At 34.2% G+C, this 144,179-nt stretch overlaps 9 protein-coding genes, 1 long non-coding RNA gene and 2 pseudogenes across 16 annotated transcripts; 7 read left to right on the top strand and 5 right to left on the bottom strand.

Moving 5' to 3' along the window:
- Positions 1-5,392: 5,392 nt before the first annotated feature.
- LOC146951917 (calcium uniporter (DUF607)) lies at positions 5,393-8,415 on the bottom strand. The gene is made up of 2 exons (XM_085756531.1): positions 7,703-8,415; positions 5,393-6,065 (listed from the first exon to the last, which is right to left on the bottom strand). The coding sequence occupies exons 1-2, from the start codon at positions 8,267-8,269 to the stop codon at positions 5,559-5,561; spliced, it is 1,074 nt and encodes a 357-aa protein (XP_085612657.1). The 5' UTR covers positions 8,270-8,415; the 3' UTR covers positions 5,393-5,558.
- Positions 8,416-70,349: 61,934 nt separating this feature from the next.
- On the bottom strand, positions 70,350-73,048 carry LOC146951916 (histone deacetylase complex subunit). Of its 2 annotated transcripts, none has more exons than XM_085756420.1 (6): positions 72,694-73,048; positions 71,817-71,943; positions 71,582-71,721; positions 71,411-71,473; positions 71,263-71,331; positions 70,350-70,778 (listed from the first exon to the last, which is right to left on the bottom strand). In XM_085756420.1, the coding sequence occupies exons 1-6, from the start codon at positions 72,898-72,900 to the stop codon at positions 70,704-70,706; spliced, it is 681 nt and encodes a 226-aa protein (XP_085612546.1). In that variant the 5' UTR covers positions 72,901-73,048; the 3' UTR covers positions 70,350-70,703. The 2 variants fall into 2 exon arrangements, with proteins under 2 accessions (XP_085612546.1, XP_085612553.1); XM_085756427.1 differs by having other exon boundaries at positions 71,411-71,470.
- An 8,518-nt stretch (positions 73,049-81,566) lies between these two features.
- Positions 81,567-85,573, top strand: LOC146951915 (Methyltransferase MT-A70 family protein). The gene is made up of 9 exons (XM_085756411.1): positions 81,567-81,946; positions 82,238-82,454; positions 83,135-83,277; positions 83,397-83,430; positions 83,797-83,872; positions 84,310-84,487; positions 84,576-84,665; positions 84,773-84,872; positions 84,985-85,573. The coding sequence occupies exons 1-9, from the start codon at positions 81,665-81,667 to the stop codon at positions 85,131-85,133; spliced, it is 1,269 nt and encodes a 422-aa protein (XP_085612537.1). The 5' UTR covers positions 81,567-81,664; the 3' UTR covers positions 85,134-85,573.
- Positions 85,574-87,464: 1,891 nt separating this feature from the next.
- On the top strand, positions 87,465-89,255 carry LOC146951914 (protein BRASSINAZOLE-RESISTANT 1-like). Its single transcript, XM_085756399.1, has 2 exons — positions 87,465-87,715; positions 88,301-89,255. The coding sequence occupies exons 1-2, from the start codon at positions 87,476-87,478 to the stop codon at positions 88,808-88,810; spliced, it is 750 nt and encodes a 249-aa protein (XP_085612525.1). The 5' UTR covers positions 87,465-87,475; the 3' UTR covers positions 88,811-89,255.
- Positions 89,256-98,079: 8,824 nt separating this feature from the next.
- PEX11A (peroxin 11A) lies at positions 98,080-99,220 on the top strand. The gene has a single exon (XM_085756389.1). It carries the CDS (start codon positions 98,157-98,159, stop codon positions 98,937-98,939), a length of 783 nt encoding a protein of 260 aa, XP_085612515.1. The 5' UTR covers positions 98,080-98,156; the 3' UTR covers positions 98,940-99,220.
- A 5,171-nt stretch (positions 99,221-104,391) lies between these two features.
- On the top strand, positions 104,392-111,214 carry LOC146951912 (lysophospholipid acyltransferase LPEAT1-like). 2 transcript variants are annotated; one of them, XM_085756375.1, is made up of 9 exons: positions 104,392-105,459; positions 106,576-106,695; positions 106,836-106,873; positions 106,980-107,044; positions 107,932-108,000; positions 108,897-109,030; positions 109,755-109,895; positions 110,593-110,656; positions 110,752-111,214. In XM_085756375.1, exons 1-9 carry the CDS (start codon positions 104,959-104,961, stop codon positions 110,769-110,771), a joined length of 1,152 nt encoding a protein of 383 aa, XP_085612501.1. In that variant the 5' UTR covers positions 104,392-104,958; the 3' UTR covers positions 110,772-111,214. The 2 variants fall into 2 exon arrangements, with proteins under 2 accessions (XP_085612501.1, XP_085612492.1); XM_085756366.1 differs by having other exon boundaries at positions 104,823-105,459; positions 106,579-106,695.
- Positions 111,215-112,171: 957 nt separating this feature from the next.
- On the bottom strand, positions 112,172-114,842 carry LOC146951911 (deSI-like protein At4g17486; annotated as a pseudogene). Its single transcript, XR_015032682.1, has 4 exons — positions 114,712-114,842; positions 113,473-113,716; positions 112,885-113,222; positions 112,172-112,495 (listed from the first exon to the last, which is right to left on the bottom strand). The product of XR_015032682.1 is annotated as a deSI-like protein At4g17486 (transcript).
- Positions 114,843-116,490: 1,648 nt separating this feature from the next.
- Positions 116,491-119,224, top strand: LOC146951910 (uncharacterized). The gene is made up of 2 exons (XM_085756356.1): positions 116,491-119,109; positions 119,197-119,224. The coding sequence occupies exon 1, from the start codon at positions 116,728-116,730 to the stop codon at positions 119,077-119,079; it is 2,352 nt and encodes a 783-aa protein (XP_085612482.1). The 5' UTR covers positions 116,491-116,727; the 3' UTR covers positions 119,080-119,109; positions 119,197-119,224.
- Positions 119,225-119,450: 226 nt separating this feature from the next.
- On the bottom strand, positions 119,451-120,285 carry LOC146951909 (uncharacterized). The gene is made up of 3 exons (XM_085745018.1): positions 120,177-120,285; positions 119,972-120,099; positions 119,451-119,735 (listed from the first exon to the last, which is right to left on the bottom strand). The coding sequence occupies exons 1-3, from the start codon at positions 120,283-120,285 to the stop codon at positions 119,451-119,453; spliced, it is 522 nt and encodes a 173-aa protein (XP_085601144.1).
- A 1,108-nt stretch (positions 120,286-121,393) lies between these two features.
- LOC146951907 (histidine--tRNA ligase, cytoplasmic-like) lies at positions 121,394-131,818 on the top strand (annotated as a pseudogene). Its single transcript, XR_015032652.1, has 8 exons — positions 121,394-122,542; positions 126,812-126,943; positions 127,426-127,605; positions 127,827-128,084; positions 128,805-128,965; positions 129,889-130,168; positions 130,908-131,045; positions 131,387-131,818. The product of XR_015032652.1 is annotated as a histidine--tRNA ligase, cytoplasmic-like (transcript).
- Positions 124,005-126,104, top strand: LOC146951908 (uncharacterized). Its single transcript, XR_015032655.1, has 2 exons — positions 124,005-124,580; positions 125,800-126,104. It is a non-coding gene; the product is annotated as an uncharacterized LOC146951908 (long non-coding RNA).
- Positions 131,819-133,678: 1,860 nt separating the features above from the next.
- On the bottom strand, positions 133,679-136,757 carry LOC146951906 (PPPDE putative thiol peptidase family protein). 3 transcript variants are annotated; one of them, XM_085756346.1, is made up of 5 exons: positions 136,670-136,757; positions 135,701-135,731; positions 135,376-135,619; positions 134,779-135,066; positions 133,679-134,185 (listed from the first exon to the last, which is right to left on the bottom strand). In XM_085756346.1, the coding sequence occupies exons 3-5, from the start codon at positions 135,587-135,589 to the stop codon at positions 133,929-133,931; spliced, it is 759 nt and encodes a 252-aa protein (XP_085612472.1). In that variant the 5' UTR covers positions 135,590-135,619; positions 135,701-135,731; positions 136,670-136,757; the 3' UTR covers positions 133,679-133,928. The 3 variants fall into 3 exon arrangements, with proteins under 3 accessions (XP_085612472.1, XP_085612464.1, XP_085612458.1); XM_085756338.1 differs by having other exon boundaries at positions 135,701-135,728; XM_085756332.1 differs by lacking the exon at positions 135,701-135,731.
- Positions 136,758-144,179: the final 7,422 nt, after the last annotated feature.

Below are 144,179 nucleotides of genomic sequence, written 5' to 3'. Positions count from 1 at the left end.
GTCATTTCCCATGCCATTTTGGTAATTTGTTGACGTGGCAGTGATTAAAAGGGGCGAGGGACGAAATTTCAAGTGATTAACTTTTACAGGGACGAAATGGGAGGATTAGTAAGCTCAGGGACGAAAATTCAAATGGCCTATAATTACAGGGATGAAAAGCATATTTTACCCTATAATTAAAATTAGTATCAATTTATAAAAGATTAAGAGTCCTTTTCTTTCTGAAAAAAACTAAAAGTGAAAACTCAAAAGTGACATTCCTCCTTATTCCTTCATTCTTTCCTTTTTATTCTTTTGTTTTTTCTCTCAACTCTTAATAAAGTGACTTTTTCTTCCATACCATATATATTCTCTCCGTAAATTGGAGTAACGTGAATTATGGTTCTTGTTCTTTCGTGTTTTGGTGGGAAGATGAAATAAGACAAAAGCAATAATAAAGAATGATCAAGTTACCAAAACCTCCTAACTACTAGCTACTTGTTGAGATTTAATTTTCACTTCTTGTTTCCAATAAAAATATCAGACTGCTAGAGAAAAAAGTCAAAAAACAATGCAAACATCACTTTTTCACAAGTGCTATCTCCATTTCTACTTGGGGAAAAAATGTATATAAAAAAGAAATGAAACCTAAGAAGGAAATCAAAAAGTAAAATGGATGCTTACTTAATTAGGATATATACATAATGTACACAATGCTTATTTGAATCCTGCAAATTAGGCTACGGATTAAAATTCACTTACAAGCAAAAGACAAAAATCATAGGTTTTGTACCTAAATGGCCTACAAAGTTGGTTATGCTTTAATTTGTATACTTAGATAGCCTACAATACAAGATTTGCATGATTTTTTTAAGCCATGTTGACCCCCTAACCCAACCTACTTGTGTTAATTATCACTAAACTGGATTATTGGATATACTTGTATAATTAGATTAATATGTTTTGTATTAATAGTTTTGTACACGGATGTATATTAGCTCAACGACTTTGATTAGAAATTTGTGCCTGATCATCCACCTAGCTACTTGTTTATCACCAACTAGCACAAATATTTTAATCACAAAACTGAATTAGAAGAGATAACTTCCTTCTATCATAATCTATTTTTTCTAACCGACTGCATTGTAAAGATCATTGTAGAGGATCATGTTCATTTGTTACCGTGGAATGATTTAAAATTGCCACATTTTGTTGAACATTTCAAAGCATTGCTTGCTCCACTTTCGACAATAATAATTATAATATTCTTATTGCAGTACTTCTCTACTATCTGTATGGAGCAACAAATATATAGAGCTAGGCCACGAAATTAAGTATTGCAATGAGATATTTCTTCTAGTTTGTCAATTACACAATATGGTAGGGTAACCACAAAAGTCAAGTGCAAAAAAGAGAAGCAACGATACAGAGTTTTTATTACTTAACAACAATCCTCACCATAAATTTATTCCTTTCTACCATTTTAATGTCAATTTGGATTTTAACCATTACTTTATTTTGGTACAGCGTAATTAAACAATAATGTTACCACTTACTTTCATTGTACCACCTATTTACTAGCTATGTGTATCTTCAAATGCAAACCAGCCCAACTGGGTTTTACTTTGAGAAGGTTGCATGCAAAGTTAGGTGGCCACAACGGATTTGTCATGGCTTGTAATTGTGTGAAGTGAAATTTTTTTGTTCAAAAATAACTTCAAATAGTTTATGTCTCTGGTACTTCTCTTAAGACTTTAATAATACACCTTCCGGTCATTATTATAAACAAAAATAAACATTTTAGATTCATTCATTAAATGATTTATGTGATCTATAATAAATATCATATATATCATTAATTGAATGAACCTAAAATGTTGATTTTTTGCTTATAATAGTGAACGGGGTGTAATTTTTTTTAACGATTGATACACGGTTAGTAATTGTTACTATTATGATAGGAGTGTAGATCTAACCCTCACCTTCCATTAAGAAATTTATAATAGTAAGAAATATCAATCTTCCATAGGTATAGTCTATCTATTAAATAAGAAAAAGTTTTACTGACACTATGATTTGAGAGTTGGCAACAAAATTCTTCCTAAAAAAAGAACATTCATTAAATGATTTATGTGATCTATAATAAATATCATATATATCATTAATTGAATGAACCTAAAATGTTGATTTTTTGCTTATAATAGTGAACGGGGTGTAATTTTTTTTAACGATTGATACACGGTTAGTAATTGTTACTATTATGATAGGAGTGTAGATCTAACCCTCACCTTCCATTAAGAAATTTATAATAGTAAGAAATATCAATCTTCCATAGGTATAGTCTATCTATTAAATAAGAAAAAGTTTTACTGACACTATGATTTGAGAGTTGGCAACAAAATTCTTCCTAAAAAAAGAACTTGAGTTCAATTTATAAAGTCGCTCAATAATGGTGGCAAAACAACAAATGTTTCACTATCAAATAGAAGATAGTCACATAAGGGATTCAGTTGACGTAAGTCGTGGAGAGAATTTGGAGTGTAGTCAAAAGTCCTAATAACATGTGTTAGATAATGGAAGAAGAAAAAAAAGTCACCTCTGAAAATAAGGTACAAATTTTTTTTCGTCATTCTTCTTTCCTCACACTTTGCAATCTTCTACGATATCTTTGCTAATTAGCATGGATCACTAATACACGTATTGTATAATACAATTCAAAAGCTAGTTAATTACAGCTTCTAAGTCAAAGAAATAAAAAACGGTAAGACCACATAAATTATTTTAGACAGCAATAGTTCAAGAAGTTGTTGATAGCTGACTACACTAAACAGAAAGGTATATATTATTATTATATGGTCATGTTTGATATTTATTTGAAATCGATCTATCTACTATCTAGGTAGGCATCCCAATTGCTCATGCAAGATGTGGATGTTAGTTATGAATGTGCCCACATTTGAAGAAAGGTTTTTGGAAAAAGAGAATGCTATGAGTAGCATGACCCTCCGGAAAGGACAAGTCCAACAACTTGACACATGGAAAGGGACCAAATTCAAAATGAGTGGTACATGGTGGGGATGCAAACTGACCTCGTATGTTTCTACATAATGCATTCAGACATATTGTTGGTTTCTTATTTCTTTGGGACTTTGTTGTGGCATTATTGTTTGGTACTTAGTCTGGCAGTAATACTTGATTCGGAACCAAGGCAATTCAATTTTGATAGTTTAATCGTATTTTATTTGCTAAACTATGCTTGTTCACTAACTACATTTGATTACAAAAAAATAATACTATCATTTGACAAGAACCTAGAACAACTGTTCTATTTTCTCTCAATGAAGCCTAACAAATTTGGTACCGCGGTGGGTCGCTGGAATTTTATTAAAAATTTACACTTTCAATCACGGTGTCACCATAATTTTTTTCAATCTACTGTCATACCAAAAACGCACTTAATTAAGAATCGGTAAACTTCAACATGACATTTTGTGAGAAAAAAGGGAATGAAGTTTGGGACAACTAATTGCCAAACAGAATTGATGTCATGTTTATGGTTAGGGCCAACTCAACTCGATCATGCAAGGGCTGTAGGCCTCCAATAAAACTGCTGAAGTGGTGAGAAAGCAAAGATAAGGTTGAGGCATTGCTGGTAGAACAAATTTAGCAGGTTTGGTAGTGGGTGGAAGAGCTAGTTTTCATATGGTGGTGTTCATTCTAACTTTTTAATTTATTTACATCTCTTGTCCAACACATGATATCTAGCTCCTGTATTGGTTGCATTGCATCTCTGCCTGGTGTATTAGTAGGCTAGGTGTTGTATTGGTGTATTGTACTACTACACTCAAAAACTAGCTTTATAAGAATGTTATACTTTTGTATTTTCTAGTCGAGTTGTCGAGCATATGTTTGTGTATGTTCTCTGCAACTCTTCATAGAAGATGGGTAGAGTTTGTATGTGATAAATGATAACGTTATTGTTAGACATTATTAATAAATCTTTTTTTGACAAGACTATTAGTAAATCTTAGTTGTCGGAAAAAGGGGTACAAGCCTCAAAATAAAATAAAAAAACTCATCCTACTAGTTTTTCGTGCACTCTATGACATTTCGGATTATATAATATGAAACAAGTGTGGAGGGTGTGAAAAGAAACTATCTAAAAAATGGCTATCTATACCCTAACGGCCTAAAACATTGATGCAAAGGGTCGTAGGCCACAATTTAAAATAAAAATTGCTATCTATTTCCCAACAATTTTTGTTGTACCCCTACAATTCAGTTTTACCTAAAAAAAATACTCTTTGACGGAAAAGGAATAGTTTTTTTAAATGTTATTTTTTTTTTGGGTAAATAGTTTAAAGGAAAAGTTTGAATCACCTTATGTTGAGATTACCCCATGATGTCCACAGAGGAACATCTTTGATCAATACAATTATACAAATGTATCCAACACAATCATAAACAACATAGAACGAAATTTTTGTTGAAGCTACTTTTCTTGAAAATCAATAAGTTGTGTGAATGTGAGAGAATGCCTTAATTTTCAAAGTTACAATATTTTGTCTTTGCACCGTCAAAACAAGCTAATGAATTACATCCAAGTGACCAAGCATAAGGTGTGCTAGAATGAAAAAGAAAAATGCAATTACCAGCACAGCTACCCAAGAGGCCAAGACATGAATACAGTTCAAAGACACATGCACAGGACTCACCAAGCCTAAAAGTTAACCTCAAAAAATTTAGTCTTCACATGCTCACATGAGAGACCAAACACAAAAAACAAACAGTACAGTCTACAACCTGCAACATTTTGCAGGATTAAATTTTATCAAACACCAGCTCTTAAATGATACTTACCTAGACCCCTAAAATTACCATCTGCTGCTGAAAAGTGCAGATTCTCTTCATTTATGCATCGACATTAATAGGCATCACACATAACCACTTGTTGTTCGACCAAAGAACCTGACCAATGCAGTTTGGTACCACACAACACCACCAGCTCTGGGCGGCCCAAGGGCTAAGCGGCATAAGCAATGGTTTTAGGCCTCAAAATTTTAAGCTAAAAAAATGCCTAATTTTTTTTAAATATAATTATAAACATATAATATGATAAATTAATTATGGATGTTCGTCGAGCTCGGTTGGTCAATATCAAAGTCTCAAATCCTCTTGGTCTTGAGTTAAATAAATTCTTGGACTCATAATTATTTGTTGATTTCCAAACCCTCCAATGTGTAATCATTACTCCCTCCGGTCCTTATTATATGAAACAATTGACTTTTTTGGTTCATAGAATAATTAATGTATCTTGTTATAAATATAGACTAGATACATCACTTACACAATGAACCTAAAAAGTCAACTTTTTCTTATAATAAGGACCGGAGGGAGTAGTTAACAAGAGAAATTATAAAAAAAGATTAATTATTATTAGTTAGTCAAACACCGCTTAAAAATCCAAACACGGGTTCTCTGCATAAGTACATGAACCAATATGTTCAGGAAAAAAGGGTTGCATTTGGCTCATCGATTATCTAAAAATACTAATTAAACATTGATGAAGATATGATTCTTCAACGATGCGATGCTCTTAGAAGTGTCTCTTCAGCATGCTGGATAGGTGGAGAAAATGTTTCAGCTTTTGCATTTGCACCAACACCAACATGATTACTTGGATAACAAGCTTTGCAAAGCTCATTATACCTATTTGCATCAAAGTTGTATGTCTTCATAAGACGCTCTTGTTTAGCCATGAAACGACGATGGAAATAGCCTTGAAATGTTGGCTCAGTTGAAGTCCTTATGAAGAATAAGTATGCAAAAGCAAAGTGCAGGGAAGTAACAAAGAAACATATTGGTTCCATAACATCCCAACTTAGCTCCCAAAATGTGAGTCTCATGAACCCAAGTGTTTGGATTGTTAAAAATCCCAATCCACAGTAAAGTTCAGTTTGAACTTGAGCTTTTGCCTTGCCATCAATCATTGCTTTTTGCTTCTCCATATTCTCTAGCTCCTTCCTTCTTGGGTCATTAGGACTGGCTATTGACTGATACATTATGCTCTCAATTGATTTTGCAACCTGTGGTCCAAAAAAATTATTTAAAAATCAACTTTATAAATTATCAAAAAGAAAGTTATAGAAAAATTAAGTGCATATTTAAAATCACCGTAATTTTTCGCATTAGATGTAAATATTAGTTACCCAAGTTAATTACACTTGCTAGCAATATAAGAAGACCCCTAAAAAAAAACAAAGCAATATAAGAAGAGCATAAAAGATGAATGTAAACATTTTCATGGACCGGTTTGACTATGAAGTATGGCCCCACCAAAATAAAATTTAATAATGATATACACCATAAACCATTGTGTAGTCCTTTGATGGAAAGTAGAGCTGGTCCAAAAAAACAAGTAAAAGAGATGCAGCCAAAAGCCAAGTAAATAACTTTGGTTGGTTGTAGGCAATGCAGAGGGATGAGGTGGGGATAGGTAAGGCATGTGTCACACAAAACACACTTTTGGGTGTATCAAAGACAACACTAAAAATCATACATATAGGAGCAGATAACAAGGGAGGGAGGAAAATCCCTCACTCAGAAAATCCTTCCTCAGAAGAGTACTAGGACTCACTCACGTCAAACTCCTTAAAATATGTGCCACCTCAGTATTCATCACCCCCTCCCTGGAGACAAGGCATCTTATTATGAACCTCATGTCATGTTATATTGTAAATTTGGTTTCATTCTTCGTCACAAATCTTTACAAATTTAGAATTTATTATAAAATTAAACCATTTTAAATCTTTACAAATTTGTCTACGCTTAAAGTATACACTGTATATTTCTCTAGACTAAAAACGACGATGTTGCAAGTTTTAAAGGATGAGTTATAAGATGCGATATGATCAACATGTATGAAATTATCTCCTTCAAAAAAAGAATTATTAAAACTTCTCTAAAAAATCAGTTCTAACTTTAAAAATATTTGTTTTTATGATTTAATTAATAACATGTAAATAATTGATCCATGAAAAAATTATACAAGTTTATATAGTGTGGTACACCACCATTCTTTTATCGGTCATGTTAACCCCGGACACTATTAAAGAAAGCTAAAAGTAGAACTTTTCCAACGAAAACAACAATTTTTTTTACTTTCACAAAATGAAATATTTCACTTTTCATCATTTTTCAATGTAAAATTTCTATATTAATCTACTTAACTAGTATCCACGAGCACTAGTTATCATTCTTTTTTTTTTTTTATTTAGAAACTTTAGATATGAACAAAAATTTGTGGACTTTAAAATGAAAACCAAATTGAAACCAATTTTGCAAACAAGGTAATAATAGGGCCAAGCTTTATTAATAAAATGGTCTTTTGTTTTTTTATAAAATAGTCTATAAAAAAACAAAAAATCGTGAAATATTTCTCCTTTTGCCTTGTCAAAAAAAAAAAAAAAATCTCCTTTTGCATGCATGTTCGAATTATGTCACAAAATCAAAACACATATTTCATCCAAATCCAAAGTATCTATATTTAGATCTAAAATTACGCTAAAAACAAATAAAATCTAAATATGCACAATTATCATGATGTAAAAAAAATTAATATAATTATATTCTAGATGGAAATAAAAAGTAATAAGAAAAGAGAATATATTTATGTAAAAAAACGAATATTCATGGAAGAACAGAGCTGAGAAAATGCACATACCTGTTCTGGCCGGAGAAAAACAACATTCCCCAAAACGATGACGTTTCCAGATTCATCCAATTTCTTTGCAAACTCAACACCTTGTTCATGATTCTCACACGATTCAACACAGATCCGCAAAAACTCACCGTAACTAACTGAATTCTCTGAAACTTCTCTCAGTTTCCTCTTCAACTTCTCCATTTGCGATGCTTTCAGAATCTTCCTAGCATCCTCCACCGTGAACTTCGCCGGCGATGTAGCCTTCTCCGGCGCCGGTGCAAAATTGAGATCAAGGAAACGATCACCGGTGTTAATGCCTTTGAGTTTTTCCCTGAGTTTTTCTCCGACGGGGAGTGAGAGAAACTCCGGGAGGCTCACCGTGCCGGAGTGGTGCACAGCTCGCCGGGGAAGAAAACGGCGGAAATAGTTTCTGTTTTTAGTTTCCGGCGATGAGAGATACTCACGGTGGAAGTTTGCTTTGGAAGCGTTTGGAGGAACTATGGTTTGTTCTAATGGTGTTGACGACGGCGTTAGAGATTTGACGCCGTCGAAAAGACGCTTTGTGAAGAGTTTTCGAAGCGCCATTTATGAATAAAAAAAGAAGAAAAAAAATTAGATGTTATTGCATAGTGTGTAGTAAGAGTGAAGAGATTTTGCAGGCTCTTAAGAAGAGTAGGAGGCAGGTTTCGTTGTTTATATATAGGTCCAATGTTTGAGGAAGATACTATTTCATTTTTAAAATATTTGTTTTGTTTTTTCTAAGCATCTTTCTAAATATTTGATATCAATTTGCGGAGAAATTCTTAGGTGGTCCAGGACCAAGAAATTTTCTTTGGTCACAACCAAAGAGAGAAGAGAGAGAAGAGAGAAGAGAGAGAAAATGAAAAGTATTATTTGTTTATTTGTGAAGAGAGAGAAGACAAAAACTCTATGTGTGACCAAACCAAATTTCTTGGTCCTGGTTCACACAAGAGTTTCTCCAATTTGTGACGTAGTAAAAGACCAATTAGATTCATCAACAAAAAATTTCAGGATTTTTATTTTATAGTCTAGTTGTTAAAAATTTCACATCTTAAAATGAATAAATGCGACATTGTCCTCGTGAGCTTAGCTCAGTTGGTATGGACAATACATAAAATATGCAAGGTCCAGTCTTCGAACCTCGGCCACCGCCAAAAAAGAATAAATGCGACATTTGAGCTTTAAACACTTACACATGTCTTTAATATGTATAGTCAACTAATAGTCAACTAAACTCACGGAGACTTTTAAGACGAAATTCGTATTTATTTTTTTTTGTCAATTAACGTAGTGACTAGAAATTCATATTTAAAGACGAATAAGTAGTATGTTCAGGGTATAAATCTCAACGTCTATATACTATGCAATGTCTCCATCAACTAAATTAAACTCACAAAAAAAATTATTTCAATTTAAAGTATTAAAAATTATTAAATTGAGTTGGGAGAAAATTATTCTAAAAAAAAGGATTCACTCAAAATAAATAAAAATAAAATATTTATTTCGCTGGGAGGAGAAGCAGGTGTCATAAGAATCGTATCTCGACTGCCGCTTTTGCCTTTTGGGCAGCACAAATATATTGTGCCAGCATACAATCAAATAGGCAGTCGCAACTAGAATATTTTTGTGTATATAAATTGGCAATCAACATTTAACAATGATTTTTTTTTTATGGAACAAATGAAAGTTGTATACTATTAAATATAAGAAAATAAAACATATGTCAAAAATTGTATTTATGCATTAATAAAATAAGATATTCCTTTTACATGCATATGTTATATCAAACATTGATCCATTGGTTTATGTTTATGGTTGATGTATATCTTTGATAGAAGTTAATGATCAATATTACTTGCTTTTATATTATGTAAGATGCATGTATAATTCAATTTAAAAATAGTTGGATCTATGTGGTGGGATGGAGGTATCAACATGAGTGGAGTGATTAATTTCTACAATTATGCATGATGAACATATCAAAATAGTCGGATCTATTATTATTTAAAGTTTAATTGTATTATAAGCTCTAAAAGGTAAAAATAAAGTTACACATGTATTCAGTTTAACTACATCAATTATAGTATCATTTGTTATTTATTTATTTTTACGAAAAGAACCCAATTCATTTCATTAATAAGTAAATCTTGAATACATATAGGAATTGTCAATAAAGATATGAAAACTAGTTAAGGAGGTAACCACTCTAGCTAAACAATGAGGGTTTGTGAAGGAAAAAATATAACTTAACTTGGCTACATAAACCGTTAATGTTAGTAAAAGTATAGGTTAGATCATCGGACAGGGGTTTATGATCTAGCATATGTTAAACCTTTTTTTTTTTTTTTGAAATGGCAAAATTTATTAACCAACAAGCCCGTGCAAGACGCACTAATAAGCTCGGGTGGACAAAAAAATACAAAGAAGGGGAAATCGGTTGCCATATAAACGTGGCTCGATCAAAAACCCCTTTAAAAAACCACCCAACAATACAACAATAATGACGCAGGTGTATACGATTGACAGACTGCACGCATACCCTTGCGTCAACACCGATACCGAAGGAGCAGCACTGATAACACACCTAAAAGCTAAACCACCAAAAGGCTACCACAGTAACACACCACAGCACTTGCTAACACAGCCATCCAGCACCGCGCCCAGCAGCAAGGGGACCAGCCAACACAGCAGCGCAACAAAAACACAGGAGCGAAACCTACAGGATGGAAACCGCAGCAGCCAAAAACCAAAGAAAAAGAACAGCTCATTACACCCTAACACACTTCCTAAGGAGACACCAATGAGGGTCCCAACACCACTCAAAATAAAGACAAGCCGGGATATGCAGCCTACTTAGAGTCCACCTCCACGACAACACTTTAACCTCCTCTACAATATCATCCACCGCAAAATTAACACCTTTGAAAATCTTATCATTCTGAGCTTTCCACATAACCCAAATCGTAGTATGCCAAATCAACCATAAGCCCTTTAAAACATTTTTATTCCTTTCCCCCCCATTCCAACACTCCCAATGGACAAAAAGGTTCGGGGGAGTTATAAAGGAGCGGCCTATCCACACCATCAATTTGCACCACACCCGACTAGCCACCTCACAATGAAGAAAAAGGTGACGGGAGGACTCTTCCATCGCATTGCACAACACACACCTCGTGGAATCTTCCGGGCCTAGGACATTCCTCGTCGCTAGATTAACTTTGGTTGGAACGCGATTAAGAAGCACTTTCCACGCGAAAGCCACCACCTTTGATGGCGCCGGACTCTTCCACATCCTATCGAACACACCTTTTTCCTCCTCCGTCCACATTGCTACATTTGAAACTAAAGCCTCCAACTTCGAATAAGATGATTTCACCGAGAAGTCCCCGGACTCTTCTAACTTCCACCTCCACACGTCGTCTTGCATAACTTGGCTCGATTCATTTAATAAAAAAGCTCAAATCATTTAAATATGTCGGGTGGAAAAGAGGGTAGAAGCAATAAATCATCAAAAGTCTATTTAGCTGTAGTGGTAGTAGATTGACATGCCTCTTGAAGTATTTTATTGCATATATTTTAGGGTTTGTCTAACATGTGCAATATTGCACATGTTAAGGTAACCAAGAGTAGTAACTTTTCATTGAAAATCAATAAATATTTATTCAAAAGCTACATATTTATTGTAAAAAACACAAGTTCCAAGTCAAAGTTGCTACTTTAAACTTCTTATCATGTGCAAATTTGCACATGATAGAAAAACCCTATATTTTATTATGTTTATATTGAAGAAAATATGAAATAGACTTTTAAACCTTAAAAAAATAGACTTTTAAAAAAAAATTCGTGCTCTTGTAAAAAGAAAAAATTATGCTAAGATAAATTTTTAAAAGGGCAATACCCTATGAAGCCCATATACTTCAAAATAGATGACATATCGGTATCCTGCACTGATACCTGTCCGATACTCCTCGATACGTATCGGGAGAGTATCCAAAAATTAAATTTTAGTTTTTATAAAAACAATTGTCCGATACTTTTCAGATATATCGGGGATACGCGGGGGATAGACAGTAGAAAATTGATACGCTCATGATACATGATGTTTCTATTATTTTTGGGATATATGTAATTGACTAGGTAACATTGTTCTCTTTTTGGGATATATTATATATGTAATTGACTAACTGTCATTTTCTTTATTATCAATATTGTTTATATTTATATTTCTGTTGCTGTCCACCGTCTATAATTTTGTGTTCTTTTGTTTGTCTGAGACGCTCCTATTGTTGATTGTCATGTGAAAGCAATTTCATTGTTGTGCCTCATCGTTGTTCTATGTCTGTTTGGTTTAGGTTTTGCGCCAATTTTTTTGCTTTTTGAGTTTTAGTCCATAATTTGTATTTTGAATTTTAATATGTAGTTTAAATTTAATTTTTTATTAAGGTATCCCGATCATATCGTATCTTAAATTTTAAAAAAATTTCGTATCGACGTATCGGTTGTTATACCCTAATTTTGGACTTAAAAATACTAATCAAACTTTCCTTTCTTGCATTTCAAGTCATTTGATATGCCTCTGATCAATTGCATCTTCCTCTGCATTTTTATTTCAATGTTATTTGCAAAATTCACATGTAAGGGTATTTTAGTCATTTCCCATGTCGAATTTCTCTCAGTCTTTCAAAATTTTGTTTTGAGTCTTTTCAAATGGTGTGAATAAGCTTTCATTTCAATTCTATGACAAAATCCATTTTAAAATTGCATTTGAGGTCATTTTAGGTCAGTTTTGCCCCTAGGGGCATTTTAGTCTTTTCAAGTATCAAGGCTCTGTTCAAATCCTAAAATTTGTCTCTGAGTCTTCTTATCTTGCTTGTATGAGTCTTTGCTTCAATCTCTGTTAAAAATCCTTTTTTAAATGCATCTGAGTCATTTTTTTTTTTAGTCGTTTTCAGCCCCAGGGGCATTTTGGTCATTTCACACGAAATTTCGGCAGAGAGGTACTTTAAAGTACCTCATTTAAGCCATTGGTCCGTTTTAGTCCGTTTTGTCAAATTTTAGACGTTTCACTTTACGTTTAGTCAAGTTACCATCTTTATTCCAATTTTATTTTTAGTTTTTTCTCTAAGTCCAAAATGTCCAAAATTTCATTCAAGTCCCTTTTTAATTTTCTTTTTTTTTAGGCCTTTAATTTCGCATTTTTTGCATATTGGTCCTTTTTTATTTTTAATTTTCTTTTTAAGTCTTTTTAATTGTAATTAAGTCCTCTTTTCATTTTTTAGTTTTGTCCCTTTAGTTTTCTATTTTGCAGATTAGTCCCTCAATCTTTCAGAATTGCAAAAAGGTCCCAAAGTCCACAAATAGCCCAAGGCCGAGCCAAATAGGTCCAAGTCCAGGTGTCTAAATCCAATTGGTCCAGCAATACACTTGGCAGCCTATAAAAGGCCCCCAATCATTGCCATGCCATTCAGAATGCGCCAACTCATCCAAAATCAAAAAAACACGTTTCCAATTCTCTCTCTGATCAAAACAGATCAAACACCAAAATTTCCAGAAAAAGCTTCAAGAACATTCATAACAGAAACCCTAACTGATTCCAGAACTTAAAAATTCATCAAGATTCATAGCAAATTCATCAATACAAGATACAATTCAGCAAGCATTGTGCAAGATCGGTTCAAATCATCACGAGTTCTCAGAGATTCGTCATGAATCCTCATCATTGAACTCGTACCTTCGCAATTCAAGCACAACGTGCGATCACGAAGGATTTTGTGAGTCAAAAAGAAGAGGAATCGAAGAAAAGCTTCAAATCAGCGAAGAAGAAGAAGAAAATACCGATTTATTTTCGGTTTCCAATTCACCAGAAAGCTTTCACAAGGATCTTTGTTCGAACCTCCATTTCAATCCAGGTATATTCACAAGAATCCTCTCGTTTACTCTTTAAATCATCATCGAAGATTCCAGATCGAAAACAAACGGTGAATCAAAGCGAAGGTTTCAAAGAAATGAAAAAATCCAAAACGAAACCCTAATTTGAAAAAGTCTTGAAGATTCACCGTTCGTTTTCAAATACGAGTTCAAATTTGTAATCAGAAGAGAAAATAGAACATGTTAGGGTTTCGTTTCATGAAGTTTGAAAACATAAGAACCGACTGATTCAATCCTAGATCTACTCCGATCTGAACCTGCTTTCAAGAAAACGTTTCCAAAATAATGAAGAGGAGAGAAAGAGCTTTAAAACGATGTACTTAGTTCTCAGATCGGAGAAGGTTGAGACTCCGACGCGGCGGCGCCACCGTGGGCCACCACGTCGGAGAAGGAAGGTCTCATCGGAGAAGAGAGAGTCAGTTGCAGACTCTCTCTCTCTAGTCTTTGTCTTAGAGAGAGAAGTAGAGTGGGGAAATGGTTGTTGGACCGGTTCAAGGCCTTATATAGGCCAATGAACCGGTTCACCCATGGGTAAACCCATGGTTTCACCCTGACCCGTCCTTGAGCCCAATTGCCATGCCTGTTGCTGCTTGCACCTCCTATTTTTTGCATGTTCTACTGGTTTTCTTGCTATATACACCCCTGCATGCTTATTTTTGTGCTATAAAATTCCAATTAATTTTCTATGTGTTCTTGATATTTTTCTCAACATCTTTGTGGTATTTTTTGTGCTAAAGCCTCTGAAAAATAATTGAATCTTTTTTTTCTTATTTTTGTTAGAATTAATAATTTTCTTGCATTTTTTTAGTCCAAAAAACCTTTAAAAATTCCAAAACAATTCATATAGGTTTCTTGATAATTTTGTAGCATTTTGTGGTAATTTTTACATGTCAAAATTGGTTAAAAAATGAAGTATTAATTTTCTTGCTATTCTTGTCATATTTTAGGCTAAAAATAAGTGAAACTTTGCTTGATTTCAATCCAAATTGCTTGTTGAATTTTAGTGGCCTATGCCACTTGCTTTCATAAGGCTTTAGCTGCTGTTTGTGTTTAATTTGGTTGCATAATTGCAAATTTTGGTATGTTACTTAGCTTACAAGTCATTAAGTAGTTAAATAATGTAAATATGCTTCAAACTTGTTTTAAAATGTCAAGTAAACCATGTAGCCTTAATTCCCATTCCAAAACTTGTTTCCAAACCCTTAAAATGTAATTGGAATGTGAGAATTATAGGTCACTTGGTTCTTGCATTTTATGAACAAGTCTTAGCCATGTTTGCACTTATTTTTTATCTTTTATACTCTAATATTTCTCTTACTTCACTTCTTTGACATTGCCTTATGCTACTAACCTTTCCATTTCATGTTTCATATTCATCATAAGCATTCCCACTTCATCTTCTCCTTCATCTAATTTCTTGCATTCTAAGTTTCAATTTCATGCCAAGTTTAAAAATGTAAATATTTAGAGGTTTTGTAATATTTTAATTTTCATGCAAATTTTAATTTCTTGGCAAAGAGGCCATAGAATGTATCTAGGGTATGATGTAAAGGACAATGGACTCTAATGATGTACACCGACACAAGCACCGACACATGCACACACACCACTTTAGATAAGTAGCTAGAATATGCATGTTTAGATGTATGTTTAGGATTGTATGTTTAGATGAATGCCTAGGACTTATACTTAGAAAAAACCCAATTTTCCAAACAAATGTGAACAACTTCACTCAAACCTTTTCCAAATAAACCTTGGGATCCAATATCCCATTGTATTTTCTTTTCCATTTTCTTAATCAAATTTCAATGAAAATAATCAAACTTTGACTTCTTTTGCAATTCACTAATTCAACCTCACTATTTTCCAATCTTATGCCCTTGAGGCCTCCTTCTATTCTTCAAACTCCATTTTCAAACTTAAAATCAACCAACAAAAACAAAAAACATTTTTGAGAGAGAACTACGGTGGATTTGATCCCTTAAACGGGTACGTAGGCAAGGAACAAAATTCCTTCAATTCAACTAAAATAAAAATCCAAAAAACATTCTTCTCCCTCCAATTCTTCATTTAGCAAACTTTAGGTGTAAATAACATTTCAAACTAGCATTTAAAAATAAAGCGCGCGCGTAGAAATTAAAGACGGTTCCTATAGGATACTATAGTCGTTATGGGTGCCTAACACCTTCCCGTAGCGAAAACAACTCCCGGACCTCGATTCTCAAGGGTTTTGCTTACTTTTTCCCTTCCCAAGAAAAAATAAGATATCACCGGTTCGAAAGGTTCAAACGTAATCAATGTTTGACACCCGAAAACCAAGATAAAACATCGGTGTCATGTCATATTAGGTATCCAAACTGCATTGGTACGTAATACCTTAAAAAACGTAAAACAATGTTCTATGAAAGATAATAAATCAGGTTGAAAACTTAAAAATTGTAAAATACCTATTTAAGTCAAAACAATGCAGCTTTGAGAGAAGTCAGAAGATGATTGTATTATTGCACAGTGCAGAGCTTGCTTCTCTTCTCTTTCTTTTTTCTGACTGGATTGCAGACTTGCATTAGAGAGGCTGATCAGCTGAAGCTTGCTTTTCTTTCCTAACATTTCTCTTACAATTTCCAAAAAAACATAAAAAATTTCTTACAAAATTCATTTGTCTAGTTCTTGGAGAAATGTTTTTATAGACATTATGTATTTATTCAATTTTTAAATTATTATTTACTTTTATATAATGTTTGTTCTCTCACTTTAGAAGTCATGTCCATACTCAATAAAAGGAATGATATATGAACATCAGTTTTATACAACCAACAATTTATTTGCTATTTTTAAATATTTTGTTACTGATTTCGATTTACTTCCTTCTCACAATGCTATAGGGTGTTGCATTAGTTGTCCAATTTTAATTGTACAAATGACACAACTCTCAATCAATAATATATGGCGTTGAAATACGATATAAGAAATTGTGTGTCTAAGTATGATACAACTATTTTGTTTGGCAATGAAATGGCATTTGTTTCTAACTTTACACTGCATGGTGACAGCTTCATATATCATTCTTAACTGGCTGACACGTGTAGTTTCTACAAAGAAGGTAACCAAAAGAGACTTGAGTTCACATGCACACCAGTCACCAACATCTAATGGACGTGTAAACAATCGTGTTCACATATAACACACCATTGCGTTAATAGGACACATTGAGTTATCCCCTTCATGTGATCTTTTTGTATTCATTAACTACACCTTAAAATAAAATTCCGTGTTTTATTTAAAATTGAAATTAGATCATTTTTATTAAAAAATAGGAAAATGTTAACTTGTGCCCTTGGGGCACAAGTTTAAAAACTAAACATATAAACTTTTTTTTGAAAATTGTACATTCATTGTATTAAAAGTCTAAAACTTTATATTTTCAATGCAAAAGTTGTCTTTTAATTCTATTTTTAGTTTCTTAACTTGTGCCTTAAGGGCACAAGTTAACATGACCCTAAAAAATATAGGGTTATATTTTTTAATTATTGGGAAAAACCAAGTCCCACATCTGATAGATAAACTTTTGATAAAAGTTTTATAAAGATGAGACACTCATCACTTTATAAGTTGGTTTTGTAATGATGAGTTAACAAAGACGCTTAAAATCATTTTTCTTTTCTTTCTCTCTCTTTCATTTCTATGTGCGAAATAATCAAATGCCTCAATTATTTTAAGATACGGCGAGTATATGCTAGTGGAAATCCCAAAATATTAGGAGTGGTGTATGAGTAGGAATCATATTGGGTGTTTGCATCCTAACCACAAGATATAGAGCTACTCTACCCTGTTAATAGTGTAGTGGAAATCTACTAACTCAACCCTCATCACGTGATTTAAGGATTTTATGTGCTTAATGTACCACATTTCCCGTTAGAGTAATGATATTTTGACATTTATTTGATGACAACTTTGTTGACAACCTTATTTTTCTCACTTCTTATTGGTCAAAAACAATGGAGAGAGAAAAAGGAAGAGAGAGGATAACAACATCATGTGAGTATGAGAGAGAAAGTTGTCCAAAAATTCTCAAAAAGTGGTTGTCAAAATATCATTTCTCTTCCCGTTATGGTTAAACATGCTACAAAATTTGGTAAAACAAGATTGTTGTGATTGAGCGCACTCGTTCTTTGTTTTAGGGCCTTGCAAACTGCATAATCACTTTATTTCTTCACCATAAGTTTGTAATTATAACTTAAGAGTGTGAGGTAGGTTCTACGCTCTAACTATTAGCAAGTAACGACACTTTTGAAGGTGCCAATAAAATTACTATAGTTTGGCTACTCACCAAGTTGGCAAGTTTTTTTTCAAAAAACCAACTTGGCTAGTTGTTAGTATAAATTATTAGATTATGATATGATCTTTGGTTACAGATTATTATATGATATGATGATATTGTATTAGATTTTATTTTTACTTATAAATCGCATAAACAAAATTAAGGAATGCGTGGAACAAAGGGAATATGAAATTAATGATATTCCGGATGCATGACTGATACAAATACTCCCTCCGGTCCTATTTACAAGAGAAAGTTGACTTTTTAGATACATTGAATAATGTATGTATCTAGTCAAGAACCTAAACCAAATACATAAATTATTTAATGTATCTAAAAAGTAAATTGTTTCTTGTAAATAGGACCAGAGGGAGTACTCCCTCTGGTCCTATTTATAAGAGAAAATTATGTCAACAAAAGTGAATGTATTTGGACTAAATTTTTAACTAGATACATCAACTTTTGTTGACTATTTTTACTTATAAATCGCATAAACAAAATTAAGGAATGCGTGGAACAAAGGGAATATGAAATTAATGATATTCCGGATGCATGACTGATACAAATACTCCCTCCGGTCCTATTTACAAGAGAAAGTTGACTTTTTAGATACATTGAATAATGTATGTATCTAGTCAAGAACCTAAACCAAATACATAAATTATTTAATGTATCTAAAAAGTAAATTGTTTCTTGTAAATAGGACCAGAGGGAGTACTCCCCCTGGTCCTATTTATAAGAGAAAATTATGTCAACAAAAGTGAATGTATTTGGACTAAATTTTTAACTAGATACATCAACTTTTGTTGACTCAAATTTCTCTTATAAATAGGACCGGATGGAGTATGTTGTAGTCATGGGTTTGACCGGAGGTAGTTATGACCATCCAATGGGGGTATAAGGAGGAATAATCAAAGCTCAACTCAACTCAGTTCTTTAAAATAATGTCGGATATAAGGAGGAACATAATCATCAATATAACAACTAGCATTGGAAATGATCGCATGCACAAATATGAACAACCATATTTGTTTGGTCCAATAAATTTAACATCAAAGTTGTAAGTTGAATTTATCACAAATATGATAACATGAAACTCATAGATAGCGTCTCCACCCTCTCCTTACACAACACACAATGCAAAGGACATGGAACCTGTTTGTTATGTTTGTATCCTTCCATATTTTTGCATTTTCGGCATGATCTATCATGTTGATACTCAGTCAAAAAAACAAAACAAGTTGTTGACACCTAGTTATCCAGCATTTGGGGTAACATTAGTGCATATTAATGGATCTTGCATCAGCACAAATTAACTCCACCGAGGTAAGCCCATTAAAATTTTCTCCCCGTTTCCGTAACATTTATGAGACAATAATAATTTAAGGTAATTAGTGACGCCCCAATGCAAAAAGTAAAGGAAAAAAATATTTGGACATGCATATCTATATTTCTCATCTAACACCTTCGGAAAAAGAAAATAAAAATAAAGAAGATGATGTGATAAATAAAAAGTAAAGGAAAAAAATATTTGGACATGCATATCTATATTTCTCATCTACACCTTCGGAAAAAGAAAATAAAAATAAAGAAGATGATGTGATAAATGTAATAAGAAGATAGATAGAAAAAATAAATAAAATATTGAATGGATGTAAGAGAGTTAGAGATGTTCAAAATATGAGAGGTCAAATGTAATGGTGTAAAACGAATATCAACGTTGAATATGGATTTTTTTTCAAAGCCATGATTGAATTGTGGCTTTGGCGATAAGGTTTAAGTTGTAATTAATAAGATCTAAAAAATGGTTCCATTTAAAAGATGAACCACTTATAAAAATCCGAGTTCAAATCTTGATCAAAATAATTAAAATCAGACTTTAGTTATCTTTTATCGGAACTCTGAATGACTTTGCTCCCAAAAGAATGATATGGTTAAGACAAAAAAAAAGTATGATTAATTTATAAATATTTACCTCTCGGTCGAATTGGACTCAATTGATTAATGTCTACATGAGCTTACAGATTGTTTAAGACAACCTGAGTTCCATTTTATGGTGGAATAATTTTTGACCAGACTTAACATACTTTTCGACCAAATTCTGAATAACGATAGTCACTTTCCTCTGAAAACCGAAAGTTTAAAACCAAAAAATAGTACTAGTAATAATTTTTATAAATTATGGCATCAATTATTAATTTAATTATGTAAGAGAAAGACTTGCCCGCTTTTAAGCACACTTGTACTTGATAGTGAAATATATGTCTGATTGATCGTGACTCAAAAAGGCTCTTCACTTGAATTTAGAGGTCATTTTTGGCAAGACGTCAAATATGTGTTATGTTGCTAACAATATTTTTCTCTCAATTTTTTATTTACTAGCAATGTACTGTGGAATAAAATATAAATAAAAGTGATATTGACGCTGAACGGAAGCAAGAGTTACCTAGCGTTAAACCTAACATATAAATAGACAGGTTGCAAACGACAAACCTATCAAATAAGGGTTTCCGTAATCCACCAAAATTGAGGGAAAAGTCTCAAATATTTTAATTGAATGAAAAAGTGCCTCTTAGGCTGCATAAGTTCCGTTTAAATGTTAAAAGAAATAACAAATTCGTATGGGCCAGAAAATAACAAAACGAAATAAAATAGAAATTAGTTCTAGAATATGTTGAATATATTAAAAGGTGGTTTCGGGCCTTCAGACGACCTTGAATGACTAAATTAACCTCTACATCATGGCGATGTGATGAGTTTTGCTCGTGAGGTCCGGGGCTTTCCGAAAAGGTTTAATTCGAATCACTTCGACACCGGATGCAAAATTTGCACCAATCCGACTAAACATTTCTTGCGAGCCACTTCGTCTTCGATTCGCACTGCCAATTTGTCTACATCATATAGTTAAAAGATTAATGTATGTTATTAAAAATTTAGTCTACATTTTGCTTATATTTTATTTCGAATGGAGTGGTAGTATTTTTGTTAAATAAACATGAAAAGGGACAGAAAAAACTAAAAAGATACGATTTGATTCCAATTTTGTAATCTACACTTGAAATATTATGAAAAGGAGAGGCAACAACACTTGTGTGCAAATATACTTCTTTTCGCACAAACAAAAGAACAAGCCCTGAATTGATGTTAATTAGTGGATCTGTGGAAGTTCTGTATTGTCCCAAATCATTAAATAATCAGCCACTGAGTTTGTTCTCCAACGGTGAAATTTTATTCTAAATGAAATAATTTTTTTAAAATCAGTATTGAATAAATTAAATTAAATATAAAATATAATCAAAGACAATAATTAGCTGAGAGGTGGGAGTGTTTTCTCTTTGATTATCATGAGATTTGTTCTTAGTTGATAGCATTGGAGTGTCCATTTCTCAGCTAATTAAGTTATAACTTAATTAAAGTTTTGGTCATCTATTTTCACTCGCGAAATCGATCATCCATTTTAAAATTGTATAGTTTTGATCCCTTTCTCAGATTTTTTTTTTTTAAACTTAAAAATGATTATTTATCATAATTTAGTTGAAGTTTTACTGATGAAATTTCATGGTTATTGATTGTATGCCACATCATCATATGTATGATATGCAACATCATTGAAAATATAACACTATCATTTTTTTTGTCAAAAAAATTGCTAGAAGGGCCAAAACGGAGTGATTTTAAAATGGGGGACCAATTCCGTGAACTAGTGAAAATAGGGAAACAAAAATGGAGTAATTGAGAAAGAATGATTATAATTATCTCTCAAAATTGATTCTAAGCACGAGGACTGTGGTATAATACCCTGAAGAAAAATTTGCCAACTAAAATAAATCTATATTATTCATTATCCTCTCTTACAGATATATATTCTTACTATGTGTCTACACAGTACACACATACTACAAAGTTTTAGTGGTTTGAAATATTATAACTAATTTATTATATTTCATATCAAAATATTTTATTTGGAACTCGATCATTGATGTTTCTTGAGAATCAGAATGACTATATCACAGAGATACCATATTCCTGCATATATGAATTGGCATATTTTATCAAATTGAAAGAGCAGAGTAATAACTAATAAGCACTATACTCAATGAGAGTGTTTGTCGACTTCCAGGATTCTTGGAGGATAATTTAGACCAGGCTAAGCCATGCATTGACTTAACTAGATACTAGCTTCAACAAGTAGCTTTAAGAATAAAGCAATTTGGGCAATTGAATTGGAATTAGCATTAGATTTCTATGAATTTGAATCCACATACGAAAATATATCCGCATTATATATCCTCTATAGATTTTAATCTCTATTATTATTATTATTATTATTATTATTATTATTATTATTATTATTATTATTATTATTATTATTATTATTATTATTATTATTATTATTATTAACGTTCAGTAGGACACTCCGTGTCTTTCTGTCCGCTCTTATTATTGTCCTAATGCGTATAAATTCTGAACGGTATTTTTTATTAATATTTGTGACTATCAAATTGTAACAAAATCAAAAAAACTATGTTTATCTTTTTCAATCACAACGGTAATTTAACAAAATATAAGTCCTTGTATTGTTTAATACCACCAACAATATAACATTTATATGAAAATTTCCCCTCAAAAAAATTAATTTAGAAAAATTTGTTCATGAGTATAATTGAAATTATAAAAAGTTCAACCTAAAATCTCTATCCCCTTCATATACAATATAGATAATATTGTTCCTATTGTAATATTTCCTATTTTAAATTTTAATAGTTTAAAATACATAATATTGTTCCTGACAAGGTTGGATTGATAAATTGGGCCAAGAGTAATAACACAAGTAAGTTTGAATACAATATATTTATATAGAACTTTAAGACATTAGATTTATGAGACATCTCACTTACATGTTGTTCAACCTCAACTATTTCATCTAATATAAGACTTAAATTCACCGTCGATGTTTTAGAACAAAAAGAAATTATATATGAAAATATATATTATAGTAATCATTATCAGCACTTTTTAATTTAATATTAAGCAAATTGGAATCTTTAGTCTTTACCCTCCACAAATAGGATTTGAACGTACGTATAACACAATATCATGATGGGTAAGTTCCCCACACGCGGCGTGCTCTTAAGATAGTTTCTTTTGATAAAAAAGAGCAAGAAAAAACAAAACAAAAAGAAAATCTAAGCTCTACGAAACCAAGTTCTAATAGAGTCTGCGAAGAGGAGGTTCGAAATGCCCGCCAAAGAAGAAAGATACTTCTAGTTTAGTTAGGAAGTCTGCACAACTATTTTTCTTTCTTGAAGGATATCAGTATGCAAACATGCCAATCCTAATAAAAACATCTATGATGTCTTGGGTAAGAAGTAACGTTATAAAAACCTTACATTTAATATGAGAATAAGAATTTGTGAAACAAATATTTTTCTGTCATATAAAAAGAAGATTGCTTGTTCACTAGAACGACAAGTCATAATATAATAATAAATTTTTAAAAAGGTAAATTAATGTTCTAAACGACTTTGGCTCTTCTGATTGCCCATTGTGTAAAATTGACTAAACTTCAAGAAACCATGCACAGAGATGCACATTATTCCGCAGGATCTGAAATGAATCTTTGACTAAGGAAGTTTTCATTTTGTGTTATACAAGGTGTTGTTTTAAATTGACGTGATAGAGTATCGTGATTCATCGGAACTCTTTTTGGCATATTGGCGACTAAACCATCAAATTGGTCCTGTCTTTGTATCAAATTTTTAAATTGATCCCTGACTTTATTGATAACTCAAAATGATCTCTGTCTTTGTCAAACATTTCTCAGATTGGTCCTTGACTCTATAAGTTGTTTTGCATTTTAAGCCATTAACGTACCAAATAAGATCCAAAAGTCATTATGTCATTAACCACTAAATAATATCCAAAAGACATTGATCCATTAACACTCAAAATACAAAACAACTAATAGAGTCCTTATGTGAATAAATGTTTAATTTCTTGCAAACGTGTGGGGTGAGAATATCAAAAGTCCTGCACCCGGGCTGAGTGAACTTAGGATTTAGGGGGGATATAATCGACAATTCATTCCGGGGGTTGCCTCGTGTTTTGGATTATGCGATCAATCCCACATAGCTGAGGCATTTTGGGGGTGATGTTGTCGGCGCGAGTTGTCGCGTTTAGGCACTTTGCTTCTAATTGTTCTATGACGCTATGAACCGTAGATAACCAAACCCATCCATGACCATTTTCTAGGATGTAGTGCGGAGGCTAAACCGAGTGTTGTCTCGAATTTTAGTCGTCACGCGATACTACACTCAAGTTAGACCTTCCACGTATAATCATGGAGCGAGTGTCGTCTCGTGACACCGTGATATGCGTCGGAGAGGTTGCAACTTGGGAACCTTTTTTAGAACCCGGTTACTATCTCCTAAAGCCCTAGTTTCACCGGACACCGTGTCCACCCATGACTCCTCGACTTTGAACTTCAACCCACCATGTTTTCTCCGAACTTGAACATAATCATGCATCCATGCATACATGCATAAACTTTTTCCCATGCACTTATCGGAGGACTTAGACAAGTCATCTTTTGAACATCACGGATGTGAACACCAAGTGATACCATCTTAACTAAACTTTTAGTTTTGCTCAAGATTTTCAAATAAAACTGTGTTTCTCCGTGATGTTCACAACCACTTTGACAAAGTCCTCTGACAAAAAAGAGTCTTTTCGCATTTGCACATCATGCATCATATGCATCATTCATCGGTCACAAATGGCTTCCCGTGCTCATTGTCTCCTGGTTCTTCTGCCGCAGTCTGAAAGGTGGCTCGTGCTCGCAAGATTCATCAACCAGATAGAGTTTATCAGACAAGATTGTACAAGAGAAGAAACATGGCTAACCTTGAGGAAGAGAATGCCAGCCCCTCGGGCCAGCCCATTGAAGAGTCTAATCTGGACGAGATTTTGAGGCTCATCAAGAAGAGCGATTATAAAATTGTTGACCAGCTGCTACAAACTCCGTCAAAGATATCCATCTTGTCTCTGCTTTTGAGCTCAGAAGCTCATAGAGAAGTGTTAATGAAAGTACTGGAACAGGCCTATGTTGATCATGAAGTCTCTGTGGATCAGTTCGATGGAATAGTGAGTAATATTACTGCCTGCAACAACTTGGGGTTTGGTGACGACGAACTCCCCGAAGCAGGGAAACACCACAACTTGGCTCTGCATATCTCAGTCCATTGTAGATCTGACATGATATCCAACGTGCTGGTGGACACTGGATCCTCCTTGAATGTAATGCCCGAGTCTACACTAAGGCAATTGAGCCATCATGGAATTTCTCTGAGGGGTAGCAGCTACCTGGTTAAGGCTTTCGATGGATCCCGCAAAGATGTTCTCGGGGAAGTGGACTTGCCAATTACCATTGGTCCCGAGACATTTCAGGTTACTTTCCAAGTTATGGACATCAATGCTTCCTACAGTTGTCTCCTCGGAAGACCGTGGATCCACGACGCTGGAGCAGTAACTTCTACTTTGCATCAGAAGCTCAAGTTCATGAGGAATGGTAAGATTGTCACTGTGCATGGTGAAGAAGCATATCTAGTTAGCCAGGTATCATCGTTCTCTTGTGTTGAAGCAGGGTCCGCTGAAGGGACGTCGTTTCAAGGATTGACTGTTGAGGGTGCAGAGCCCCGGAGGGCTGGTGCTAGCATGGCTTCACTCAAGGACGCCCAGAAGGCTGTTCAAGCAGGGCAAGCTGCTGGCTGGGGCAAAGTGATTCAGATTTTGGAAAACAAGCGTAAAGAAGGCCTTGGATTCTCCCCGACATCTGCTGTTTCAAAGGGAACTTTCTACAGTGCTGGGTTCATCAATGCTATTACTGAAGATGCTGCTGAAGGTGGTCACGTGCCTGCATTTGTTATACCAGGAGGCACTGTGAGAAATTGGGAAGCCATTGATGTTCCTTTAGTCATGCATGCTTCCATGTAATGTGTTTTGTTGCTCATGTTTCTTGTTTTCAAAATAACAATCCTTTCGCTCTGCCCAAGGCGAAAGTGATATCTTTGTAAGGGCGTGTTTGTTTCGGCATTGCCGTTAATCAATAAAAAGTTGTCGTTTTTCTCACGACTCTTTGTTTTTTACTTTTTTAGTGCCTTTTTTCTTGGAAATAATGGTAATGCCAGAAAAAACCAAAATATCTGTATTTTCTTATTAATTTCAAAAATCTGCATGAAAAACTTTTTCTAAAATCATCCCAATCATATTATGCAGATTGAACCATAATAAACCCGTTGAACACAGTGACCCTATGGTTCCTCCAAATTTTGAATTCCCTGTATATGAAGCTGAAGATGAGGATGATGATGAAGAGATACCGTATGAGATCACTCGACTGCTTGAGCAAGAAAGAAGAGCCATTCAGCCTCACCAGGAAGAGATTGAGCTTATCAACCTGGGTACTGAAGAGAACAAGCGAGAGATCAAGATTGGTGCTGCACTTGAGCCAGAGGTGAAAAAGAAGATCATTCAGCTTCTCCATGATTATCCAGATGTCTTTGCATGGTCCTATGAAGATATGCCGGGACTAGATCCCAAGATTGTGGAACATCGGATACCGACAAGACCTGAATGTCCTCCTGTCAAACAGAAATTGAGAAGGTCTCGTCCAGACATGGCTCTTAAGATCAAGGCTGAAGTACAAAAGCAAATTGATGCAGGTTTCCTCATGACAGCTGAATACCCTGAGTGGATTGCCAACATCGTACCAGTACCAAAGAAAGATGGGAAAGTTCGAATGTGTGTTGATTACAGAGATCTGAATAAAGCCAGTCCAAAGGATAACTTCCCGCTACCTCATATTGATGTGCTTGTTGACAGTACTGCTCAATCCAAAGTATTCTCCTTCATGGATGGTTTCTCTGGCTATAACCAGATACGAATGTCACCTGAAGATAGAGAAAAGACGTCCTTCATCACTCCGTCGGGAACGTTCTGTTATAAAGTAATGCCGTTTGGCTTGATAAATGCTGGTGCTACCTATCAAAGGGGTATGACCACTCTGTTTCATGATATGATTCACAAAGAGATTGAAGTATATGTTGATGATATGATTGTGAAGTCAAGTGATGAAGAGCAGCATGTTGTGTATTTGAAAAAGATGTTTGAAAGATTGAGAAGGTACAAGCTGCGGTTGAATCCTAACAAGTGCACATTTGGTGTACGATCTGGAAAGTTGCTAGGCTTCATTGTCAGCCAGAGAGGCATTGAAGTTGATCCTGACAAAGTCCGAGCCATCAGAGAGATGTCGGCCCCTCAAACTGAGAAGCAAGTCAGAGGTTTCCTCGGACGTCTGAATTATATTTCAAGATTCATATCTCACATGACTACTACTTGTGGACCAATTTTCAAATTGCTCAGAAAGAATCAACCTGTTGTATGGGATGATGAATGTCAGGAAGCTTTTGATAGCATTAAAGAATACTTGTTGGAACCACCTATCCTCGTCCCACCAGTGGAAGGAAGGCCTTTGATTATGTATCTGTCAGTGTTAGATGATTCAGTGGGTTGTGTTCTCGGTCAACAAGATGAGACTGGTAAGAAAGAGCATGCTATCTACTATCTGAGCAAGAAGTTCACCGACTGCGAGACTCGGTATACGATGCTTGAAAAGACTTGTTGTGCTTTAGCCTGGGCTGCCAAACGCCTGCGTCATTATATGGTGAATCATACAACTTGGTTGATATCCCGAATGGATCCAATCAAGTACATCTTTGAAAAGCCTGCTGTTACTGGAAAGATCGCACGTTGGCAGATGTTGTTGTCTGAATATGACATTGTATACAAAGCTCAGAAAGCAATCAAAGGGAGTGTCCTTGCTGAGCATCTTGCTTGTCAACCTCTTGATGACTACCAGCCAATTAAATTTGATTTCCCTGATGAAGAGATTATGTATCTGAAAGCAAAAGACTGTGAAGAACCATTGATCAATGAAGGGCCAGATCCCAATAGCAAGTGGGGATTGGTGTTTGATGGTGCTGTTAATGCTTATGGTAAAGGAATTGGAGCCATCATTGTGACTCCGCAGGGGCACCACATTCCTTTCACTGCTCGAATAACTTTTGAATGCACGAACAACATAGCTGAATATGAAGCATGCATCTTGGGCATTGAAGAAGCCCTTGACCTGAGAATCAAACACCTTGACATCTATGGAGATTCTGCACTTGTTATTAATCAGATAAAGGGTGAATGGGAGACTCATCATGAGAAGCTGATCCCATACCGCGACTATGCAAGACGTCTGTTGACATACTTTACCAAGGTTGAGCTGCACCACATCCCTCGGGATGAAAATCAGATGGCTGACGCTCTTGCTACTCTGTCTTCCATGTTTCGGGTGAACCATTGGAATGATGTGCCTGTAATCAAAGTGCAGCGTCTTGATAGACCCGCTCATGTGTTTGCTATTGAAAATATGCCAGATCAAGCTGATAGAGATGTGAATGATAAAAAGCCTTGGTATTACAACATCAAACAATTCTTGCAGAATCGTGAATATCCACCTGGTGCTTCCAATAGGGATAAAAAGACTTTGAGACGATGGGCTAGTAAATTCTTTCTGGACGGAGAAATCCTATACAAGAGGAACTATGACATGGTCTTGCTGAGATGTGTTGACAAACAAGAAGCTGAGAAGTTGATGCATGATGTACATGACGGTACTTTCGGGACCCACGCTTCGGGTCACACCATGTCAAGAAAACTGTTAAGAGCCGGCTATTACTGGATAACTATGGAGCGTGACTGCAACAAACATGCTAAGAGATGCCATAAGTGCCAAATTTATGCTGACAAGATTCATGTGCCCCCACATGCCCTCAATGTTATCTCTTCCCCATGGCCTTTCTCTATGTGGGGCATTGACATGATCGGAAGAATTGAACCAAAAGCTTCCAATGGACATCGTTTCATTCTAGTGGCAATTGACTATTTCACCAAGTGGGTTGAAGCTGCCTCCTATGCTAATGTGACCAAACAAGTGGTTGTCAAGTTTATCAAGAATAACATCATCTGTCGATATGGTGTTCCCAACAAAATTATCACTGACAATGGTTCTAATCTGAACAATAGCATGATGCAAGCTTTATGTGAAGAATTCAAAATTGAACATCACAATTCTTCTCCTTATAGACCTCAGATGAATGGTGCAGTTGAGGCCGCTAACAAGAACATCAAGAAAATTGTTCAGAAGATGGTCACTACTTACAAAGACTGGCATGAGATGCTACCTTTTGCCTTGCATGGTTACCGCACTACGGTGCGCAGTTCAACCGGGGCAACTCCATTCTCTTTGGTGTATGGTATGGAAGCAGTTCTCCCTCTGGAAGTGGAGATTCCATCTCTTCGAGTGATTATGGAAGCAAAATTAACTGAGGCTGAATGGTGTCAAAATCGGTATGATCAATTGAATCTAATCGAAGAGAAACGTATGGATGCTATGACTCATGGACAGTTGTATCAAGTTCGAATGAAGAATGCTTTTGACAAGAAAGTCCGACCTCGAGAATTCAAGGAAGGCGAACTTGTATTGAAAAGAAGGATAAGTCAGCAACCCGACCCAAGGGGCAAGTGGACACCTAACTATGAAGGTCCTTATGTTGTCAAGAAGGCTTTCTCTGGTGGTGCTTTGATTCTTACACACATGGATGGTGTTGAGCTTCCAAATCCTGTCAATGCCGATATAGTCAAGAAATACTTTGTCTAAAAAGAAAAGAACAGCGTGGTAGGTCGAAAACCCGAAAGGGCGGCCTAGGCAAAAATGCGCTTCCCGGTGGATCGAAAACCCGAAAGGGCGATCCAGGCAAAAGTTAGGGACAAAAAATGAATATGAAAGAGCTCGCTGAGATTGTACGCAACTCAGGCAAGAATGAGCGCCTCGATGAGCCGAAAACCCGGAAGGGCGGTTCATGCAAAAATGAGGTTGACAATAAAAGACAAGTAACTATATCTGGTAAATCACCATCACCCCTTGGGGCACCTGCGACTGTCAATGATCTTCTTCATCAGAGGCTTCTGTACTTGTGAATTCAAAATTTCTATGAAATGTAGCGGTCATCGTGTTCAATGTATCACCAACCAATAAAAATTACCATTTTCCAAGCTTTGTAAATCCGTGAAGTCACGCCTTTGGCTGACTTTCACTCTTATACATCAATTTGAGCCTTTCTATTGTGTGAAACTCTATTTTCCTTTCCATTTTCAATGTCATATACAGAATATTCTCTTTCTATTTGATAATGTCAATGTCTGAAACAAACATCTTTGAAAATTGAAAAACCTTTTTCTGTCTATTTTGAAAGCAAGCCTGAGCAATAGGGTACATTTCAATGAAACATGCATGAATAAAATGAGTATCAATGTCTATTTCAATACATGTTACAAGCAGGTTACTCCCCAGGATGATCTGTGGTCAATGGCAAGAATGAAAAAACAAAATGACAAAATGAAAAATGCAAATGAAAAGCTCGCTAAGTTGAAAACCCGAAAGGGCGGCTTAGGCAAAAATGAGCACCCCGCTGATTGACAACCTATGAAGGCAATTCAGGCAAAAATGGGGCAATGAAAAGAATCTATTCCCCGGTGAATCGAAAACCCGAAAGGGCGGTTCAGGCAAAAATGGGGTTTGAAAATGAAAAATGGAAAGAATGAAATATTGAAAAAGCATTGACCACAGATGCGAACATCCAATGTTTACCCAGCACTAACACGCCTAGCAACGGCGACCTGTATCCAAGGACTTTCCAAGGGTCCCTCCTTTACAAGTTTTATTGCCCTCAGCCATGGGTTGGATACGTCTCTCAAACGACGGTCTCTCCAAAAGAGGTTTTCCCCCTGTGAATATGTTGCAGCACGAGCCACTACGTGCCCAATCTTCCAATGTCTTGTCTGCCTTTGTGAAACTTCTCTGTCAAACTGCCAACCAATCATGCATTTCAAGCATTCATACATGCATAATCATGCATTTTGTGTGCTCATACGTCCAATAATCTTGCTATACCATACATACATGTTGCATATCCAACTTTCAACTGCCAAATTCAATACAAGTTTCAACTCTCCAACTTCAATTCCAATCATGTCAACTGTCAAATTCGAAGCAATTTCCAATTTCCAATGTCAATTCCAATCTCAATTTCAATGTCAAACTGTCACATTCAACTCAATTTCAAATGTCAAATTCGAAGCAATCTCAACTCCAATAACAATGTCAATATTGACATCCAATGACAATGTCAATGTCAATCTCCAATTCCAATATTGACATCCAATGACAATGTCAATGTCAATATCCAATTCCAATTCCAATGCCAATTTCTAATTCCAATTCCAATCTCCAATCTCCAATCCCCAATTTCAATTCCAATTTCAATGTCAATCTCCAATGACAATCTCCAATAACAATCTCCAATGTCAATGTCAAATATCCAATGTCAATGTCAATTTTCAATCCAATTTCAATCCAATTTCAATGTCAATTGCAACTCTCCAATCCAATGTCAATGTCTATGTCTCAATCCAATTCCAATTTCCAATGTCTATGTCTATGTCTCTGTTCAATCTCAACTTTCAATCTCAACTTTCAATGTCAATTTTCAACTCAGATCAATGTCAATTTACTCTCAATTTACTCTTGGGCCAACAAAAATGGTCATGTCTATTTCCAAATCAAGTCAATAACGATTTACCCTCAATTGGTATCTTGTTAAGCCAGACTTTCAATTGGTATCTTGTTACTGGTCAAGTGCCAGGTTCGATCCAAAAAAGAACCACTTGTACCTGCTTGTATACCTGTGCTTCCAGACAAACGGCGAGTTCGATAGAACAGTTTGTACCCAGCTTATGCTGTGTTATTGGTCAAACGGCAAGTTCGATTTGAAGAACAGTTTGTATCCAGCTCATGCTCTGTTATCAGTCAGACGGCAAGTTCAATTTGAAGAACAGTTTGTACCCAGCTTATGCTTTGTTATCGGTCAAACGACAAGTTCATTCTAAGAGAACAGTCTGTACTCTCCCACATGATGTGGTGATAATCCAACAAGCAAGTTCGATCCGGAGAAACAGCTTGTATCAACCCTTTTGTCTATGTCTCCAGCCAGACAGCCAGTTCAATCCAAAAGAACAGTTTGTGTCTGCCTATCTGTTTGTATCTCCAACCAAGTGTCAAGTTCGATCCAAAAGAACCGCTTGTATCTGTCTATATGTCCATGTTTCCGGTCAAGTGCCAAGTTCAATTCCAAGAACAGCTTGCACCTATCTCTTGTTTTGTTTTCCTTGGTCAAGTGACTAGTTCGACTCAAAGAACAACTTGCACCTTATTTTCTACTCCCTGGTTTGTCTACCCTGTCAATGTCCTCCTGAATCCCCAGTGACATCACAGGTTCCATAGACTCCAGCTGTTCGTCTTGCATTCATAATCAAATATTGCATAGCATTCATAACTTTGAAAATCTGAAAACGTATTTTTATGTCCAAAAGCAGTGCAAATGTTAATATTTAAGTATCTTCGTCCCGTCAACTCTAAGACTTCGTCTCTTGACTCTCCGGACAAAGAAACTTAAATAGGGGCAGCTGTTATACCCTAATTTTGGACTTAAAAATACTAATCAAACTTTCCTTTCTTGCATTTCAAGTCATTTGATATGCCTCTGATCAATTGCATCTTCCTCTGCATTTTTATTTCAATGTTATTTGCAAAATTCACATGTAAGGGTATTTTAGTCATTTCCCATGTCGAATTTCTCTCAGTCTTTCAAAATTTTGTTTTGAGTCTTTTCAAATGGTGTGAATAAGCTTTCATTTCAATTCTATGACAAAATCCATTTTAAAATTGCATTTGAGGTCATTTTAGGTCAGTTTTGCCCTAGGGGCATTTTAGTCTTTTCAAGTATCAAGGCTCTGTTCAAATCCTAAAATTTGTCTCTGAGTCTTCTTATCTTGCTTGTATGAGTCTTTGCTTCAATCTCTGTTAAAAATCCTTTTTTAAATGCATCTGAGTCATTTTTTTTTTAGTCGTTTTCAGCCCCAGGGGCATTTTGGTCATTTCACACGAAATTTCGGCAGAGAGGTACTTTAAAGTACCTCATTTAAGCCATTGGTCCGTTTTAGTCCGTTTTGTCAAATTTTAGACGTTTCACTTTACGTTTAGTCAAGTTACCATCTTTATTCCAATTTTATTTTTAGTTTTTTCTCTAAGTCCAAAATGTCCAAAATTTCATTCAAGTCCCTTTTTAATTTTCTTTTTTTTTAGGCCTTTAATTTCGCATTTTTTGCATATTGGTCCTTTTTTATTTTTAATTTTCTTTTTAAGTCTTTTTAATTGTAATTAAGTCCTCTTTTCATTTTTTAGTTTTGTCCCTTTAGTTTTCTATTTTGCAGATTAGTCCCTCAATCTTTCAGAATTGCAAAAAGGTCCCAAAGTCCACAAATAGCCCAAGGCCGAGCCAAATAGGTCCAAGTCCAGGTGTCTAAATCCAATTGGTCCAGCAATACACTTGGCAGCCTATAAAAGGCCCCCAATCATTGCCATGCCATTCAGAATGCGCCAACTCATCCAAAATCAAAAAAACACGTTTCCAATTCTCTCTCTGATCAAAACAGATCAAACACCAAAATTTCCAGAAAAAGCTTCAAGAACATTCATAACAGAAACCCTAACTGATTCCAGAACTTAAAAATTCATCAAGATTCATAGCAAATTCATCAATACAAGATACAATTCAGCAAGCATTGTGCAAGATCGGTTCAAATCATCACGAGTTCTCAGAGATTCGTCATGAATCCTCATCATTGAACTCGTACCTTCGCAATTCAAGCACAACGTGCGATCACGAAGGATTTTGTGAGTCAAAAAGAAGAGGAATCGAAGAAAAGCTTCAAATCAGCGAAGAAGAAGAAGAAAATACCGATTTATTTTCGGTTTCCAATTCACCAGAAAGCTTTCACAAGGATCTTTGTTCGAACCTCCATTTCAATCCAGGTATATTCACAAGAATCCTCTCGTTTACTCTTTAAATCATCATCGAAGATTCCAGATCGAAAACAAACGGTGAATCAAAGCGAAGGTTTCAAAGAAATGAAAAAATCCAAAACGAAACCCTAATTTGAAAAAGTCTTGAAGATTCACCGTTCGTTTTCAAATACGAGTTCAAATTCGTAATCAGAAGAGAAAATAGAACATGTTAGGGTTTCGTTTCATGAAGTTTGAAAACATAAGAACCGACTGATTCAATCCTAGATCTACTCCGATCTGAACCTGCTTTCAAGAAAACGTTTCCAAAATAATGAAGAGGAGAGAAAGAGCTTTAAAACGATGTACTTAGTTCTCAGATCGGAGAAGGTTGAGACTCCGACGCGGCGGCGCCACCGTGGGCCACCACGTCGGAGAAGGAAGGTCTCATCGGAGAAGAGAGAGTCAGTTGCAGACTCTCTCTCTCTAGTCTTTGTCTTAGAGAGAGAAGTAGAGTGGGGAAATGGTTGTTGGACCGGTTCAAGGCCTTATATAGGCCAATGAACCGGTTCACCCATGGGTAAACCCATGGTTTCACCCTGACCCGTCCTTGAGCCCAATTGCCATGCCTGTTGCTGCTTGCACCTCCTATTTTTTGCATGTTCTACTGGTTTTCTTGCTATATACACCCCTGCATGCTTATTTTTGTGCTATAAAATTCCAATTAATTTTCTATGTGTTCTTGATATTTTTCTCAACATCTTTGTGGTATTTTTTGTGCTAAAGCCTCTGAAAAATAATTGAATCTTTTTTTTCTTATTTTTGTTAGAATTAATAATTTTCTTGCATTTTTTTAGTCCAAAAAACCTTTAAAAATTCCAAAACAATTCATATAGGTTTCTTGATAATTTTGTAGCATTTTGTGGTAATTTTTACATGTCAAAATTGGTTAAAAAATGAAGTATTAATTTTCTTGCTATTCTTGTCATATTTTAGGCTAAAAATAAGTGAAACTTTGCTTGATTTCAATCCAAATTGCTTGTTGAATTTTAGTGGCCTATGCCACTTGCTTTCATAAGGCTTTAGCTGCTGTTTGTGTTTAATTTGGTTGCATAATTGCAAATTTTGGTATGTTACTTAGCTTACAAGTCATTAAGTAGTTAAATAATGTAAATATGCTTCAAACTTGTTTTAAAATGTCAAGTAAACCATGTAGCCTTAATTCCCATTCCAAAACTTGTTTCCAAACCCTTAAAATGTAATTGGAATGTGAGAATTATAGGTCACTTGGTTCTTGCATTTTATGAACAAGTCTTAGCCATGTTTGCACTTATTTTTTATCTTTTATACTCTAATATTTCTCTTACTTCACTTCTTTGACATTGCCTTATGCTACTAACCTTTCCATTTCATGTTTCATATTCATCATAAGCATTCCCACTTCATCTTCTCCTTCATCTAATTTCTTGCATTCTAAGTTTCAATTTCATGCCAAGTTTAAAAATGTAAATATTTAGAGGTTTTGTAATATTTTAATTTTCATGCAAATTTTAATTTCTTGGCAAAGAGGCCATAGAATGTATCTAGGGTATGATGTAAAGGACAATGGACTCTAATGATGTACACCGACACAAGCACCGACACATGCACACACACCACTTTAGATAAGTAGCTAGAATATGCATGTTTAGATGTATGTTTAGGATTGTATGTTTAGATGAATGCCTAGGACTTATACTTAGAAAAAACCCAATTTTCCAAACAAATGTGAACAACTTCACTCAAACCTTTTCCAAATAAACCTTGGGATCCAATATCCCATTGTATTTTCTTTTCCATTTTCTTAATCAAATTTCAATGAAAATAATCAAACTTTGACTTCTTTTGCAATTCACTAATTCAACCTCACTATTTTCCAATCTTATGCCCTTGAGGCCTCCTTCTATTCTTCAAACTCCATTTTCAAACTTAAAATCAACCAACAAAAACAAAAAACATTTTTGAGAGAGAACTACGGTGGATTTGATCCCTTAAACGGGTACGTAGGCAAGGAACAAAATTCCTTCAATTCAACTAAAATAAAAATCCAAAAAACATTCTTCTCCCTCCAATTCTTCATTTAGCAAACTTTAGGTGTAAATAACATTTCAAACTAGCATTTAAAAATAAAGCGCGCGCGTAGAAATTAAAGACGGTTCCTATAGGATACTATAGTCGTTATGGGTGCCTAACACCTTCCCGTAGCGAAAACAACTCCCGGACCTCGATTCTCAAGGGTTTTGCTTACTTTTTCCCTTCCCAAGAAAAAATAAGATATCACCGGTTCGAAAGGTTCAAACGTAATCAATGTTTGACACCCGAAAACCAAGATAAAACATCGGTGTCATGTCATATTAGGTATCCAAACTGCATTGGTACGTAATACCTTAAAAAACGTAAAACAATGTTCTATGAAAGATAATAAATCAGGTTGAAAACTTAAAAATTGTAAAATACCTATTTAAGTCAAAACAATGCAGCTTTGAGAGAAGTCAGAAGATGATTGTATTATTGCACAGTGCAGAGCTTGCTTCTCTTCTCTTTCTTTTTTCTGACTGGATTGCAGACTTGCATTAGAGAGGCTGATCAGCTGAAGCTTGCTTTTCTTTCCTAACATTTCTCTTACAATTTCCAAAAAAACATAAAAAATTTCTTACAAAATTCATTTGTCTAGTTCTTGGAGAAATGTTTTTATAGACATTATGTATTTATTCAATTTTTAAATTATTATTTACTTTTATATAATGTTTGTTCTCTCACTTTAGAAGTCATGTCCATACTCAATAAAAGGAATGATATATGAACATCAGTTTTATACAACCAACAATTTATTTGCTATTTTTAAATATTTTGTTACTGATTTCGATTTACTTCCTTCTCACAATGCTATAGGGTGTTGCATTAGTTGTCCAATTTTAATTGTACAAATGACACAACTCTCAATCAATAATATATGGCGTTGAAATACGATATAAGAAATTGTGTGTCTAAGTATGATACAACTATTTTGTTTGGCAATGAAATGGCATTTGTTTCTAACTTTACACTGCATGGTGACAGCTTCATATATCATTCTTAACTGGCTGACACGTGTAGTTTCTACAAAGAAGGTAACCAAAAGAGACTTGAGTTCACATGCACACCAGTCACCAACATCTAATGGACGTGTAAACAATCGTGTTCACATATAACACACCATTGCGTTAATAGGACACATTGAGTTATCCCCTTCATGTGATCTTTTTGTATTCATTAACTACACCTTAAAATAAAATTCCGTGTTTTATTTAAAATTGAAATTAGATCATTTTTATTAAAAAATAGGAAAATGTTAACTTGTGCCCTTGGGGCACAAGTTTAAAAACTAAACATATAAACTTTTTTTTGAAAATTGTACATTCATTGTATTAAAAGTCTAAAACTTTATATTTTCAATGCAAAAGTTGTCTTTTAATTCTATTTTTAGTTTCTTAACTTGTGCCTTAAGGGCACAAGTTAACATGACCCTAAAAAATATAGGGTTATATTTTTTAATTATTGGGAAAAACCAAGTCCCACATCTGATAGATAAACTTTTGATAAAAGTTTTATAAAGATGAGACACTCATCACTTTATAAGTTGGTTTTGTAATGATGAGTTAACAAAGACGCTTAAAATCATTTTTCTTTTCTTTCTCTCTCTTTCATTTCTATGTGCGAAATAATCAAATGCCTCAATTATTTTAAGATACGGCGAGTATATGCTAGTGGAAATCCCAAAATATTAGGAGTGGTGTATGAGTAGGAATCATATTGGGTGTTTGCATCCTAACCACAAGATATAGAGCTACTCTACCCTGTTAATAGTGTAGTGGAAATCTACTAACTCAACCCTCATCACGTGATTTAAGGATTTTATGTGCTTAATGTACCACATTTCCCGTTAGAGTAATGATATTTTGACATTTATTTGATGACAACTTTGTTGACAACCTTATTTTTCTCACTTCTTATTGGTCAAAAACAATGGAGAGAGAAAAAGGAAGAGAGAGGATAACAACATCATGTGAGTATGAGAGAGAAAGTTGTCCAAAAATTCTCAAAAAGTGGTTGTCAAAATATCATTTCTCTTCCCGTTATGGTTAAACATGCTACAAAATTTGGTAAAACAAGATTGTTGTGATTGAGCGCACTCGTTCTTTGTTTTAGGGCCTTGCAAACTGCATAATCACTTTATTTCTTCACCATAAGTTTGTAATTATAACTTAAGAGTGTGAGGTAGGTTCTACGCTCTAACTATTAGCAAGTAACGACACTTTTGAAGGTGCCAATAAAATTACTATAGTTTGGCTACTCACCAAGTTGGCAAGTTTTTTTTCAAAAAACCAACTTGGCTAGTTGTTAGTATAAATTATTAGATTATGATATGATCTTTGGTTACAGATTATTATATGATATGATGATATTGTATTAGATTTTATTTTTACTTATAAATCGCATAAACAAAATTAAGGAATGCGTGGAACAAAGGGAATATGAAATTAATGATATTCCGGATGCATGACTGATACAAATACTCCCTCCGGTCCTATTTACAAGAGAAAGTTGACTTTTTAGATACATTGAATAATGTATGTATCTAGTCAAGAACCTAAACCAAATACATAAATTATTTAATGTATCTAAAAAGTAAATTGTTTCTTGTAAATAGGACCAGAGGGAGTACTCCCTCTGGTCCTATTTATAAGAGAAAATTATGTCAACAAAAGTGAATGTATTTGGACTAAATTTTTAACTAGATACATCAACTTTTGTTGACTATTTTTACTTATAAATCGCATAAACAAAATTAAGGAATGCGTGGAACAAAGGGAATATGAAATTAATGATATTCCGGATGCATGACTGATACAAATACTCCCTCCGGTCCTATTTACAAGAGAAAGTTGACTTTTTAGATACATTGAATAATGTATGTATCTAGTCAAGAACCTAAACCAAATACATAAATTATTTAATGTATCTAAAAAGTAAATTGTTTCTTGTAAATAGGACCAGAGGGAGTACTCCCCCTGGTCCTATTTATAAGAGAAAATTATGTCAACAAAAGTGAATGTATTTGGACTAAATTTTTAACTAGATACATCAACTTTTGTTGACTCAAATTTCTCTTATAAATAGGACCGGATGGAGTATGTTGTAGTCATGGGTTTGACCGGAGGTAGTTATGACCATCCAATGGGGGTATAAGGAGGAATAATCAAAGCTCAACTCAACTCAGTTCTTTAAAATAATGTCGGATATAAGGAGGAACATAATCATCAATATAACAACTAGCATTGGAAATGATCGCATGCACAAATATGAACAACCATATTTGTTTGGTCCAATAAATTTAACATCAAAGTTGTAAGTTGAATTTATCACAAATATGATAACATGAAACTCATAGATAGCGTCTCCACCCTCTCCTTACACAACACACAATGCAAAGGACATGGAACCTGTTTGTTATGTTTGTATCCTTCCATATTTTTGCATTTTCGGCATGATCTATCATGTTGATACTCAGTCAAAAAAACAAAACAAGTTGTTGACACCTAGTTATCCAGCATTTGGGGTAACATTAGTGCATATTAATGGATCTTGCATCAGCACAAATTAACTCCACCGAGGTAAGCCCATTAAAATTTTCTCCCCGTTTCCGTAACATTTATGAGACAATAATAATTTAAGGTAATTAGTGACGCCCCAATGCAAAAAGTAAAGGAAAAAAATATTTGGACATGCATATCTATATTTCTCATCTAACACCTTCGGAAAAAGAAAATAAAAATAAAGAAGATGATGTGATAAATAAAAAGTAAAGGAAAAAAATATTTGGACATGCATATCTATATTTCTCATCTACACCTTCGGAAAAAGAAAATAAAAATAAAGAAGATGATGTGATAAATGTAATAAGAAGATAGATAGAAAAAATAAATAAAATATTGAATGGATGTAAGAGAGTTAGAGATGTTCAAAATATGAGAGGTCAAATGTAATGGTGTAAAACGAATATCAACGTTGAATATGGATTTTTTTTCAAAGCCATGATTGAATTGTGGCTTTGGCGATAAGGTTTAAGTTGTAATTAATAAGATCTAAAAAATGGTTCCATTTAAAAGATGAACCACTTATAAAAATCCGAGTTCAAATCTTGATCAAAATAATTAAAATCAGACTTTAGTTATCTTTTATCGGAACTCTGAATGACTTTGCTCCCAAAAGAATGATATGGTTAAGACAAAAAAAAAGTATGATTAATTTATAAATATTTACCTCTCGGTCGAATTGGACTCAATTGATTAATGTCTACATGAGCTTACAGATTGTTTAAGACAACCTGAGTTCCATTTTATGGTGGAATAATTTTTGACCAGACTTAACATACTTTTCGACCAAATTCTGAATAACGATAGTCACTTTCCTCTGAAAACCGAAAGTTTAAAACCAAAAAATAGTACTAGTAATAATTTTTATAAATTATGGCATCAATTATTAATTTAATTATGTAAGAGAAAGACTTGCCCGCTTTTAAGCACACTTGTACTTGATAGTGAAATATATGTCTGATTGATCGTGACTCAAAAAGGCTCTTCACTTGAATTTAGAGGTCATTTTTGGCAAGACGTCAAATATGTGTTATGTTGCTAACAATATTTTTCTCTCAATTTTTTATTTACTAGCAATGTACTGTGGAATAAAATATAAATAAAAGTGATATTGACGCTGAACGGAAGCAAGAGTTACCTAGCGTTAAACCTAACATATAAATAGACAGGTTGCAAACGACAAACCTATCAAATAAGGGTTTCCGTAATCCACCAAAATTGAGGGAAAAGTCTCAAATATTTTAATTGAATGAAAAAGTGCCTCTTAGGCTGCATAAGTTCCGTTTAAATGTTAAAAGAAATAACAAATTCGTATGGGCCAGAAAATAACAAAACGAAATAAAATAGAAATTAGTTCTAGAATATGTTGAATATATTAAAAGGTGGTTTCGGGCCTTCAGACGACCTTGAATGACTAAATTAACCTCTACATCATGGCGATGTGATGAGTTTTGCTCGTGAGGTCCGGGGCTTTCCGAAAAGGTTTAATTCGAATCACTTCGACACCGGATGCAAAATTTGCACCAATCCGACTAAACATTTCTTGCGAGCCACTTCGTCTTCGATTCGCACTGCCAATTTGTCTACATCATATAGTTAAAAGATTAATGTATGTTATTAAAAATTTAGTCTACATTTTGCTTATATTTTATTTCGAATGGAGTGGTAGTATTTTTGTTAAATAAACATGAAAAGGGACAGAAAAAACTAAAAAGATACGATTTGATTCCAATTTTGTAATCTACACTTGAAATATTATGAAAAGGAGAGGCAACAACACTTGTGTGCAAATATACTTCTTTTCGCACAAACAAAAGAACAAGCCCTGAATTGATGTTAATTAGTGGATCTGTGGAAGTTCTGTATTGTCCCAAATCATTAAATAATCAGCCACTGAGTTTGTTCTCCAACGGTGAAATTTTATTCTAAATGAAATAATTTTTTTAAAATCAGTATTGAATAAATTAAATTAAATATAAAATATAATCAAAGACAATAATTAGCTGAGAGGTGGGAGTGTTTTCTCTTTGATTATCATGAGATTTGTTCTTAGTTGATAGCATTGGAGTGTCCATTTCTCAGCTAATTAAGTTATAACTTAATTAAAGTTTTGGTCATCTATTTTCACTCGCGAAATCGATCATCCATTTTAAAATTGTATAGTTTTGATCCCTTTCTCAGATTTTTTTTTTTTAAACTTAAAAATGATTATTTATCATAATTTAGTTGAAGTTTTACTGATGAAATTTCATGGTTATTGATTGTATGCCACATCATCATATGTATGATATGCAACATCATTGAAAATATAACACTATCATTTTTTTTGTCAAAAAAATTGCTAGAAGGGCCAAAACGGAGTGATTTTAAAATGGGGGACCAATTCCGTGAACTAGTGAAAATAGGGAAACAAAAATGGAGTAATTGAGAAAGAATGATTATAATTATCTCTCAAAATTGATTCTAAGCACGAGGACTGTGGTATAATACCCTGAAGAAAAATTTGCCAACTAAAATAAATCTATATTATTCATTATCCTCTCTTACAGATATATATTCTTACTATGTGTCTACACAGTACACACATACTACAAAGTTTTAGTGGTTTGAAATATTATAACTAATTTATTATATTTCATATCAAAATATTTTATTTGGAACTCGATCATTGATGTTTCTTGAGAATCAGAATGACTATATCACAGAGATACCATATTCCTGCATATATGAATTGGCATATTTTATCAAATTGAAAGAGCAGAGTAATAACTAATAAGCACTATACTCAATGAGAGTGTTTGTCGACTTCCAGGATTCTTGGAGGATAATTTAGACCAGGCTAAGCCATGCATTGACTTAACTAGATACTAGCTTCAACAAGTAGCTTTAAGAATAAAGCAATTTGGGCAATTGAATTGGAATTAGCATTAGATTTCTATGAATTTGAATCCACATACGAAAATATATCCGCATTATATATCCTCTATAGATTTTAATCTCTATTATTATTATTATTATTATTATTATTATTATTATTATTATTATTATTATTATTATTATTATTATTATTATTATTATTATTATTATTAACGTTCAGTAGGACACTCCGTGTCTTTCTGTCCGCTCTTATTATTGTCCTAATGCGTATAAATTCTGAACGGTATTTTTTATTAATATTTGTGACTATCAAATTGTAACAAAATCAAAAAAACTATGTTTATCTTTTTCAATCACAACGGTAATTTAACAAAATATAAGTCCTTGTATTGTTTAATACCACCAACAATATAACATTTATATGAAAATTTCCCCTCAAAAAAATTAATTTAGAAAAATTTGTTCATGAGTATAATTGAAATTATAAAAAGTTCAACCTAAAATCTCTATCCCCTTCATATACAATATAGATAATATTGTTCCTATTGTAATATTTCCTATTTTAAATTTTAATAGTTTAAAATACATAATATTGTTCCTGACAAGGTTGGATTGATAAATTGGGCCAAGAGTAATAACACAAGTAAGTTTGAATACAATATATTTATATAGAACTTTAAGACATTAGATTTATGAGACATCTCACTTACATGTTGTTCAACCTCAACTATTTCATCTAATATAAGACTTAAATTCACCGTCGATGTTTTAGAACAAAAAGAAATTATATATGAAAATATATATTATAGTAATCATTATCAGCACTTTTTAATTTAATATTAAGCAAATTGGAATCTTTAGTCTTTACCCTCCACAAATAGGATTTGAACGTACGTATAACACAATATCATGATGGGTAAGTTCCCCACACGCGGCGTGCTCTTAAGATAGTTTCTTTTGATAAAAAAGAGCAAGAAAAAACAAAACAAAAAGAAAATCTAAGCTCTACGAAACCAAGTTCTAATAGAGTCTGCGAAGAGGAGGTTCGAAATGCCCGCCAAAGAAGAAAGATACTTCTAGTTTAGTTAGGAAGTCTGCACAACTATTTTTCTTTCTTGAAGGATATCAGTATGCAAACATGCCAATCCTAATAAAAACATCTATGATGTCTTGGGTAAGAAGTAACGTTATAAAAACCTTACATTTAATATGAGAATAAGAATTTGTGAAACAAATATTTTTCTGTCATATAAAAAGAAGATTGCTTGTTCACTAGAACGACAAGTCATAATATAATAATAAATTTTTAAAAAGGTAAATTAATGTTCTAAACGACTTTGGCTCTTCTGATTGCCCATTGTGTAAAATTGACTAAACTTCAAGAAACCATGCACAGAGATGCACATTATTCCGCAGGATCTGAAATGAATCTTTGACTAAGGAAGTTTTCATTTTGTGTTATACAAGGTGTTGTTTTAAATTGACGTGATAGAGTATCGTGATTCATCGGAACTCTTTTTGGCATATTGGCGACTAAACCATCAAATTGGTCCTGTCTTTGTATCAAATTTTTAAATTGATCCCTGACTTTATTGATAACTCAAAATGATCTCTGTCTTTGTCAAACATTTCTCAGATTGGTCCTTGACTCTATAAGTTGTTTTGCATTTTAAGCCATTAACGTACCAAATAAGATCCAAAAGTCATTATGTCATTAACCACTAAATAATATCCAAAAGACATTGATCCATTAACACTCAAAATACAAAACAACTAATAGAGTCAGGGACCAATATGAGAAACATTTGACAAAGACAGGGACCATTTTGAGTTATCAATAGAGTCAGGGACCAAACTGAGAATTTGGTACAAAGACAGAGACCAATTTGTTGGTTTACTCGCACATTGGCTTGTCCATGCCAACTGAGTTAAGCTCACGAGGACACCTGAAAAATGTTTTAAAGACAAGGTAAAAATAACAATTGTGTATTGAAAATAACAATTTTTAAATTCTAAAGAAAAAGAAGAAAAAAAAACCCCAAATAGTATTTTTATTTATTTATTTATTTAACCAATATCTTAAGGACATTTTTTAGTAATTTTTTTTAAGGTTGTTAGAGTGACTTTTGGACTAGTGGTACTGCAGGACCAGAGGCAGTGACCCTTCAAAGAGAACCTGCTCTAGATACCATGTTAAAGGACTAATAGTTATGGAATGCTTGAGTAAAATTCCACTCAGCTGATCTGGTTTATATACACTCTAGAGAGTAAATACAATATGGGAGTTACAAGAATATTAATCAGCTTTCTAGTTCCTAAGTACATGAATGTGATTTACTAGGCAGATAATTAACTATTGATCTTCTAGCTACATCAATAACTGTACATATTAATAAGGTATTTATTTTATAATTCCAACAAAGGTTAATATATTTATATTTCCTGTAATATTTACTCTCCGTGTAATATGAAGATTTTTTTATTTTAAACCCTGATGTCATTGGACTGACTAAAACGTTGACCATGTAATTATTATGATGTGACACGCTGACTTGTTTTTTTTTAACTTCTTTTCCAAATTTTTTTATCCCATTTAGATTTCTTTTATTAAAAACTTAATTTAAAGAATTAAAAATATGTATATATCTTCTTCCGTAGCACTCCTTCTCTTCTCTCACACACATACAACCCCCACCCCCCCCCCCCCGCGCGTCAAATCTCTCCTTCTTCATAACTAAAAAAAAAGTGATTTTTTCTTTTTTTACTAATTGTACAAGTGAAACATCTCTACTTGTCAACAAAAAAAGTGAATTTTTTAACTAATTTCTGTTAAATATTTGCCAAGCAACAGTCAGTGGCGGAGCTAGAAAAAATAGTTTGGATGGGCCATTAAAAATGTGATTAAAAAGCTCATGTACTTTAAAAAATAAATTACATAGTTTACTACTGTTATAAATCATGAATCCTTTTTTTTATAATACAATTGTTAATTAGAGGAATTTTCAGTTGACAAGATAATATAAAGAAGATTTGAAACCCCAAAAAATAAGAAGATTTGTAAATCTCCGCTATCCAACCAAGTATAAGCATGACAAAAATCACATATGTTACTTTTAGAATCGCCGAAAACTCAAACCGTTGAAAATTTGTTTAAAAACTCGTAAAATAGACCAATGATTTTTAATTTTTTAGTTCTCCAGGTGGACCACTACACCAATTAGTGAAAATTTAGATATGTCGAACACTAAAACCGCATCAAAATTGTTTAAAATCTTGCAAAATAGACCTACGGCCGTTATTTTTTTTTTATTTTTTCAAGTGGGTTGTGGTCTACCCCAGCCCATGAAGGGCTCCCCTGGCAACGGCTGAACCAGATCCACTAATTTCTTTTATAGTCATTGTGGTTTTAGTAACATCTTAAAATTGTTATTTTTGGAATTCGAACATACCTTGAAAATAACAACCAAATATATTATCAAGTTGGAGTCACGTCCATGTTGCTTTCTTAAATATTACCGGGTTGAGAATTACACCTTCAAACTTGGCTATTATGATCCTTCAAATATAGTGCGTATACCTCTTGAAATCGAAAGAGACGGAAGAAAGAGAGAAGAAAAGAAGAAAGGCTCGATAACTCAAAAGCCTTTTGTGGTGTATTGAATAAATTGAGCAAACACTAGAGCCCAAGCTCAGCTGAACAGACGACGGTGGTGCGTATGTGATATATATTTTCAAAAATAGTACGTATATCGCTCGAAACTGAAAAGGACAAAAGAAAGATAGAAGAAAAGAATAGGTCAATAATATAAGTCGAATGGAGAAGAAAAAAAAATGTTTTATGAATTATAACTCAAAAACTTACGCGTTTGAAAAGGGTGAGTCCTCACAACCAATATCAGTCGAACAACGGGTGCGTGTGATTTTTTTTTTTTTTTGTGAGTGTCCACTCTAATCAGACTACTGAAGCTATTGTTGTGAGTATCTCTCCTGTTATATAAAGAGTAACAACAATGTGTTCTTTCCAATGTGAGACTATCACTCTATGAATTCACATTTAGTCTTGTAACTTTCAACTACCAATTTTCTTCTAAATGTTCCAACGGACACTTATGTCCAAATTGCACAAAGACAAATTACTCCCTTATTCCTAAATTATAACACTCTAGTGTTTTCATACAACTCATAATCAAAACAAGATAATAATAGCCTATTGTACTGACAATAATAATTAATAAACCAATGACTGAATTCTGCTAGTACTTATTTTGATAAGAACATGCCTTTACCTATATAAAATTCATATGAATCAAGAGTTTGGTGTGCTAAAAATTGACAAATCATTGTTATCCAATTGTTCTGCTTCTGTCAAGCAGTTTTTAATGTATTATTTTAATTGTGTTCACTTTTGCTTACTTCAATCAACAATGCAAATATTGCTCTTGCTACAGAAGTTGCACATCAGCTATCTAGTGGTGTAGTGTTAGGATCCCATATATGAATGTGGCCCCAAATAGGCCATTTGTTAGTTAATTGCTCAAGCCTATTATGTGGGGAGTGATGTTAGTAAAATATAGGAGTGTGGGAAATATGATTACAACGTGGCAGAGGCTAACGGGGTGCACAAAGTGTGTGACCAATTCTGTTACAAATGAGCGTGAAGAGATAGAGAGGATTCATTCATCACATTTGACAGGGATTATCTCTGTAATACATTTCATTTTCGAGCAATAATACAATCTCTTAATTTAATTTTGGGTTCCTATCATGTAGTAATCTGGTGTTGTTCCTGAAGCACTCGGTTGATAATGATTTGTACGCGTACAAATCATTATCACCGAAGCTTACAACAATGTTAAGAATTTATCATGTCTGCTCCTGACGACAACAAAAATGGTGATTCAACTCCCCGTACTAATGAACTTCTGAAAAACCATTAGCGAGACTCTTGTTCAGCCATTGCCAGCTTCTGTCACATAAGCAAAGCCGTTCCCTGACGTATCAAAATTTGAAGTCTTTGCTGGTCAGAATTTTCGAAGATGGCAGGAGCGGATTAATTCAACACTCAACTTAGGCTTTTGCCTTCACTACCTCAAAGCCACCATCTTCATCAACACCAAAACAAGTCGAGATATGAACTTATGCAAATTAAGGTATGCCGTCACACTATTACGTGTACCTTATCCCGAGCTGTTTGATGAAAGTGAAAGAAATATGGGATTCCAATGTTTCTGAAATACATTGTTGGAAGATGCTGGAAAGTAGAACTTCTTGGTAGGCAACTACATCCGCTGGACAATGATAGAGGACAAAGAGATTAAGTATCTGTTGGAACATGTGTGGAAATTGAGTAAAAAGACTAAACACAAATTCCCATGTTGGGTAGAACTAGTGTTGTGTGAATTGAAAAAAGTGGAAGTCCCACATAGGATGGAACACACACATTAGTAGTGTTTATATAGTGGGGGTGTACCTCTAATTAATGGGGGTACATAAGCACTAGAGAAAAATATATATTGATATATATTTTATTATTTGGAAATGATAAATTAAATAGTTAATTTAATCATTATTAGAAAGTGCTTTCTTAGTCCCCAAGTTTTGCTAAAATATTTTGGTACATAATATAATATATTTTTGTACTAAATTTAATATATTTTAGTACTCAATTAAGATATTTTTGTACTAGATCTAATATGTGAATTACTTAATCGCAAAGTAATATATTACTTGTTCCCAAAGTTTCTCACTTATTAGTTGTGAATTTTCTCTATAAATAGAGAGCTCACACAGTGCATTCCACACACCAAAGAGTTTCATTGAGTTGTCGGGAACTCTGTCTCTCTAGTCCCTATTTGGAATAAACAATGTCCCGTCGGAATCAAGAATGATCTTAACAATATATAAATATTATAACAATATTTTTCTATTTGAGGAGAAATGGTGGTAACACCATATTTGAGTGGTCATAGTACCATATTGATAGTTTGGAGAACTTAAGGGTTAGAATGGTGGAAACACCATATTTGAGTGGTCTTAGCACCATAATAGAATGGTAATAATACCATATTAAAGTGGTTTCAGTATTAAAGAGTGGTCTTAGTATCATATTTGAAGGTGTAATTCTCGAACGGTTTTCTACAGTGCAGTAGTTAACCGCACAGTTGTAGCTTGGCTTGTTTTATCCTGGAGGCGGCGTGGTTGATAGTCTACCTTGCACAATTTTGGGTAGTGCCACGAAACGTCTTAAAGAGAGCGACCTGGTCGTGACTCAAACTAGTAACAACTAGGCATGGCAATGGGGCGGGGTGGGGACGGATTTTACATTCCCCGTCCCCATACCCGATTCCCATATACTTACCCGTTACCCTACCCATACCCAACGGGGATGAGAAATTGAACCCCATCCCCTTCCCCGACAGGTTCGGGTATCCCCGCCTCATCCCCGTCCCCACATTGAATAATTTTTTTTAATAAAAAATAGAAGTTTTTTTGCCACCCCTAGAGAAATATTGTAATGCATTATTCAACAATATGTTCACTTTAACATTTATTAGACCGATTGATTTAGTTTCTCATTTAAATATCAATGGTAGTTTTTATAACACGACAATTATCAAATAAAGTAACATGACATATCAACATAAAGTAGTTTTCTGCATCCGGGACGGGTTTGGGTATGGGTTCGGGGTGGGTACTTATATACCCGTTACCCGTCCCATACTCGTGTTTTGAAATCGGGGAAAACCCAAACCCATACCCAAACCCAGTCAAAACAGGGAAAACCCGTCAAATTGAGTTTGGTTCGGGTGGGTAACCACGGGTATGGGTTTTGTTGCCATGCCTAGTAACAACTTCGGTAGATAATTGAATTTGGAAATTCAAATATTTGGAAATCCAAAAACAACAATTTTAAGACGTTTTTATTTGCTATGTCTACCGAAGAAGTTACTTATTGAGGTTAAGTTGTCCCTAAACAGATTAAGGATAAATCAAGCTATAGAAATACATCTTTTGACTGAACACGACGAAGTGCTTGTTGTAATCAACAACACTATGGAATATCTCTTTTTGGTACAGTGTGGAGTTAGTTGTGGATATCTATAACTGTCCCTGGACATCAACGTGGAATAATCCCAAATTCTCTAAGTTTCTTGTACGCTGCTACCTTTTGTGTTAAGGGAATGATAATGGGGCAAGATCATTTGAAATAAGCATACGGTTTTAATGATTTTGGTGCACACGTACTACTTTAAGATTTGTCTTGAAGTGAAAGAGTAATGATATTTTGACATCCATTTGATGACAACTTTGTTGACAACCTTGTTTTTCTCACTTCTTATTGGTCAAAAACAATGGAGAGAGAAAAAGGAAGAGGGAGGATAACAACATCATGTGAGTATGAGAGAGAAAGTTGTCCAAAAGTTGTCAAAAAGTGGTTGTCAAAATATCATTTCTCGAAGTGAAAATTGAATCTATGGACAAATTGTAGCCACTCCACTTGAAAACGGTAACCAGAAAATTATGCTTCAAAAAAAATGAGAGTTCAAGGCTCCAAAAATAGAAAGGAATTTTAGAATTTCTATTGAATAAGACTGAGTTGACTCAGACTTAAAGAAGACTTGTCTACCATGCATTCTTCTGGGAAAAGATTGCACATTTAATGGAAGGTTCAAAATTAAAATTCTCCTTCTATTTTATTAGTTGTGTGATTTTAATATTTGACATGTGAACAAACGATTAATTTTAAACTTGAGTAACTTGGAGTTAATTCCAACGTTATATGATTAGACAATTTTATTTATTGCAGTCGAGATATATGAGTCAAAAGTTCATATAAATCAGAATTTAGAGAATATGAATCTCTAAACTTAATAAATTATGATATGTGCGAACTTGATGGCACATAAACTAGAAATGATAAAATGATATTTTATCATATTTATTGATGACTGTGAATTTTGGAAAATAAAATTGATATGCTTGATAAGTTCAATTTTTATAACGAAAATTGAAATTTATAGAGTACCCAAGTCGAAGAACAAAAATTCTAATTAAGAAATTTTTGAAGAAAGGACAATCCAACTTGTCTTATTTTTGAACTTGGGATTATCTGGAGTATATTTAGATTCTGGACCCCAAGAGAGTTGAACTCACTAGTAGAGCCTATGAATCTATATTCATCGAGTATGCGATAAATAACGAAACATATAGGTTTTATGACCTAAATGTTAAAGTGATCATAGATTTAAAAGATGTTGTTTTCTATGTAAATATTTACCCCTTTAAAGAATAGTGGGAGCACTAGTGGGGGCTCTAATGGGAGCACGACATTAGTGGGGGCAAAATAAATTCCCCTTTAAAAATTAAGAACTAGTGGGGCACTATATCTGATCATATTTCAGTAATCAGAAATAGTTATGAAAACATCATACGAGATGTTATAGAACCTCAAGGAGGTAAGAAAGCTAAAAATGCTAAAGAGTATGAACTTGGTTTATACATTGGAAGAAGATTCATTAAGCCTTAAAGAAGTTATATCCTCGTTGGATGCTGAATTATGGCAAAAAGCAATAAACGATGAAATGAATCTTCGAGAGTCTAACAAAACATGACACTTGGTTGACTTGTGTCATAGTTGCAAAATCAATCGGTTGTATTTGGATTTTGGAAAAAGGAACTAAAACCTAATGGTACAGTTGATGAATACAAGGCTCGCCTTGTAGTCAAAGGTTTTAGACAGAGAAAAATATAGACTTTTTCGACATTCATTCACCAGTCACGAAAATCATATCCATAAGAGTACTAGTCCCTTTAGCCGCCGTTCATAACTCGATAGTACTCCAAATGGATGTGAAAGTTGCTTCTTTTTATGGTGAACTAGAAGAAGAAATCTATATGAAACAACCTAAAATTTTTGCGATTCATGGACAAGAAAACAAGGTCTGTAAGTTAGATAATTATTTGTATGGTCTAAAATAAACTCTTAAGGAATGACATGAAAAATTTGACAATCTAATGCTATCAAATGAGTATAAAGTGAATGAAAGTGACAAATAATATTTGCACGATCATATGTCTCTATAAAGACGACTTGCTCATATTTGATTTAAAGATTCATGTTATGAATTATGTGAAATCATTGTTTATCAACAACATTGATAAGAAAGACCTAGACAAAGTTGAAGTAATTCTTGGTTTCAAGATTACTAGATCAGAAAAGAGAATTTTTTTGATAAATCTCACAAAGTTGAGAAGATCTTAAGGAAATGTAATTATTTCACCGAAAACTTGCAATCATATATTATGATCAAGTGTAAGAACACTTGAGATGGAGTTAGAAAAACAAATGTGAGCATCATTGGCAATACTTAGGTATGCCACTGAATGTATTAGACCCGACATTGCCGATGTCGTGAAACTCTTGTGCAAGTTTACTAGTAGACAAATGAGAAGCATTGGCATGCTATAAAAAGAGTCATGAGGTGCCTTAAGAAAACTATGACTCTAAGATTACTTCACTAGGAGTAACCTATTGTACTTAAATGGTACAAGATATAAAATAGAACATCTTTCAGATGAATATTTAGCGACTAGTGTTTGTATATTGAGCATCACTAGAGGAGTTGTTTGTTAAAAAAATGATATTGACTCAGTCCACTATGGAATGAATCTGAGATGAGAACACTAGAGAAAACTAGTGGAGAAGCAAGTTGACAAGATGCTTGCTAATTGAGATCCCTTAGTGGATAAAACTGTTGGAACAAAATATGTTTAACAATGAACCTTAAAGAGTTTTGATGATAACAAGGTATTAAAAATTGTAAATTGGACTAGCTAATATTTGTTCAAGTGTACAGGACCATAATTATAAAGTTACATCATCATTGGTTCTGAATGAGCAAATAAAGAGCAAAGGAAACAACAAAAATTTGAAGCTTGGACGCTCCTGAAGGCAACTTGTTACTGAAGAGAAAAAGCGCTCCTGAAGTTAAAAGTCGCTTCTGAAGTAAGGATAGTGCTCCTGAAGTTAAGACACTTCTGAAGTAAGAATAGTGCTCCTGAAGACAAGAAGTCCAGAAGTCATATCATCAGAAGCTGCATCATCAGAAGCTGCCTCATCAGAAGCTATTTCACCAGAAGCTGAATCTCAACTGGATTTGCAAAAGATTCAAGAATTGAAGAATTATCAATGCAAAAGCTGTCCATTGGATTCGAAAACACAAACAAAGGATTAGTGGAATTTTGCAACGGTCATTTCAAAGGTGTTTGAAGGCTTGTGCTTGCAATTTGGACGAAAGCGTTGACATTGTACTTTGTACGAATTGTACAACCACGTTCTCCACTACTCTGTTTTGTGTCCACGCTTCAAGACAAGAAAACAGCTCCAGAATACGGTCTCGCCTGCATATATGTTCCTTTGGATAAGGAATGGATTTCAAATTGGTTCTTCATAGGACAACAACCAAATCAGGCAAAAGATCATTGGTGAAAGATCAAGCTTCAATAACGACTCTTTGGTGTGCTGGCAATTTCACAACGTCTCTTTCACACCTCTATATAAAGGAGTGAAGACCTAGAGTTTTGGTAATGCAAGAACGCTGAACGAAAGACTCACAAGATTTTCACAAGTACCAAACCTCTGCTGAAATTGTTCTGCATTCACTTAGAATTTCTGTGTCTCAAAGTCATATCTTAGAAATTCTTAAGTCCATTGAGTCTGTATCTGATTTGTATTGTGAGCACCTCTGATTGTATATCAAGTGTTCAACCTTAAACAATTTTCTGTGTAATTTTGTTTAGTTAGGAAGTCTCTTGCAGTTGTGCTTGAGCAGGAAGTCTCTTGATTGTGTTCTTGAGCAAAGGAAGTCTCTAGCTTGTGTGCTTGAGCAAAGGAAGTCTCTTGCTTGTGTGCTTGAGCAATTGTAATCAGATATTACTCTTAGTGAAATCTCCTTGGAAGTGCAAGGGGGACTGGACTACTTCCGGATTGTGGAAGGAACCAGTATAATTGCTTTGTGTCGTTCTTCTTCTCTCTCTGTTTTATTCCGCTGCATTTAGATTCTGATTATCACTTCAGAAGCTGTCTCGCTTAGCTTCTGATCAGTGTGTTCAGTTTTTAGGAGAAACGAAGAATTTTTCTAAAACACAATTCAACCCCCCTTCTTGTGTTTTTCTCACCTTCAATTGGTATCTAGAGCCTTGGTCTGTTGTGTATCACTTAACCGTGCAACAGTCAAAGATCTGAGAAAAACATGTCTACTCCTCCTCCTACCGGTCCTAGTGATACTAGCTATAAACATGTCTCACATGATTATAGTGATAGTAAGAAAACCAGTGTTGGAAAAGTTCCAAAGTTCAATGGAGATGCTGAAGAGTTCTCTTGGTGGAAGACCAACTTTTACAGTTACATCATGAGCCTGGATGAAGAATTATGGGATATTCTGGAAGATGGTGTTGGTGATTTAGTCCTTGATGAAGAAGGAGCTGCTGTGGATAGAAAGAAACATACTCCAGAACTGAGGAAACTTTACAAGAAGCATCATATTATCAGAGGAGCCCTTGTCACTGCCATACGCAAAGCAGAGTATATGAAGATGAGTGACAAATCCACTGCTAAAGCTATGTTTGCTTCTCTCTGTTCAAATTATGAAGGGAGCAAGAAGGTCAAAGAAGCAAAGGCTCTCCTGCTTGTACATCAGTATGAGTTATTCAAGATGAAGGATGATGAAACTATTGAGGAGATGTACTCAAGGTTTCAAACCTTAGTTTCTGGGCTACAGATTCTAAAGAAGAGCTATGTTGCTTCTGATCATGTAAGCAAGATACTCAGAAGCTTACCTGCCAGATGGAGACCAAAAGTGACTGCCATTGAGGAAGCTAAAGATTTAAACACTTTAAGTGTCGAAGATCTTGTTAGTTCTCTCAAAGTTCATGAGTTAAGTCTTAATGAACACGAGTCTACTAAGAAGAGTAAATCAATAGCTCTTCCATCCAAAGGCAAGTCATCAAAAGCTCTCAAAGTGGTTGAATCTGAAGAGGAAGAACAGTCAAGTTCAGATTCTGAACCAGATGCTGCTGAAATGGCCATGCTCTCAAACAGACTTCAATATCTGGCCAAGAAGAACAGAAAGTTTCTCTCCAGAAGGGGTAACTCCAGAAGCTCAAAGAAAGAAGATCAGAAGGGATGCTTCAACTGTAAGAAGCCTGGACACTTCATTGCTGAATGCCCTGATCTTCAAAGAGAAAAGTCAAAGGACAAGTCAAAGAGGTCTACATTCAAACCAAGCAAACTCAAGAAGCAGATTAAGCAGAGTTTAATGGCAACCTGGGATGATTTGGGTAGTGAATCTGGATCTGATAAAGAGGAAGCTGATGAAGATGCAAAGGTAGCTGTTGGGTTGGTAGCAACAGCAACTTCAGAAGCTGGATCAGATTCAGACTCAGAAGATGAAAACGAGGTATATTCCAAAATTCCCAGAAATGAACTTGTTGAGTCACTTAAAGAACTTCTTACACATTTTGAAGTAAGAACCAATGAGTTGAAGGATTTAAAAGAAAAATATGCTGATTTGGTACAACAGCAAAAATCAACTCTATTGGATCTGAAAGCTTCTGAACAAGGACTTAGGGGCTTTGACTTCATGTGTAAAACATATGAAGATCAGCTCAGGTTCTTATGTCAGAAGCTACAAGAAAAGTGTAATGAAAAACCTTTAAGTAACCATGAAATTGCTCTTGAAGATTTTATTATATATGGCATTGACAGAAGCAGAGTGGCTTCTATGATTTATAGCATTTACAAGAACAACGGCAGAGGAATTGGTTTTCCAGAAGTGAAACTTGAGAAAACGAATCTAAAATCTTGTTGTGAATGCATCAAGGAAGGTCTGAAAACATTTTTTGTACCAGAAGGGGCTGAGTTGGAAACTGTTGTTCAATCAGAACCTGAAGCTTCTAGTTCTAAGGCTAAAATTACTTCAAAGCCAAAGAACTCTAAGTCAAAGGCTATGATCAACTCTGATTCCAAGACTTCAAAGGTCAGGATCCTGAAAAGATCAGAACCTATTCCTCAGAGTCTGGTGAAACCAAAATCTGGGGTTCTGAAGTCTAAGTTTCAGAAGAAGACAGTTGCTGCTTCTGAAGTACCAAAACCTAAGGTGATGGTTAATCAGAAGCAACCAAACTCACAGCACAAGGTACAAGAAGTGAAGAGTAAAGCCTTAAGTACTAACCTTCCAGGACCCATAGAACAATGGGTACCTAAAACTAAAAATGTCAATGATGCAGGTATGTCTAAGAGCAGTGCCAAAGCAAAGATCATGGTACCTAGATAGCGGTTGCTCAAGACACATGACAGGAGACAAGTCCATGTTCCTCAGCCTAACAATGAAAGAGGGAGGAAATGTGAAATTTGGAGGCAACCAGTCAGGCAAGATCATAGGTACAGGAACTATTGGTAATTCCTCTACCTCAATTAATAATGTATGGTTGGTAGATGGTCTTGAACATAACCTTTTGAGCATTAGTCAATTTTGTGATAATGGTTATGATGTGCTTTTTGAAAAACCCAACTGTACAGTAATCAACAAGAAAGACAAATCCATTGTGTTCAAGGGAAAGAGAGTTGACAATGTCTATAAAATCAATTTTTCTGAACTGGCTGATCAGAAGGTGGTTTGCCTACTATCAATGAATGATAAGAAATGGATGTGGCACAGAAGGTTGGGACATGCTAACTGGAGGTTAATCTCTAAGCTTAGTAAGTTACAACTTGTGAAAGGGCTACCAGACATTGACTATCATTCAGATGCACTCTGTGGTGCATGTCAGAGAGGGAAAATTGTGAAATCATCTTTTAAAACCAAAGACATTGTTTCAACCTCAAGACCTTTAGAATTACTCCATATTGATTTATTTGGACCAGTGAGTACTGCATCCCTATATGGAAGTAGATATGGATTAGTCATTGTTGATGATTACAGCAGATGGACTTGGGTGAAATTCATAAAGAGTAAAGATGTTGCGTGTGATGTATTCAGTAGCTTCTGCACTCAAATTCAATCTGAAAAGAATCAAAAATTTTGAAAGTCAGAAGTGATCATGGTGGAGAATTTGAAAATGAGCCATTTGAAGCTTTTTGTGAAAAACATGGAATTTTCCATGAGTTCTCTTCTCCTAGAACACCACAACAAAATGGGGTTGTAGAGAGAAAGAATAGAACTTTACAAGAAATGGCCAGAACCATGATTCATGAAAACAATTTACCAAAACATTTTTGGGCAGAAGCAGTGAATACAGCATGCTATGTTCAAAACATGATCTATATTAGACCTATTTTGGAGAAAACAGCATATGAACTCTTTAAAGGAAGAAAACCCAATATCTCTTACTTTCATCAATTTGGATGTACATGTTACATTCTGAACAACAAGCTCTACCTAAAGAAATTTGATGCCAAGGCCCAAAGGGGAATCTTTTTAGGTTACTCTGAAAGGTCAAAGGCATACAGAGTGTATAATTCAGAAACACTTTGTGTTGAAGAATCTATGCACGTTAAATTTGATGACAAGGAGCTTGAAGATAAAACTTCAAAGCAAGGTGAAAGTTCTGCAGAGATACAGGTTCCTGAAGCTACTCCAGAACCTGATCAGATAGCTGAGTCTGAAGATAGTCCAGAAGCTGAACCCACATCAGAAGCGCAAGATGAAGCTGCTTCTGATGAAGCACAAGATGGATCACATCAAGCAGATCCTCCCAGAAACACATTCAAACACAAGTCTTCACATCCTGAGGAGCTAATCATTGGAAACAAAGATAGTCCAAGAAGAACAAGATCATATTTCAGACAAGAGGAGTCAATGATTGGACTAATCTCAATGATTGAACCTACAACAGTTGATGAAGCACTTTCAGATGATGGATGGATCCTAGCTATGCAAGAAGAGTTGAATCAATTTCAAAGAAATGATGTGTGGGATCTGGTACCCAAACCTCAGCACAAGAACATTATTGGAACAAAATGGGTATTCAGAAACAAGCTGAATGAGCAAGGTGAAGTAACAAGAAACAAAGCCAGGCTTGTTGCACAAGGGTATAGTCAACAAGAAGGCATTGATTACACTGAAACGTTTGCTCCAGTTGCAAGATTGGAAGCAATCAGGTTACTTCTTTCCTATGCAGTTAATCATGGCATAATATTATATCAAATGGATGTCAAGAGTGCATTTCTAAATGGTGTCATAGAAGAAGAAGTGTATGTCAAGCAACCTCCTGGATTTGAAAATATTAAATATCCTGACCATGTTTTTAAACTGAAGAAATCACTATATGGCTTGAAACAAGCTCCCAGAGCTTGGTATGATAGACTAAGTAATTTCTTAATCAAAAATGATTTTAAAAGAGGACAGGTTGATACTACACTCTTCAGAAGGACCCTTGAGAAAGATATTCTTGTTGTGCAAATATATGTTAATGATATAATATTTGGTTCTACTAATGCATCTCTTTGCAAGGAATTTTCTGAGTTAATGCAGGATGAATTTGAAATGAGCATGATGGGAGAGCTGAAGTTCTTCCTGGGCATTCAAATCAATCAATGCAAAGATGGAGTCTATGTTCATCAATCAAAGTACACAAAGGAGCTTCTGAAGAAGTTCAAACTTGAAGATTGTAAAGTGATGAACACCCCAATGCACCCTACGTGCACCTTAAGCAAAGAAGATGAAGGAGCTAAAGTAGATCAGAAGCTGTATAGAGGTATGATTGGTTCTTTGTTATACCTCACTGCATCTAGGCCAGATATTTTATTCAGTGTATGCTTGTGTGCAAGATTCCAATCAGATCCTAGAGAATCTCATATGACTGCTGTCAAGAGAATCTTCAGGTATTTGAAAGGAACAACTAATCTTGGACTCCTTTATAGGAAATCCTTAGATTATAAGCTAATTGGATTCTGTGATGCTGATTATGCTGGTGATAGGATTGAAAGAAAGTCAACCAGTGGCAATTGTCAATTTCTGGGTGATAATCTTATATCCTGGGCTAGCAAAAGACAAACAACTATTGCTATGTCTACAGCAGAAGCAGAATACATTTCAGCTGCAAGTTGTTGTACACAACTACTCTGGATGAAACATCAGTTGGAAGATTATCAGATAACTGCTAACAGTATTCCCATTTATTGTGATAATACTGCTGCTATTTGTTTGTCTAAAAATCCAATTTTGCATTCAAGAGCGAAGCACATTGAAATCAAACACCATTTTTTCAGAGATTATGTTCAAAAAGGAATTTTAGATATACAATTCATTGATACTGAAAATCAATGGGCTGATATATTTACTAAGCCTTTAACTGTTGAAAGATTTGATTTTATAAAGAAAAATTTGAACATGCACTTTGTATCTGATTAAATGCTTGCTTGCTCCTGAATAGGATTTTAGGTTCTGAAGTTAGTTCAGAAGCGGTAGTCCATCAGAAGCTCTTTATTGAGGTTCTGAGGAAAACTCGCTTCTGATGATGACGTCAGCATCTGAAGTCCAGAAGCTGGATTTGTTGCTTCTGAATAGTTGAATTAGTGGAAACGTTGGAAGTTACCTTTTAAAAAGTAACTTCTGGCCCATTTAACTTGGTAGTTACTCTGTGAACTTCTTACGTGGCCTGTATGTGTTGGTGTATAACTAAAAGGGCAATGATGATTTAATAGCTTTGAAAGTACTTTTCACGCGCCCCCAATTTTGTCATTAATGTTATGTTTGTTTGTCTCTTTTGAATTGCAATCGTTTTACTTTTAACACTTTGACAATTCACACACTACTCACTCACAACAAACACATTTGCTCTCAAACCTCTTGCGAAGTAAGCGCATTCTCTCAAACTTAGAACCCTAAAATCTTCATCTTCTTCAAATCTTCGTCAATCATCAAATGGCATCATCAAGCTCAAAAGTTTCAGAATCTACTTCACGGATGGTCCCTGAATTTGACTACAAAGGAAGAAGCATGAAATTGGAAGAATGGGAACTACAGGTTCAAATAGAAAATCCGGTGGATTTTGAATCACTCGCCTTCCATGAGTGTTGGATCAGAAGCTACTATGAAGAGCAGGAACTTATGCATTACTTCAAGATGTTGAATGGACCAACATACGAAGCATTGGTAAGACACTTCTGGGTAAGGGCTAAGGTTTATGACAAAGCTGCGTCTATAACTGAAGAAAGTCAAATGGTGTTGATTTATCCCGAACTGGAAGGGAAGACCAGAGAAGAAATGGGACTTGAGCCATTTACAGGTATTGAAATCAGGTCAAGTATTTGTGGTATTCCAGTGAGAATTGCGGAATGGCAGATAGAAGCTGTACTCTGTAGAGAGGCCTCTGGAAAATACTCTGGAATTGATCTCTCAAATACAGCTGAAGAACGCCTCTGGAAGGAAAAAGTAAACTTGGCACTGTACAACTCAACGCAAGCAGGAAAGTATGCTGATCTAAGCATGGATAAGAAGCTGCTTCTGAAGATTCAGAATGAGGACTTACTTCCATGTGGTGGTAGTGAGAAACCCAATTTGGCACAAAAAGTCTTTCTTCAACACTTCATTAAGAAGGAGAAAGTGAACGTGCCAAAATATATGTTCAAATACTTGATAGAGTGTCTGAAACAGAGTCAGCTGCAGAATAGAACCTGGGTACCTTATGGAAGACTCTTGTCAGAAATATTCTATCAAGGAGGAGTCTTGGACAAGCTAAGCAGTGCTGAAGCCTTCACAGATGAGCTGCTTGATACTAAAACTGGAAAGTTCATTAATGCACAAACCCTCAAGAATATGAAGTTGATCCCTGCTGTCACCAAGCTTCATACAGATTTGAGTGAATCACTTGTTAAGTCTGATCTTATGAAGGACTTTCCACCCATCTGCAAGAAGGATCCCATTGAAGTGCAGATGTACTATATCAAGGAACATTTTGAGGCAACCAATGAGAGAATCAGATTGGAAGATATTCCAGAGGAAATGTATGGTGGTGCTCTGCCACGAGCCAGAGGCAGAAAGTCAAAAAGGAAGATGACTGCAGAGCAATATCTAGAGGTTGAACAATCTGCTAAAAAGGCAAAAGTTGCTACTGACAAGCTCAAAATTGGTAGTTCATCAGTACCTTCTATTGAAGAAGCCATTGAAGACATGGATTCCAGGATGATCATGGATGTTGGCATTACTCTTGATCAACCTGCAATACCAAAGAAGAAAAGGAAGCAAGCAGTAAGGAGGACCAAGAACTTCCCTCATGTTTCTAAGAAGACTGAAGCTGCTACTATTGTGTCAGAAGCTATTGGAAAAGCTATGGAGATTGCTGCTGAGCTACAAGAGTCTGTAGTTTCAGAAGCCAAGCAACTGTTGCTGATGACCAGTGAGTCTGTTAAAGAGGATTCTGTTCCTGAACCAGAGAAGGTAATTAATATATCATCAGATTCCGCATCCACACCATTATCAGATTCTGATGATTCTGATGATGATATACCCTTAGCCCAACTCTTTCAAAAACCAGTAAAAAGCAAGTCAACATCAACCAAAACCAACAAAAAGCCCTCTCAGTCAACTACTTATGAGCCAGTTGGTCACATAATTAATGAGAAGTTGGCTGAAATGGCTGTGCAGAGAGAAAAAGTCATTGAGACTATCTTTCGCCTTAACCCTCAAACTTCACCCCCTACAACTTCATCACCCCCAATTGTTCCTGAACTATCTGTTCCTGAACAACCAACTCCTCAAAAGACCGTTCCTGAACATTCTGTTCCTGAACAACCAGTTACTAAACCCATTACTGAACCTGAACCTGAAACTGCCGCTCCTGAACACATTGTTCCTGAGCTAACCTCTGAGGATGATCAAAATGATCATGCCTCTGATATGGTAGTTGACCCCACTCCTGACCAACCATCAACCAGCCAATCCGTAACTACAAATGACCAATCATCACCAAACCTACCAATTATTCCCTTAGCCCCTCCAAAACCCTCTAAACAACCTTCACCTCCCACCATATACCTGGATTCTCAAGTTCTAAAGGATGTGTGGGAAGATATTGCTTCTGAGGTTCTCAGACTGATAGCAAGTAGAAATGACCTGGGTCATACAATAAGCTATCAGAAGCAATGGAGAAGGATCAAGGAAAGGGTCGTCAACCTAATTTCAGCGCTGCATGATTCCTGTATTGAGGCTCAAGAGCAAGCCAAGCAGAAGCTGGAAGATTGGTTGAATGGCATAGAAGAGAATACTGGAGATGTTGAAATTCTTGGTACTTGGGTGAAGAATCCACTCAGTATCAGAGGCAGAGCACCTGATGAATTCCTGCCTAAGGAGCTGCATCTGAGTATTCCTTCTGAGATCCTAGAAAAGTTTGATGCACCTAACCTGGCTCTAGCTCAGGAGAACAAGGTGCTCAAAGAAGAAAATGAGAGGTTGGAAACAGAGCTAATAGAGCAGAAGCTGAAGATATCAAAGTTGGAAGCTGACATGCAAGAAGCCAAGATTAGAGAAGACAACTACAGAAAAGATATGGACAAGAAGTATGCTGATGTTCAAGAGCTTCTGAAGAAGATTTTAGAGGAATAAGCCAAACCCATAGTTGCACACTTTTAGCTTATTTTTCTGTCTTTTTAGGCTTTTGATACTCTATGTTCATTTCTGCTTCTGATTTCTTTCGCTTCTGATATTAGATGCTTCTGAATTTTTCCTGCTTCTGAAAATCTTTAACTGTTTATACCTTGTATGTTATTATTTGCTATGTCTGTTTATTTAATCTTTGAAGATGGTCAATGTGCTTTAAAATGATTTGAATTATGCTCTGAACCTTTAATCTTATGTTTTTCTCATCTCTTCTTTTTGTTTATGTCTTTTTGCTAATGACAAAAGGGGGAGTATATGTGACAAGTATTTAAAGGCTCTGAGCCCCATTAATGGCATTTGAAATTTTTGAAAAACTTCTATCATTGTGACCTTATTGGTATAAGCTATGAACGAACTAAGAAGTATCAAAATTCAAGTAAAATTAATTGAACCATTCTTCTTTTCTATAAGTTAATTCTTTCATTGATTCAATTTTTTTAAAAGCTCTGATATTTTTTATTATGCGAAAAATGAATTTAATTAACCTGGATAGAACTTAGGGGGAGCTTACAAACCTCACCTTAAAGACTATCAGACTCAGGGGGAGTTTGAGCTTACAAACCTCAGACTCTGAGCTTACAAACCTCAGAACCCCAAAGTCAACTTGTTAATTAGATTAACAACAATTGATCAATTTTAAATACTTTTGTTTGTCATCATCAAAAAGGGGGAGATTGTTGGAACAAAATATGTTTAACAATGAACCTTAAAGAGTTTTGATGATAACAAGGTATTAAAAATTGTAAATTGGACTAGCTAATATTTGTTCAAGTGTACAGGACCATAATTATAAAGTTACATCATCATTGGTTCTGAATGAGCAATTAAAGAGCAAAGGAAACAACAAAAATTTGAAGCTTGGACGCTCCTGAAGGCAACTTGTTACTGAAGAGAAAAAGCGCTCCTGAAGTTAAAAGTCGCTTCTGAAGTAAGGATAGTGCTCCTGAAGTTAAGACACTTCTGAAGTAAGAATAGTGCTCCTGAAGACAAGAAGTCCAGAAGTCATATCATCAGAAGCTGCATCATCAGAAGCTGCCTCATCAGAAGCTATTTCACCAGAAGCTGAATCTCAACTGGATTTGCAAAAGATTCAAGAATTGAAGAATTATCAATGCAAAAGCTGTCCATTGGATTCGAAAACACAAACAAAGGATTAGTGGAATTTTGCAACGGTCATTTCAAAGGTGTTTGAAGGCTTGTGCTTGCAATTTGGACGAAAGCGTTGACATTGTACTTTGTACGAATTGTACAACCACGTTCTCCACTACTCTGTTTTGTGTCCACGCTTCAAGACAAGAAAACAGCTCCAGAATACGGTCTCGCCTGCATATATGTTCCTTTGGATAAGGAATGGATTTCAAATTGGTTCTTCATAGGACAACAACCAAATCAGGCAAAAGATCATTGGTGAAAGATCAAGCTTCAATAACGACTCTTTGGTGTGCTGGCAATTTCACAACGTCTCTTTCACACCTCTATATAAAGGAGTGAAGACCTAGAGTTTTGGTAATGCAAGAACGCTGAACGAAAGACTCGCAAGATTTTCACAAGTACCAAACCTCTGCTGAAATTGTTCTGCATTCACTTAGAATTTCTGTGTCTCAAAGTCATATCTTAGAAATTCTTAAGTCCATTGAGTCTGTATCTGATTTGTATTGTGAGCACCTCTGATTGTATATCAAGTGTTCAACCTTAAACAATTTTCTGTGTAATTTTGTTTAGTTAGGAAGTCTCTTGCAGTTGTGCTTGAGCAGGAAGTCTCTTGATTGTGTTCTTGAGCAAAGGAAGTCTCTAGCTTGTGTGCTTGAGCAAAGGAAGTCTCTTGCTTGTGTGCTTGAGCAATTGTAATCAGATATTACTCTTAGTGAAATCTCCTTGGAAGTGCAAGGGGGACTGGACTACTTCCGGATTGTGGAAGGAACCAGTATAATTGCTTTGTGTCGTTCTTCTTCTCTCTCTCTGTTTTATTCCGCTGCATTTAGATTCTGATTATCACTTCAGAAGCTGTCTCGCTTAGCTTCTGATCAGTGTGTTCAGTTTTTAGGAGAAACGAAGAATTTTTCTAAAACACAATTCAACCCCCCTTCTTGTGTTTTTCTCACCTTCAAAAACTGTTTCCAGAAGTGTTAATTCATTGTGATAGTCTGCGGCTATTACAAAATTGAGAATCGTTACCACAATGGTAAGAGACGATTATTAAGTCACGAACACATAAAGTATTAGAGAGCTAGCTACTCTCAAAAGGAACAGTTAAAGTAGATCATGTACGTACTGATAAAGAATTAGTTAATCCTTTGACGAAAGGAATTACTAGAAAGAAAGTCGTAAACACATCCAATAGGATGGGACTAATGCCTAAAGGTCATAAGTGATGGTAACCCGACCTACATGACTGGAGATCCCAAGAAATAGGTTCAATGGGTAATAACAAGTCACAAGTGATAGAACATGCTATGTTAAAAGTAAGAAAGCATGATTCCTGTAGTGACAGAAGGATGAGATAATAGAAACTCTTAATGAGATCTATACTCTATTTGGAGTGGAGTACATAGCTACAGGAGTACTCTTGATAGACTCACCTATACGAATGTGGAACTAAGGACCAGTTCCTATGGGATTCGGGGCAGAATACCTAGAGCGTTCGTTAAAACCGGGATACACGTGCAAGGCCATAAACGCACGGGCTTTTAGAATACACCTTATGAAAAGGTTTGTGTGTGGGTTCTATGTCTGAGATAGAGTTCAATGCTGTAAGCAACTCTTGTTAATCAGAATTTTACTCGCTATGCAAAGGTTCAAGTTGTAAGCGACACCTTTGTTTACTAGCAAATCTTATGGAGACGTTTTTGACGTTATTTATGAAACCATTTTTTAAATTCAAGGGGGGGATTGTTGGAACATGTGTGGAAATTGAGTAAAAAGACTAAACACAAATTCCCATGTTGGGTAGAACTAGTGTTGTGTGAATTGAAAAAAGTGGAAGTCCCACATCGGATGGAACACACACATTAGTAGTGTTTATATAGTGGGGGTGTACCTCTAATTAATGGGGGTACATAAGCACTAGAGAAAAATATATATTGATATATATTTTATTATTTGGAAATGATAAATTAAATAGTTAATTTAATCATTATTAGAAAGTGTTTTCTTAGTCCCCAAGTTTTGCTAAAATATTTTGGTACATAATATAATATATTCTTGTACTAAATTTAATATATTTTAGTACTCAATTAAGATATTTTTGTACTAGATCTAATATGTGAATTACTTAATCGCAAAGTAATATATTACTTGTTCCCAAAGTTTCTCACTTATTAGTTGTGAATTTTCTCTATAAATAGAGAGCTCACACAGTGCATTCCACACACCAAAGAGTTTCATTGAGTTGTCGGGAACTCTTTCTCTCTTCTCCCTTTTTGACTTGTGTTGACGAGTCTTTCATCTCTTCTCCCTCCTTCGACTTGTTTAACAAGTCTTTCTCCTTTTTCTACTCCTTTCTGTCCCTTCGAAATTAAGAGTGTTCTTAAGACCATAGTCCCTTTTCGGTTTATTGTCCCTTCGGAATTAAGAGTGGTCTTAAGCTCATAGTCCCTTCGATAATATATGTCCCTTCGGAATAAAGAGTACTTTTAAGATCATAGTCCCTATTTGGAATAAACAATGTCCCGTCGGAATCAAGAATGATCTTAACAGTATATAAATATTATAACAATATTTTTCTATTTGAGGAGAAATGGTGGTAACACCATATTTGAGTGGTCATAGTACCATATTGATAGTTTGGAGAACTTAAGGGTTAGAATGGTGGAAACACCATATTTGAGTGGTCTTAGCACCATAATAGAATGGTAATAATAGCATATTAAAGTGGTTTCAGTATTAAAGAGTGGTCTTAGTACCATATTTGAAGGTGTAATTCTCGAACGGTTTTCTACAGTGCAGTAGTTAACCGCACAGTTGTAGCTGGACTTGTTTTATCCTGTAGGCGGCGTGGTTGATAGTCTACCTTGCACAATTTTGGGTAGTGCCACGAAACGTCTTAAAGAGAGCGACCTGGTCGTGACTCAACCTAGTAACAACTTCGGTAGATAATTGAATTTGGAAATTCAAATATTTGGAAATCCAAAAACAACAGTATCAATCAATGCATATTACAAGGTTGGACGGTCCATTGGTTTTCCTCCTGGTAAACTCAACCTGGATTGTGTTTTTATGGAAGTGTAAATAATTGTTTGTACAATATTGTATATATATATATTGCTCCTAAGTTAGAGAGATCATGCATGGTGAGGGTTTTGAAACTATCGACCACTCTTAGAATAAAGAGTGAAATTCAATAAGTTTAGCCGAAAATTACAAATTCCTTCAATGATTAGAAGTAGACCAATTGCCTCTACTTCATTCCACAATGTACAGCTTTCCGGCATATTCAGTAGTTTATTTCAAAACCATTGAATCCCACATTCCTTTCGCTTCCTTGTACGAGTAGTACACATGGAACAACTCATTAGATAAGGTACCCAAAATAGTGCGACGGCATACCTTAATTTGCATGAGTCATGTCTCAGACTTGTTTCGGTGTTGATAAAGAAGGTGGCTTTGAGGTAGTGAGGACATAAGCTACACCATCTTTGAGGAGAGTGTTGTGTTTTTATGTGTAGTTTTATATCACATAATGCCACGAGCTGCTCTTCCTCTATTTATATATTCACACTGAGTTAAAAATCAACTCTTGCTTTTATAAAACAAGACTTCAAAGAGTGGAAATAGGCCTTGATTGTTAACTGGGAAATATCATTCCACGATCCACACTAAACATATATAGAAGACTAATTCAAAGAGTTATCAAATATTTATATACACGTTCCTAAAATCCCTCACATGCCATTATTTAGGAATATTTAGCAGGACCATATAATTTCTTTTCAAAAATTAATTGTTTGCCTCAAACATTGGGATGCATATTCTGTCTTGTCTACATTCTATAAAATGCTAGTAGCTTCCTTGAATGGAACTCAAAAGCCAAAAGAGAGCAACATGAGGATATATATGGACATGACTAATGTTGAGTTGAGTCAACTAACATTGCTAATGATATTTCTTGTTGTGCTGTTGAATCATTTTATATATGCCTGTGTCTCGTGCCGGCAAATATTTGAGTGACCTATCTATATTCTGCAAAATCTTTAGAAGAGACTTCAAATTGCACACAAGTGCAAGATGGTATTGTTTTGACTAGCTTTGGTCCTTCTTCTGGTTTACTAAATGTATCATAAGATAATGGAAGAAGATTCAGAATATTTAGATTGGAACAATTCTGTACAGACTTTTATCAAGTTGTGGATTGAACAGGTGAGGAAAAAAAAAGTGAATTGAGGGGACATCTTATATCTGGAGATCTTAAGCCACACTCAGAATGATATGGTTGATAGGCTGCTCAATGTTGATAGCACCCCTGATAAAAATGCTATAAAAAACTAAGTATATCTGGAGATCTTTTGCATGAGTGTGCGTGCAGTTTTAAAAATATGTTACACATTCTTGGATTCTCTTTCACGTTACTTTAGCTTACTAGCATGCAAGGTGTGATGAAAAAAATTCTCCCTTTTGTTTTTATGTAGGGATTATACTTTGTCTCTCTTATTTTGATCTTAATTAAGCTGTCAATTTTATGAAAGTCATTTTTACACTATCATTATCAAATCCCAATTACTAAACTTGCATGGAGTATAATTTAGGGACCAATTTCTCTTTTAATCATCAATTTTAGGTGCAATTTGCACATACGTGTTAAATTTAAAGGAGTTTTTTTTTTTTTTTTTGTATACTTCAAGGTGGGTGAGGTAAGTAAAATCGAGCAAAAATGTTATTTTTTTTCAAAAAAAACATGCAAATGCCCTCTATAACATGGCATAATCTTTGAAACATGTGGCAGTATCATGCGGATAATTAACAGTCACGTCACGTCACGTCATAATCTCAAACGGTGAAAACTAACGGATGGATTAAAGTGACGTTTAAAAAATGGAAAATGCTAACAAGTGTCCTAAGGGCATTGTTTAAGCATCTAAAAATAACAATTTTTGCATTGAAAATTATACGGTTATGACTTTGACAAATGTTCAACTTATATTTTCAAGACATAATTTCCTTTTATGTGTTTCTTAAACAATATCCTTAGGACACTTGTTAGCGATCAGGGCTATTTTCTGCAAATTTTATTCACTAGTTTTTATTTTATTTTATTCAAAGTTCAAACAAAGGAAGAGCTAAGCAAATGTATTGTCTAATGGGACCCGTTTTGATCTTAATATCCACCGGATTTTGACTCACATGAACATCACGAGCTTGGCCCACTGTGTTGGATATTTTCTTTGTTTTTTTATAGAGACTTTGTTGCATATTTTTGTTTCAGTGTCCAGTGTAATTATATCGCATTCATTCGTACCATTAACGCTAATCTCTTCCACAAAGATTAATTGACATCATTACCGCATTATAAAACCCATATCCATAGACCATAGCTTTCCATTTTCATATTTATTTTTTCTGCACGTGCCTCTTGTTATGTCTCCAAATTTTAAGCTTTCGCTTCTTAAATTTGGACGTGGCTACCGTTCTTTTTTGCCATAGGTTAGGACAATAATTCAAAACTACTACTCCCTCCGTTTCAAAATATAAGCAAAATTCATTTTTTAGGTTCATTCATTTAATGATGTATGTGGTCCATATTATGAACCACATACATCATTAAATGAATGAACCTAAAAAGTGAATTTTGCTTATATTTTGAAACGGAGGGAGTATACCATTATTTATAGGAAAATGTTAACCAGTGCCCCCGGGTACTGGTTAAGGAAGCAAATGTAATAGTTTTTGTATTGGAAATTGTGTAATCAATTTCTTAAAAGTCAAAAAGTGTTACTTTTAATTCAAATTTTTCTTTTTTGGATTCCATAACCAGTGCTACGGGACACCGGTTAACAGGACCCTTATTTATAAAAGTAAACAATTAAGGGTTTTCTATCATGTGCAAATTTGCACATGTTAAGAAGTTTAAAATAGTAAATTTGTATTGTAACTTGTGCATTTTATATTAAATGTGTAACTTTTCAATAAATAATTGTTGTTTTTCAATTAAAGGTTGGTACTTTTAGTTTCCTTAACATGTGCAATATTGCACATGTTAGACAAACCCAACAAGTAAAAGGAAACTACTTATTACTACTTTTATTAAACGAGCATATACTCCCTCATTGCAACCCCTCCTCTCCATATATGGATATATAAATTGAATGCAAGTTTCAAAGACAATTGCCATCAATAATTTGAACGTTTGAATTAGAACTTGCTTGAAAAGAGGTTTATGCAGCTGGCAACAGCTGGTAATCCGGTTTCTGGATAAAAAACAATAATTGCTACTTTGAAAAAATCTTGTACTTTAAAATTATAGGACTTTGATATGACATGCTTTTACTTTACTTATTTTCCACCGTTGCTATAGACTAAAAAGTATTTAATTGAATTGAAAATACACCCACTACTTATAATTTATCGTTTTTAATGCCAATGTCCACTCCAACTATATAGTATATACTATGTGTGTCCGCTCCAACTTCGCATGTATATTTGGTTCCCCTTCCAGAGGATCAGAATTGATTGATCCTGGAGCTATAGAATTGATTTGAAGGTGTTTTCACACAAATTTATATTTAAAATTCACATCCAAGAATATAACCAAAATCAATTCTGTAGAATCAATTATATCAAAAGTAATTCTCCCATCGCACAATCAAACACAAACTGTGTATTGTAAAAATACCAAAATAGCGTTGAAAAATCAGTGAACTAGAAGCTTTTAAAATTCACGGTGGAAGAATTCTTAATTCACGGTCGCAGCTGCCCCCACCAAACACATTCTATGACTAATAGATAAACAAATATTTAAGCCAATTCCCTGTTGATTTACTGGCAAATTTGTTTCTTAAAACTAGTTTATCCAGATATGACTATAATAAAACGGTTTATCCCTATGAACCACGCGTGTCAGACACCGACACAACACAACACACGTAATTTCATTCAATTTATTTATGTTTTTCAAATGCTAACCGGTGTTGACAGCAAAGTGTGTCCATGCGTCGATGCACAAACCAATTCCACACTACACAATTCATTCATGAGAATAAACAAGGTTAGAAGAAAGAGATATACACATTCACAAGTCTGAGGAAACCCACTTCCCATGTGAGCAGCAAGTACATTATAATCAAAAGCTAAAGGAATCCTTAAAACATCCCTGAAGATTCAAGTCACAAGGTAGCCTATCTACATAAAAACTAGGTGATGCTACAAAAGAGTCATTCTATATATAACCTCTTAATCAACCTACTACTAATTGAGATCCGAAAGATACTACTTAGTAATGCTAAATATATTACATGGTACCAAGGGAAGTGGATATTCATATTAGACATCATTATCTTTGTTAGCATTAGAAAATATCTGCATCTCGCAAAGCTCTGCTTGATCATTTGCACATAGTCCTCCTAAGCCTCTTTGCAGCTTTGACAAATCCTCTAATAACTTGCAACTCATCCATTTGCTTCATAAACAAAACAAAACAAAACATAACATAATTTCAGACAATCATATTAACAAAATACTTGTCTTACATCAAACTTGAAGCTCTGATTCATAATTCAAGACAGTTTGTAGAGTCATGTTTCTAACATAGACATATTGCAACTTTTGCAAGAAACCATTTGAAAATATTTAATTTTGAGGAATTCAGTAAATTCTTTTACTAGGGGGGAGATTGGAATGGATTTGGATTGCCTGCAGACACAATCTCATGCAGTCTAATCAGCACATCAGTGATTGCTGGATCAAATATTAGACGTAGCAAAATGCGAGCAAACCAAAGGTTCACCAATGTGTCGACTTTGTGAATGTGTGTAATTTGTGACCACGAGGAATCCAAATCTGATTGGAACCACATACAGTGTTCAACCAAATAACATTGTTACAGGAACTGATCAATTACTAACAAAACATAAACAAAGATCCTAATGCAAACAATAATGTACCTGCGACATGAAATGCCTCTGAACAACATCTACGAGCTGCTCTTTCGATGGGTTTGGAACAGCATCCACCTGCATACCCAATTTTGATGTTTAAGCTTACTTTCCACGCAACAGCAACCAAAAAAGATACGTCAAATAACTTGCTTACCAGATTGAAGTGTCGCCAATATCTCCACAATGCAGACATTTCCAATTTGCTCAAGTCAACCTTCTACACGATATTTTCAATAGTTGAATCATCAACAAATTAATTTTCTAATATATAAAAGAGTAAAAGAAAATTCATTAGAGAAGAGAAAAAATAGTCAAGTATATATACCGTCCACCCCTGAGGCATAGAAATTGACCCCTTGGACTGTGAATCAACAGAGAAGGATCTGCTCATGCTCCTGTGAGATGATCCTAATGATCTAAGCATTCTTGGCCTTGATCTGTAGGACTTTTGTGTGTCATCTGATGCTGAGAAATCAAACAAAGCACAAACAAAATCAGCAATCGGGAAAATCAAAAGGAAGAGAAACACTTACACAGCAACATCCCAAATTGAAACTCACCCATATCTGATCCATGCCAGATGGTATTTTCAAATTCAAGGTCATCGTCTTCCTCGAGACCGGTTGGTGGTTCAATCACACTAAGAGCATTCCTCTGCAGCTTCACTTCAATACCATTGGTAAGAACCTGCACATTTTTCATGAAACAAAGTTAAAATAACCATACATGCAACAATTGTATGAAACTCTTAGACATCACATAAAAAATTTATTGTATCTAAAAAAATAAAATTGATTCAGTTCCAAATAAAATATGAAAAAAACTTGTGACTGAAAAAAAGAGTTATAATCAAAGCATGCATGTAGCTAAAACAAACAATCTGAGATTAAACATCAACATAAGTTGAAAAAAAATCATCAAGTGAAGATTTTTACTCTTTAAAATAGGAAAATTTGAATAAAATTGGCAAAATTCAAGTTCATAATAAATATCTCATTTAACAAAAAAAAAATATATTACCAAAACCAAAAAGTGAGTTGCAAAGATCATATACAAATTTCCATTGACCATCAAAATTCAAAATCAAGCAAAATACACAACAAATCATTAAAAATGAAATTCAAAACACCAGATCCATAAATAAATTAAGCTCCATTCAAATTACAAAAACCAAAAATCCAATTTTTTTTCCACAACAATAACCCAATACTTAAAAATGTATAATTTAGTAGTGTCCCAAATGAATTGAGCAATTGAAGTGATAAAAAAAAATATCTTCAAAGTGTAAAAAATTAAAAATCACACATTGCTTTGAGTAATTTATCATAAACATTTCAAACATTAATACAAAAAAAAAAACACATTATCAAAACAAAATTATAAAAAGAAAAAACCAATTTTGATGATAAAAAAAATGAAATTGATTGAGAAAATTACCAGCCAATGCCAACCACCAAGACCAACAGCTTTCTTAACAACACCACGAAGACCAACAAGAACCGATTTAGTACGGTTATTTCCAGTAACAACAACTTTGGTATGACGAGGAAGCACAGAAAGTTCTTCTTCACTACTATCTCCAACAAAGCTTTGAAAATGTTGTGAAAATCCACCATTCACTGAACTTTCCATTGCTTCCAACATTTTCAATCAATGAAAACAAAAAAAAAATCAAAACTTTGAAGGAAAAAATAACTAGTTATAGATCGAAACTGTGATCATGGTAGTGATGATCATGCATTGAGGGAGAGAGAAAAATATGAAGCGAGAGAGAAAGAGAATGAAGAGGAGTGGTGGGTGGATAGAGGAGAGAGAGAAGAAAAATGGGTTAGTGAGAGACAGTGCAGAGGAGAGAGAGTGTTGGTATGAATCCGACGAGAGAGAAAGAACGAATGGGGGAGTGACACGTATGAAGGAGAGGTTGATATCTTCAATCATGTACGTAGAGTTGAGTAGAGTGAGAGAGAATACATGATGTAATGGCCCCACTAAGCAGGTTTTTGGTTTGGAGGAGTTACTCAATTACTTAAGTTGACCTATTGACTTTCCTATGTTTCTTTGTTTGTTTGTTCTTTGCCTCCTAATACCTATATGCCAATATTCCCCTTCACTTTTCTAATATATTTTTTTTCTTCAATTATTAGTAATTTATTTATTTCTTAATGAAATTATACTATTGTTTCTCCATGAACAAACAAAAAGTATTTAATGAGTATGAGGTGTAATTTTTATGTCGATGATATAATCTATGGTTGACTGGTCGTACATTTTTTTCTTCAAATATATGATGTGTTTTACAAAAGACACTTTGATGTTAAAGTAAGGTGGTGGTGCCAACGGACAACGAGTGAATATTGTGTAAATGAGGTGATTATGCTTAGATGTAAGACCCTTGTTCATAATGATGTATTCTGATAATGCGCTTCTTATTGTGTCTATCTTTGATTCTCAAATATTGTTTGGTTTGTTATGAATATAATCGACTTTGTTCAGAGTAACGTAATTTGATATAGATAGGGGCTCTTATTTGATGGTTCGTTTGGCGCCTAAGGCAATGGAGCATGTTGGTACCCAGTGCTTTCCTGACGTGAAACGCAGTGGTTCTTAAAGACAGTGCAAGAGATGTAATCATGGATTGCATGTCAATATGAGGCGTGATGTTTCTTGAGATGGTGCAGGAGGTACAATCATGTGTTGCACCACACTTTGAGGCGAGGTGGGCAACTCAAACTGACATGTTTTTTGTACTCTTTATTGGGTTTGATCAGTATTTTCTTAGTGGGTTTCATTGTTGGAGCGCTAATTGGATCGAGCCCTTGAGGCTCGTACCATTACAACTATTAAATTAAGATCATCTTTTTATATTCGTTAGAGCTATCAAAATGGATCGGACTTATGAACTGGTCCATTAGCCCATGATTTTCCACAGGCTTTATTTAAAAAAAAGCTGAAAGAAAAAACAGTTGGTCAATCTTTATAATACAATGTTGAGATGAGTTGAGTTGCGGCGATTCATTGTTGTCAAGGCAAGTCTTAAGATTTTAAAGTGTTTACGGAAACATACTTATCAAAGAGATCATCATATAGCAACAAAGTTTTTTTTATCAAATCAATAGTAAATGTTGAACTCACAAATTTACGAAGTATGGATAAACTTCTAACAAATTGAATTAATCGTGGTTGCTTTTTCTTTAAGAATTTGATTTTAGAACAATTTGTTTTGAGTAGTGCTGGCAACACCCTCTTTTGAACACCCTATCTAACACTCATTCTCTAATTAGGTTAAATCAATGTGAGTCCTATGTTTTAGAAATGGAACTCATATTAAACCAAGGAACAAACATTAATTTCATCCGATTAGAGAGTAAATGTTTAAGAGAGTGTTGATAGTATTTCTCGTGTGTTTCATAATTTTAAAAATATTTGATGTACTAAGTATACCATTTTCTCACCCAATTCGGCATCTGTAATATTGCAATATTAATTTTGCTCGTTGTCATTTTTATTTTGAAAGTATTTTGCTCGTTATCATGTTAAACGATAATTACCACTTGCATTATATATGGGAAATATGAGTATATCCAAAGTCCATCCAAAGAAAAACGTAAACTATTGCTTAAAATGTAAATTTAGAAAACTAAAAAAAGTATAAATCACATGCTAAACTTTAAGTGGGAAAGTTATTGAATTAGTGTGAAAATATTCAGACTTGGGACTAAGGACGATAAAACAGTGACAGAAAGTTTATTGAAGTACAGTAAAAAAATTATTCTTATTCAAATTTACTCATTAATTAAGATCACCTAAGCTCAATACGCAAACATTTTAACTAAGATCACCTAAGCCTAATGTTAGTACTCAAAACATGCAATGCAAAGACACATTGATATAAATAAAGGTCCATTAACTTGGTCAAATAATCTACTAATCTGATGTTTCAACTCTAGCTTTATGCATATTATTGTATTTACGCTATTACTTGAGTTGTATTTACATTCTGCAGGACATAATGTCAACTTTCTAATACTAAATAAGTACTGCCAAATTGTTTGTTAATCCAACTAATTTATACTGTACACCTAGAGACAGATGAATAAAATATGTATCACACGTTATTGTTATTTAACTTTGGGTGCGCACACGCTATTATATTTTCAGCTGTTGTTGCACCGAAAAATATATAATTAAGTGGATGTCCGTTGAAATGTGTTAAAGAGTATTCATGGATGCTGATCAAATATCCATCAAATTCATTTAAAATACAGATAAATAAATCATTTAAAATAAATATTAACACTCATCTATTTTTATCTTAAAATTAAATCCAAACTATCTTCTTTTCTCTGTTGACAAAATCAAAACTCTCTTATAAACATGAACTAATAAACAAACGCAGACCCATAAGTATTAGAATACGATGATAAGTTGTCTCTTTCAATTTAATCAAAAAATTTGAATTCGAATCAAACTTTAAAAATTTAGCAGTGTTAATTCTCTTGCTAAAAGAGAGTTTTAATATTCATTTTAATTTTTTTGTCTAGTAGGCTATTGGTTGGAGCACACATTTAAATGTGAAGAAATTAGATCTCTGAGATTAGAACCCCGACCCTGATATAAATTATATAATGGATGTGTTTGGTAACACAAAAAAGCTAGCTTATAGCTTGTTGGACAAGCTTATAAGCTTGTTTTGATAAAATAAGATGTGTTTGGTAAAAAGCTTTTTTCATTAGCTTATAGCGTTTTTTGAAAAGCTATTTCAAGTAGCTTTTGAGCTTTTAACTTTTAACTTTTTATATTTTCTTCCAATTTTAACCTTTTATTTATTTTATTTTGTTGTTTTTAATTAAAAAAACTAACCACTTTCTAATATAACCGCTCACGTTCCTCTTAAAAAAACAAAACAAAAAAAACTGCTCACGTTTTAGCATTCAGCATGGCTTTTTAATTTTTCTTGTTCAATTTTTTTTTACCTTACTCTTAATTCATACAATAAATAATTATATATAAAATTTACCATAAATAATGAAGCAAGTTTAGTTAAATAAAATTTATAAAAAAGTTTTGTTAAATAAAAAGTGTCAATTAAATTCAGAAATATATTTATCATTTTAGAGATTAAAATAATTTGAAATAAATTTAAATATTTAAAAAGAAAAACATTAAGTAATAAAAATTATATGAGTTATAAAAAAAATTAAACAAACATGTCCTTTTATGTCATTTTATATTTATCAGCCACTTCAGCAGCTAATTTTACCAAACACTTTTAATTTTAATAAGTTAACTTTTCAGCTATAAGCTACCAGCTATCAACCTTTTAATTTTAATAAGTTAACTTTTCAGCTATAAGCTACCAGCTATCAACCATCAGCTATAAGTTAGCTTTTCAGCTATCAACTATCTTATCAGCTATCGGTTAACTTATAACTTATTTTTACCAAACACACCCAATGTCTCTTACTAATTGAATTAAACTCGCGGTCACGGAAACATATCCATTTTAATTTTATTCCATTAGAAATATTAATTTTGCATCTTTCCAACATAATTTTTTAATTTTGCAGATATATATGTTAAAAAATACAAACACAAAGTGACAACCGAAATTCATGGAAAAGGGTCCCATGGGTACAGAAAGATGTACCTTGTTGTTGTCTTTGTTCTATACAACAGTCAACACTGGAAATTTCCATCTCTTGCAGTTGGAGAAAAAACAAAACATAAAATCAAATTCATCTATTTATTTTATTATCTAATCTAATTTAATTATCCTAACCCCACCCATGAAAAAGAAGAATATCCTAACCCCACAAAAACAGACTCTCTACGATTCCCGCCAAATTTACTATACCTTCACATGGTTTTCCCGCGACAGAGGAACAACATTAGCCGTCGATTCTTAACAGCTATTGTCACCGTTAGATTAGATTATTTAGGCGCAGCCATCAAATATTTTTGCAATAAAATGGGTATCTGAACACCAACAAAGACAAAGCATGTGCAATGATTATGCTTTATTTTTTTATATGTATGTATGCAATGATCATGATTTTTATATAATTGAGATTGAGAATAATTGACCAGGAAGGGATTTTAACCTTTTTGGACAAAAAAATTGATTTTTCATTAGAGTTAATGTAAAATTAACGTAAACTAGTGTGCATGTCCCATTTTATAAAAAGTGCAAGTATAGTTTGTGATTTTTTAGAGTAAACAGATAATTTCGTCACTAGAATTGTTACGCGTCTATTAAAATGATATATTCGTTAAATTCAATTGTTATAGAGAGCATGATGTGTTAGTTAAATGATGATATGACATTTGATCTATGCTCCATATTACGGTGACGTTTAACCTGGGAATGGACTCTTTTTTCCCACCATGGGAAAGTGTCCTTTTCCCTGCCACCTGTAGGTTGGTTACCTGCACTTAAAAAAAAAACAAAAAATGTAAAATCAATTTTTTAATATTGTTTCTTCTTTCTCCACCACTCCCCTCAATTACTATTGTCAACCAGAAAATCATATTGTTTTTTTAACATCATTTTATTCTTCTACATCCAAAATTACGATGGTTCTCAAATACTATGCTTCTCAAAATACGATGCTTCTTCTTCACAGTTAATCTATCTTCTCTTTTTCTTCATTGCTGAGACACTTTTCATCAAAAACCTTTCCTCAATCACTCCTAATCTTAAACGATTTAGCATTTAAAACAGAATATATGTCGATTCTGATTGAAATTTCAAAAAAATTGGGGATAATTTATACACGGATCTGTCACCTCTTTTGCATATGAATTGGGTTTTATTTTCAATTGGGATTAGTTTATAAAGAAAGATCCATCCACTTTTAAAAAAATCTTGAAGGTTGAAAGATCCATTCATTCTACGTACAGTGAAGTGAAGCAATTTCAAGCAAAGGAGTTTTTCAGCATTTTTTCGATTGAAATAGTTGTTTATCAGAGAAATAATTTTTAACCATTTTAAAAATAAAAAAAATCGCTTGAAATTATAAAGAAATAATTTTTCACCATTTTTTTGTGTTATGTTTGCTCTAGTTAGAAAATTGTTAATCAGAGACTGAAATAATTTAGCTTGAATTGTTGAATCAGTCTTAGTGTTTTACATATTTGTTTAACATCAACTGGGTTGTTTTGGGTATAAGCTGAGATACATCTATCTCCATTAAAGCTCAAGTTGTTGGTGCAGTTGATAGATAAAGTTTAATTTGTGAGATGTAGTAGTACAATTTCCAGGAATATTATGTTAATTATTTGTGCAAAAATCAGGAACAAAGCCATATGTTGATTTATTATGGATTACAATGTGCAGAAGGGATTCTGATGAAATTATGAAAGAAGGAATCGAATAATTATTTGAGAATGAAGAAGTTTTTTTTTTTTATATTTCAAAAAAAAGAAGTTTTTTTTTTCTGAAAGGAAGAATGAAGAAGCTTGAATGTTGTTCTGGGAGATACAAAGTCACGTGAAGAAAAAACAAAAGAAAAACAATAAGGCCCATTAATTCATACAAACAAAAAACAAAACAAATGCTATATTATTATTAATTAATTGGTGGGGCCGGAATTTTTCTTACACAATGACCAACAACAAGTTGCAACAATTACCACTTCTTCCATCTCAGCCATCCAATTAAAATACAATTAAATCTATGGCTATAAAGGACACTTTCCCATCATGTGAAAAAAGAGTCCTTTCCCATACTAAACGTCACCCCATATTACAATCACGTCTTTAGGAACGAAAATGTCATGCCACATTGTAAAACCCAATCCCATCAAACAATAGGTGCTACTATTCATGGACGCCTCATTTGAACCCATTATTTAACGAGATAAATATCACAACCCTTTAACTCTCATTGCCAATTGAGTAGGAACAAATAGATCACATCTACATATTGCTAAGTTTTTTTTGTCTACAGACAGAGTGACAAACAACACCTGAAAACTTATACACATAGAATTTAGTTCGAATATGGGTAACTATAGAAAATGTCAAGCCTAAAAATTTCAGTATTATAACAGTTGACTTAGATCTTATAGACATCACTACTGAAATTTGGTTAAGGTGAAAAAAAATATTGGAAAGTTATTCCTAGCATTTTATCCACAACTTTATCACGGATAGATGGAAGAAGTATTTCCACAACTTATTTAATGAAGGATATGAGATCTTACCAGACTCTAACAGGTTAGACATCAGAGAGGAAGACCGGAACTATAACTATTATCGTCGGATTCAGGAGCACGAGGTGAAAGAAGCGTTGAAAAGGATGAGTAATGGCAAGGCAGTTGGGTCGGACAACCTATCGAAGTGTGGAAAAGTCTTGGCGATAGAGGAATTGGGTGGCTCACAAAACTTTTCAACGAGATTATGAGGACGAAGAAAATGTCAGACGAGTGGAGAAGAAGCACCTTAATTCCAATCTATAAGAACAAGGGGGATATACAAGATTGCGCGAATTATAGGGGAATTAAGCTAATGAGTCATACCATGAAGTTATGGGAAAGGGTAATTGAGCGAAGACTAAGAAAAGAGACTCACATTACGGATAACCAATTTGGTTTTATGCCTGGGAGGTCGACTATGGAAGCGATCTACTTCGACGCATGATGGAGCGATACCGGACGGATAAAAAAGACTTGCACTTAGTTTTCATTGATTTGGAGAAGATGTATGATAGAGTACCTAGAGAGATTTTGTGGAAAGCCCTGGAGAAGAAAGAGGTGAGGATTGCCTATATTAGAGCTATCCAGGATATGTATGAGGGGGCTTCGACTAGTGTGAGGACACAGGATGGGGATACTGGAGATTTTCCCATAATAATAGGACTGCACCAAGGGTCGACCCTAAGTCCTTATCTTTTTACTTTAGTTTTGGATGTACTGACGAAACACATCCAAGAGTTAGCACCCAGATGTATGCTTTTTGCAGATGATGTAGTCTTGCTTGGTGAGTCGAGGGAGGAGTTAAACGAGAGGCTAGAGACTTGGAGGCAAGCCTTAGAAGCGTATGGTTTCCGCCTGAGTAGAAGCAAGACGGAGTACATGGAATGTAACTTCAGTAAAAGGAGAAATGGGTCTACCTTAGAGGTGAAAGTTGGAGATCATATCATACCCCAAGTTACACGGTTTAGATATCTTGGGTCCATAGTACAAAATGACGGAGAAATAGAAGCTGATGTACATCATCGTATTCAAGCTGGGTGGGTGAAGTGGAGAAGAGCCTCAGGTGTTTTATGCGATAAGAAAGTACCACTTAAGCTGAAATGAAAATTCTATCGGACAGCAGTCAGACCGGCAATGTTGTATGGTACAGAGTGTTGGGCGGTTAAGAGCCAACACGAGAGTAAAGTAAGCGTAGCGGAGATGAGGATGTTGCGTTGGATGAGTGGTAAGACTAGACATGATAGGATTAGGAATGACATCATTAGAGAGAGAGTGGGGGTAGCACCTATAGTAGAAAAGTGGTAGAAAATAGGCTTAGATGGTTTGGACATGTAGAGAGAAGACCCGTAGACGCCGTGGTAAGAAGAGTAGATCAAATGGAGGAGAGTCAGGTTAAAAGAGGTAGAGGAAGACCTAAGAAAACCATTAGAGAAACCATTAGAAAAGATTTAGAGGTCAATGAGTTGGATCTAAATATGGTCTTTGATAGAACATTATGGCGTCATTTGATTCATGTAGCCGACCCCACTTAGTGGGATAAGACTTGGTTGTTGTTGTTGTTGTTGTTGTTGTTGTTGTTGTTGTATTCCTAGCATTTTATCCAACAAACTCTAGTGAAAATTGTTATGTTGGAGACGAGAGTGATGTGGAGTCCACTCAAACTATCACGTCGTTAGTTAAGATGAGATGTCATATTCTATACTTATTTTTTGTTATCATATATAAAGTTTTTGCCACCGTATACCGGTGATTAGTCTTCGTCGAATAACTTATACTAGTGATACTTATAAGATGAGTTTTTGCCTCCCAACCCAAGTTTCTCCACACATCATAACCAAATTTGAATCTATAATTGTTACAAATCCCTTATTAATTGAGAGAAGAAACTAAAGTCATAAATAATCTGAGGAGCTAAATTATCTATTCAATATTCACTTAATTTTTTTCTATGAATTAGGGTCAGTTTGGATTGATTTATTTTCGTCTTAGCGAAGCCTAGAATAAGTAATTGTAATTTAATAAAAAAAAAAAATAACTGTAATATTGTTTGGATGAAAACATTATAGTCTCTCTATCCTAAATTATAAGTCGATTTAGGAAACGCAATTTCAATTCAATTTACTCATCCAAACGTAAAATAACTTATCCAACATAAACTCATTTGCACCAGCACCAGCAGAGTTGTGAGCAGTGGAGGTAACAACAACTAACAAATGGAAGACTCACAGAAGCTATCGTTATTCCACAAATCAGGTATATACCAATTCTCCAATTCAAACACAGTTTTCATCGATCCAGTACGCATTCTAAATCGTTCCTACAACCGCTTCACTGTTTCTCCATCCACCTACTATCCTCGTTTCTTCAAATCCCTAACCCCCAAAACCACGGTTCCTTCTTCTCCCACTAAACGCAAACGGAAAAAACGAAAGCGGAGTTCGGAAGAATCTCGACCGTTGAATGATAGAGAACAAATTGCACTTCAACGCCATCAGGTTTTTTTTTTTTTTTTTTTTTTTATTTTATTTTGATAATTTTCAACTAAATTGTAACCTAACATTTTACTCTGTTGTATTTTGAACAATGATGCACCGACACAGACACAATACCATTACCAATGCTGACACGTGGACACTTATGTTAGTTGAAAAAATGAATTAATTGAATGTAATCACATGTGTAAGTGTCTTGTAGGTGTCGAGCACTGACACATGCAAGAGACTGTATTCGATTAGACGTGTTGTGCTTCAGAGATTTTGAGTTAACTATTATTGTGTTTAGTGTAGGAATTGAGGCCTTTGTTGATGAAAGCACATGAGTGTTTGTTGAAATCGAATGAACTTTTGGGTGCTCTGAAAGATTTGAGAAGTGAAAGTGATTCTTGTTGCTTGAAAGAGAAGTGTGAGGGTGGTGAACAATGTTTTGTTGAACTGGGACAGCAAGTGCCCGATCTTGTTGTTACGCTAAATTTACGTATCCGTGACACTGATAAGGACTTGGAAGGTGTGATTTTTTCATTCTCCCAGAATGATCTTATTATTGATGTTCATTTAATTTAGTATATTGTTTTTTAGGATTTGATTGGATATTTAATCATAGGTGAATGGAATAGAACCGAATAGAACACAATTCTTAAAGAATATTTGCAGTTAATAATTTCTGAAGTGTATGAAATTATATTAAGATTAGAATTAGAATTTAGTAATATATACTTACACAGTAAGTCTCAATCGTGTTTCACCTTTTTAAGCAGTAATATCATGATAAAGAATTGGAGGAATATTTTAGTTTTATCATTATCAGTGTAAAATTATTGAGCTCTTGAGATTATTTTCAAATTGGAAGAAGAATGAGTAATTGATCATGCATTGGATGCTATTTGATGGAATATATTTTAGTGGGGTTCTTACCATTTTATCATGTTTTAACAATCAAAACAATGACAAAGAATGTCACTATTCATATATGTTCTCTGTTCTGTACTTTATCATCTATATGAACGCAGGCTAAGACTTGCAATCAAGGGTTTTTAGTATTTCCGTTTAGATATTTGTCTGTGTTGCTACCAAATAGATTTAGTTTCTAAATTGTTAATACATTGCTGGACTAGTCATTACTTAGATTGTGTGTAGTTGCTGGTGTAGGAAATCTTACTGTGCTAATGTAAGTCTTTGACTTTTCAGATTCCCCAAATGTGCAATACTGTGAGCAAAGGTCGATACTACCAGTATTCAATAATTTTGTTGTTAATGACACTGAAGATGACGCGGTGGCTGAGATTTTGAACAATCATTATATAATGCCTCGAGAGAGCTGCTTTTACATGGTATGTTAAAACAACCATGATAAATTCTGGGATGTGTTTACTTTACATTAGACTGTTTCTGTTGTTTATTAAGCTATCATGGAGTGTATCTTAACATATTTTATTTTCATTTATGGAAGTCAGATCTGGGACAGATTCGCAATCTCATTCCCGGTAATGGTTCATACATAACTCAAATTTTATTTCTTGTTATATGCCGTGGTTCTTCATCATATCTGTGGTTGTCATTAATATAAAAATTTAAGTGTTTGTTTTTATGCAACAATCACCTTCATAAAAGAATTGGCATCCTTTTTACTTATTAATAATATTTCTAATTATGTTCATTTCTTATCACCGAATAATTCTCCTTAAAAGTTGCATGACATGTGAATTGGGGTTGTCTTGAATGTTGGCTAAATCAAATAATGTTGATATGTGGCATTTCTTAAAATATAAAGAACTTGTTTGTGTTTAGCTGGTCAAGTATGGGGCTATTTTATTTCATATTTTATTGAGATTTTTAATGAATTTATGCAGCTCACACTGATTGTGGTTTCAACCTTATAATGGTGGATCCGCCTTGGGAAAATGCTAGTGCTCATCAGAAATCAAGGTGACGAATAAGATTTGTACTATGGCTTCCTGATGTAGTATAAAACAATTTGGCATACCATATATTGTCTGATTAAAGAGACTTTCATGTGACATAATTTTTACTTGTATTGACTTTATAGACCTGCATCTCTTATATCTTTATTGTTCAGATATACCTTTCTCTCGCAAACTTATTGAGAGGTTGAAGCTTTTTCTTTAATTTGTATTTTCACTCTTTTTTGGGGGGTGGAGGGGAAGCTCATAGCATGAAAATGAACGGAATGTTATTTAATTAGTTTTGAAGACATATTTCAGTATTCAATGATACTGTAAATGGAAATAGCTGTGCAACTCACTGATGAACTTTATAGCTGTTACTCAGTTTAAACTGGTTGGGAAATGGGGCTTATTTGAAATAAATCTAAGATATGGTGTATTGGTGTGTCATCTATGTAGGTATTCAACCTTGCCCAATAGGTACTTTTTATCCCTTCCTATTAAGCAACTTACTCACACCGAAGGTGCCCTTGTAGCATTATGGGTAACCAATAGAGAGAAGCTACGTAGTTTTGTCGAGAAAGAGCTTTTTGCAGCGTGGGGGGTCAGCTATGCTGCAAGTTTTCATTGGTTGAAGGTGGCTTGTTGTAACTCCCATTTGCTTTCCATACAAGTGTTTGATGTCATTTCAAATTCCAATCTCTTGTACTTGTTGTCTATTGCAGGTGAAAGCAAATGGGTCCTTGATTGGTGATTTAGATCTCTTCCATCATAGGCCATATGAAAGCCTAATTTTGGGATACAGTCCTGGGAAGGTTAGGCCTTGTAATGTTTTACTAATCGGCCTTCTAAGTTCCAACTATCGGTTTTTCTCTCACTTCTTTTCTTATATCTCTCACTTGTGGTGTATGGTATTTTCTAGGTAAAAAATTCTGATAACCAATCAAAATTTAAGCCTTTGAAGGATGATCATGTGATTATGAGCATTCCTGGGGATTACTCAAGAAAACCTCCAATTGCAGGTATTGTTGTCTGGATTAATATGTTGTCTTTTCTCTTAAACAAAACACTAGTTATAATGAAGTAGTCGGCACACAATTTAACGCTGAAGTTTCTTCGTACTGGTGTGGTCAGATTTATTACAGGAGTATATTCCTGGGGTCAAGCCTCCCCGATGTGTTGAGCTATTTGCTAGAGAAATTATGGCTGGATGTGTTGCTTGGGGGAATGAACCACTCCACTTTCAAGATTCTAGATATTTTGTCAAAAAGATGGCTAGCTAATTCTTTAAAAAGGAGATCACTGCCTGATGATAGTTTATGCCTTATGGTCATCTCTGAATTTTCAGTCTATTTTAAATTGTCTTTTAACTTTTTTTTCCTTCCCGGATTAACTATAGTTGGAATTTTGAATGGTTAGTGCAGTTGGAATTTTCCTTCCCGGATTAACTATAGTTGGAATTTTGAATGGTTAGTGCAGTCGGTCCATCTGAATCTTTAGGTAGAGATTGGAAGACCCAAATTGCTAGTTTGACAAATTAGGAAGTCAGACTCTCAATCAACGTCGAGATCATTGACTTCAGAGAGTAGAGAGTGTGTTTTCACAATTTTTTTTTTATTTCTTTCTGTGGGTAAGTGAAGAAACAAAGATATAGCAAGTGATGCCCTGCTTCTACTGGGAGAGTTTAGTTTTAAGTTCTGATATATGTTGTACTTATTTTCAATTTTCAATTTTCAATTAGGGCATCCTGGAAAACTGCGTTGGTATGATTTTGTTTCTATGTCTTATTTTTTTGGTGGTGACCGAGGTTCGAACCCCAGACCTTGCATATTTTATGCATTGTTTCAATGTCTAATATGGTAAAACAAAACGTTTGTGCACAGAAAAAAAGGCTTCAATTTTTAAAACACTGCCAAAAAGATAGGAAAGCAAAATAAATTATCTCATAAAAAAGGGCTTTGGATTTTTTTTGCTTCTTTTATACAGACATCCCGTTCCGCCTGATTGCTCATTTTATTGCGCTAATACGTATAAATTACGAATAATACTTTTTATGAAATTTTGATTAAAATTATACGTATAGATAATAAGATATTTTGTATTTCATATTGTAACAAATTATATTTATCTTTACATTGATACTAACAATATAACGAATATATGATAAATTCTTATCTTGTTGAATGACCTTTTGTCAAAAAAAATCTTGTTGAATGACCCTAATAAAATAGTATTCTTATAATCAAATTTGTTTAGAGATATAATTAGAAGTGAAAAAAGCAACCAAAAACCATGTATTTCTTTTATATTTATAGTATATCTAAATATAGATTACAAGAAGAAAAAAAACTTCAGTCTTGAGATATTTTCCATTTAAATGAAAACAGTGATTTAGTTTTTTTTTTGTACGAGAAGCAATAATTAATTTAATTATTAAAAAAAATTCATTTAAATTAATACATTTATTAATTAAAATAATTTATTTAACTAATTTTTTTTTATAAATTTAACTAATATTTTATGAACAGCTAAAATATGAATTTACTCACGTCCATGAATTAGGTAAATGCTTACTCTACACTTATTCCTATATATATTTACTCACAATTTATATTATTTTGTCGCAAAAAGTAAAATAAAATGAAAACCATTTGTAATGAGCGTCAAATTAGAAAGGAAAAAATAAATACAATAACCATACTTTCGTTTATCATATACCATTATATCACAATAGAAATGCTAGGTCACTGGAACAAAAGAGATCTGATTGCATTAGGAACAAAAAAAAAAAAATGAAATGCTAGGTCACCATTCTCTTTTTTATTTGAACGATTATCAATATTTAGTTTTGGGCCAATTTTCAGTAGATAATTTTTTTTTTTTAAGGAAATTTTCAGTAGATAATTAACCCCCACCCCCCCCCCCCCCCCCCACACACACACACGAATCTTAAAGAGCACTCCCATTTAATTTATGAGCAATGCTATATCTCTAGAAAAATAACATCAAGAATTCTTCAAGAATAAAGAGTAGCCAATCACAATGCACTATTTGCCACAATTCAAGGAGGTGTGGCTGAAAAATAGGAAGTGGACAAATAAATCATCCAATTAAAATTTGCCAACTGTGTCTTGAAAAATTCTTGAAGCTATTTTTCTTGAGAAGTAGCATTTTCCTTAATTTATATATCTAAATGGAAGAAAACAATGTTTTGTCTGAATTTACTCATCCAAATGCGAGAAAAAAATGAATTTTTTCCATCTAAAATGGTAAAACTAGTTCTCATGATTAGGTTATCCAATAAGTAGTTCACGTGACATACAAGGCCTCAATGCATCATATCCCTCACTCTAGTCGGGTCCACTTCATCACTGATCAATCACAACCGTCCAAATTTTACCAACTCTCATTTTACCTATTTTGTGCATGATAATAAACGTGAACATCAGTCTCGTAATCATTAGCCTAACTGCTCCCTATTACCATTCCCAACCTTGAAGTTGAAATGGAAGGAGCGCGTGGAAAAAGTGCATTCCTCGTAACTAGTGAACTTGTCACTCTAGCCTTTATAGTTTAAATGACGTGATACATACAACTCGCGTGTTCTCATTCTCACTCTTACACAATGGCTTCCGACACAGAAACTTCAACAAAAAGAATTCGGAGGAAGCCATCGTGGAAGGAGAAAGAGAAAAATATGATGAGAGAAAGAAGAAGGAGAGCCATAACATCAAAGATATTCGATGGACTTCGAGCTCAAAGGAGCTACAATTTATCGAAGCATTGTGACAACAACGAGGTCCTCAAAGCTCTTTGTGCAGAAGCTGGTTGGTCGGTCGAAGAAGACGGAACCACCTATCGCAAGGTAACTTAGAATTTTTGTTTTGCTCCTCTTTGTTTCTTTGTTACTTGCTCAATATGCCTATAACTATCCATTTATACTACATTATTGTTCTTCTAACATAATTATCTGATCTTTTGGTTGCACTTTAATTATGTGAAACCGATACTTTTCATATGTAATTAGATCTAGCGAAGAAAAATGAAAATCATGTGTAACCAAAAGATCTTAGTCATCAGATTATGAAAAATGAAAATCTGACACTATGATTTTAGCATCATAAAATTGACCTTGATGCATGCTTGTGTAATTAACTTCCATGAAGAAAATCAATTGGTATGTTAGTTTTTTCTTATTTGTCATTGTTCGAATCATAGTCTTTTTGACCACTTCAACTTCTTTAACCTTTAGTTCAAAACAACTATGTTGCTGATATAAATTAAAAGTAATGTTGACACGCTCCACATTTCAAATGCACACTATTACATCAAACATGCTGTGTTTAGATTTTCCTACCTTATTTGCAACATTAGTGTACATTATTTGAGTAAGATTAGTGTAACATTATGCAATGTAAATTTGACTGTGATTGTTGTTTTTTGTGAATAGGGTTACAATCCTCCACTAAACAATGATGCAGGCACCTCTTTCTCTTATTCCCAAAATCCATGTCCCATTTGTCCATCTTTTCCAACTTCAATTCCTTCATACCAATTCACTCCTCAGCCTTTTCCTCCTTTGTGGATATCAAACAGTGCTCCTGTTACACCTCCTCTCTACTCACCAACATCAATAAGCCTTACACCAATTCCAGCATGGGACTCCATTTCCAATGAATCTATGGCATTTTCCAATTACCCTTTTGCTGCATCTTCTACCCCTGCTAGCCCAACGAACCCAAGCCTTCATACTCCAATCAAGTTCCATCCTTTTGCACAATCTCCATTTGCAGTGCCAACCTCTTCATCTTTCAATGCTGTGGCTGATAACTCAATCAGTGAGATGACAAGTTCAAAAATGCTTGGGGTGCAAGTAAAGCCTTGGGTTGATGAAAAAATTCATGATGAGGGATTGGATGATTTGGAACTCACTCTTGGAACTGGGAAAGGAAAGATTTAGGCTGCATTGTGAACTTTTGCATCATTTGTGTTATGTGAGAATGAGACAAGATTGTTTGCTGGTTTTTGTTGTTTGTCCAACTTGTTTTGGGTATATTTTTTGTGTGTATGCATGGATGATTTATTTATTTGTTTTTTGTTTTTTTAATTCTGGAAATGAGACAATTCATGATTGAGTGGGGGATCAGTTTGTCGTTTGCTTCTTTTTGTGATTCTTCTAAAATGTTTGTTTGAAACAACTTATTGGTTTTTCAGGACACATGCATTTGAAAGGGTGTTTTGCTGATCCGGCTCCTATGCGGTAAAGAATTCGCTATATAATCACAGTCGAAACATCATAAGTTGTTCGATTAAGAACAAATGGTCTAGATTCAAACTCAGTATTTAGAATTATAAAATTAAAATAAGCATTTTTCTTCCTTCAAAAAAAAAAATAAAAAAAAAAAGCATTTTTCTTATCTTGGTCAAACAACCATCAATGATCAATGTCCTAACTGCGTGGATGCGTTGCACTCCCTCTCTTTTTTTCATTTAAATAGTTGGCATACAATGTAGAATGTTTTTAACTTAATTTGATGTGAGTAGTCTTTATCTTATTTAATCAACTAAAGAAAATGCTTGGAGCTTGACTTTCAATTATCAGTGGTGAATGTGTAAACTATCATAACCAATTTTCAACGGACTATATATGGAAGGAGATAAAGTTGATTTCTTTCTTTTCAAATAACCATTCAACGGCTCGTATGAAGAGTTGAATTCAAATTCAGTAACAAGTGATTTTTGAATCTTAAAGCATGCATTTGCCTTGGTGAGTCTATGGATGTACTAATTGTTTTGTGACAAATCTTTGTTAAAACTAGTCTTTAAACATTTGAAGTAATCTTTGAACATAATATTTAATTCAATTTGCAAATACTTTTAAAATTTAAAGGGGGTATTTGCACGTAAGTGTTAAATTTGAGGGGGTATTTGCACATAAGTATTAAAGTTGAGGGGGTATTTGCACATAAGTATTAAAGTTGAGGGGGGTATTTGCCTATTTTTATAATCACATAGATTTTAAACAAACAAAAAAAGCAACAATTTTTTTTAGAAAAAGAGTCAATTACCCCCCTATGACGTGACATAACTTTCAGTCCACGTGGAGGTGCCACGTGCACAATTAGCTGCCACGTCACAGAATGTAACAACCAAAACAGACAGAGGAGGGTAATTGACTAACGTTTAACAATTTCAGGGGTTTTTTTGAAGTTTTGCAAAAATCAGGGGGTTTTTTTGACAAAAGTTACAATTTCAAGTTTTTTTTTTGCCTATTCACTCTTTCTTTGTGAGTAGCAAAAAGAATATAGCATCACGAGGCATCGGGATAAGATTCATCTAATTTGTTGTGATGGACTACATGAACATAAGGGTTTGTTTAGTTTTCCTCTCTACAAAAAGAATTCTATTAAGTATTATGACACACACCTCCGATCACTATTATAAACAAAAATTTACATTTTAGATTTATTGAATAAATTATGCATGTGGTCTATAATATAGTGATCGGAGGTTGTAGTTTTAACTTTTAAAGAATTTTTGTGGTAAGTTCTTTATCTACATAGACAAATAAGCTTGAGATGACTTAGCGTGTTTCATTAATATTGAATGATGAATGACACTTTTAAGCATTCAAACGTTCAAGTTAATTAGAGATCAAGTTTGAAATGTTAAAATTTAAAAAGTATGTGTATCTTATGTTGTTGTAGGAAAGAGGTATATATACATTTTAGAGGAGCGGTTGAGGATTAAAGAGAGACAATTAGAGACGACGCTCTTCAATGGTCTAGCCATATAATCGTTTGAAGGCATTGAAGCTCCAAAAGTGTTACAGAATCCTAGGGGTCATATGCCTAGCAGACCCAGTTTATGCTATATGCGATTAGAAACGAGTCACAAGACCTTGACGAGTTGGGCCTTGAGTCCTGTAACGCCCATACTAAACTTATCTAGAATATTTAGAATGTGCGTTAAATTTAGTACTGGATACATTATAATTACAATAATAAAAGTTTTTCAACTGAATAAATATATACATCACTGCAAGATCGTACATTTGCTATCTGAATACATGTCTGGAACCGTAATAAATAATCTGAACTAGTACGACATGAGCATGTGAGAGTATATCATTCAGCCTCCTGCATTGTCTCCTTGCCACGTACAACCTGCTGATCTGAAATAAAATAAAAGGGATTGGGGTGAGACGGGATGTCTCAGTGAGTTCCACCTATCCTAGGCGCAGGCAATCTCAGAGAACCTAGGATTGCCATCTGTCTCTAAACTCAACCCATTTTGGGTTTATACAGTTTTGTCATGCATAACTGAGCGATCGGAGAATATCTAGGATCGCTATCTGAAATACTGATTCAGCTCTGATACTAATGTTGAAATCATACTCATAATTATATTCATAATGTCTGTCATATTATGTTAGAAATGTTAGCGTTGAACAAACAATATTATCTGAGTTGATTTTACGAATAAATCCAGGTGGAGTAACCCCGAAATTTATTCCTCTGCTAACCGGTATATATATATATTTCCAACTGGCGGGAACCCAACTGACGGGGATATCGGACTCGTCTGATTATTGTGAAGATTGGATTTTGGTTTGAGTGAGGAAGTGATGATATGGGAAGAAAAAAAGAAGGTGTCGTGAGAGTAAAAGAGAGAAAGGAGGGAGTAGTTTGCTAACGTGAGAGAAATGGAAAGAAAATATCTTGTATCCTAAATGACCAATGCCCTTTTCTACACTCTTCCTCAACTAATATATACGATAAAATGCCGTAAAAGTTTTAAGCGGCAAATTTCATTTTCCATAGTCCATTGAAATAATATAATTTGGTCTTGTAAAGTCCTATGCACTATTACCATTTTGTCCTTCTCTTAAAATTTCCAAGGATAGAATAACTGATACTGAATTTTTATATGCGGGGTATTACATGTTGGTGATTTCCAAAATAATGTAATCACTTTAGATCAAGAGTTGTAAATCTTCATGAGAAGCTTTCATATACATTAGAACCTTTGGCAAAGGGGTGCTTAATGAACCTTAGCATTGGTTCAAGTGTGAATGATCATAACCTTTGGCAAAATGGTGCTTAATGAACCATAGCATTGGTTCAAGTATGAATGATCATAACCTTTGGCAAAATGGTGCTTAATGAACCATAACATTGATTCAAGTCAAAGGGGTGCTTTCTCTCATGTGAAGGGTCATATAATGCACTATAAATACTTGGCATTTGGGCATTAATTTGACACACAATTTTGGACAAAATTTTGTTGCACTAACAACATAATTCTTCATCATTCTCTTACTCTAAATCATCCATCAATTCTCTAATGCATGAGTGAATTGCTGGAACCATAAATCTGTAAAATACTGTTAGGAGATACGCTTGGTGTGGTTGTGCAATACTCGTCAAGGAACTCATAGTATCCCGAAGGGGATTCGCCGGTCATTCCTTATTGCATCCAATTATAGTTATTGGTGGGGGCGAATCGAACCTAAAGGTTAGTGTGGCAACCCCATACGCTTTGAGTTTTACATGCATAATCATTAAACATTTCAGGTTTCAAGTGCAGCAGCCTCTTCCCAACAAACAAGATTTATAACAATCTTTAGGTTCGATTTCTATGGCTGCTTCATTGAAAGAAATGACTTCTGACTTTGTTAAGTTGGAAAAGTTTGATGGGGGAAATTTCATCCGCTGGCAGAAGAAGATGAAGTTTCTTCTTACAACATTGAAAGTGGCATACGTTCTGAACATGGCACGGCCTGAAGAAAAGGATGATGAAACCGTTGCTGAGACAAGAGACAGACATAAATGGGACAACGATGATTACATCTGCTTGGGACATATCCTGAATGGTATGTCTGACTCTCTATTCGATATCTACCAGAGCAGCCCTTCTGCAAAAGACTTGTGGGACAAATTGGAAACCAGATACATGCGTGAAGACGCAACAAGTAAGAAATTCCTTGTCTCTCATTTTAATAATTACAAAATGGTAGATAATAAGTCTGTTATGGAACAATTATATGAGATTGAACGTATTCTTAACAACTACAAACAACATAACATGAATATGGATGAAACAATTATTGTATCATCCATAATTGACAAACTTCCTCCTTCATGGAAAGATTTCAAACGAACCATGAAGCATAAGAAGGAAGACATTTCTCTTGAGCAACTTGGCAATCACCTTCGTTTAGAAGAAGAATACCGAAAACAAGAAGGTATTAAGAATCATGTTACTCAAGAGAAGGTTCATGTTATGGAAGAAGGAAATTCAAGCAAATCTTCCAAAAAGAGAAATCATGAAAATGATAAGTCTCATCAAAACCATAATGATAATAACAACAAAAAGAAAAGGAAAGGTGAATGTTACTTTTGTGGGAAAGAAGGACACTTCAAGAATGAGTGCAGGTTCTTTAAAAAGAAGAACAAAGAAAAGAATTCAAGGGCAACAAATGATGATTTTGTTGCGGTCATTTCTGAAATCAACATGATTGAAGATGTTGATTCTTGGTGGATAGACTCTGGTGCTACTCGCCATGTGTGCAAAAACAAGAAAATGTTCAAGACCATCAATGAAGATGGGAGTGTTTTGTACATGGGAAATGCTTCAACTGTGCAAGTCCAAGGAAAAGGGACCATAGAGATTGAATTCACTTCTGGAAAAACACTTACTTTTAAAGATGTGTTTTATGTTCCTGAAGTTAGGAAGAACTTGATTTCTGTACCATTACTTAATAAGAATGGGTTCAAATCTGTATTTGAGGGAGATAAATTTATCCTCTCAAAGGGGGGTGTGTTTGTAGGAAAGAGATACTTGTGTGAGAATATGTTCAAATGTAATGTTGCAAATATTAATAATAATAATAATAATAATATGATTTCTGCTTATATTGTTGAGTCTTGTGATTTATGGCATATGCGATTAGGACATGTTAATTTTAGAAAATTGGAGGATATGATGAAATCAAATCTAATTCCTAATTTTGATAAAAACTTTGATTCATGTACTACTTGCATGTTGACTAAAATTACAAGACAACCTTTTAAAAGTGTTAAAAGAAGTTCTAGGGTGCTAGATTTAATTCATTCAGATGTATGTGATTTACATGGTTGGCCCACCATTGGTGGTAAAAAGTATTTTGTTACTTTCATTGATGATTGCACTCGATTTTGTTATGTTTATTTAATGCATTCAAAAGATGAAGTCTTAGATAAATTCAAAATATTTAAAGCACAAGTAGAACTTCAGCATGAAACTTTCATTAAATGCTTTAGAAGTGATAGGGGAGGAGAGTTCTATCATCCGAGTTATTTTGAATCCACTGGTATTGTGCATCAAGTAACTGCACCATACACCCCACAACAAAATGGAATAGCGGAAAGGAAGAATAGGACTTTGGTAGAAATGGTTAATGCCATGTTGTCATATTCTGGATTATCTAAAGGATATTGGGGTGAAGCAATGCTAACAGCATGTTACATACTCAATAGGGTTCCAAACAAAAGGAACAAAATAACCCCATATGAACTTTGGAAACAAAGGAAGTCGACTCTTAATTATTTAAAAGTTTGGGGTTGTAGAGCAATTGTGAAAGTGCCTGAACCAAAAAGAAAGAAATTGGGTGAAAGAGGAATTGAATGTGTATTTTTAGGCTATGCAGAAAATAGCAAAGCATACAGATTCTTGACTATTGAATCGAATGACTCATATTCTGTTAATACAGTAATTGAGTCAAGAGATGCAATTTTTCAAGAAGATAGATTTAACTCAATTTCTTATCCCAAGGATATTATTCATTCTAATGTACAAAATTTAGAAAACAATGAATCTAATGTAGATACATTGGATGGTTCAGAACTTAGAAGAAGTAAAAGGATCCGGAAAGAGAAAGATTTTGGATCTGATTTCTTCATGTTTCTTGTAGAAGGAACAGGTAAATCCATAAATAGTTATGGACCAATTTGCTTTAACCTTGAGAATGATCCGGTAACATATGAAGAGGCTATAAAATCTCAAGATTCAGCCTTTTGGAAAGAAGCTATTCAAGAAGAAATGGATACAATTATGGGTAATAAAACTTGGAAAGTGGTAGATCTCCCACCCGGATCCAAAACGATAGGTTGTAAATGGATCTTTAAAAGGAAAATGAAAGTGGATGGTACCATTGATAAATTCAAGGCTAGACTAGTTGCTAAAGGGTTTACACAAAAAGAAGGCATTGATTATTTTGATACATATGCACCTGTTGCAAGAATAACATCAATCAGAATGCTAATTGCACTGGCATCCATCCATAAGTTTGTAATCCATCAAATGGATGTTAAAACTGCTTTCCTAAATGGAGAGTTGGATGAAGAGGTATATATGAAACAACCGGAAGGGTTTGTGATCAAAGGTCAAGAAGATAAAGTGTGTAAATTAACTAAGTCTTTATATGGGTTGAAACAAGCACCCAAACAATGGCACCAAAAGTTTGACCAAGTTGTGTTAGCCAACGGATACATCATAAATGAATCTGACAAGTGTATTTACAGTAAATTCCAAAATGGAAAAGGGGTCATGATTTGCTTATATGTAGATGACATGTTGATCTTTGGTACAAGTATAAATGAGGTAGAAGAAACTAAAGCTTTCTTATCCAGAAATTTTGATATGAAAGATTTAGGAGAAGCTGATGTGATTTTAGGAATTAAAATCATAAGAGATGGTAACCATATTGGTTTATCCCAATCTCATTACATAGAAAAGGTGCTTCAGAAATTCAATCATTTAGATTGTAAACCGATATCTACCCCATTTGACCAAACTGTCAGTTTGCAACCAAACAAAGGTTGTCCGGTGGCACAACTTGAATATTCTAAAGTAATCGGATGCTTGATGTATGCTATGACTTGTACTAGACCTGACATAGCATATGCTGTTGGAAGGTTAAGTCGGTATACTAGCAATCCAAGTAAAGAACACTGGCACGCTGTGAAAAGAGTATTAAAATACTTAAAGGGAAAAATGAATTATTGTTTAACATATAGTGGAGAGCCTTCTGTTTTAGAAGGATACACAGATGCTAGTTGGGTAACATATGTTGAAGATCATGCTTCCACAAGTGGATGGATCTTCAACCTTGGTGGAGGTGCAGTTTCTTGGGGTTCAAAGAAACAAACATGCATTGCCGACTCCACCATGGCTGCAGAATTTATTGCATTGGCTGCAGGGAGTAAAGAGGCAGAATGGCTAAGAAATTTACCGTATGACATACCAGTTTGGCAAAAGCCAATGGCGCCAGTATCCATACATTGTGATAGTCAATCCACACTATCAAAAGCTTATAGCCAAGTTTATAATGGGAAGTCAAGGCATATTGGTTTAAGACATAGCTATGTAAGAGACTTGATTTCTAATGGAGTAATTTCCATCATGTTCGTAAGAACAGAGAAGAATCTTGCAGATCCTTTGACGAAAGGTCTGACAAAGGATATGGTGTTGAAGACATCATTGGGGATGGGACTCAAGCCCATATCTAATTGATTACCAATAGTGGAAACTCAACCCACACTTGAGTAGCATCAAGTCTTGGGTTCAATGGTGAAAGTACACTATTAGAGTAATTGTAGTACTTGACAATAGATACATCCCAAAGGTAAAAGTACTTGGACCATAAGAAGAAAAAAGGTAGGATGAGGTTTTCCTCTTAATGGACATATAACATATATTTGCTGGAATGCATACTTATGGGGCATTCCCGATATAGTCTACCTGTGTGAGAATGAAGTTTGGCCGCTTCACGGAGTTCAAGGGCTTGACTCTTAAATTCTCATGAAAAGGGATATATGACACAAGGCCTTCTTAATGTGTCATTTTACAAGTCTCTTTATCAATGATACCGAGATTCTATGTGTAAGTTATGCACACTTGTTCTAATGAATAGTTGGTTCAAAGCTTGCCTACCATACTATTTGGGAATGAGCGAAAACTTAACTTACTAAGTAATGGTTCAAATCGTGAGATACCATTATTTGAAGGCATGGAATTTCCGGATTTATGAGATTTAGTATTTTGAAAATGGTGGGGGATTGTTGGTAATTTCCAAAATAATGTAATCACTTTAGATCAAGAGTTGTAAATCTTCATGAGAAGCTTTCATATACATTAGAACCTTTGGCAAAGGGGTGCTTAATGAACCTTAGCATTGGTTCAAGTGTGAATGATCATAACCTTTGACAAAATGGTGCTTAATGAACCATAGCATTGGTTCAAGTATGAATGATCATAACCTTTGGCAAAATGGTGTTTAATGAACCATAACATTGATTCAAGTCAAAGGGGTGCTTTCTCTCATGTGAAGGGTCATATAATGCACTATAAATACTTGGCATTTGGGCATTAATTTGACACACAATTTTGGACAGAATTTTGTTGCACTAACAACATAATTCTTCATCATTCTCTTACTCTAAATCATCCATCAATTCTCTAATGCATGAGTGAATTGCTGGAACCATAAATCTGTAAAATACTGTTAGGAGATACGCTTGGTGTGGTTGTGCAATACACGTCAAGGAACTCATAGTATCCTGAAGGGGATTCGCCAGTCATTCCTTATCGCATCCAATTATAGTTATTGGTGGGGGCGAATCGAACCTAAAGGTTAGTGTGGCAACCCCATACGCTTTGAGTTTTACATGCATAATCATTAAACATTTCAGGTTTCAAGTGCAGCAGCCTCTTCCCAACAAACAAGATTTATAACATTACAAGTCCATTCCGAAAAATTTCATTTTTTTTTTTGTGAATCAAGCATTCTCTACGCAGAACTCAAAAAATTAATTTTTCAACCCGCAATAAATAATAAAATTCTTTCTGAAACGATTTAACACTACTACTTTTTTATAGCTGCATTCTAATCAAGACCTCTTATAAAGGTTTAAGAGGTATCTTACAATCTCATACAAGTACTTTGCTTGAACAAATTCATTTATTGGCATAGCACAATATTTGTTTTTATCAAATCGCTTAACGCCTAAAAATTTATTTATTAAAATTAGTAAGTGGTGAATTTTGGATTCGAATCTCAATCTCTCAGGACTACAATTTTTTTTACCAAATGAATTATATGCTAGTTAAGACGACGTAACATATATAAAAATATTTAAAGAAAATATTAAATGATAAAAAAAAATTAAACAATAGTATTAACATGTTTTTTTCTTCATGTTTTGTCACGTTTTTCTACTAAGCATAAGACAATCCTTCTTCATTCCTCCATTTTCGAAACATCAATGGCTTCACAACATGCACCTCCACCACCGAACCCACCACCACCAACCAATCTCGCCACAACCCCAAAACCAAAAGAACGAGATTTCTTAACCCACGTCGAAACCTATCTCGCCAAACGCGACGGCGTTGACAAACTCCTCAAAATCTCCCGTTACACCGCAAAACTAATCCTCGCCTCTAACCTCTCAGCTTCGGATCCGAACCTCACTCACCGCCTCAAAAGCTTCGAATCTAGCGTCGGCGTTAGCCGAAAAGCTTTCCGTCTCGGCAAATTCGTTCAAGACCTCAACGCGCTACGTAACACGCGCGTTGATTCCACACGCGATTTAATCTTCTCCTTTATCGCTTACGGTGGTGAAGGATTTTACTTTTTTATCGAACAATTCGTTTGGTTATCCAAAACCGGTTTAATCGATCCAAAACGTTCTAAAATTTTCACGAAAATAAGTGCTTATGCTGAATTTATTGGTTATTTTGGAAGCATTGCGTTGAAAACTAGGGATTTGAGGATTATTGTTGAGGATGAAGCGTGTTTGAAATCGAGTATTGAGATCAATGTTTTGAGAGGGGATGGTTGTGGAGAAGAGGAAATTAAGTTGAGGAAATTGAGAGAGAAAATTTTGATGAAGAAGCTTTCAATTGTTCAGGATTTGGCTGATGGATTGATGGCTTTGGATGATATCTTGGATGGGAAGGGTTTGTTTTCGAAGCCCATTTTGTTGTCATCTGCTGGGCTTTTGTCTGCATTGATCAGTACTCATAAGAATTGGGTTTCTTGCTGATTGAATGTGTTTTTCCGGTGCGTTTATTTGTTTTGTTAGTTACTTAGGTTTACAGTTTTACACATTACAATTTTATGAAATGTAGTTTATTTATCTTCGAATAATCGATAAATGTCCTATAAGTACAGCTCAATTGGTAGCTGCAAGGACGTTGAATGACACCTGGGTTATAGGTTTAGTGGAAAAGGCTAGACTTATACAGTGTGACAAACCAATGTTCAAATTTGGGTTGAGAGATACACCCAATAATTCTTAAATAAAATGATTATATCTTGTTACAATTGCTTGTTTTTGTAGAATTTTGGTTTATAATATTGTTATTGATTGAGATAATTTTGCAGCTTCGTAGATTTTCTTCATTTTAAGTGGTTTAGACTTTAGACTAAGAAGAATTATAGTAGTTGTGAATCATGATTTTCTTGATATTGACATGACCTTCGATAACGTGGATTGTTATGGTGCCGCCTCGATTGCGGCCAGAGTAGTGTAAATCAAAAACCTTGATATCACAGTCTTGCCAGTGTATGCATGTTCTATTTAAACCTTAAGAATTGTATTGATATTGTGTCTTGTTTCTTAGCAATCTGTGGATTTATGTCGAGAGGTGTAAAATTTCTAATGAAATTATTAGATGGACGGCGAGTACAGACTATAAATTCTTTCATAACAAGTGTTGTTGCTCTGCAGTTCCATTTGATATATATGTGTATAACTCAACACAACCCTGAAGTTGGAAGAGAATAGGAAAAAATGATTTGAATGTGAAACTTGATAGGAAGAGTGTGTTCAAAAGGTTCTTTTGCTAAGCTTCCTCATTGTAGTAATGTTATGATATGTCACAAATCTTTCAAAACTGTTTCAGACTTGGAAGAGCATATATCTTGAGTAGTTATGTAACTTCTATTTGATACATTACTTGTTTGCTAGTAATTAGCATCTCTTTTACATGCTGGGAAGATTGCTGCTGACTGACCGATTTTCAAACTTTCATCTCAATCTTCCTTCTGAGAATAGGAGTACAGGACTTAAGAAAGTTTGTTGTTCAATCTGTGGACTTCAGGAAACAATGAAATAAGTAAAATGTCAAATCAAATTCAGATGCAATTTTAATTATGTTAGCTTTTGTATTTTAGTTATTTTGCTAAGGTTTTGGTGTCACTATGACTATAGAGGCTGTAATATGGTTTAAGACAACAGAAAGAGTAAAACACTGCATTCTTTCATGTAAGTAAAACACTGCATGCAAGTATATCATGTACCTTTTTGGCTTTGTTTATCTGGATTCTTTCATGTAAGTCAAACACTGCATGACTTTCACACTAGTGAATGTTGTAAATTTTATATATATTTAAAAAGTTTTAAATATATCGTGTTATATATTTTTATTTTTATATCGTGTAGTAATGACTTGCTCGCCCTCCTATATTTATCTGAGAGGTGTGGTGAATCTGACTCTTTAATCCGAGCGTAAAAACTCCTTTCTTCTTTTAATTAGAACGTTATAATTCCTTCTTTTGTTGCCTCAGGTATAAATCATACCCGAGAAGAGTGTTGAACTTGAATCCTGAATGATTTGTGCTTATGAGGCAAATAAATTCTTTAGGTTGTTGTATAATTACCAAGGTAATTAAATTTGGATCGGATAATGGACCAATGTGCTTGTTATACCCTTATTTTGCCCACCTTTTTAATTTGTATTTGTTTTGTTTTTTTTATATATGAAAATTGGTTAAGTAATCATGTCCCTTGGACTCATTTTATTTATTTGTTTTTTTACCTTAGTCCAATAAAAGTACAAGATTCAGCATCATATAATCTATATGCTCAACATCACAAAATAAAAACTAAAAAAAATAATTTATTTTGTATTAATGATCTCTTATAGATAAAATAGTTACAATATGAAGATAAAAATGACAAAGTAGGAAATATACAAGTTACAACAAAGTTATCTCACTACAAGAGAAAAGAAAACAAAGTTAAAAAACAAGGGTAAAACTATTTCAACGGCTCATTTCAATTTAGGTTACTTCAAAGTTATCTTTATAATTTGTTATTTCCCTCTGCCATTTTGAGCTCTAGTAGCACACATTATGCATTTCTGTGACACTGCGCAAACCACCAACTTCGCACCATCTCCAGCCAAGCATCTTTTGGCCTCTTCCTCCTGCTTTAACCTAATTTTTGGGTATAAATATTGGTAACTTCCGAACAAAGATGACACCCAATCTTTACCGCTGAAATGCTGGGAAAAAAAGTCCCTTCTTAGTTCACTGATATTGTGTGTAAACAGGCCTAAGTAGAGAGAGAGACTTGTCTCTTTGCTCCTCAAGAGAGGGACACCTTTCTTTTTACATTTACTTCATTATTGCTGTTATTTTTCTTTCTTTTGTTGTTGCTATTTGTGTTAAACTTCGGTTCGTAGGGGTAAGATGTCATAGTAATCCACACTTCAGTCGGGATGTAAGTAAAGTATGACTAAAATTTATTACACACAGAAATCAAACCCATATTCTTCATATTAATTTGTACTTTAGTGGAGTTCATTAACCACTTGAACACAATTGCTTAGTTATTGAACTCATCAAATAATTTGTCCATTGCTCATGCAACAATTTTTTTTTTTTTATTCTAATATATCTGCTTCTTTACAAGAGTAATGTGATAGTATAACTATGGCACTAATTATATCATGCTTTTTAATTTTATTATATGTAACTTACAATATATCGTGAACCGAACTAACAGACTATGAATGCCCCACATACTAAATACTTCGAGGACATCATAACCAGGCTCTGAGAAACCACCTAAACCTCCACTGACATAACTCGACCAAGTGCATCATCATATTCATTTTGAAATCAACGTACCTACTGAAATCTCATTTCCGTCCTCGTCGATAGTATAATAAAACTCGCCTCTCAAGTAGTATGATATATGGTTAGTGTCATACTGCTTTGAATGTGAGTTCGAGTGTATTATGAGTATATTATCAATTACGAAGAAAATGAGTTTCATAGGTCACATTGTTTTCTGTGAACAAGATAATGTACCAATAATGAAGACTGATTTCGGCCAACAAAATTGTGTCAGTGATAGAGGTTTGATGGTTTCTCATAGCTTAGTTACATCTAAAATGATGTTAGAGATGTTGATCGAGTTATGTCAGTGGTTAATTAGACAACATTGAACAACATATGTATCTAATTGTTTGTGCTTGTAAAATGATATTAACGTGTCCTGGTTAGATTGCATCATAATTGGATTGGCTCGATTTAGGTTGTTTAATTTATTATATTTGGAGATTACGGTTTTAATGCTTGTTTGAAGTGGCGATAGTATAACTGGTTTGGCAGCTTGTTTTTCGTTCGTGATTGTTCTATCCAGTGGCGTATCCAGGACCCTGGACCAGGGGGTGCAAAGTTGTTGGCGAAATTTTTTACTTGCTTGATTTATAATTTTTATAGTATATTCGCACACGCACAAAGTCTTTGTGTAACCTTTTTTCTCTCAATTTAATCATTCATTTAAACTACAAATTTATTTATTGTAATTATCATTTACAAAATTATCATTTATTAATGATATGAGAAAAATAAAATAAAGAAATTGAAGAAAGATAAAACAATAAATAATAATTGGTATTATTAAAAAATAATAAAAATGTTTTATTAATATTGTGAAATAACATATGAAATGAGACAATTTTTTTAGTAAAAAGCATTGTAGAAAGGAGAGAGTAGTTATAGATAGTTAAAAAAAATTTGAATTATTAGATAAATTTAGAAGGGAAAGGCTACACTACCTCTCAAAATAAATAAAAATGTAGTGGTATGACTGCCTTAAAAAAAAAATATATATAGTGACAAAACGTTTCCTTAAAAAATTAATAAGTTTTTCGGTTTTTAATTTTCTATTTATTCCAAGGGTAAAGTAAAAATGAAACACAAGTAACTGAAGCCCAAAGTGACATTTACTACAAAAGTTTGGTGGCCCAACTGTCCAAGCCCATAATGACCTAGCACAGACAACCCTTAGTTATTTTGCAGCTATCAATAAATTAAAGAAAATCGGCTGCCACACTTCATCTTCTTTTCTGCTTCTGCTTCATTTCACTTTCTGCTCCTCTTCTTTCTGTGACCTGCTACACTTATATCTCACTTCTTTTCCTTTCATTTTTCATTTCTTTGTGAGAGTAAAAAAAAAAAAAAAAAAAAAAAAAAAAAGAATTTCTCAGGGTGTGCAAAGTGCAAAAAATTAAGATTATAGGTGCAAATTTTAAAAGTTCAGGGTGTGCAGGTGCACACCCTCAGCTACACCTAGATCCGCCCCTGGTTCTATCTGTTTTAAAGAGTGAATTTTTGCTCATAAAAGATAGGGTTGCTATATTCTAGTGGCTTGTGGTCACGAGTTCTAATGGTAGAATTGTACTTCATAAATTTTGTTATACTGTAACCACAACATGGTAATGGTAGGAGCCTGCTGCAATCTCCCACCCATTCACTTGTGTAAGTTAAAAAGTTCTTTGGTTGAGAGGTTGTTGAAACAAACATAACTTTTTTAGTTATTTCTTGGGATCTATCAAACATGAACAAATGACTCTAGTCTTTCACAATGCATCTATCATTAATTAATTGAGTAATTTTATTGCATCTAATTTGAACTACTATTCACACTATATTTCCTTGCTTCGTTCCAATAACTTGCTTTGTGCGCCTACAATTGTCACCATCACACATACAAACATGACATCGGCGTTTTTTTATGAGCTTAAAGCTTCTATGTTGCGTTGATCTTGTATCGCATTGTGAAATGCGATTTGATTTCAAGAGATTTTTATGAGGTGATTTTGTGATTTTTTTTTGGAGTGTGTTTGTTTTAAGTTTACCAAATTCATTTCCAGGAATAATATTCTTTGGACCATAAAGATGAGAATTTTATTCCAAGGTATTTAGAAAAAAGATGGTTGTTTAACACTATAATATTCCTGGGAGCCATAAAAATAGGAATTATAATAGGAAATTACTCATGAATTTATTCTCATCTCCATGAGAACTTTATTCCCACCCTTTTCTTTAGGAAAATTTTTCTATTCCCATGAACGTTTTATACCCTGAAATAAAATTTAGTAAACTTGTAACAAACATAGGCATATGTATTCCTATCGTTTTATTCTCAGGAATCTACAAATATAACTTGAAACAAACGCACCCTTGGTATTTTCATCCTTTATTTTTTTTGGTATTTTGATTTTGTGATTTCTAACTAGATTGAAGAAATTTTCACGAAACATTTTGCGGATTTAATTTTTGTTGTTGTTGTGAATTTGAATAAATAATATACAATTATTTTTTTTGACTAAAAATAACATATATATTATTTGTGAAACTTTATATAATTATTTGGTGACTTTGGACAAAGCTAATCTTATTTTATATGAACTCCTTTTAATCAAACTCATATCTAGTTAATGATTTTTTTTTTTTAAAAAATCATCTAATTAAGGGTCGAGTATAAGTCTAAAAAACGTGTCTAGTCCAATATCACAATTAAAGACAAGACTTGTATAACTCAGAGTAATCCGTCCTTCACACCTTTGAATACATTTTGTATTATAAAAATGTAAAAAAAAAAAAAAATCTAAAATTATTTATGGTTGTTTACCACCTAACTAAAAAGTTATTAAAATCTTTTCAAAAAAAAAAAAGTTATTAAAAAAAAAATGAAATAAATGATCTTCTTCTTAGACAATTGGTCAACTACACCTCATTGCTGATATGGAAGTGGTGGCCAACGATAACGACTTCCCTGTCAATTCTCTGTTTTTTTGTCAAGCAAAAAAAAAAAGATATTTCTCTATTTTATTTTAAAAAAATCACTTTCAACCAAAGAAAAAAAAAAAAACTGAAGAATTTATTACAAAGATTTTTTGAAATATTCTGAAGGCGAACGTGAACGTGAATCGTTCATGTTCCAGGATTTTCTGCAAAAACGAAAACAATGAAAAAGCATTCAAATGAATAACCTAAAAACAATGGAGTCAGAACTCCAAGACCTAAATTCATCATCAAAACCACCACCGCCACCAGTTCCCGACGACCTTCCTCTTCTCAAACCCATCACCACCGTCTTCGCTTCCAACACCTCCGACCTCGAGAACAAATTCTCCCCTTACGTTCGCCGTGATGTTTACGGTACAATGGGACGTGGCGAGTTACCTACCAAGGAGAAGGTTTTATTGGGAGTTGCATTGGTTACGCTTGTTCCTGTTAGGGTTGTTTTGGCTATGACGTTGTTGCTTTTGTATTATTTGATTTGTAGGGTTTGTACCGTTTTTTCTGTTCCTAATAGGGAAGATGAACAAGAGGATTATGCTCATGTTGTTGGTTGGAGAAGGGTTGTTATTGTTCAGTGTGGGAAAATGCTTTCTAGGATTGTGCTTTTTGTTTTAGGGTTTTATTGGATTAGACAATCTTCTTCTTGTGCTCATCAAAACCCTACCTCATCATCCAATGAGGTACATTTTGTTTCAAACATGATCATGATCATGATAATTATGTTTAGTTTATGTTTTTGGTAAACATTACATGTAAAGGTTTTTACTCAAATTGTTTTAAAATTCAGCAATGCTATTTTTCTCTTAACAATTTGAAATGTAATTTTATTTTGGTTGTAACAATTAGAAATATTGTTGTCATGTGGGTTCAAGTCTTGGAAACAACCTCGTGTAGAAAACAGGTTAGACTACGAACAATACACCAAATGGTGGGACCCCTTTCCGGACTCTGCGTATGCGGGAGCTTTGTGCACCGGGCTGCCCTTTTTATACAATTAGAAATATATGATGTTTGAATTTGATTAAGCATGTGTTCGGAACTACCACGGTAGATGATTAAGTGCATGTTAGGATTGCTGGTGAGTTTGGCAGAATCACATTGTGTTACCGCAACTTTGACGAAAGCTGTATATGTCTGGTTTCCATTTTTGGAGGAAACAAATTTGATTATTGAGGGGTAGAATTGATTTCGACATATTTGGATTTTCTCGCATAAAGTTTTGATTTTGCCTCTATAATTGATTATATCATGAAGCTAGAATTTGAAGTTTTTGCCTCCTGAATTGATTATAGTTTGCAGCTAGATTTTGACTTCAGAATTGATTATAGCTTGAACCTAGAATTTGAAGTTTTTGCCTCTACAATTGATTTTTAGCTTAGAATTTACCGTTGAAACTATTTATATGAATGTATCTGAGCATAAATGACATTATATTCAGCACACTTTTAGCCAGAATAAACTTTACATAATCAATTCACTCAAAATCAAATTTTGTTACTGCAGAACCAAAAACAGATGAAGATCTTTTGTGTGTTTGTGTTTTATAAATATATCTACTTTCCCTTTATTTGATTTGCTGTAAATATTGTGCTGCTAAAGTACTTTTTGAGAAACTCTACCCTATTTTGGTCCTTTCTTAAAGGGGTAAAGGGAAGGTTTACGAGAACCTAATTAGATAAATAGATAACATGGTTTGTTGCGGTCTCGTTTATTAATTTCTGCTAGAAATTTTTTTCTGTGTTGGTATTTGGTTTTACTTTTGCTTATTCTATTTCTTCTTTCTTCTTCAATGTTAGAAGGAAAACAAAAGCCAGCCTGCAGAGACCGGAAGACCCGGTGTAATAATATCTAATCATGTATCATACATTGATATTTTGTATCACATGTCTAACTCATTCCCAAGTTTTGTTGCTAAGGTTTGTGTTGTTTTTACAAGTTTTTTACACCCTCCTTCAGTTTATCTTAAAAGCATGTTTCATATCGGCCTTTTTTTCATTACTGACTATTGTCCTTCATCTGCTGTGCTTCATTTCAATCTTGGATCTCGTCAATGAAGAGGTCGGTGGGTAAAATTCCTCTAGTTGGTCTCATCAGGTTTGTTTCCCTACGTATTATTTGCTTAAATACGAGTTATATTTTCTTTATACGCAGGATTATTCAGAATATATTGCTTACATAATATGGTTTGTTTTTGTAACAGCAAGTGTCTTGGTTGTATCTACGTTCAGCGGGAGTCAAAGACATCAGACTTCAAGGGTGTTTCAGGTGCATAGATTATTGGTGTGTTTGCACTTTCTAATCATTTTGAAAATATGTGCAACTGAAATGAAGTAAATTAGTTGTCCCTATTCCCCTTCTGTGTTGTTCTTCTCTTCCCTTTTTAGTCAAGTAATTGCACCGGAGCTTTTCCATCTTGGATTTTAAATTGTTGAATAAGACAATGTCTTTCAATTTCCACCATGTTGTTCCGTTGTAGCTGAAGAAGACAACGTCTTTCGAATTTGCTCCAGGGATAGATGGGTTGGTAATTTGGGATTGAAGAACTTTCATCTGAGTTATCTCGGATTGAATTATCTGTTAGAGAAAACTTATCTTAGTTCCCAGGGCCGACTTCTGTTGTTATGATGTTTTTTATTTTCTGAGGAAGTTAGAGTTAGGTAGATACTTAGAGTTCTAACAGAATGTAGCGAAGATAAGCTGTGAAGTGAGTGAGATTGAGAGAGAATTAGGGATTATTCTGGATGATTAGAGATTAGCCGTTTTTGTGGTAGAGACATTGGGCTTTCAAAATATCGTGAGGTAACAGCGGCTTGTATACATCCTTCCTATCCTGGATTATCACTGACCACTTTTCAGGGATGTTTCATCAACAAAATCCTGTCTTATATTACATTCCATCCTTAATATCTGAACCAGTGTCTGTCACGTTCCTTAGCTGTTTGTCATGTGTAGTGGTGTTACTTGTCCATCCGTTATGCATATTTGCGTGTATTAGCAAGTCAAGCTAGGGTCGTAACACTTTGTTTAATTTAATAATGAACATTTTCCAGTTTTGCAATTTGTGTTTAGATTTTATACCATGACCAATCTTTTTTTGAGTTATATAGATCTGTAAAATGTCTGATAAAGCTCTATGGCCTTTATTCCTGCAGCTGTTGTCACTGAAAGAATTCGAGAAGCTCATCGAAATACATCTGCTCCAATTATGATGTTATTTCCAGGTTATCATCCTTTAATATTTTCTGGGGGCAGGGATAAAATTATCCTATTCATTTTGTTTTTTCTTATTATATTTGACACTTCCTTGATTTTATTTTTGTTTCTTAATGTTAAAACAAGATGATAGTGTTTTTCTATATTTGATTTTTTTAAAGATAATAATATGGTAGCGAATTGCATTAGGGATTTGTGCATGCAACACATATATAGGGATACAACAAGTTTTGAAAACTATAGCCAGGACATGAACAACTGTAGCATTGCACATAAAATTTGTATAAAATTAATGTTATATTGAAGGAGAGAATTAATATATCAAAAGTTAGCGCGAGTAATTGTATCTGTAACAAAATATCAGCAAAAGTGAGTCAAAGAAAGTTGATGTATTTGGTAACCAAATACATCAATTTTGTTTGACTCATTTTTGCTTATATTTTGTTACAGAGGGAGTAATTGCAGTATTCACATCTGTATTCAGAAAATAGAAGTAAAATTATCATGAAATACAGTAGTTCATAATTAGACTATTTATCATAGGGAGTTATGAAGTTGTTTGATCTATGTATCCAATCCTATCCATTTAGGAAACACTTTTATTATTGTGTCTTCAACATAATCTCTCTTTTATATCTTAAAATATTTAGCTTTTTAGACCATATGCCTTAAAATCTTAAATATCTTGGATATTTTAAACATTTTTTTTTTAGTGTGTAAAGTATTAGGTGCATATGGGAGCACTAGCTTGTGATATAATGTTCTACTTCTAGTCAATATTTATCTCTTTGCTCAATGTATAATTTTATATATTGAACTTAGGGAGTTGCTGGATAATCTTAAATTTTCAAGCATATTTATATTCTTCTGATCATGTAATTTGATAAAGTTGGATATTTTACAGAAGGTACAACCACAAATGGAGAATATCTCCTTCCATTCAAGAGTGGTGGTTTTCTAGCGAGTGCACCAGTACTTCCTGTAATTTTAAATTACCATTACCAGAGATTTAGTCCTGCCTGGGATTCCATATCTGGGGTAAGGCATTTGTAATGTATTAGAGTTTCCTATTTCCATTAAGTGAGTGTTTGGTTATGCAAGGGCAAAAATTGATTTTAAATGAATTTTTGTAAAGTTAATGTTGGTTATTAGTGTGTTGAATGGCAAGTGATTATGTATGATTATTTTCACGTAAAATGAGTAAACAATAAATTTGAGGTTAAAAGTCATTTGGACGCAAAAGCTCAAAATTTAAGCTTCATGTTATGTTAGTCTATTCTTGACTCGCGGCTATGCTCAAGAATACCTGAAATTGTCAAAAACAATTTTATGCTTCTAAAATCACTTTCATCTCGCACAAAAGTGAATCTGAACTTGTTATAAAAGTTGTAAAGACCTATTTTATTACCAAATATCTGAGCTGCTCCTCATCTGTTTTGGTATATATGTGGTAGAATAAGTCTAGACTCTAGAGCTGTACCTCACGTGAAAAGTTAACTTACATTTGGGTTTCATGTGGGGGCGGGAATGGTCTATCTAAATTGCAGATCACGAGTTAGCTAAATTCTCTGCTTTCTACCAAATTATTTTAAAACATGTCATGCTAACGGTCTTGCTGATACAAATTGTTTGTGTTTGAAACCGCTTGTGCTTTAGTTTATAAATGTTCTTTTGTCTGATCTTGTTGATAATATTATTTTAAGCCTTATCCTTTAGCAATATTTCTTGTTGTTGAAAAGCTAATATACATGTTTTGTGGCAGGTGCGTCATGTGATTTTTCTTCTCTGTCAGTTTGTAAATTATATGGAGGTGACAGAGTTGCCTACGTACTATCCCTCACAACAAGAGAAAGATAATCCCAAACTATATGCAAATAATGTTAGAAGATTGATGGCTGCTGAGGTATGCAAATAATATGTATTGTGAAAACCGAAAATACATCCTAAAACTAAAAGCTTTTAATCACAATTAGTTAGGCAGGATATGTGTTTTCCTATTCTATTGATGAAATCAGTCTTGGTGTAAGAGTTTGTGAAAGCTTGGAGATTAACTGTTTACCCTTGAGGAAGACCTCTGTATTTCCCCTTAACATTAGCAAAACAAAAATATAAATGAAAAGGAAAAGATGGAAATGGTAGAGACAGGGGAATGTCATTGAGGGGTCTGCCTTCGCCTTACTCAATGGTTCCCAATTTATTTTCCATGACTTCCTGTCTTACCTATATCCCTTTCTGCTTTTAATAGCTCTTTCTAACAGGATACACATTTACTTCACTCGTGTCTCCCCTACTGCCACGTGTCTAAGCAGTTGCAAGAAAATATTCCTCCTATAGACTTGAGTGAATTACCACTAATCAAGATATTGCAGTAGCACCACTTAATATATTTGCTTATAAAGTGATTCTAGTTAATTCATTCAAAGAATTATTAAGCTTTTGTATATGATGGATTGATTGTTTCTTTTTTTGTTTGAAACATATGCATAGCAACGTTTGTGTGTAATAAGATGCTCGCCTCCATGTTATGCATTGACTATTTGTGTTGCCGTTGGCTTTTCTTGTTGAACAAGCATGATATTCTTTGTATGTTTTGTTTGCAGGGTAATATGTTACTTTCAGATATTGGGCTAGCTGAGAAACGAATATATCATTCTGCTCTTAATGGTAACAAATTATCGTAACTTTTCTTGCAAGCCTCATTTTAGAAATCCATGTCCACATAAACTTGGATCTGAATCATATTTTTCATGTTCCTGCAGGTTTGTTTTCTCAATGCTAATCTGGCTTTGTGTCCCGTGTATTCACTGGATGGTACTATTATGTCATGAAAAAGAAAGTTAACATAGCAAATTCTTTGCTGAGCAAGATTCATATTTGAAATGTATCTGATTATGGATCCTTCTTTTAGAGCATAGTGCCGTTCAGCATAGAGACTTTCTGGTACTAATTTTTGGCTGATCCTCTCAAGAGTGAGATGGTTTACAGTATAATGGCTGATTCTGATCATTTTTTTATTGCCTAGGGAAATTTAGGCTCCAAGTTTTTAACCTAGTAATCTTGACAAGTGCTGAAGTTTTTATACTAAATGGTAGGAATTGTAATATATAGGAACACAGAGGCACGTTGGTACTATTATGTCATGAAAAAGAAAGTTAACATAGCAAATTCTTTGCTGAGCAAGATTCATATTTGAAATGTATCTGATTATGGATCCTTCTTTTAGAGCATAGTGTCGTTCAGCATAGAGACTTTCTGGTACTAATTTTTGGCTGATCCTCTCAAGAGTGAGGTGGTTTACAGTATAATGGCTGATTCTGATCATTTTTTTACTGCCTAGGGAAATTTAGGCTCCAAGTTTTTAACCTAGTAATCTTGACAAGTGCTGAAGTTTTTATACTAAATGGTAGGAATTGTAATATATAGGAACACAGAGGCACGTAAATATGTAAAATATTTGATTTTATGAATTTTACTATCATCTAGTTTGAATTTTTTTATATTCTATGAACCTGCTTAACTAATTTTGTTTCCTTATAACAGGCATTCCTACGACATTAAGCAAAGACTAGTATCATTGTATGTAAGACACAGTTTGAACGCAGGCATATTAGCAAAACGTGTGATTATATCTAAAAAAAGTGCGATTATGTTCGGACACGGAATGCTATTGCATTTTACACTCAAAATGGCCATTAAATTGCATATTTACCTGTATTTTGATGCCTTTTTACATATGATAAAATCTGTTGGTTTTAAATTAAGTAAATCAATTCCACTGTAAATTGAATATTTAACTGTACTTCAATATCTTTTAACAAGATTCGTAAAGATTTTGAACAAAAAAATTAAATTTAGAAGTTTTTTTTTTTTGAGGAAAATAATATAAGAAATATAATCGCAACAAAAAATGGTAAAATCAAAACATTAAAACACTACTAAAAAAATGAAAACCATCCTATAATCCTACAACTCAGTAAGGAACATTCATAGTTGCAAATTGATAGAGTTAATATTGAATCTGTTACACCTCAATAAATTATATCAAAAAAAGGACAATTTAACGGGAGAAAACAATAATAATAGTCCCTTCGGGGACATCCGATAAAATTGAAACGATACAAAGACCAATAATGATTAAATACAAATGTATTACATACACAAAAGCTACTTACAAAAGACTAAGCACAAACAAGAGATGGTACATTACCTCAAAAATAATAATACAAGAGATGGTACAAATTACAAACATGCATCTCATTCATTCATACCATTTTCAAGGTACAAAGAAACAGTTACCTTTCTTTGAAGGAACGATTAATAGATTTGCTCAATTCCCATGATGGCCACTTTGATGATAAACAGCCTCTTAAGGGTGACCGTAGAAACAATGAAGATTTTGATAACTGCTTTTGACGCATTGAGATTGAGGACAATGAATTGAAAGCACTTCTTAGCCTTTTTTTTTTTTCGCAATTTAGGGTAATGTCCCACAGAAAATTGAAGCTGTCATAACAAGGTGTCAATACTAAATACTAATGCCAAACGAAGAAGAAAACATTGAGATTCCTCATGATTATGAATGAGTATCAACATCGTAGCCATTTGTGAGATATAAGGTTGGTTTGGTGGCTAGGTCGAGGTGTTAAGGGTAGAGTGATCAGGATGAGGTCAAAGGTTTATCACTTCTACCGGCATAATGCTAACAGTTATTAATTAACAATATTAACAGTGGCCGTTTCAAGAATAACATCGCATTTTGGATTCAAAGCAATTGCAAGGAAACGAAAGAAACTCAGAAATATCACAAACACAATTTTGGATGGTTAATTTTAGCACCTTTTATTTCCTCCCCTCAAAAGAATATCCTAAACAGTAGAGAGATTGCAACAAACATACTGCAAAAGTATACTATTATCTGATTGAGACAGGATGAGTAAAATACCTAGCTTAGCAAGCCGATTTACCCATGTTGGAATTGATTTCCCTGTAAGCTTGTAGCATATGTCTTTGCAGAAGTGATTGCAGTTCTTAGTAATGAAGTGATATGTGTCGCCATTGTAGTTTGCATCCTCGCATTCCATGAACTCCCTAACCTGAACTGGATTCAAAGATGTAGTTCCAATAAATATCGACTTCCTGAACTTGTAGCATGGGCATTGCCGAGGTTCAACCTCAAAAACACCGCTTGTTGGGGAGTCATGACATCCAAATGCATATTCTACACCATGAACTGTAAAATACAAGTATGGTTCATCAGATATTAGAATCAAAGGTGTGACATTAAAAGTAATTATAATAAAAGCCAAACATTTTGAATGATATGACAATTATGATTGATTCACAGTGTAAAAAATCTTTACACAGACAGTGAATATGCATTCTAATACATTTGAGAAAAATCCAGGTTGATTTAAGTCACATGCCAAGATTAAGAGGCAGAGCATGAGCAAATTTGATGACCTACGAGCCTAAAACCATACCTTCGACACCGGAGTGATAGATACCAAGACCGACCCAATACATGTAACCATTCATGGGTGTGAAGTCATACACATTAAGATAAACTGGAGTTTTTCCAGGTCCATGGCTAGCTGAATTTACTTTGCGAAATAGCGATAAACAAGTCACCGGTGATTTTCCTTTTAAATGAAGAGGTTCAATAGATTTCCGTCCTTTCTTACACTTCAATTTCATCTTTCCCTAAGGTGAACACTCACATAGTACCTGCATTCAACAAATGTTTGAGATAGAGCATCCCCTATTTATTATGTTAACATTTTGACTTATTAAAAATAAAAAATTTACTTGGTGTAATAAAATTAACAGAAACTTCCTTCTTATGAGATGATTCAGGAAATACAAATGAAGATGCAGTCAAATTTCGACAAGTGTGTGTGTGTGTGTGTGTGGGGGGGGGGGGGGGGGGGGGGGGGGGGGGGCGGAATTACCTTACTTGTCTCGATACTAAACAAAGATTTTAAATTGATTCTCGAATGTATAATAATTTATGTTTCCACATTCACATAAAGACGGGTTGGTTGAACATAAATTTGAGACTAAATTAATTTGTAGAACCAAAAACTCCAAATTCTAGCCGAGTTAGAATCAATTCTGGAGGTACCAGAGAACATCCAAACATGTCATCCTATCAAACTAAAAATTCAACAATTTGGTTGGTAAATGATATCAACAACAAAAATCTGACCAAACTTCTGCAAAGCATGTTGGTAACTGAGTGCAGAATATTTTCCAATTCTACCCCTCCTAGATTTTAAAAGATCTTGTAAACAATCTCCATATGGAGAAAACCCTAATAGATTCTTATTATACTGTACAAATAGCTTCTTAGAACAATGAAATATTTTGGTCAAAAAAAAGAAAAGAAAAATGTAACATTCCAAATAATTGTTTTTTGTGTTGAACAGAAATTGCTACTGTTATAAACATGAAAATGAAGCGTAAGATTCATATATTCCAAACATGAAGAAAAAAAAATTGAGTTAGGACTCAACTTGTCACAGCAAAGATATAAGAAGTTAATTTTCCAGATCTAGAAAACGGCATTAACAGTAAAAGAGTATGACAAAACATGTTTGTTTCAACTTTAATAGTGTTCGAACTTTTTGTTGGGAAGATGATGTTACACTTTGAACAAAGAAGATGTTGATGAAAATTGCACGTAGAGAAATTCAAAGCGTGTGAATTGTAATCACACTAACCTTCAGAATCAATTCGCCCCCACCAAACTTTTGGATATTTGATGCAAATGGGATGTACAACGAATTCCCTTCATGATACTTTGAATATGTTTGCATAAACACAAATATATCTTTTGATATTAGTTTACAAAAATATGTTTCCTATACTTCAATCATGCAGAAAATGCTTAGATTTTTTCCAGAATTCATGTTCTTACTTGATGAAGAGACAGAGCAACTAAAAATTTATGAATTGGCAGTTATAAACAGTTTAAATATTGACAACGTTCCACTTATCAAATAACTGCTGCAACGGCCCAGCGGTAACCACTCTTTTTGGAAACACAGGTTATGTTCTGTGAAATACTTGACACAGAATGTTATTATTGCATTTTTCACGCAAAATGCATATTCAATTGAGTAAAACCAATTCCACTGTAATCTTTTCATCTAAAACTCCTTCTTTTTACTCAATCTAAAACTCCTAAACTTACATTTTACAATTTCTGCATAAATATTTAAATAGTTCACGACAATTGTGATATGAAATATTTTGACGACTTTGTAAGGTATAGAGTTAAAAACAGAGAAAAAGGTGAGATGTTTTAGAGAAATTTAATTATTTGATTAGTGAGTTTCGAATAAAAAAGAATTTGAGCAGAAAATAAAATTTAAAAGTTTCAAGTAAAAAAAGTAATTCAAGAATATAATCGCAACAAAAAACTGTAAAATCAATAATTTAAAAATGATTAGAAAAAATTAAAATCAGCCATTAGTCCTAGAGCTCATGAAGGGCAATTTTTTTTTTTTTTTTTGGCTTTCGCACCGGTTTCCGACTCACCAAAGGTGGGTAACTAATCCGGCTCCTACGTAGAGGCATGCGCACAATAGTCTTTCACATGGACATCCCATAAAATTAGAAGGATACAAAGACCAATAAATAATTAAATAAAAATGTATTACTAACACAAAAGCTACTTGCCTAAAAACAAGAGATGGTACATTACCTAACAAATAATAGGCTTAAATACACTTTTGATATCTCTATTTTAACTTAATCAAAATTTTAATCCCTCTATTTCTAAAACCATTATTTTGGTCCCCCTTTACATTTCTTTGATTTTTTTAGTCCCCGTCAATTTTTGATTCAGTTTTGGTACGGATAACAAATTCAGATTGAATTCGGCAACAAACAACACACTCTTTGCAACAAGTCCTGGTGAGAATTGCACAGTACCATAAAAATTTTGCTATAGCCATATTACCATTTGGTAATTTTAGGTGCACTGATGTAATCAGGGGCGGAGCTACATAGAAGTGAGGGGGTTCAACTGAACCCCCTGGACTTAATAAAATTACACCAGTACCCCAATATTATTTGTACTTTGAACCCCCTGGAATTAATTTTTTGCACCTTGACCCAAGACAGTCTTTCTAACACTCAAACCTCAGACTCATTTTCTTATTATTTCCTCTCTCTAACCTTCTCTTCTCTCTACTGACTACACACTCTCATCTCCTTTCTTCATTCCCTGAGATCTGCCGCCGGAAAACCACCGCACACCACCACTAAGCTAACAGACCGCGCATCTCCTTTCCTCTTTGTTGTAAACCACCGCGCATCTCCGCGCTTCTCAACACACGAACTCGGCCACCGCCCACCGCACGCGCACCACCAACAGACCGTGCCTTCTTCCACGTAATGATTCAGAAATTTGTGATTTGAGAATTTTGAAATTATAGGGTTTCTAATTTGGGGGTTTTTGTTATATTCTTTAAAATTGGGACTTGTTGTTAGTAACTTGTTACTGCTTGCTGATTGATTGTTTAGTTTAGGGAATACTGACATGTTGTTACTGCTTGCTGATTGATTGTTTATGATTCAGAAAATTGTGAATACTGACATACTGTATAAATTTGTGTATACTGCTAGTCTGCTTGTGTATAGGCATTTTTCATGGAACAAATGTATCAGAATAAAAACAATGATATTGCTATCAGTTGTGTAAATTGTTGTTTTGAATGTTGTAGGAGTTTATGGAGAAACTTTTTAAGAGGAGATTACCATCAATTGAGCAAGGATCTAGTTCTCAACGACAACGACAACATGTTCCATGTAATTTGGAAGAGTTGCCATCCGATCCTGGAAAGCGGCCGAAAATGTCATCATATCATCCTAATGATCAAGAGATAATACGCAGAACATATTTACAAAGAGGACCATACCAACCTACTCAACACACTTTTCCTCAAAGAAGCATCGGAAAATTAATGAGAAGATTTAGTCCCTCTTGGTTCAATGAATTTGGAAATTGGTTAGAGTATAGTATAGAAAAAGATGCCGCATTTTGTTTATGTTGTTATCTTTTTAGACCCGATATTGGAAAACAATGCGGTGGTGATACATTTGTAACAGATGGATTCACTAGTTGGAATAAAAAATCCAAACTCTCATTACATGTTGGAGGAGGCCCTAATTGTGCTCATAACATAGCTTGGAAGAAATGTGAAGATTTAATGAAACAAGATCAACATATTGAAGTTGTGTTGTCTAAGCAGTCTGAAACAACTCGTGATTTGTATCGAAGGAGGTTAACGGCTTCCCTTGATTGCCTTCACTTTCTAATGAAGCAAGGATTGCCTTTTCGTGGTCATGATGAAAAAATAGAATCTTCTAATCAAGGGAACTTCCTTGAAATGCTTAGATGGTATGCTGACAAAAAAAAGAAAGTGAAGCGAGTTGTATTGGAAAATGCTCCTGAAAATGATAAAATGAGTTCACCATCCATTCAAAAGGAAATTGTTAATGCTTCCTCTCTGGAAACCACCAAAGCTATTATTGATGACCTTGGAGATGAATTGTTTGCTATTCTTGTTGACGAATCAAGAGACATATCTGATAGTGAACAAATGGCTGCTGTTTTGCGTTATGTTAACAAGCATGGAAGTATTGTTGAACGATTTTTGGGTATTGTTCATGTTAAACTTACAACAGCCATATCATTAAAAATGGCCATAGATGAACTATTTTGCAAACACGGACTTACAACTTCAAGAATTCGTGGACAAGGTTACGATGGTGCTAGCAACATGCAAGGGCAATTTTCTGGTCTCAAAACTTTGATCTTAAAGGAAAGTCCATGTGCATTTTATGTACACTGTTTTGCTCATCAATTACAACTTGCATTGGTTGCTATTTCCAGAGATCACCTTCTAGTTAATTCTCTTTTTAGCACAATATCCACTTTAACAAATGTTGTTCGAGGATCTTGCAAACATACTGACATGCTTCACGAACAACAAAGAATCAATGTTAAGAATGCATTGGAAGATGGAGAAGTTGTTAGTGGAAAAGGTTTGAATCAAGCAAGAAATATGAAACGTGCTGCTGATACCCGTTGGAGTTCCCACTTTGGAACTTTGGTGAATTTGATATTGATGTATAGTTCTGTAATTGATGTTCTTAAAATGTTGAAAGATGATGTTTCAGTCAAAGATGGAAGAGGGGAAGCAAATGGTCTTTTACTTTTAATGAATAATTTTGATTTTGCTATCACATTGCATTTGATGAAAAAAGTCTTAGGTATTTCAAATGATTTGTCACAAGCATTGCAGAGAAAAGATCAAGACATCGTCAATGCTATGAACTTGGTTAGCATTACAAAAGAGTTGTTACAAACACTAAGAGATGATGGATGGGAACCTTTATTGGAGGAGGTAACTTTATTTTGCAACAAGCATGGCATTAGCATTCCAAACATGGATGATATATACTTTCGTGGACAATCAAAACGTGGAGGTAATGTTGATTCTATCACAATAGAGAGTCATTACCGCATTGAATTATTTTATACTGTTGTGGATATGCAGCTTCAAGAACTTAATAATCGTTTTAATGAGACAAATAGTCGATTGCTTATTTGCATGGAGTGTTTGAGCCCAACCAACTTGTTCTCTAGTTTTGACAAGGCAAAGTTGATTGAATTTGCCAAGTTTTATCCAAATGAATTTTCTCCAACCGCATTGGTATTCCTTGATAGTCAACTTGAGACTTACATCTCTGATATGCGTAAGAGTGTAGAATTTGCATCTTTGAAAGGAATAAGTGATCTATCAAAAAAACTGGTTGCAACTAAAAGGCATATTACTTATTCGTTCGTCTACCGACTTTTGAAGTTAGCAATGATTTTACCTGTTGCAACAGCAACCGTTGAACGAGCCTTTTCTGCTATGAAGATTGTGAAGAACAGATTGCGTAATCAAATGGCGGATGATTTTCTAAACGATTGTCTTGTGACTTACATTGAGAGAGATGTGTTCAAAAAGGTTGATAAGGAGTTGATTATTCAACGATTTCAGAAGATGGCACCTCGTAGGGAGCAATTGTAGAGTATGCATATGAAGTATTTTGACTACAAGGTACACTGAATGCACTGTAATTTTTTGAATATATATTATTATAATTATTAGTAATTAAAGTTCGCAAGTATGAACCCCCTGGTCCAGGTTCCTGGCAACGCCACTGGATGTAATGACTTATAAGAATCAAAAGAACTTAGAGAAGAGCATATGTGATCACTAGCATCATAGTCTACAATCCAAGATCCAATAGTTGAATGATTCAAGGGGTAAGATACTCTAGATATACCTACAGTGACATGATTTGTGACATGTGAGGCTAGATTCACCTTGCAAGAAGATGCATGCCAAGTCTGGAGCAAATTTACAAACTGATCATATTGCTCCTTGGTGAATCCATATTAACCAGTGCCTTTGCAGCTCTTTGAATCATCCATATCCCCCATTTCTTCGTTCACTTCAAGGGAAGAATGGTTGGCTATAGCATGATTCTTACCAAAACGAGGAGGAAAACCATGTTTCCTATAACAACTTTCAATTGTGTGGCCATTTCTACCACAAAAAGTACAAACACGCTTATTCTCAAGAATGAATGAAGAATCATTACCACTTCTTTTCCCTTGAGACTTGCGATAATCCACTAAATTGATGAGAATCTTGGACTCATCAGGAATAGAAGCTTTAAACTGTCTTTCATGTTGCATCATCATAGAAAAAATCTTGTTAAGAGGTGGTAATAGATTCATCAATAAGATTTGGGAATGAAAAAATCAAAGGTATCATCGACTCCAGTAAGAAAGCGAATGGAACATGTAATTTCATGCTAATGTTTAGCATTAATCACACCAGTATTACACGTACAACGACGTGGACAAGCACAAATTGGTGTAGGAAGATATGCCTCAAGTTATTCCCACAAAACCTTCAAAGCAGTGAAAAACTCTGAAACTGAACTCAAATCTTGCTTTAAACCAAAGATTTCATACTGCAATTTTGAAATTCGAATGTAATCACCTTGAGAGAAGCGTTCTTTGAGTTCATTCCAAATGTCTACATCATTCTCAAGGAAAACAATGCTTTGTGCAATTGATTCTTAAACAGAGTTCATAATCCACGAATGCACAAACATATTGCAACGATTCCACGCCTTGAAACTATATGATCAAATTCAGTTGGAACAAGAATTGATCCATCAACGAAGTCGAATTTATTCTTCCCTCCAAATGCTATGCGCATTGATCATGCCCAAGAATGATAACTGAAATTATTTAGAACTGGTATAATTGCGACAGAGGAAGGTTCATCAAAGGATGAATGTATTAGACATTACTAGGTTGTTGAAAAGGATGGAGAATCGGTGGAACAACTCCACCGCCATTAACGACGGACCACAAACCATTGTAAAAGGAAAAAAAACAAAGAAAATTGAAGCAAAAAGGACAAGAACGATGCGCAACAGAGCTTAGAAGAGCTCTGATACCATCATTAACTTCATCTTCTTCATGATGAAAATAAGGAAATGCAGAAGCTTAAGGAAGAATAAAGAGAGAAAATCAGAGTAAAATTGATTGATTCATTGAATGAATAATAGTTTGTTACAATGAAGCTTTATATAACAACTTGATATCTTAACTAACTTTCATGTAGTGTAACTAACTAACAACTGTAACATAGGGATGATAATTGGACCCAAGTTCGAGGGGTATCCACAAAAAAAAAAAAATACTCGCAATGGGTAGGGTAAAACCACGCTTTCATGGGTTCGGGCTTGGGTCCGGGTAATTACATGAAAATTTAAATGGGTATGAACACGGTAAGGGTACTATAATACCAAACCTCGCAACCCGCATATACATATTTATATAATATGATAAATAGTTTATTTATTTTTGATGTATAATTAATTAATTTATTTAGATATTTAAACCTAAACCTAAACATGTATATTTTGGATAAAGTAATTGATCCCTCCTGCTGGTATACTACTGTTAATGGATATTTTGGATGTTTTTATTTGCTTAAATAATATGATTCATACTATTTTATGAGTTGATTTGAAAAGATTTAGACCATATTTTTATTTCAATTGTGAAATTTTATTGTCTTTTTCATATTAAAGTGCGGGTAATGGATATAGATTTGGACACTAAAATACACACGAGTATAGGAGCTCTGGTACGAGTATTTTCAAACACAGCGGCACTACCCCCTACCTATCGTATAGCTGGACACTGTAAGTGTGATACAAAGTAATGTTGTGAAGCTACAAAGTGAAAGAAGCTTGAGAAGTTAACTTGCATAGCAAGTTAACTGATATTAGAAGTGTTAAAAAGAATCTGTTTCACACACGCAAAATGTCCTCCGCCGTAACACTTGGCGGCAAGGGTTCGTCTCTCTCTTCGTCCACCGTTTACGCCATTTCCACCGCCAATCTAAAATCCGAATTGATTCATCCGCACTCAACCGATTATCCCTAACAACATCATCATCATCATCATCATCAAAGCAAAAAATCACCATCCCCAATTTCCTAACCTTACAAGAAACCAGAGCCTTCTTAACCGTTCTTCTCAACAAACTCCTCCTCTTCGGTAATTACCCACCGGAAAACGTTCAAAGTATTTTAGAATCACTCAATTGTGATCGAAACGATTTCGATGTTGGCGACAAATTTGATATTACCGATCACTACGAACACTATGCGTTACTGGGTGTTTCTTCGGTTTTGGATCATCAATTGACAGGGTTGTTAGGGTTTGCTGACGTGGCCGCGACTTTTTCTTATGAGGCGTTAAAGCTCGATGTTACGGTTTTCAATTTGATGAATTCTGGTGATGGCCATAGTTCTAAAGAGGAAGTTGGTGTTGCTGCTTCTATGAGGACTTTGCTTAATGATTCTAAGTTTGTGGGGAGGGAAATAGTTTATCAAGTTTGTGACATTGTTACAGCTCATGGGATGATTAGGGAGAATGCCAAATCATTGCATTCGAGGATCCGAGTTGAGTTGAATTCGGATCATAATAAAGAGAAACTTACTATTGGGAGTGAGCCTATGTGTTGTGTGTTGTTGTCTTTGGCAATGTCGTTAAAGGTATTGGGTCAGGGTAGTTTAGCTCGTGCAAATTGTAATTTGTCGTCCATTGATCGTCGCCATGATTTCTATTCGGGTCTCTTCGATGTCTTTAAGAAGGAATGTCCAACTGATGCTAGTTTGGTTAATAATTTTAACGAATCTTTTAAGTTGTATTCCGGTGGGGTGTATGATAAATTTGCACATGAAATCAATGTCCTTTTTTCGCTTGTGTGGAAAATTGTGGCGTGGGAACTTGTGACTGCTTATGTTGCACTTGAGGCTGCCGAGTTGAATGAAACAAAGAAGAGGAAGAAGGCTGGTTTGGGGAAAGGAACTAGTTTGATTTTCGCTTGGATTAAGGAAAGGTTGCAGAGTGAAGAAAAGAGTGGTGTAGATAATTCGCAGATACCGCTATGGTGGGTGTCAGCCCTCACCCCATCTTGGTGGTAGGCCTTCCGGCCTCCAGGGGGTCTCCTCGTGGTGGTCGAATATTTCGCTTCTAGGGGGAGATAGGGAGGCGAGTGGGGACTGGTTTTCGGAGGGGGTAGCTAGGGTGATCGGGAATGGCCTCTCGACGAATTTCTGGCATGATCCGTGGTGTGGGAAGATCCTCCTCAGGACTAGGTTCCATCGGCTATTTCAGCTTTCTCTTCAGCAAGGGGGTAAAGTGGGGGAGTTAGGGAACTGGGTGGGGAGTGATTGGGTGTGGGACTTCAGGTGGAGGAGACCTTTGTTCGTTTGGGAGACGGATCTGCTTCATGAGTTGATGCTTATGGTGACTAGAAACTCCCGTGTGGATAGAGATAGGGGTGGGAACAGGCCAGGCCGTCCGACAGGGGCCTATGGCCTAGCCTATTTAAAGCCTAGCTCGGCCCAGCTCGTTTAATAAAAAGGTCAGGCTCAAGCTTTTTATAAAGCCTATTTACTTAAATAGGCTAGGCTAAGGCTTACAAAAAAGCCTATTAAGCTCGTCGGGCCGACCTATTAAGCTTTTAATATATAATATGCATTTCATTATTGATAATGTTGATGCTTTATTTTTATAAACTCAAGCTTTCATATGATTTGGCTATTTAGTAGCAGATATATTGGTGTGATTAGCCCTTCGTAAGTATTTATTATTTAGTAGAAGTCATATTTGTGTGTTTTAGGCCTTCATAAGTTTTGACCTATTTAGTGGTAGGCTTATAGATGTTCTTAGGCCTTAGTGTAAAATAGGCTTTTAAATAGGCTTTCAGGCTTCATCAGGCCTTTAAAAAGGCCAGGCCAGGCCTCGAAAATAAGCCTATGACGGGTAATAGGCCAGGCTCAGGCCTATCATTTTTGAAGTAGGTCAGGCTTAGGCCTTACAAAGCCCGGCTCGGCCTAGCCCATTTCCACCCCTAGATAGAGATGATAGGTGGTCTTGGACCCACAGCTCTGATGGGAGGTACTCGGTTAAATCAGCTTATACTCACCTTTCTAAGAGCCTCCCAAGTTCTGTCCCGAATGGCGAGGTCTTGCAGGCGGTTTCGCGGGTCTGGAAGTCTCGTGCCCCCTCGAAAGTGGTTGTCTTCTCCTGGCAGCTTATCCTGGACAGGATTCCTACCAGGCTTAATCTTAGTCTTAGAGGTGTCCAAATTCCGAGTGGGGGCTTAGGGTGTGTTTTTTGCGATGCTCAGTTGGAGTCATCGGTGCATCTTTTCCTTTCGTGCCCGTCTATACTTCCAGTGTGGTACCAGGTGCAACACACCATTTCAAATATTATTAAAATAAAGATAAAATAAAAATAAAAATCTCAATTTTCCAAAACACACGTGGCTACTTTTTCCCCTCATTTTTTTTCTTTCTTCTAACCAATTTTACACTTCCACTTTTCTGTTCTCTCCCTCTCAGTTTTCTACACTCTTCTACAACCTTCTTCCATTTGTTTTCCTTTTCCTTTCGTTGAATCACCAAATTCTTTTTAGAAATCAAACCCTTGTGAGAAAAATTTCATATCGAAGTAAAGTAACCTCCAAATTCTACAAGGGTTGTGGTTTAATTTTAGAGCTAGGGTTAGTGCTTCAAGAAGGGAGAAGAATACCCATCTCTTGAGAGTTGCTCATTCAGATTTTGTTGGGTAAATACTCAAGCCAAGCCAAATTTTCGTTTCTGTTCATGGGTTCTAGATTGAGTCCTTGCTTATCACACATAGAAGTTGATTTGGGAGCTGTAAACTTGAAGGAAACTTGAGAAAGGTTAATACATGAATGTCAAAGCTAGAACAGAGGTGTGGAGAAAAAAATTTCGTTCATTTAGAAGGGGTTAGGAGAATGGAGGTGTTGCTGTACTTTCTGCATAATGGGTGTTGTTTCTTCATCTCTAGAAACCAATAAAACTGTTTTGATTTCTCAACAAACACTAGAGCTGATAGTTGTTGCTTTCATTGCTGCTTCAGGAGTTTTGACAGAGCAAATTTGGTTGATTCGCCATAACTGTGAGTTGATGACGATCATTATCACTTATTTTCATTATCGTCATTATTGATATTTTTATGATTTTATATGTTAAAGTGTTTATAAAAACGGGGAACACACCCTTCGAATATTTTTCTCGTCATGATACATGTTTAAAGTCAATGATATTATTGTGGTCTCTATTTGGATTTTATCTATGATTTATAAGCAAAGAATTACAAATTGCGATTTGATTGTGTGCTTTGACACAAGTTTGATATTTTACGAATTGTCGTTTTAAAGCTATTTGTTTTGAGAAAAATGGTTATAACGACGACAACCTAGGTGCACCTAGTATGTGATTTCAATTAGGTAGAATTACCCCATTAGATGGAGCCGCCCCTATGGAAAGGCCGCCATTAGGAGGAGAGAGCTATCAATGAGAGGTAAACTCCCTAATTGAAAATGTTTTACATTTTGTTTTGAGTCGAGAGAAAAGAGCTATCCGTTAGATGGAGCCGCCCCTATGGAAAAGGCCACCATTAGGAGGAGAGGGCTATCAACGAGATGGAGCTAGTTCTCGATTCACCCATTTTGATTATTTTCACTAAATTGAGTTTACTATACTTTAAAAACATCTTTGTTTTGAGTCGAGAGAAAAGAGCTATCCGTTAGATGGAGCCGCCCCTATGGAAAGGCCACCATTAGGAGGAGAGGGCTATCAACGAGATGGAGCTAGTTCTCGATTCACTCATTTTGATATTTTTACTAAATTGAGTTTACTATACTTTAAAAACATTTTGTTTTGAGTCGAGAGAAAAGAGCTATCCGTTAGATGGAGCCGCCCCTATGGAAAGGCCACCATTAGGAGGAGAGGACTATCAACGAGATAGAGCTAGTTCTCGATTCACCCATTTTACTAAATGGAGTTTTCTGTATTTATTTTTAACGGCTTTTATTATGATTTTCGGCAATTTATTTTTAAAGACTTGTAATTTTATTTTCATGTCTTTACGATGTTGGACTTTTGCTTGAAGCATACCTATTTGATTGGAAATAATTACAAAGTGTGGATTTTCATGCGTATAAACGGTTGTGGATTATTAGAATTTTATACGGCTACTAGATTTGTAAATTGACAATAAATTTTGAGGAAAGAAAATAATCGTGCCCTTGTGTGTTTCCCTTCTAGTTGGTAGTGGTTGTTGTCTTCTCACTAAGTCTTTGTGACTTACCCCATCATCTTATATTTTTTTTCAGATTTACAATCAGCTGAATTTATGTTTCTAGAAGATTGCCTAGTCAGAATAGTCACTCTTTGGTAGGCCTCTACTCCTTGATGAACGACTCTTTTGTATTGTATCTTGAGTCGTTGGTGTATCTGCAGCTATTTGAGTCTAGGAATACTTTTATTCTGGAATGTACAAACCTTAGATAAGTAGTCTTTCAAATTCTACTTGATGGCATATGTTTGTAACAAGGTTTTTATTTTGCAAATGTTGAATATACAAATATACTCTGTCAAAATTCTAGTAAGTTTTGGTTTCACAGTGTACTATTTATTCAAAAGCTATTTGTCAAGTTCGGTTCTTTAGGCTGGCCAGACTTTATGTATCAGTAGTTTGTGCGCCGGTCACGGCTAGAAGTTGGGTCGTGACACCAGGTCTCTAGGTGGTTGGGTTGGGAGTTTGTGAGTCCTTTAGGTCTAGCTCAGCAGTTCCTTTCCTTTACGGGTTTAGGTAGGGGGAAGCGTGTTAGAATAGGTTTACTTCTTGTTTGGCATGCTGTTATTTGGACCATTTGGACTTCCCGAAATGACCTTATTTTTTCTGGTGGTGCCCTCAGTGAGGAGCCTGTGGTGGATAGAGCGAAACTCTTAGCTTGGAAGTGGTTCTTGGCTAAGTGCCCTGCTAGTCCCTGCTCCTTTTATGAGTGGGAGCTGCATCCCGTCCTTTGTTGGCAGCGGTAGGGAGTTGTGGTGGTTGTGTTTCTGGGGTTGTGGGAGGGTTGGTCAGGGGTTCCTAGCCTATTCCTCTCCGGTTTGGCTCCCTGGTTTTCTCCTCGCGCTCCTGTCTCTTTTCTTTCCTTGTTTTATTTTTGGTGTTTGGTGCCTTTGGGGTGGTTTCCCCTTCCTCGTTTGTGGGGCGGGGTCCACCTTTGTGGTCCTGGTTTAGGCGTCTTTGGACAACCTTTTGGTGTATTTGTACAGCTCCTGTTCTACCTTTTTTATTTATATATTATATTTTGCCATTCAAAAAATGATAATTCGCAGATATTGAAGACTTGGGTGGCTGATTTTCCATCGTTTTTGGATTTGGCTAAACCTGAATTCAATACATTTTTACTGAAAGTAAAAGATCTCGTGGAAAGCAATGAAAGCCGAAGAAAGCCCAAGGTTCCAAAGGTAATTTTATTTGATTCTGATTAACCGAGTTACTTAGGCTGTCTTGGCCCTTGGGCATGTTATAGTTCTATTAACTTTATCACTTTTTCGTAAGCAATTAGAAACCATGTTTGAACATTTTAATTGATGATATATCTATCCAATGTGTTAAAATTAAGAATCTTTAGATATTCCTTTAATTGTACAACTTCCTAAATTGATTGTTATTACTCCTAGAGTATTCAACTTCCTAGGCTAGTGCTTACTAAATAAGCATATGTATTTATTGTAAAGCCATTATAAATACAAGGTGTGTGATCTCATTATAACACACATAGAGTTTACTGGGACTTCACATATTTTTACACAATGCATTTGAGCACTGTTAGGAGCATTCTAAAATCATTCATCAAAAGGGTTGATTATTTATTTATACAGTTGTAGTGCATCCTTGTACTGATCTATGACATTTTATGTTTTTTTTTTTTTTTTTTAAAAATCAGGGGACACATGATTATGCTAATGGAGAAATGATAATTAGAAATAAAGCTCTTTCATTAATAAAAGAAGTTTTTGACAGGCATGGCGCCACAGCCTTGGATACACCTGTCTTTGAATTGCGAGAAACTCTCATGGGAAAATATGGAGAAGACTCAAAGTTGATTTTTGATCTTGCTGATCAGGTATATATAATATGATTATTGCCTGTTCACTTCTTGACAAGTTGAGTTTATTTTATGACAGCTTTTCCTTTTCTCCGGACAAAAATATCTAGGAAAAAAAAACAAACAAACTTAAAGCATTCACAATAGTGAACAAATTTGTATATTCTTACTCTCTAGAATTTTTTCTTTCGATATTTTTTATCACTTTCATGCTAACCTGTAATCAACTTGTTTGACAGGGCGGGGAGCTCTGTTCTTTAAGATATGACTTGACAGTTCCGTTTGCTAGGTTTGTAGCTACGAATAATTTGACATCTTTTAAAAGGTACCAAATAGCTAAGGTCTACAGAAGGGACAACGTATCTAAAGTTAGACTCCGTGAATTTTATCAATGTGACTTTGATATTGCTGGTCCAGCTGAAAAAATGGCTTCAGATTTTGAGGTTGTTAGAATTTTGTCTGAATTGCTTGATGAGCTGAAGCTTGGGGATTTTGAGGTAAATTTTTTTAACTTCCCTTCCCTGCTATAAAATTTATTGGTTTTCTGAATTTGTAGAACTACTTACACTGTTTACTGAGTTCATGATTTGATATTCTAAAACCATAATTTTTTATGGTCTGGCTATACATAATTTGGTGAGCGGTTATTGATATAGCACAATATTAGAATATGTATTATTACTATATCTGTTGGGCATATGGGCTTATAAGTTTCATTATTTATTTTGAAGTACAATCATCTTTGTTGCCATCAGACTACCTGCTGCTGGTTGATTAGTTTTTGCAATGTTGCGCTAAATCTGAGTGATTTTAATCAACCTGATGCATGTGTTGTAGTTTAAACTTGTTATCAAGTCTTTGTTATGTCAATTATCAGATTACCTTCTTGCTGATGTGATCTTTGCAATGATCTTTTGAAATGCGACTCCCAACTTATTTGCTATCATTTAACCTTATAATATCATTCATTTGGATGTGTCTGGTGATTGAGTTTTACAGGAATCAATGATCTTTGTTAAATGTGACGAGTTTACTCATCCCAGTTTATTTCTATAATTTAACTTTATAATAATAATATCATTCGTCTGAATGTGTTTGGTGATCGACGTATTCCAACCTGGTGGTTAAATTTTGTACTCAATAATGTCTTCAAATTATATCATACGCGCGTTTCCTTATGATCTTTCTGTTGTATTTGTTATTTTTTGGTTTCACAGATAAAGCTGAATCATAGAAAGTTACTTGATGGCATGATGCAAATATGTGGAGTACCTCCTGAAAAGTTTAGGACTATATGTTCATGTATTGACAAGTTAGACAAACAATCATTCGAACATATAAGAAAAGAAATGGTGAGGACTGAGGACATATGTTGTTCGTTTCTGTTACCTTTATACTTATATTTTATTATGATTGAGCATACCACTTCTGTTGTGCTTAAACTGTTCCTTGTGTTGCACATTTTGAAAGATGTATGCTTTTATTTTATACTTACCTTATAGTTTATGCTTTATCAATGGGAAATAGTTTGGTTTAGGGATGGAATACAAGTTTTGCACCTTTGCATTCTTTTGGTAAACACTGTTGCATGATTTATTAAGGATGCAAACTCCTTTGTCACTAGTTACTCACTGCACAGAAACATTTTCTATTGTTGTTTCTTCATTTATGAGCAATATCTGGATTGCATTATTTTGTATTTTGCATCCATTTTCTATTCTTGCCGACCCCACTTAGTGGGATACGGCTTGGTGGTTGTTGTTGTTGTATCCATTTTCTATTCTTCTGTTACTGGTAAACTCAATGGTTTCAAATGTTGGACTCGACTAGATGAAAAAGGATTCATTGAATGCATTAGACTGAGTGTTTATCTTTCAAAACTAGAATTACTGTTTTAACTTATTTTGAAATATATAGCAACACTTTATTTTACTTGGAGGGTGATGAATGACATAAATACTCGTGATCTCATCCGAGGGTAACTTACATTTATCAATCAATATCTGTGGACCGAGTTGAGCAAATAGTGTCTGAGTAATTTAAATCTTTTTTCTTTTTCCATAAATAAAAAAATAGTTGCATTTATAATTTAAATGTCCCTAGAGCTATGCAAGTATAATGCAGTAGATTGTCTTAGGATTTTGACACATACTTTAGTTGTTGCCTTTTAAAATATGTCTGATCATAGTTCTTTGGAACATTAATATTTGCTCTGAACTGCTAATATCAGGAAGCTATTTTTTGTAATGCCATGATTTCTTATGTTTACTAATTTGGTTTGTACTGCCTTCCATGCTGTAGGTGGAAGAGAGGATTAACTTCCGAGACAGCTGACAGAATTGGAACTTTTATTAATGAAAAAGGACACCCTTTAACATTACTACGTAGACTTAAACAAGAAGGCAGTGCTTTCTTAGAAAATGCTGGATCTGTTGATGCATTGAATGACCTGGAAATTTTATTTAAAGCCCTGGATGAATCAAAACGCCTTGATAAGGTGGTTTTTGACTTGAGTCTTGCCAGGGGTCTTGATTATTATACTGGAGTTATATTTGAAGCTGTTCTTAAAGGGGGTGCTCAGGTAATTCTCGTGTCTTTTATCTTCTCTCCATCCTGAAATGTTTCTTCTTTAGTTCCCTCTTTTTTTGAGGAGCACAATGCATTATGTCAGCTTAGATATAGTGGATGTTCACTGTCTTGTACACAACTCTAGATACAACAAGCTAAACCCATTTTCACAAGTTGTTTTAATGCATGCTAGTCTAAACACAAGATGTAATGAAGGATTAACAGTTCTTTTCTGGGTTAAACAAACGGAAGGTTCAAAAGAGATGGATTAAATTAATTGAAAGATCATTTTAATTTTTATGATTAAAATTTAAGTCTAAGTCATATCAGAAAACAGAATACTTTAGATTTTTTAGGTAGAGAAGTTAACTTCAGGGGAGAAGAATTTTATATGAATGATTGTGGATTGAGACATTGTTGATGGTTTGAGTAGAAAAGTTTAATAGGAGGTAAGAGAATGAAATTTAAAGTCCAATTTGTAGAAAAAGTTAGCGATCAACACTAATGTTAACTTGGAATAGTAGATTGAGATTGGTCTCAACACAATTTTCTCATCATTTTCCTTGAATTATTCTTATTCAGAAAGCATATGGATTGTATATAAATAAGTAAATTGAAATCCTTGGTTCTTAAGAGTGTATTATGATAGTCATGTATTTGCATTGCATATGCTCTCCTTTGTTTGTTTCATTTACAGTTTTTATTGAAATCTTCTGCTTCTATTTAGCAATGGATTTATGGTTTTTATAAAGGTTGGTTCAATTGCTGCTGGTGGACGATATGATAACTTGATAGGGATGTTTGGTGTAAAGAAGGAAGTTCCGGCTGTTGGTTTGAGTCTGGGAATCGAGAGAGTATTTGCCATATTAATGGAACAAAATCAAAATCAGGTGATCATAATGCTTGATATTTAACTTTTGTAGTTTTCCGTGTTAAAAAAGAAATATTTCTTATTATTCTGGGTATCAAATGCTATTAACATCTAAAGTATTTTCTAATCATACTCGTCATTGTAAAATTGTCACTAATTATTTCCTAAACCATAGCTGCCATCAGACAGATACTCCTACACCTACAGTTTCTTATGATGTGTGGTTGATGACTTGATTTCACCACTTCTAGGGCACATCTATTTACTAGGATGTTTACAGTTGACCTTTATCTATTTTTTGTTGCTTTTTTGGTGTGGATATGATGATGAGAATGATCTTAACTGTTTCCTTTTGTTTAGATGGCTCGACCAACCAAGACAGAAGTGCTAGTGAGCATATTAGGGAGTGACGTAGCTGTAGGTGCAAAGCTGGTTGGTGAACTGTGGGATGCTCGGGTGAAAGCAGAATTCTTGGTCCATCCTGGAAGATCTAAGCACTTTGACTATGCAAAAAAAAATAGGATCCCTTGGATAATAGTTGTTGGCGAACAAGAAATAAAAGAAGGCACGGTGCAACTGAAAAGCATGGAGACGGGTAATGATGTAAACATAAACATCCCTAGAGAAAATTTTGTCGAGGAGCTTCAGAAACGGTTAAACTCGTTATAGTCCCATCATTTGTAGTACTTTAGAATTGAAACAGAAATTGATTTGTTAATATTTGGGTAGTTTCTTAAAAACTAATTAAAAATGAAATTCAAGTTTTGTTGATTTGATTGAAAATTAAAGAGAAATACATGATAATATACATTATCATATAAAGTGATCAAAATAACAAGCATCTAGATTTTGGTGCTAATCTTGAGATCTTAAGTTCAAACCTCGTTGTCTCCGGTATGAACCAAAAGTGATAAAAATAAGATAACATAAAACTGAAATTGAGTGGTGAGTAACCACATGCTTTGAATAATAAATGAATAGATAGGAAAAAAAAATACCCCTGAAATTGTAAATTCTTGCACCTCTGAAAGACGATATATGGCTCTATCTCTACATATATTGGTAATTCTCACGATGCACTTCATGAATTTAAATGAGCTTCTCCGGATGCCGCAAGTGATCCTGCTGAAAACAATGCAGCACGTTCTTCATGCTCATGCATCTTTATGGCTTACCACCCTAGTACCCTACCATATGTGATCAAATTTGATGTTTCAAATATGGATATTTCCACTTATGTCCTTCAAAAGCCAACAAAGTATTCCACCGAGTCATCTGCAACTCCTGCCCATGCTGATACAATTGTCCTTGCATCTCTTAATCTAAACCACTCTCGAGGAGGATCATCAAAGTCTAATCCCAAATGCGAGCACTGCAATCGACTCAAACATATTATTGATCGTTGCTGGAAGTTGCATGGTAAGCCTTCCCAACTGGTAAATGCGGCTTAGGGAGATCCTTTTGATACTGTTGTGACCACAACTACAACTCAGAGCTCCCAAGTAAGCTACCAAGATTTTCCGCGTTGGAGTCAGAGTAACCCAAATCCTTGTTTTACAACTCAGAGCTCCCAAGTCTAACCCAAATCCTTGCATCTATCAATTATTTTCCCTTGGTTCTTGGGTCATTGACTTTGGTGCTTCTGACAATGTCACTTAGTATTAAAGGTCTTTTTTCTTCCCTCTCTACGTCTGGTTTTTTAGTTATAACATTAGCCCATGATGACTGCATTTAACATGGGAAAGGGTAAAAGTTTCCCACCATGGGAAAGTTAATTTTAACCACTAGATCAACTAAAGAACATTATCTTATCATAGACTTTCAACACTAGATTATTTTGCCAACTATCTTCCACCATCTATTCTGCTCATCATCTCTCTACAGCAGAAATTAAAAACTCATCCTCAACTATGATTTAGAAATCAAATTAAAATCATACAACTCTAAGCTTGGATGTGGGTCATCAAAAGCTCTCTGAGCTTGGATATGCAGAAGCGGAACAATGTGTGGTGTTTGGATGTGGGTTCATTGAAGTTGGGTAATTTTTGGATGTATTTTGCCAGACATGATGAAACGTGGAATTCAATTGTTTTCTCTATTGTTGATGCTGTTAAATAACATTATTAAGTGATAATTCCCAGCATCAAACAACAATACAAACGTTTAAAAAGCATTAAAATTGCATTATATAGTGGAATTAGAATTTGGCCGTTGGTATCTTCCTTTTTTTTTAAAGATCCTTTTTTTTGGGTTACATGGTTAACCAAAACAAAATCCATTTTAGTTACTTTGTGTATTTTACTTCTTATGGAAAAAAAATTGGGACAGTAGATTTGATGGTGGTGGTGGGTGAGACGTGAGTGAGGCATGAAGGAGAAAGAATAGTGTTGGAAGATGGTGTGGAAAATAATATGGTGATGAGAGACTATAATAAATGTATGCTCTTGATTTAATCTTGTGGTTAAAATTAACTTTCCCATGGTGGGAAACTTTTACCCTTTCCCATGTTAAATGCCACCGCCACTGCCAAGGATTCAATGCAATTATGTTAAAAATGTTTGTAATTTTTTTAAAAAAAAAAGTGTTTTTATTTAATATCCAAAAATAAAATCCTAATTGATAGAAAGACCGCAAATGTTACACCTCAATAAATAATATCCAAAAATGACAATTTAACGGAAAAAACAATAACAATAGTCCCTTTAGGGACATCCGATAAAATTGGAATGATACAAAGACCAATAAAATAATTAAATAAAAATGTATTACGAACACAAAAGCTACTTACAAACAGACAAGAGATGGTACATTACCTCAAAAATAATAATACAAGAGATGATACAAATTACAAACATGCATCTCATTCATTCATTCATACCCTTTTCAAGGTACAAAGAAACAGTTACCTTTCCTTGAAGGAACGGTTAATAGATTTGCTCAATTCCCATGATGGCCACTTTGATGATAAACAGCCTCTTAAAGGTGATTGTAGAAACAATGAAGATTTGGATAACTGCTTTTGACGCATTGAGATTGAAGACAATGAATTGAAAGCACTTCTTAGCCTTCTTTTTTCACTATCATGTGCCTCATGATTAGGATCATGCCCCACAGAAGAAATTCTTAGTGCTTCTGGAAGAATGCAGTTGCAAATTGAACCTGTCATCACAAAGTGTCAATACTAAATATTAATGCCAAATGAAGAAGAAAAACATTGGCATAAGGTTGGTTTGGTGGCTAGGTGGAGGCGTTAAGGAGTAGAGTAATTAGGAGATAAAAAGTTCATCGCCACTACCGGCATAAGGCTAAAAGTTATTAATTAACAATATTAGCATTGGCCATTTCAATCAGTCAATTGACCTTTCTTATTCAATTTCACAATCCAGGATCTATTTCACTCCGATTTTGCTCAGAATGCGATCTCATGCATGATCCATATCACATGGGACTGGTAAGATCGTGAAATTGTAAGATCTTGCGATTTAACTCGCGATTTCGATAACATTGATTACAGCATCTTTCTTTTCCTATTCAGTAACCTCTAACCATCTAGCTTCAGGCCAATCAATATCTGATTCAAAGCAATAGCAAGGAAAATAAACTAAAAAACATCACACACACACAGTTTTGGATGGTTAATTTTAACACCTTTTATTCCTTCCCCGCAAAAGAATATCCTAAAGACTAGAGGTTGCAACAAACACACTGCAAAAGTAAACTGTTATCTGAATGAAGCAAGATGAGTAAAATACCTAGCTTAGCAAGCCGATTTACCCAAGTTGGAATTGATTTCCCTGTAAGCTTGTAGCATATGTCTTTGCAGAAGTGATTGCAGTTCTTAGCAATTAAGTGATATGTGTCGCCGTTGTAGTTTGCACACTCACATTCCATGAACTCCCTAACCTGAACAGGATTCAAAGATGTAGTTCCGATGAATATCGACTTCCTGAACTTGAAGCCTGGGCATTGCCGAGGTTCAACCTCAAAAACACCGCTTGTTGGGTAGTCATGAGCTCCAAATGCATATTCTACACCATGAACTGTAAAATACAGGTATGGTTCATCAGATATTAGAAGCACTCGTCGAAAACTCAATAGCTAGATTTATAAAGTTTGATGCTGTCAAAAATATCACAAGCAATCTTATGTGTAATTATAACAAAAGTCAAATGTTTTTAATGATCGGGCAATTACGATTGATTGACAGTGTAAATCATTCTTTACACTGACAGTGTATATGAATTAACTTCTACTACATTTGAGAAAAAGCCAGGTTAATTTAAGTCATATGCCAAGATTAAGAGACAGAGCATGATCGAATTTGAAGACATACGAGCGTAAAATCATACCTTCGACACCAGAGTGATAGATACCAAGACCGGCCCAATACACATAACCATTCATGGGTGTCAAGTCATACACATTAAGATAAACTGGAGTTTTTCCAGGTCCATGGCTAGCTGAATTTACTTTGCGAAATAACGAAAAACGAGTCACCGGTGATTTTCCTTTTAAATGAAGAGGCACAATAGATTTCCATCCTTTCTTAGACTTCAATTTCATCTTTCCCTAAGGCGAACACTCACATAATACCTGCATTCAACAAATGTTTGAGATAGAGCATCACCTATTTATTATGTTAACATTATCACTCATTAAAAATAAATAACTTACTTGGTATAAAATAATCAGCAGAAACTTCCTTCTTATGAGATAATTCAGGAAATACAAATGAAGATGCAGTCAAATTTCGACAAATGAACTATTTTTAAGGGAGGAGGAAAAGACCTTACATGTCGATACTAAACAAGTGTGTTTGATTCTACAGTGACAAATATAGATTTTGAACGAATTGATTCTGATTAAAAGTAAGTTGAATGTATAGTAATTTATGATTACGCTTTCATATAAAAGTAGGTTGGTTGAACATAAATTTGAGACTAAATTAATTTGTAGGCCAAAAACTTAAATTCTAGCTGAGTTAGACCAATTCTACCAGAGAACATCCAAACATGTCAATTTAACATCTCCTGTCAAACTAAAATTTCAACAATTTGGTTGGTAAATGATATCAACAACAAAAATCTGACCAAACTTCTGCAAAGCATGGTTGGTAACTTTGAGTGCAGAATATTTTCCAATTCTACCCCTCCTAGATTTTAAAAGATCTTGTAAACAATTTCCATATGGAGAAAACCCTAATAGATTCTTATTATACTGCACAAATAGCTTCTTAGAACACTGAAATATTTTGGTCAAAAAAAAAAAGAACAATGGAACATACCAAATAAAAAAATTGTGTAGAACAGAATTTGCTACTGTTATAAACAAGAAATGAAGGGGAAGATTCATATATTCCAAACATGAAAAAAAAATTGAGTTAGGACTCAACTTGTCACAGCACAGATACTAGAGAGGTTAATTTTCCAGATCTAGGACATGGCATTAACAGTAAAAGAGTATGAGAGAAACGTGTTTGTTGCAACTTTAATTAGTTTCACTTTCAAGTCATGAATAGTTTCAAAAGTGGATAATGATGCTAATGTTAATGCTAATAATGCAGAAACAGAAGAACAGTGACATCATAAATAAGCAAGAATCAATTATTATTTCAAGTTACAACAACTCAAAAACAGAACTTACAGTTTCAGATTGAAAGAGTGCAGCCATTAGAGAGAGACAAAGACAGAGAGAGTGTTGCTCAAAACGGTGAAGTGGTGAAATGAAACATGCCAAGATTTAAGGTTTAGTTTAGTATTATAAACAACACTCTTAAGTCTCTTAATCCATTGTCCTGTCATAGACCATAAACTACGCAATAACAAACAAACAAAAATATACAATACAAATTGCAAAATACTCCTCTCTGGCTCTCTCCCTTATTACAAGTTTGTTTTTTTAGTGTAATCTAGCTTTGTGGGACATAAATAGACGGCAAACTCTCCCTACAAGTTTTAGGGGCTGTTTGGATGTTGCTTGAACTCTTGGAGAATGATAAATTTTTGGAAAATGTCAACGAGTGCCTTTGGGGAACTCTTTAAGCACTTTAAATGGTAAATTTTTAATGAAAAGTTGTGTATTGAATGCATTGGAAATTGTAATAGTTAACTTTTTAAAAGAATAATTACTAAATTTGGGATGCTTAAAGAGTGCCCCGGGGGCACTCGTTAACAAGACCCTAAATTTTTTAATCTTTTGTATTTCTTACAAAGCTGGATTACTTTTTGTCCACGTTTTAATTTGGTCTACGTGGTTGAGAACATTGTTGGATGAAAATAAAATTGTAATGTTGGATGAAATTTAGACCATTACTGAAAATATGTTGTGTTTTAGCTTTTTAATTTGATTTTAATGTTGGAAACAAAAAAGAAATTATTGTCTAAAAAAACCGCACCAACCGATCCAATCCAAACCGCATTGGTTTGGTTTGGTTCGGATTTTATTTTAAAAGTCAACCGAACCAAACCAAACCGAATACTTTTTTATCTTGCAGTTCGGATGACTTTTAACCTCAAAACCGAACCGAACCACACCGCGAACACCATTCAACATTTTTTTACATATATTAAAAAATTAATTTGTGAATTTTTTTTTTTGAACAAATCATAATTTGTGAATTTAATGTGTCTAAGTTGATCTTCTAATTTTTTTTTATATTAATGTGTAAATTAGTACTAGTATTAATAAGATTTTTGTCTGAGGAAGAAAATAGTAAATGCATTATAATGTATAAATACTTATATTTAGAGAATAAAAAATTGGAATATTAAAGTTTAGGGAAATGTTAACCGGTGCCCCCGGGGCATTGGATAAGGAAGTAAATATAGTAGTTTTTGTATCGGAAACTGTGTAATCAATTCCTCAAAAGTCAAAAAAATGTTGTTTTTCATTCAAAAATTCCTTTTTTGGATTCCTTAACCAGTGTCCCGGGGGCACCGGTTAACAGGACCCTAAAGTTTAAATTTGTTAGACTCTAAACCATTTACAATGGTTAAACACATTCAACACCCACTTTTTCAATTCCCAACACTCCACATCATCTTCTCGCTCTTAATTCAACACTCATTCAACTTTTACCTCTCCAATGGTTTTTTTCATTCAACACTCTACCCCACCACTTTTTATTTATTTATTATTCTTATTTAATTTTTGTTTTATAATTACATAAAATTATAATTATCGATTATAATTAAATTAAAATAATACAATTAACTATTTATTTTTTAGTATTTTTGGAAAAACAAAATAATTCACTAAAAATAAGATTAAAACTTCACTTAGTATGCTAATAGAAAGATAATAATAAGATGAAGATAGTGAAAAACTTGTTTTTTTTTCTGTGTCCAAATCAAATGAACCAAGTCTCTTTTTATAGAAAAAAAATCATGAATTTTGGTAAAAAAACAAAAAAAAAAAATTCGGGTGAAATAATTGAGTTGAAATTATTAAGATGATAAAAAATTCAGACAACCAATCAGAATCAGCCACGTGTCACTTATATCCACACAGAATCTTCTCTCTCTGCCTCTCCTGCACCGCACTCGCGCGTGTTGCACACGCGCCATGCTTGGCCAACAGCTTGATTCCGCGTGTCCCTGTGTCAGCAGTTAAACAATGTTGAATGGGTTCAACACTTCTCTCTTCCATGTCATCTCTCAACACCATTCAACATGCCATTGGAGCTTCTTCACTTGTTGAATGTCAGATTCAACACAACCATTGCTGCTCGTCTAATATTCTTCAAAGTCAGACAAGCCTTAGGCTTAGTAAACACTATCTGAATAAGATCACTTCAAACTAACATCAATAGTTGAACTCACAATCTTGTGCATTGTGGATGTATATTTCGTTACTACCTGTGTTACCTTTTAATCAACATTTTACATTAACCAAAAGAATCAATAAATTTTAGTAGATACAATAACTTTTGACCTATAATAGTTTTATAAATATATTTCTTTTATCCACAAACAATAAATAATTAAAAGTAATATTATTAAAAACAACATTAAATATTACATTGCATTTTAAAAACCACAATTAAATGGAAACAAATAGTACTTTAGAAAAAGAATAAAAAAAATCAAAGGGAGTACTGAACTAATTTGAGTCAACACAACAATTATTGAATGGTAAAATTAATTTACTGTGATAGTCAAACAAGCTGCGATGCAGAATTGTGACTGTTATTATGGTAAAAGTTGATTAAGGTGTTGTGTCAATTTGTACGAATGAATGAACAAATAAATAAAATATTACTCCCTCCGTCCCATATTACTTGACCTAGTTGACTCCGTCACGTATGCCAATGCACAATTTTAAACTTAAGTTTCTTTAATAATCTAGTAGAAAAAATTACGAAAATTTGATATTTTGAAAATATTAATCGAGACGAATCTAACAACATCTTATATGCTATATTTTGTTTTTATATATTAGTAGAAAAATAGAGTCAAAGCATGTTATATGAATAGTGCAAATATTCTAAATAGGTCAAGTAATATGAGACGGAGGGAGTAATGTTACTGATGTTTGAGCAGACACGAGTAACTCTGCAAAAGCCTGCACAGCTACGTGATTTGTCAACTAGTGTCAACGTTCTTATATTTGTAAAGTTTGTTTTCAATGAAATTTTTATTTTTGGATTTGCCAACTTATTGCTAAGTGCTAACAAGTAGATTTTAATGTATTTTACAAAATAAAAATGTGATTTAATATCTAAATGTATGATCATGATCCAACTATCGTTTTAGATGTTTGATTCTTAGCAAGAGGGAGAGGAGTGATTGTTTTCATATACAAGGGGTAGTTATGGCTACCCTAAAGAAGAAAAAAAATTATTGAATGAGTAGGTATATTTTTGTATTAAACTACCCCTAATAATATATTTTGGTTATCTCAAGTTTAATTTTAGATGAAATAATATTTTTTTTTACTTTACTTACTTTTTAAACTCTAAATATTTTATCTCTTCCTCTAAGAACCGGAGGGTGAACACAAAAAACAAAACTTTGATTGAAGAAGAAAATATGACAACGACCACAATCTATCACTTCCTTCGAAATTTCTTTATCACCATTTGCCGAAAGAGATTTAACAACACTTTATCAACCATTTATTATTGTAAAAACAAACATTTTATTAACATTTTGTTTTTTTAGCTAAAAAATAAGTAATTAGTAAATTATAACTCTTTATAATTCGTTCTGGTAGTTGTAAGTGTATTTTATGAAGTACATTTTATATATGTAGTAGTTATTGCGATTTTTTTTCTTATTCGTTAAATTTACTATTAGTTTTGAAAAACTATTTTATTTATATTTATATGTGGCCACCTCATAAAAAAATTGTTAGTTTCGTCATTAAAAAGGGACGTGTGATAAGTGTACCGCATTAGAAATGATATGAAGAAATATTTATAAGTAGAAGAAGTCATCACATTATCCGCTATAAAGGAAATTTTTTTATTTGTGCCCTACTTTTTGCCAAAAAATCCAAAACTACCCTACTTTTTTAGAAAATTGCAGAAATACCCTACTTTTTCTGACTTTATGGTACCACTCCACTTGGAGTTGCGGGGTACCCTAAAAAGTGACAAAATTTTTGTCCTTATTGTACCCCTCTACTCCAAGTTGAGGGGTATTTTCCTATTTTTTTTTTCGAATTTTTTTACTACCACTCAACCTGGACTTGCGTTGTATATATGGCCTTTTTTTAAAAAAAAATTAAATACCCCTCTACTTGGAGTAGAGTGGTATAATAAGGACAAAAAATTTTGAAACATAGTTTTACGTTAAAGCATGCATAAAAAGAAAATACTTCATCCGTCCCATATTAGATGACCTAGTTGACTCTGACACACGTACCAATGCATATATTTTATCTTTGATATCTTCAATTCTCTGTTAAAAAAAAATTATGAAAATTTAATATTTTAAAAATATTCATCGAGACGAATCCATCAATATCTTACATAATATTATCTATCTTTGTGAATTAGTAGAAGAATATGGTCAAAGTGTGTTAAGTCAATATTGTTTTTTGTCAAATAGGTCATCTATTGAGGGACGGAGGGAGTAATAATTATTATAAATGTTAAAAAAACTAATTAAAATTATATAACAAATAAAATACCATAAAATCTACAATTATTATAAAACATGTATTATTTCATCTACTATAAATACTTCCTTTCATTTTTCAATTTATCACACCATTTCAACTTATATTAATAATGTTAATTTAGGCATTAATAAAAAAGTAATTATAATAATAATCATAATATTTATAAAATAAATAACATACGAAATACAATAAATATGAAATAAAGATTAGATTTCTACTGATGTCTAATATTAATGCAATCTTTGCAGGAATGACCAGGCATCCTACAAACGCCGCATCTTCTCTCAGTTTCCACATCGTCCATCTCGGTCCTAATGCGAGTAATTGGTGGACGACCTTTCTTTGCCCTACGCATGGATTCGTCTCGATGAATATTTTTAAAATATTAAATTTTCATAATTTTTTTTAGCAGAGAATTGAAGATATCAAAGATAAAATATATGCATTGGTACGTGTGTCGGAGTCAACTAGGTCATCTAATATGGGACGGAGGGAGTATTTTCTTTTTATGCATGCTTTAACGTAAAACTATGCTTCAAAAATTTTTTGTCCTTATTATACCACTCTACTCCAAGTAGAGTGGTATTTAAAATTTTTTAAAAAAAGGTCATATATACAACGCAAGTCCAGGTAGAGTGGTAGTAAAAAAATTCGAAAAAAAATAGGAAAGTACCCCTCAACTCCAAGTAGAGGGGTACAATAAGGACAAAAATTTTGTCACTTTTTAGGGTACCCCGCAACTCCAAGTGGAGTGGTACCAGAAAGTCAGAAAAAGTAGGGTATTTCTGCAATTTTTCGAAAAAGTATGGTAGTTTTGGATTTTTTGGCAAAAAGTAGGGCACAAATAAAAAAAAATTCGCTATAAAGCATGCGGTTATGTCTTGCCATAGAGAATCTATACCTAAAAATTAAGTCAAAGAGCTTAAACATATAATATATCAATTGATATATATAAATAAAATGTCATAAGCATCGTAAAGTATACTTTATTTAATAAGTTAATATGTAGCTATGTCAACGAATTGCTCATATCCCACACGGGCTGAGCTTAAATTCTACTACTATTGATATTAGGATATTCTCTTTGAAACTCTTTTATATTAAAACTCATATATTAGATTATAATTAATTTGAGAAAGTCTCCTATTTTTATATCAAAACTTTATAATTAAAGAGCTTGTAAAAAAATAAAAATGAAAATCAAGTTTTTCATTGATTTCTCTCAATGTTTTTTCTTTGGATGTGGTGGTGGACAGTATTTCCGGATGCTAGTTTTTTTTTTTCTTTCTAAGTGGTAAACACATGAAACTTACACACATAACTGCCACATTCTAAATACGAATCCGAATGTCTCTGTGAGCATAGCTCAGTTGGTAGAGACATAGATTATTATATGCAAGGGTTGGGGTTCGAACCCCGGACACCCCACTAATTCACATTGAAAAAGATGAATTTCAGCCATTAAACTACTTGACCCAAAAAAATAAAATACGAATATAAATAAACGTGGTTCAATTTAAAAATATTGATATTACCAATTGAGCTACGCTTTACATATTTTTTTTTTAAAAAAAAAATCATGTCAAATTATGTAGAGTACGGTGTGTAGGTGTCAAATTATGTCAAGCTTATAGATATACAGTATATATGTAAATTTAAATAGACTTTCACAATTTCAACTTAAAAAAATAAAATACGAATATAAATAAACGTGTTCAATTTAAAAATATTGATATTACCAATTGAGCTACGCTTTACATATTTTTTTTTTAAAAAAAAAAATCATGTCAAATTATGTAGAGTACGGTGTATAGGTGTCAAATTATGTCAAGCTTATAGATATACAGTATATATGTAAATGTAAATAGACTTTCACAATTTCAACTTAAAAACTTGACTAATATTAAATTGTTTCTGTTTAATTTTTTCCCTCCACTTTAACATTTAAATTGCCTAAAGTGAAGGCAACACTATATGTTTTATGTTACTTTACTTCTATAGCATTTCTTCATTGCTTTAGATTCCACGGGCGTCTTGTGCCTTTCCATTCCCATGTACTTTCTCCTGTCAAATTTTGTTTGATTCTCGTGTTGCATGTATTTACAGGTGTAAAACACAAAAATACATAAAAGATCCCATCAATGTAAGTGCCTTGTGAAAAATCTTTCAAAAACAAGAATATGACAACAAAACAAATAAAATAAGAGTTTGATTTTGAAATATTTTTGGTGTAAAAAGTTTATACTATCGACATATCATAATTCATAATTATTAATGTGTAATTTTAAAAATAATAATAATTAAAGTTAAATGGTTTTTATGATTTGATGATTATCATTGATCGTTAATGTAAAAAATATTTACATCAACGTTATATATAAATAAATTAAAACAATAAAAGGATAAAAATTTCGTTAAAAAGAATCTTTTTTTTTTTACTTTTAAAGAATTGAATACATCACTTCCAACACAATTTTCGGCTTTTGGACATCAAATTTTATTTTAGGTCCCAACAACACAAACTTAACGTGAAAATGGTGAAACTACAAAACTAAACTTATGTCAAAATGTGAAAATTCACTGTGATTCCATAAAGTCGGTGCATGCTAAACCAAAAGATTGTTGTATTGAAGTCCATAGCATGGTTCATTTATATCTCTACACTATAATTTTTAACATTTGGCATTTAATATCTAGCTGCTACAACTAACTGATTCTTCATTTATATTTTTCGTTGTGCGCAGACTGAGAATCAAACTCGTACTAATAATAATGCAAATGGACCACTAGAATTATTCAATGCATAGGAATCACATTATTGCAACTTGATAGGCTATAGGCATGCATGATAAAACAAATTTTTCAAATAGGAAATGAAATCAAAAATATCTAGAAAGAAACAAATTGGATTGAAAAAAGACTTTGAAAGGGTCCCAAAATAAATAGCCAAATTCGATCGTTCAAAGCATGGGGTAGCAAGCAAGGTCCGGGGGGTGCAGAAATGGCAGAAGACTGACTGTAAGAGCAC

The sequence above is a fragment of the Medicago sativa genome, chromosome 1, assembly GCF_051527215.1.
Source record: "Medicago sativa cultivar Bolivia chromosome 1, Bolivia_mono, whole genome shotgun sequence".
In the NCBI taxonomy this organism is placed as follows: domain Eukaryota; kingdom Viridiplantae; phylum Streptophyta; class Magnoliopsida; order Fabales; family Fabaceae; genus Medicago; species Medicago sativa.
Note: the sequence above shows the minus strand (reverse complement) of the source record. Positions and strands in the feature narration are given on the sequence as shown.

Coding starts and splice junctions, on each gene's coding strand:
- LOC146951912 (XM_085756375.1), top strand. CDS start 104,959: ATGAATAACCTAAAAACAATGGAGTCAGAACTCCAAGACCTAAATTCA. Junction 106,696..106,835: donor TCCCAAGTTTTGTTGCTAAG/GTTTGTGTTGTT, acceptor TCGTCAATGAAG/AGGTCGGTGGGTAAAATTCC. Junction 109,896..110,592: donor GAAGATTGATGGCTGCTGAG/GTATGCAAATAA, acceptor TTTTGTTTGCAG/GGTAATATGTTACTTTCAGA.
- LOC146951917 (XM_085756531.1), bottom strand. CDS start 8,269: ATGGCGCTTCGAAAACTCTTCACAAAGCGTCTTTTCGACGGCGTCAAA. Junction 6,066..7,702: donor TTTTTCTCCGGCCAGAACAG/GTATGTGCATTT, acceptor TTTGGACCACAG/GTTGCAAAATCAATTGAGAG.
- LOC146951909 (XM_085745018.1), bottom strand. CDS start 120,285: ATGCGCATAGCATTTGGAGGGAAGAATAAATTCGACTTCGTTGATGGA. Junction 120,100..120,176: donor GCGTGGAATCGTTGCAATAT/GTTTGTGCATTC, acceptor AGAATGATGTAG/ACATTTGGAATGAACTCAAA. Junction 119,736..119,971: donor AGTTTTTCACTGCTTTGAAG/GTTTTGTGGGAA, acceptor CATGAAAGACAG/TTTAAAGCTTCTATTCCTGA.
- LOC146951914 (XM_085756399.1), top strand. CDS start 87,476: ATGGCTTCCGACACAGAAACTTCAACAAAAAGAATTCGGAGGAAGCCA. Junction 87,716..88,300: donor ACGGAACCACCTATCGCAAG/GTAACTTAGAAT, acceptor TTTTGTGAATAG/GGTTACAATCCTCCACTAAA.
- LOC146951910 (XM_085756356.1), top strand. CDS start 116,728: ATGGAGAAACTTTTTAAGAGGAGATTACCATCAATTGAGCAAGGATCT.
- LOC146951906 (XM_085756346.1), bottom strand. CDS start 135,589: ATGAAATTGAAGTCTAAGAAAGGATGGAAATCTATTGTGCCTCTTCAT. Junction 135,067..135,375: donor CTATCACTCTGGTGTCGAAG/GTATGATTTTAC, acceptor TGTATTTTACAG/TTCATGGTGTAGAATATGCA. Junction 134,186..134,778: donor AAATCGGCTTGCTAAGCTAG/GTATTTTACTCA, acceptor TTGTGATGACAG/GTTCAATTTGCAACTGCATT.
- PEX11A (XM_085756389.1), top strand. CDS start 98,157: ATGGCTTCACAACATGCACCTCCACCACCGAACCCACCACCACCAACC.
- LOC146951916 (XM_085756420.1), bottom strand. CDS start 72,900: ATGTTGGAAGCAATGGAAAGTTCAGTGAATGGTGGATTTTCACAACAT. Junction 71,474..71,581: donor CTATGCCTCAGGGGTGGACG/GTATATATACTT, acceptor AATATCGTGTAG/AAGGTTGACTTGAGCAAATT. Junction 71,332..71,410: donor ATTGGCGACACTTCAATCTG/GTAAGCAAGTTA, acceptor TTGGGTATGCAG/GTGGATGCTGTTCCAAACCC.
- LOC146951915 (XM_085756411.1), top strand. CDS start 81,665: ATGGAAGACTCACAGAAGCTATCGTTATTCCACAAATCAGGTATATAC. Junction 81,947..82,237: donor TTGCACTTCAACGCCATCAG/GTTTTTTTTTTT, acceptor TGTTTAGTGTAG/GAATTGAGGCCTTTGTTGAT. Junction 83,278..83,396: donor GAGAGAGCTGCTTTTACATG/GTATGTTAAAAC, acceptor CATTTATGGAAG/TCAGATCTGGGACAGATTCG.